The sequence below is a fragment of the Haliotis rufescens genome, unplaced genomic scaffold (assembly GCF_023055435.1).
Source record: "Haliotis rufescens isolate VD_foot unplaced genomic scaffold, xgHalRufe1.0.p SCAF_18, whole genome shotgun sequence".
Lineage (NCBI taxonomy): Eukaryota > Metazoa > Mollusca > Gastropoda > Lepetellida > Haliotidae > Haliotis > Haliotis rufescens.
The window spans coordinates 270,523-395,000 of NW_025963868.1; the positions used below are offsets into that span (position 1 = coordinate 270,523).

A 124,478-nucleotide genomic window follows, 5' to 3' on the forward strand; every position below is an offset into this window, starting at 1 on the left:
TGCACAGCATGGGGTACTGTGGGTAACAAATTTTCCTGGGGTTATTAATGTATTTTCTTATCTCTCTTACCCCTCTCATCTCCTATTATACAGTAAACTACGGTTATAACGAACTCAAAGGGACTACTAATTTTAGTTCGTTATAACCGTAATTCGTTATAAGCATATATACAGCATAACTACATCATATAGTCGGGACTAAAAAGTCAGTTCGTTATATCCGTTAGTTCGTTATAAGCGTGTTCGTTATAACCGTAGTTTACTGTATGTAAAACCGTGGTAGAGAGAGAGTTCGATTTAATAATGTTCTCATTTCTAAACTGGAGCAGGGGTTAAAAATATTTATGTAACTAAATTTAATTGGAGAATTTTTTATCGCTAGACACATTGATTATGAGTAAGCCATGATTGATCAATTAAGTTCATACCAGTGGTATGTCACGTGACTGCTTATTATGATACACAAATATAGCATAGTAACATCCGGTGCCATATTTATTTTCTAATTATTTTAATCAATATATTTCTATTTTAACACAATAACAATAACTTCATTCAAGAATCATTTTAATTTGTGAAGTATGTTGTGATATATGCATGCATATTTACTGTCAAATATAACCGAATAACATATTTTGGTTGTTTAGAATGAAAACGTTACAATTTGCCTCAGGCGATATATGATCTGTTTCCGACAGACGCCCCAAGCTTAGTTAGTAATAATAGTTAGTCGTAACGAGATCAGGATATAGAGCATTGGCGCTGAAGCAACATGGCGCGGCTACGATTTCCAGGCCGTCCAGGATATAGATTCGATCGGTTAGGTGTCAAATACGGTGCCGATGAAGCTAGGAATGTAAACGATCCAAGTCTTGCAATTGTTGCATACATTCACCATGGATTACGCCAATTTAGAGAACTTTTCGGAGAATCCGACGAGGTAATTCACCCTATATCGCATCTTCCTGGTCAAGATGGCGGACTCCGCCAGATTCCTTCCGATAAAATTTCAGATTTTTGCTAATTCACGCTTTATTAATAGTTGTCGTATCGATTTTTGCATAGGCTGTAGTCGAACTAAACGTGTTTGCTTGGTTTCAATTACTTGTAGTGCTATTCATGCTCTAAAATTAGTATTATTGCACATGATAGGCAGCATTTTTTTGGTCAATATTTTCAAGATGGCGAGAAAGAATCGCGTGTTTCTGATGAAATGTACGCAGAAATACCAAGTGACATCACTTTGGTTTTTACGTATGACACATACACAAACCTTTTCGACAGTTGTCATGAGAAATATTACTCCACACTTGACCTAAACAACGATGTTTCAACAGGCACGCCTACAAACTTGTAGCCCTGCCCTATCCTCTCCCACACAAATCGTCAGTATCCTGGAACCGAGGTTGAAAGTCAGGCAGGGACAGGTTTCGGTACCCCCCCCCTCAGACGCTGCTCAATATCCTGTTGCTAATAGGAAAATATATTTTAATCACATGGCATCTGCACAATCACCAGTCAAATAGCTGCATCATAATTATTTCATGATGTTTTGAATATTTTGATTTTGCCTTTTTATTTCCTTAGATGCTTTGAATAACAATTCAGCATTTATGTCACTTTAATTTGTGAAAAATATAAGTTTTGACATGTAAAACCTATTTTGATACTAATACTGTTGTATCATGTTCAGTAATGTCAGTTTCTTGTATTCTCTTGGTGCTTATAAAAGATAAATCAGGAACTATACATATAAATATGTAAAGTCTTTGATTTTGAGACAAGAGTAATTAAAACCAATAACCCAACATTTATGCTGACATTTAAGCGTCTTTAGCCAGACACACACACAACCAAGAACCAACACGCATTGAATCAAATGCCGTAGCAAATCTACCCTGTATACAAATACAAATTTCAGATATGCTTTGTTTTAATAGTTTCCAAACATTTCAGCATTGATCCACTGTGTTTAGAAAGATTACATGAGAGATAGACATTCAGTAAGCTTTGTAAGAAAGAGCTCTCTCTATTCTTTAAATAACTGTACAATTACAAAACATTTACTACAGGCCTATTTAGTCACTCCACTCAAAACCCAAGTAAATATGATTGTAACATTTAATTCAGCTTAGTTTTGTTGGCTAAAATAAAACATAACACAAATATATGATGAAAATTTTTCGGGAAAAAAACACACCAAAAACTAGCTAACTTAAGAGTTTGGGCACAGTGTATACATGGTATAGGGAAGTAATTATTATGTACCGGTTATTAGTTGAAATTAATTATGTATGAAAGTCATGGGATCCTTGTCATATCTCTGTAAACGAGTAAAATATTTAAGGTGTCTCTAGGTTAGAATACTGTTGTCATTCCTCAGAAGACTCCAACATGGTCCGGGGCGGCCTAGTGGTTAAAGCGTTCGCTCGTCACGCCGAAGACCCGGTTTCGATTCCCGAAATGGGTACAATGTGTGAAGCCCATTTCTGGTGTCCCCCCGCCGTGATATTGCTGGAATATTGCCAAAAGCGGCGTAAAACCATACTCACTCACTCACACTCACTCCAACTTGGTCCAAGGACTCTGAGATTTTGACACTGCTATTTGTTCATCTACTGAGGCAAGGGAGTAACTGACTATAAAAGTCCGGTTTCCACTCTTGCTGAACTAGGCTGGTATTATAGAGTTACATTTTGGCTGGACAAACAAGTCTATGCATAGTCCAATCAAACGAAGCAAAGCGTCAAACGAAATTGACATCCAGCTAGTAAACTGCCGTGAAAATTTCGATTGCAGGATTTGCAAAGCATGTGTATCGCCAAATCGGCGTCATCAGACTTTTTCCCAATCTTTTCATGTTTTTATCAAGGTGCCCACGTTAGTAGATACACTTCGCGATGTAAGACCTGTTTTATCACAATACAGATTATGGTTATCGATCAGATCGTCTTGACTGGGTGCCGACGTTTTGTTTGAAGCAAATACAAGTGATTTGAGAGGTGGAATCTGATTGGTCAATAGGTAGGGACATAGAAGGGACATAATCTGTAATAGCGACTGGTGGCGCTATGACAGGGCTAAGAAATTCCAGCCTTGTTTGGCAAGGGTGGAAACTGGACTTTTGCAGTCAGTTAACTCCCTTGACTCTGGAATATGTTATTTGTTATTCCAAACCTCACTACTAGAGAAGTGCCCAAATACAAAAATGTATTTCCTTTATTAAACGCCCGGTAGTGTATTTCTTTCAGACACTCTTTACCCCATTTGGGGGTGGTCGGGTAGCCTAGTGATTAAAGCGTTCGCTCGTCATACCGAAGATCCGGGTTCGATTCCTGACATGGGTACAATGTGTGAAGCCAATTTCTGGTGTTCCCCGCCGTGATATTGCTGGAATATTGCTAAAAGCGGCGTTAAACCATACTCACTCACTCTAAATAGTCTGAGCTGTTTTCAAGGGTGCCGTCGTACAAAGCGATCTTAGCGCTAAGGTGATCGTAACTACCTTAACATAGACTTACGACAGTCGTAGTGCTAAGGTTGTTTTGTACAACGGCACGAGGCCAGAATTGCGTTCTGGTTTAACCAGCTTTTGATTAAGATTATATGCAGGGCCAAGGCCTTTTTCTGAAAATGATTGCAGCGTCCTACGATATGACTTGTTTGGTTTAACGATATCATGTATTTCCTTGATTAAAAGCCCGGTAGTATATTTCTTTCAGACACTTTTTACCCCATTTGACGGTCGGGTAGCCTAGTGGTTAAAGCGTTCGCTCGTCACGCTGAAGACCCGGGTTCGATTCCCGACATGGGTACAATGTGTGAAGCCCATTTCTGGTGTCCCCCCGCCGTGATATTGCTGGAATATTGCCAAAAGCGGCGTAAAACCATACTCAGTCAGTCAGTTACCCCATGTGTTAATCACAAAAGACAGTGATGGGGAGAATTTTTTGCATAAAAACTACCCGGCGTTTTATCAAGACCCGTCGTTTAATCGAGGAAATCCAGGCACTTCAAGGCTGGTGTGAAATATGACAGTCTCCAGAATGTTTACCAGAGTTGAAGGACAGAAATTGGTGATATGAGGGAGTGAAAAATTAGAGAAATTATTTTAACATTTGAACAAGTTTTCATGGAAGCAGTATTTGTCTGTGGCACCTGTTGGGTACCTGGGAAAAAACCCTACATCAACGATCATCATGATCATGTGCACAAATGATAAGAAAAGAAAAAATAAGCTTTGCATTTCTGACCATTCAGATAAATTTCCAACAAGAATCTCTTTTATCATGTATGATGTCATTGAAATATTGGTGACTGGCGTCAAACACCCAAAAGCTTGTCTCACAATTTAACACAAGCATTCATCCTTCTATGCTCGGTGACTGGTTTATGGAATGTCAATGTACCCTGATCTCGTGGATTTTGCTAATAAAATCAATCACTGGATTTTCTGGTCCAGACTCAATTATGTGCAGGCTGCCTTTATATCGCTAGAATATTGCTGAGTGCAGCTTTAAACAATTTATACACACATTAAGAAAAATACTTTTTGCCACTGACTTCAGCTTGGTTTTGTTTCTGATATAAATATGTGATGCTATATCAAATTGTCCAATCGATTGCGCCCATGAGAAATTATTAAGTTACCATGGTTACTGATAAGACATGAAGGTGGTGATGTCACTTCCTGAAGGAACCTAGGGTATGGTTTTATGGCCGAAAAAGATTGCGACCTATAAAAAGTCAGACTAGACACAACTGATATCCACAAAAACGTAAGGCTATTGGATTGATTGGAACTAAATAAAATTGAACAAATAAATATGATTTTTTATCTGATATTTCTGATAGAAATAATGTCAAATGTTCTTTACACTCCAAGGTCAATCCGTGCCAGGGTATTTACCACACATGAAGTCATGATAGTTGGGGCGGTCGGGTAGCCTAGTGGTTAAAGTGTTCGCTCGTCACGCCGAAGACCCGGGTTCAAATCCTGACATGGGTACAATGTGTGAAGCCCATTTCTGGTGTCCCCCGCAGTGATATAACTGGAATATTGCTAAAAGCGGCGTAAAACCAAACTCACTCACTCACTCATGATAGTTGATGCATAGAGGTTGTTTCACATTTTCATTTCGTAAAAATCTTATTAGGAATACAAAGTTATTGTTTGGCGACCATAATACATGTTTTATTCCTATGCATATTTTCAACTCGGAAACCCTGTCTAAGTTATTGGAACCGTCCGTGACTATTGTGAGTGAGAAGGCATCACATTGATGGAGCTTGAAAGTAGTTCCAGCTAAGCGACCTTATTCGCATATTTATCGGATCGTAATACCAAGTTTATTGAATTGGTGTATAACGTCAATAACACAAGCCTTTATATGATACACTATTATGGAGGATGCGTGCGGCATGATTCAAGAGCATTATGACCACAGTTAGCGGATGACGCTGCCGTCAATAGTATTCTATTAAACATGATAACAAAGACTACCATAGGTTGTCAACTACAAGTTCGGGAGGAATCTCTGTGTGACAGAATATGAATAATCAGTATGGTCTGTTTCAAAGTAAATGCACGTTCAATACCAACAAATTCATGTTGCCATGGTGACTGTTATGAGTTATTTAATTTTCATGGAAATAAGCCTGACTGGCAAAATTTAGTAAAGTGACTAAAGTCAGTGGTAGAAACAAACATTTTTAGTCCACTAGTCCTTAAAATGATAACATATAGCAAACCCTTAAAAATGGCAAATTTCTACTTGTTATGAGACCTTAACTATTGGGCAGTTTGGCAAGGACTACGGGACTAGTGCCAATTTCTAACGCTGCTAATGTCCAGTATTTCTTGCACTTTTGAACACTTGGCATGTCTGGACAGCGGTAGAAACTAACATATTTGGTCCACTAGTCCTTAGAATAATAATATAGCTATTGGTCAGTTTGGCAATGACTACAGGGTGCCGTTGTACAAAGCGATCTCATTGGTGAGGTTATCGTACCTCCCATACCTTAACATAGACTTGCGACAGTTGTAGTGCTATGGTTGTTTCGTACACCGACGGGTGCCGTGATTCGCTGTGCAGAGTTGTGTCCCTTGGGCACGCCAGAAACCTATGATTGTGGGTTCGAATCCCAGTTCACCCCGATTATGTTTCTAGGTTTGTCAGCACCATACCTGTGCTCGTAGGTTTCACCGAAGTGGTAAACGTCTGAGACCTGCATCACTTTGGGCTTCCCTCCCACCTTAAGCTGACACGCCGCGATATAACTGGAATACTGTTAAAGCGGCGTTAAACCCAACTCACTCACTCACTCACTCACTAATGCTGACTGTGTCGTCCATCTTTCATATCTTCTCCTTACTGCTGGACCATTGAAGCTTAAATTTCACATACTTTTTAACCGGTGATGACACCCCATTTGTTCAAAAGGCTGAGGGAGGTCGGGTAGCCTGGTGGTTAAAGCATTCGCCCGTCACACTGAAGACCTGGGTTCGATTCCTGACATGGATACAATGTGTGAAGCCCATTTCTGGTGTCCCCCGCCGTGATATTGCTGGAATATTGCTTAAAGCGGCGTAAAACCATACTCACTCACTCACTCACTCACTCAAAAGGCTGAATACAATTTGCAATATGGCCGCCATGTTTTGAAAAACAAGGTCAAACCCTCAATCATAACAGTTAAATTAAGTTCCATGTGCACACTCATGAAATAACAGTTCTTGTACAATCCATCCTTGTGATGCTGTTATTCCCATGATGCCAATGGTAAGTGTCGTTCACTTGGGTAAGCCACACAAGCAGGAGAAAGGAGTACAGGAACACGCTTAATGTAAGGGGGATTCATGAAACTGACCCAAACATCACAAATTGAAAAAGTACCAATCTCCATGAAGAAAGGGGGAAGCTTCTAAACTGCTTGTTATCCGTTGTTTGATAGGCATTTCTTAGAAGTTGACGGTTGACAAAGTAGATACAATTTATGGGTAACAACTGACACAATTTATGGATTATAACTTCTTTTATTACCGTATTCGACGCAATAAGCGCTTACGGCGATATTTTGCTAATATATTGGCTAGTGAAAAATCCCAATTAGCACCCTTTCCGATTGATCAATGTACACAAGACTTATTTATTCGTGTATAATACCTGTTTTATATGCATCCTTAATTATGGGAAATTAAATTCCGGAAAAATGTATCTGTCGTATATAAATATTTCAGGCTGTCAGCATAAACCACGAAATTTAACTTTCAACTCTGTTGTTTTTCCCAAAATAATATTCTAATAAGAGCCTCGTTCTTATTTTGAGAGCGCCCTGGGCGCTTATTATGTCAAATACGGTACTCTTTAGGCGATGTTTCGGTATAGATCCTTATACCGTTTAAAAGCAAGACTGTTAAGGATCTATACTGAAACATCAGCTTTAATTAAAGAAGTTGTCCTTAAATTGTGTCTATTCTGCTTATCATTTAATTGATGGTGAAATAATTAAGATTGATCTAAATTCAAAAGTATTTTGTTCTGTTGGAACACTATATTCTTCAGGGCACACCTAAATGTCTTTGTTAACAGCTTTTGGCACACTTAAAAATATGTCTCTCCAGTGGTAGTTTATTTTTTGCAAGCATTACTTTACTACGGACGAGTTGTGAATATCATAAATTCAAACAATTGGAAACTTTCCTGTTTGATTGTGAGCTTCTGACATGAAATATTCATGAAGAGTTAAATTGAGACAGTTTCAATGGGTTATTGGATCAATATCAGGTATTGGGGCAGACGAGATCTTGGTGACTTCAGTGAGGTTAATTAAATTGTTGTTGCCACTCGCCATCCCGCAGCTGTTGTGGATGTCTGTCATGGTCCAGTGATGCTTTTGTAGACTTCACTTACAGCGATGGTACATGAATTTAAAATTAGCCAGAATTTAGAGGTAGACATTAAAGCAAATTCTTTTTGGGGGCTTTTGACTGTAAACTTTGCATGTCTATCAGACTCATGCTGAACTTTTGCTATTTAGGAATTTTAGAAATTTTTATTTTTTACGTTTCCATGGTAACAAGGTGTTCTTAGGTTCTATAGGGTAGAGTTTGTTTCCGGAGCATAACTAAAAAACTGTTTAATACTTTCTTACAAAACTTTGCATGTCTACCAGGCACATACTCAACTGGTGCCTTTTGCTATTTAGGAATATTATAAATTTTTATTTGTTACGTTTCCATGGCAACAAGTTGGATTTAAGTTTTAATATAGGGAGGGTTCACTTATGGAGTATATATAACAAATAAACTGTTAAATATTTCCTTGCCAAACATTGCATGTCTATATATAAAGCACATACTGAACTGGTGCCATTTGATATTAAGGAGTTTTAGAAATGTTTATTTTAGAATTTCCATTACAGCTATTTTGACATGGGCTAAGAGATTTGGGACTATAACGTGTTAAAATGGGAGGGGGATATCGATGACTTCGTTGACTAAATGCTTGTTTAGTTATTGTTTCTTGTAATTTGTCAATTGTTTGCATAAAAAAAACCCCACAGAAACACACTTGTTTTACTTTCCATTTCATATGGATGGTTAAGGTGGATCTTTTGTGGACTCATTACATAGAGAATTGCACATTTACTTGTGGTTACTTTACAGTCAGCTGCGGGATGTCATCTTTCTGATGACTCTTGTTGGATTGATGTAGATGCGCTTGTCTGGTATTCAAATGAGTGTTTATGTTTATTTTTTACCATGACACTCAGCAATATTCCAGCTATTGCAGCTTGGAAATATTCATGTCTGGACCAGACAATCCAAATATTGAAATTGTTAGCAATGATCCACACGTTTGGGGGATGATGACAAGCATTGAACCAGTGAGTGAGTGAGTTAGTTGGGTTCAATGCGCTTTTAATAGTATTTAAGTAATATCGCGGCGTGTCAGCTTAATGTGGGAGGGAAGCCCTAAGTGATGCAGGTCTTATACGTTTACCACTTCGGTGAAACCCACGAGCATGGGTATGGTGCTGACAAACCTAGAAACATAATAGGGGCGAAACGGGATTCGAACCCACAATCATAGAGTTCTGGCGTGCCCAAGGGACGCAACTCTGCACAGCGAATTGCGGCACCTTAGACGACTCGGCCACCCGTGCCCCCAGCATTGAACCAAGTCATAGAGTGTGACCACCTATATAATCCATTAGGTCACCCAGAGCTACAGATAAGCTGCATATTTCCGTAAAATACCCCCAAAACTATTCAAAACCCAATTACTCTCAATTTACTTGCATACAGAAATACATGCATTAAATAAAAAACTCAAATATAGCTGGATATAGCTCAGTGCGGCGTTAAACAACAAACCAACAAACATCCGTTCGTAGATTTAGGTTCGCCCTGCGGCAAGAACACATGGATCAATCTACTATTGGTATTAATGGCTTTTGACAATTTGGTATGATATCGAATATGTGAATATTGAATAGGTCAAAGTTCACATGATCAGGATGAAGGTGGTGTGAAAACTGGATTGATGGGATATAGGGACATACTGGCGATCCAGTTCTCCATTTTGAAGTATCATGCCTCCATTATGTTGTGGACACTGTATAGAGACACCATGGACCGATGCATTCATGGTTTCAGATTGTGTTCGTTTCAAGGACATTGACTCACTAATTGTCTTCCAGACTGGCCTTTACATATTTTCAAATTTCATGAAAGAATGTCCTGTCAAAAGAAATCAAACCATTTGTTTCAAGCAATGTCCCCATATATTTTTATGATGCATGTCTCTGGATTGTCTGGTCCAGACTCGATTATTTACAGACCACTGTCATATAGATGGAATATTGCTGAGTGCGGCGCTAAACAACAAACAAACAAAAAATCATTGTGTGTAATATATAGGTGAGGTGAATTGAAATGGGGTTTAACGTCGCGTCCAAGATTTTTGCACTTATATAGCGACGTGCATGCACATATGTGAGTGTGGCTGCTTGTACTAGTCCGGACTGATGCCGATTTATAGCGCTAGCTCACTGACATACCATGCCTCAGTTTAACATGAATACCACACTCAGACACAGTATACTGACTCCGAGCCGACCAGTCCTTGTTTTAGCCCCTTACACAGTTAAGTCATGTGTTTCTGACCCTGAAACATGTTTATTATTGATTTGCCTCTGAAGATAGAGAATTTCCATATTTAGAAGATTACAATAAAATTTGTCTCTTGCCGTTTGTAGGAAGAAGACTTCGATGGCTTTACAGCAAAGGATGTACGATACGGGGAAAAGAAAATGGAGCGGGCCACGTCGGATCTTATCAAACAGTTGTTCAACTCGGAGGAGAAGGAAGCCGAAAGAAGCCCAGCACCCAGGACCAAAACAACGCGATTCAGTCGTACACGAGCCGGCCTGGAGACTCTCCCCCCCTCAGAACGAAGTGGGGGCAGGATCAAAGCAGTCGTGCGGAAGTCCTGCCACGAGTGGGTGAAAGGGGGGCTGGCCAAATCGCCCAAGTCTCACGTGTCGGCATCGGTTAAAGAAGTCCAACGCATGAAGCTGCCGAAAGATGGACAACCGAAGAGAATCGTCCGAGGGAAGCGTTTTGTGATAGGTCAGAGAAAAGAAAATGTCAAGTTTAAGAAGCCAGCACTGACAGTGAAATTAAAATCTTTTGATCCGTCCAAGAGTCCCAAACCTCGAGGTCGCCCGCCAAGGGTCAATAAGGTGAAAACTGAAATTATAAATAAAGTGGTGGAAAAAGTTCCCCGAAAAGTTGGGAGGCCTCGGAAAACAGGTATTCCAGAAAAAGAGGTTAGGAAAAAATTACCCGTTAAGGTTGTGTGTGTTCCGAAAACAAAGCAGACGGACAAGAAGAGGGCGAAACAACTGCTGGAGAAGGCTAAGAAAGGCCGAACCACCTTACAGAGTAGGGTGTCTCAACCAATCAAACCGAAATCGGATCCCAACGTGGTCCATGTCCCGAAACCGAAGAAGGAGTTTGTGTTGCCCACTGTGAGTTCAAGGTCGTCGCGTGTCATCATTCCGAACAAACGTTTCATCGAGGAAGATGGGTATTATGGAAAGGTTTGGAAGAAACCGAAACTGGACAAGTCTCCAGACGTCTCTCTCACTTCTCCCAAGGCCAAAGATGGGAGTGGTAAGAAGACGAAAGACACGCCTGGCGTTAAAGCGGCGAAAACACCCGAGAAAGGAGTCGGAAGTGATGGGAAAGATAAGACACCTTCACGCAAAAAGAACTCCGACAATTTTGCTAGTCCTGATGTTGTAATGAGCCCCATTTTGCATCCCAAGGGAGGCAACTCTGTCTCACTCTTCTCTTCGGTTGTGGCGGGGAAGATGAAAAAGGACAAGTCGTTGATAGTCGAAGGAAAGCGGCAGCGGAAACCAAGTCTAAAGGTGGGTATTCTCTGATTTATCCTCCAGAACTAGCTTGCACAGAAGATACATAACTTGTGTGAGATCAGGTGATATCTCCTAGGATATATTGCTACAAATAAATTGGGGGGCGGTGGGGTAGCCTAGTGGTTAAAGCGTTCACTCGTCGCGCCAAAGGCCCGGGTTCGATTCCCCACAATGTGTGAAGCCCATTTCTGGTGTCTCCTGCCGTGATATTGCTGAAATATGTGTAAAACTCACTCACTACAAATGAATTACATCATAATGCTTTGCAGACCATTGTGACGTCATCCGTTGCCATGACACCACAATCAAATGACATCACCAGTCTCTGCCACTGAAGCTGGTTAACTGCACTATTTACACTCAAGACAAGGGTTATTTAAGAAATAAAAGACACGTGGAAGTTGTTAATCGTTCAATAAAACACTGCAGGGAGAATAAACCATAAGGGGTGCATCCTGCATTGTTTGGGGCGGCCGGGTAGCCTAGTGGTTAAAGCGTTCGCTTGTCACGCCAAGACACGTGTTCGATTCCTGACATGGGTACAATGTGTGAAGCCAATTTCTGGTGTCCCCCGCCGTGATATTGCTGGAATATTGCTAAAAGCAGCGTAAAACCATACTCACTCACTCACTAACTCACTCCTGCATTGTTTTATTGTACGATAAACAACGACCTTGAGTTGTTTAATTTTAATATATTATATCAACATTACGTACAGCCTCTTTAGGATGTTAGTAAAAAGTCAACGCTTTGAAAATATTTACCCGTATTTAAATAATGATGACTCCCTGAATAGAATCCGACCACAGCAATGTTGGGCAGATCCATTTAATACACAGAGGGGGTTAAATTTGATCTTTCCTGCATATTCTCACACTTTTCACATTGATAATCTGTACCTTTTCTTCCAGTACCGATTGTTATATTTCGCCAACTTTTCGTTGCCCAGCTACATCTGTGGGGAACAACTCCCTAGACACTTTCCTCTCAAAATAGCATTGTCCAGTTTACGATGTCGTCAAGCTGCAAGCGCATGTTCAAATCTCCAGAAATGAGGTCATGATAAAACATCTTAAGTTACTGTTTACTGTCGTAAATCGCTGCCAACGCGATCGTTGTTTATGATAGTTTTTATTTTTTTAGTCGATAGTTTATGCATGCCGTGGGTTTATTACGTCGAATACGGCATTACAACTGGAACAAGAGGCAATTCGTCTCTTACATTTTGTGATTTTTCAATATTTATAATGATGAATGCGGGCAGGTCACTTTAAAGATGGACAGGCAACATTTATTGGTCATCTGCCCGACTGTCTTGTTGGGTTTTAAAATTATTTCGAACACTGGCTTGTAGTATCCAGGATAACATGAGGGTCTACATGGTGTACACGAGAGCAGTCAGGAGGGGTGTGATATATCTGTATTTCACGTGATGTTGCAGATGCGGATGAGGAAGGGGGAGATACCGCGGGGGATGCTGTTGGACATGGACGAGTCTTCCTCTGCTAGTCAGGAAAGCTCTCAAGGATCCTCCGAAAACTCCTCTAAATCGGTTGATCTGTTTCCCAAGTCTGTGAGTGCCTCTACTGGCGTGAGCGTGTTTAGCCGGGCAGGGCCGATGTCGCTGGGCAAGGGGGGACAGGACACGCTGGCAGCTAAACGCAGCGGGGACAACATCCTCCGGAAAGCTAAACTGCAGCTGAACAGAGTCGCAGTGAACCGGTCGAAAGCAGCTCTAGCCAGATCTCTGAAGGCACAGATGAAGAAGGAGGCCAAACTCCAGAGGCAGCAACTACGAAAGAAATCTTCGTTCTCCCCTCAGTCGCCAACCTCCCCCTTGGCACTGTCGCCGATATCTGGTACCCGAGCTTTCATTGACGGTCCTGGCAGTCCGCCACGTCCTCTGTTTGATAATAATAATCTACCTCTGTCTCCTGACAATGGTACGCAGTTGTGTTGATCATCTATAATTAATTATATGAGGTTCACTTCTGTTTCATTTATACAATTACTTGAGTATCTAAGTGAAGAATATGTTTAATGGAAACGTTTATTTGACAATTAATTTGTAATTGTCTTCAGCTGTGGTCATGTGGTAATTTGATGTGCAGAGTTGCATCCCTTGGTAGACCAGGATGTGGGATTAAACCCAAACTTAACACGAATAAGATGCATCGACAGTTCGGGGCATGGGTGGTCCAATCGTCTAAGATGCAACAATTCACTCTGCAGTTAAGGCATGGGTGGCCCAGTCGTCTACGACGCCACATTTCATTCTGCAGTGGTGTGTCCCATAGGCGGCAGAAACTAAGGTCATGGGTTCAAATCCCAGATTTGCCCTGATTAAGATCCTAGACTGGTAAGCACCAGACCCTCGCAGCACCAACGTGGTAAACGTCTTAAATCTGCATCACTTCGGGTTCATCTAATCACTCACTCACTGGGGGCACGGGTGGCCCAGTCGTCTAAGGTGCCGCGATTCGCTGTGCAGAGTTGCGTACCTTGGGCACGCCAGAAACCTATGATTGTGGGTTCGAATCCCGGTTCGCCCCGATTATGTTTCTAGGTTTGTCAGCACCATACCTGTGCTTGTGGGTTTATCCGAAGTGGTAAACGTCTGAGACCTGCATCACTTCGGGCTTTCCTCCCACATTAAGCTGACACGCCGTGATATGACTGGAATACTGTTAAAAGCGGCGTTAAACCCAACTCACTCACTCACTCACTCACTCACTCACTCACTCACTCACTCACTCACTCACTCACTCATTTGAATGTCATGACCCTCAGCACATGATATATGATCTCCAGTTCGTAAATCATTTAATGCGTACATCTTGATTGCTCCGAATCGTCAGTGATTATTTCCTGTTCCAGAAAAATCAGCTAAGGAGAAGATAACTCCTGTCAAACGTGGTTCCCATATATCCCCCAAAGTCATGTCATCTCTTGCCGCCAAGTTGGCCACGTCTGCACAACAGGAAGTGGAGGTCGTCATGGAGGGGGAAGAAAAGCCAGTAGAGGGGGGCACCGACGGCCGTAGCGGTGGCGGCGGCGGGCCACGCATCAAGCATGTGTGTCGGCGGGCAGCTATGGTTATACGCAAGCCGGTGGCGAAGTTCCCATCTCCGCCGTCGTTGCGACTGAGTGCGCTCCCAAGTCTGGAGAAGGAAAAGATGCTGCTTGAAGAGAGCAAGGCACAGAGAGAGAGAGGTGAGGGAATTGTGGGAAAAGCATGTTCCCGAGGCAAGGGAATTGTGGGAAAAGCATGTTCCCGAGGCGTGGGAATTGTGGGAAAAGCATGTTCCCGAGGCGTGGGAATTGTGGGAAAAGCATGTTCCCGAGGCAAGGGGATTGTGGGAAAAGCATGTCCCCGAGGCAAGGGCGTTAACTGACTATAACTGTCCAGTTCCACTCTGCTGAGCTAGGCTGGAATTATTGAGTTACAATCTGACTGGACTAACGAGTCTATGGATAGTCCAATCAAAATCGTGTAACAAACTACACATCTGGTTTGTAAACACATAGATTTCAACTTGTAGATTTCAGTCGACTGCAGGATCTACAAAGCATATTTACTGTCAACCAGGCTTTAATTGATATTTTCCAAATCTTTTCATGATTTTAATCAATGTGCTTAAATGACTTGATGCACTTTGCAAAGTAAGACTCGTTTAATTACAACATATATCTTAATTATTGATGAGATCATCTTGACTGGACGCCGCCATTTTGTTTGAAGCAAATGCAAGTGGTGTGAGCGGTGGAATCTGATTGGTCAGTAGGAGGGACATAGAAGGGACATAACTCCACTGGTGGGATTATGATCGAGCCCAGAAGTTCCACCCTAGTTCGGCAAGGGTGGAATCTGGACTTGTAGACAGTTAACTCTCTTGCTTCAGGAATATGTTGGAAGAGGGGAGATTTAGTTCATGTAATTTGTTAGCAATACATCTGATTGTATGATACTGAAACTAATGGATGACTATTATGGCAACAGAATTCATTCCCAACGTTTTTGTCTTGCACTCAGTTGTAAAGCAGCATTAGAAACATTATTTATTTCATGAATGTTATTATTAATAATCAAAACAAAATGTTGCAACCCAAAGTTTTGTAATTTAATGACAGTTCTCCTCAGTAACTCGCTACCGATCAACTTCGCCCCCCCCTGTACATATGGCAAGGAGTGTGGCGTTAAACAACAAACAAACAAACAAATCCAACCCTGTGTTTATTGTGAGGCCACTGTGCTGCAGAGTCGTCGGATGACGAGCGCCCCATGGAGGAGATTATCCGCAACGCCGCCACCCAGGAGTCCCATGTCATCAAGAAGTCGCCGGTCAAGTCCCACGCAGCCACCTATCCCTTCACCAAGACGGGGCGCCGGCGGAAAGTCCGCTGCCGCCAGTGTAAGGGCTGTATGGCGGAGGATTGTGGCAAGTGTATCTATTGCCTGTAAGTAGACCTGACTTAGGAATTCTGTATGGCGGAGGATTGTGGCAAGTGTATCTATTGCCTGTAAGTAGACCTGACTTAGGAATTCTGTATGGTGGAGGATTGTGCCGAATCTATCAGTCACATACTGAACTGGTGCCCTTTGATATTTTGGGATTTTTTGAATTTATATTTTTAAAACAAATTTCTGGAAAAAAGTTGGACATAGACTCCATTGGGTCAGAATTCGAAAACCATTCAGTGTATTTGATCGAAACTTGAAAGATGTATCAGTCACATGCTGAAGTGGTGCCTTTTGCTATTTTGTAATTTTAAAAATTTTATTTTTGCTATTTTGGAATGTTTCAAAATTTCATTTTTCCGTGTATCCATGGACACAAGTTAGACTTTGCTGAAATGGAGGTAGGTGTTGTTTCTGGAGCAGCACTAAAAAACTGTTCAACAGTGTTGAATCAAACTTGGAACATGTATTATTCAGGGGTTGAAGTGGTGCCTTTTGCAGATGACTGGGCCACCCGTGCCCCCAGCGTGAATTTGGACGGCTGTGTAAATGAGACCTTTTCTTTACTGAGTACAACTTGAGTTTCAGGGTCTTGATTTTATTAAGACGAGATTTTTGGTTCTTATGCCTCTTTTTTTTCTGACACTGACATCGCTGTGACATCATGACATGTACTATTCTGACATCCCTTTCAGAGACAAGCCAAAGTTTGGTGGGCGGTCAGTGATGAAACAGGCCTGTGTGTAAGTAGCCCTCCCTCATTTCCTTCACGGCACTGTGCTGGTCAACATTTTTTAATTGTCTTTCAGATATTCAAACGTCAAAGATTATCACCATGATTGACTATTTGTGTAATGTTGTTGCCTTTTCACTGCAAGTATTTAGGGTCTCATAGCTTCTGGGTTAGAATTGGTCTTCAGCAACCCATACTTGTAAAAAGTGACTTACGAGATCGAGTGGTCAGGCTTGCTGACTTGGTTGATGCATGTCATCGTATGCAAATTGCGTGGATCGATGCTTATTATGTCAATCACTGGATTGTCTGGTCCAGACTCGATTATTTACAGACCACCGTCATGTAGCTGGTATATTGCTGAGTGTGGCGTTAATAAATGTATAAATAAGTGTGTAAATTAGTGTGTAAATTAACCTGTTCTGCGGTCATGCGTTGGTATCACCTGATTGTTGCTCCCACGGACAGCCATGTTGGATTATTAATTTCAGCGAAAGGAAATGCTCAAACCCAAAGTACGCAAAAGTTGCAACGACATTTGTGTTAAAAAACATCAAGTCACGTGATCGCGAGCCTGACGACGACTCCCACACGGACGGTGACGGCCGACACTCCTACTCCTCAAAGTCTTCCCACAATTCAACAGGAGGAAACAACGGTGGGCGTCGCCTCCCAATGGTGCAGGATGGCGACGGCCGATCGTCCAATAACTCCAACACCCCCCCAATGTCAAACGCCGCTCTCCATGATGGAAAGAAAGCGTCATTGTTGTCACAAGCGAGACGAATCGCCAGGGCCAAAGAAAAGGTAAAGTACATTGTGTTAGAGTGATATATCTAAATGCCACTTGTTAGGTTAATGGACCCGTGGAGATTCGGGGTATAATATGTCTTCAGCAACCCACGCTTAATGTAAAAAGCGACTCTGCTTGTTGTAAGAGGCGACCAGGGATCGGGTGGTTTCAATTATTTACAGACCGTCGTCATATAGCTGGAATATTGCTGAGTGCGGCATTAAACAACAAACAAACAACAAAAACAACAAACAGTGTCTATATTCACAATATAATTGGATGGAAGCGTTTGACACGTGGCTGACTTAGTCTACATGGAGGTTGTGTTTATTGCCAGGCAGTGACATCCCTGCAGACACCTGGTGTTTCGCTCAAACCGATCTCAACTGGTTCCAGACCCTGGATGACCCCTTCAGCAGATGCGCATCTTCTCATGGCCGACTTCAGGGTAGGCAGGCTGGCACCGCATCCTACATGTAGCTCAGTAACATGTAATACTCTGGCAGTTGATCAATCTCATTAAAGTCAGAGCTCAGTTCGCGCTACAGCTAAACAAAGATCTGAAGACATCACATTAAGGGTCACGTCAGAACGATCTTTCATCCGACCAATCAGTGTGTCGCTTACCAGGTTATGAAAGTGACAGTCAGAATGTGATTTCTAATCATTCAATCTCGAAAACTTTAACATGGGGTATTCGGAACGATAGTTACGGGTTTAACGACTGAATCCTTACAATCTAGACCATCCATTAGCCATTCCAGGCTCTCTTTTTTTTGTTCAGCTTTCAAATTTGTAATCGAGAATTTGTCAAAATATGTTTCGAAGCGTAGTCGCCAATTTGAAATTTGTGCCGTAAAGCACGAGAAAGCTGCCTTCTGATTGGTCATTCAATTGGTCGGTCAAAGTTTGCGCAAGGTCGGTCTGACGTGACCTGTAATGGGATGTCCTCAGATCTTTGTTTAGCGGTAGCAAGAACTAAGACGTGATTTTAATGAGTTTGGCATTTGATGTTTTTGTTGGATTTCCATCTTTTGGATCTTTGTGATCTATCTCCCCATCAGGGCACCCTCCTTGATTGGTTGGGGTCTTCTGATCCCCCAAGCCCACACTGTCTCTTTATTCCAGCCACTAGGGATTTACCTGGGTAAGGTTATTATTTTGGGGGTCCAGGGGGCTCAAAGCCTTTGGACCCTTGAAGATCCGGGGTAGAATAGGTCTTCAGCATCCATGCTTGCCGTAAAAGGCGACTCTGCTTGTTGTAAGAGGCGACTGACGGGATCGGGTGGTCAGGCTCGCCGACTTGGTTGATTCATGTCATCGTATCCAATATCGGTGGATCGATGCTTATGATGTCAATCATTGGATTGTCTGGTCCAGACTCGATTATTTACAGACCACGGTCATAATAGCTGGAATAGTGCTGTGTGTGGCGTTAAACAAACAAACAAACACTGATGGTCATTCATGTCAATCATTGGATTGTCTGGTCCAGACTCGATTATTTACTGACCACAGTCATAATAGCTTGAATAGTTCTGAGTGTGGCGTTAAACGAACAAACAAACAAACAAACACTGATGGTCATTCATGTAAATCATTGGATTGCCGGTCCAGACTCGATTATTTACAGACCACGGTCATAATAGCTGGAATATTGCTGAGTGGAGCGTAAAACAACAAACAAACAAACCTAGACACCACCAGACCCTTTGTCCCAGACTAAGACAGACCTGCATCTCCGAGACTCCAGTCAAGATGGGAAATGGCTGATTGTTTGTCATCATGGCCAGATGGTGTTTATTGTTGCTCATGCTTCACTGGATTCTTGTTTATTGTTCACAGAATTGCCTCCGTGGTATAGTGTCAGCCCGGAGAGCGGAAAGTCCGGGTTTCGATCCCCGGCCGCGTCATACCAAAAGACGTTAAAAGATGGTACTTGTTGTTACCCTGTCCGGTGCTCGGCTCTAAGGGGCTAAAACAAGGACTGGTCGGCTCAGCGTCAGTATACTGTGTCTGAGTGGGGTATCCATGTTAAACTGCGGCATGGTATCTCAGTGAGCTAGCACTATAAATCGGCATCAGTCCGGACTAGTACCAGCAAGCAGACACACACACACGTGCATGCACGTCGCTATATAAGTGCAATAATCTTGGACGCGACGTTAAACCCAATTTCACCTTAAACCCCATTTCACCTCACCTATTGTTCACAGGCCAATGTGACATAGTTTACGTTTTGCTGACTGTGATATGACATCTGTATTTCTTGTTGGGTTGCAGGAGAGCTGTCAGGTGGAGTTGGCATGGCAACAGGGGATGGCGCTGACCATGTTGGCGCCGGCCTGTGTCAGGACTGTCTGCTACCTGTGTGGCAGTGCAGGGAAACACGAGGTGAGGACCAGCCCGCCCCAAACCCTGGCCCAGGGGTAGTACAGCAATGATAACATATAGCAGAACCCTTCAAAATGGCTAATTTCTTCTAGTCCTTGTGATACCTTAACTATTGGGTAGTTTGGCAAGAACTAGTGCCAATTTCTAACGTTTTATCGTCTGTGTAAAACAGAACCTGGGCCCTCATTTCGGTATACGGGGCGGTCGGGTAGCCTAGTGGTTAAAGCGTTCTCTCGTCACGATGAAGACCCGGGTTCGATTCCCGACATGGGTACAATGTGTGAAGCCCATTTCTGGTGTCCCCTGCCGTAATATTGCTAGAATATTGCTTAAAAGAGCGTAAAACCAAACTCACTCACTCACTCATTTTGGTAAACCTGCCCTAACCCTGGACCCATTCCCGCGGTTCTCACGATCTCAAATTACCTGCCCTTGATTTTCATTAGCCAATCTGATTGGCTACGGTACTCAGTATGACTGACCAATCAGAATGCGAGTTACAAACCAGTCTCATCATTGGGTTGGCAATATCAACAACATGGCGGCCAGTCCCATTGGTTACGATAGAGTTTGCGAGAATTTAAACATTGAAAAACTGACTGACTTGCAAATGAAAGCTCTCAAAAATCTTTTTGATCAAATGTCTTCATGTCCTTAAAACTAGCAGTGTCAAGTACTCTCTTGCTCATGTCCTTTTCTCAACGTTTGATTGGTCGGTAAATTTTTTATGATTTTTCAAATTAAGGGCGGCGGGTAATTTGAAGTCGTGAGTACCATGGGAATGGATCCTGTGGTTAGTGAAGGTTTACTGAAATGTAATTGAGTGAGTGAGTTTGGTTTAACGTCGCTTTTAACAGTATTCCAGTTATATCACGGAGTGTCAGCTTAATGTGGGAGGAAAGCCCGAAGTGATGCAGGTCTCAGACGTTTACCACTTCAGTGAAACCCACGACCACGGGTATGGTGCTGACAAACCTAGAAACATAATCGGGGCGAACCAGGATTCGAACCCACAATCAAAGGTTTCTGGCAAGCTCAAGGGACACAACTCTGCACAGAGTAATGTAAGCCCTGGAGATGTAGATATAGATATATTTACAGACCATTGTCATATAGCTTGAATCTTGCTCTGTGTGGGGTTAAACAAGAAAGAAAGGAACAAACAAAACACGAACCAAATAGATTTCGAATGTAGTTGCAAATTTTTGTGTCTCGGACCTGTTTGTGAGATTCACAAAACTGGCATGTAAAGATTTTGCTTCCTGCCCTGTTACAGCTGATCTACTGCACGGCGTGCTGCGAACCATTCCACCTGTTCTGTCTGGACTACGAGGAGCGCCCGGAGGAGGAGAACATGGAAAACTGGTGCTGTCGGCGCTGTCAGTTCTGTAATGTGTGCGGCCACCAGAACCATCTCCTGCGATGTGACCGATGTCAGGTCAGTAGAAAGCTGGATAGATATGTCCCCAGTAGGTGAAGAATGTTGTTAGAACTGAAAGGTGTAACAAAGGTGCTGTTGAATTTGCTTGATCATCAGGAATGTCTGGTCAGCTATAACCACTGCCACTTTTGGCTTTCCAGTCACATTAAACCGCTAAGAATGAACCGAGGTACTGGCATCTACATAAATTTCATTCTCCAGACTCGGTTAACTCACCTTTTTAATCACCTGTTTACTTGCTGTTCACACAGCTGTTTATTCTCCTGATTGCTTACCTGTATTCACCTGTTAATTAATCATCTGTTCGTTCAAGTGTTTATTCACCTGATTGCTTACTTGTCAATTACTCACCTGTTCATTCACCTGCTTATTCACCTGGTTGCTTACCTGTTAATCACTCACCTGTTCACATGCGTGTTAATTCACCTTATTGCTTACCTGTTAATTGATCATCTGTTCGTTCAAGTGTTTATTCACCTGATTGCTTATATGTTAATCACTCACCTGTACATTCACCTGATTGCTTACCTGTCAATCACTCACCTGTACATTCACCTGATTGTTTACCTGTAATCACTCACCTGTTTTTCACCATATTGTTTACCTGTAATGACTCACCTGTTTATTCACCTGATTGTTACCTGTAATCACTCACCTGATTGTTTACCTGTATCACTCACCTGTTTTTTCACCTGATTGTTTACCTGTAATCACTCACCAGTACATTCACCTGTTTATTCACCTGATTGCTTACCTGTTAATCACTCACCTGTTTATTCACCTGATTGTTTACCAGCTAATCACTCCCCTGTTTATTCACCTGTAATCACTCACCTGTACATTCACCTGTTTATTCACCTGAAGGTTACCTGTAATCACTCTCCTGCACATTCACCTGATTGTTTACCTGTAATCACTCACCTGTACATTCACCTGTTTTTTTCACCTGATTGTTTACCTGTCATCAGTCACCTGTACATTCACCTGCTTTTTCACCTGATTGTTTACCTGTAATCACTCACCTGTACATTCCCCTTTTTTTCACCTGATTGTTTACCTGTAGTCACTCACCTGTACATTCACTTGTTTTTTTACCTGATTGTTTACCTGTAATCACTCACCTGTACATTTACCTGTAATTACTCACCTTGTTGTTTACCTGTAGTCACTCACCTGTACATTCACTTGTTTTTTTACCTGATTGTATACCTGTAGTCACTCACCTGTACATTCACCTGTTTTTTCACCTGATTGTTTACCTGTAATCACTCACCTGTGCATTCACCTGTTTTTTCACCTGATTGTTTACCTGTAATCACTCACCTGTGCATTCACCTGTTTTTTCACCTGATTGTTTACCTGTAATCACTCACCTGTACATTCACCTGCTCACTCTTGCAGTCCACGTATCATCCCGAATGTCTTGGTCCGAGCTACCCAACGCGGCCGTCCAAGAAGAACATCTGGGTGTGTACAAAGTGCGTGCGGTGCAAGAGCTGTGGCGCCACCACCCCCGGCACCGGGACCAACGCCACCTGGACCTACGATTTCTCCCTCTGCTACGAGTGCGGCAAACTCATGGACAAGGGTAAGTCTCATGACACATTGTACCTATAGTCTGGAAGGTAATTTAAGGTACCGAGTTTACTACAATATCTAAAAAAACTATCGGACCTACTCCAGTCAAAGTTGGTATGAGATTATTAAACAGTCATACATAACTGGATATTACATTTAAAGACAATCGGTGCATGAATAAAAAATCTGTCTATTTAGCTATCACTATATTTCATCAACAACCAGACCTGTTCGTCACGGGTGGAACGAGCATTCATTGAAACAGCCATCTGCATAATGCTACCCCTGCGTCACAGGGCCATATGACACAGTTGAACCAATCAACTCAACTCAATAGGGTGCACAGGAGTCACGCACGTTGAGACGCCAAACGCTAACACCGTATTCATGAGTGCATGATTCCCGTGCACCCTTTTGAGTTGAGTTGATTTGTTCAACTGTGTCATATGGCAGTTAGGGGGCGGTCAGTTAGCCTAGTGGTTAAAGCGTTCGCTCGTCACGCCGAAGACCCAGGTTTGATTCCCGACATGGGTACAATGTGTGAAGCCCATTTCTGGTATCCCCCGCCGTGATATTGCTGGAATATTGCTAAAAGTGGCGTAAAACCAAACTCACTCACTTGTTCACTCACTCACTCACACACTTGTTCACTCACTCACTCACTTGTTCACTCACTCACTCACTCACTCACTCACTCACTCACTCACTCACTCACTCACTCACTCACATGGTGAGTTATAGAGTGTTTACTGCCTAGCACAAGATGGATCTCATTGTCACAAACATTCTTCACTGAAATTAAGTCGTTGTTCACTGTGCACGAGTAATGACAAATTTCAAAAGCTGGATGTTTGGTTCATGATTTTATGAAACACCAGAAACACACACCTCGGTTAAAGAAATTTATTTTCGTTTTAGTAAATTTTTGAATGTGTGACACTTCTTCAAATTATTATGTGTGGTTGACACGCCACTGATTACCATTATGTCCCCTGTTACCATGGTTACAGGGAACTTCTGCCCGATCTGTCACAAGTGCTACTCGGATGACGACTGGGAGTCGAAGATGATCCAGTGTGTCAAGTGTGAGAGCTGGGTGCATGCTCGGTGTGAGCAGTTGTCAGGTGAGTAGTACCTCAGCGAAATGACAGTCATTGAAGTCTTTTGAGCTCACGCAAGTCCTCTAGCCCCAAACTATTAACTTGTGCTGAGGACCAATAAAAATCCCAAGATGGTAGTTTTGAGCCAGTTCTCAATGCTTCAGTTTTTTCTGCAAATTGGAAGGGGGCACGGGTGTCCCAGTCGTCTAAGGCGCCGCGATTCGCTGTGCAGAGTTGCGTCCCTTGGGCAAGCCAGAAACCTATGATTGTGGGTTCGAATCCCGGTTTGCCCTGATTATGTTTCTAGGTTTGTCAGCACCATACCCGCGCTCGTGAGTTTCACCGAAGTGGTAAATGTCTGAAACCTGCATCACTTCGGGCTTTCCTCCCACATTAAGCTGACACGCCGCGATATAACTGGAATACTGTTAAAAGCGGCGTTAAACCCAACTCACTCACTACAAATTGGAACTGAATAAAACTAACAGAACATGTAAATGTAGTTAATATGTTCGTCCTGTTCAAGCAGGATTAGCTTCACACTCTGAGGACGAGTGAACTATGTCTACACTCGTCTTCTGTACTTGTCTTTAAATAAATGAATTTCTATGATGTCTTTGAAGGGTATTTAGAAGTGATACACATGAGGAGGAGAATTTGTGGATGTCAACTTCTTTATTATGAGGAAAACAATGTTTCAAAGTATATGCTTACTCCTTCATTCACCTGATGGGGCCCGTGAAGATCCGGGGTAGAATAGGTCTTCAGCAACCCATGCTTGCCGTAAAAGGCGACTATGCTTGTCGTAAAAGTCGCCTAACGGGACCGGGTGGTCAGGCTCGGTGACTTGGTTGATGCATGTCATCGATCCATATTGCATAGATCTTGTCAAGCACTGGATTGTCTGGTCCAGACTCGATTTCTAACAGACCGCCGTCATGTGGCTGGAATATTGCTGAGTGCGGCGTTAAACAACAAACAAACAAACAAACAAACAAACATTCACCTGATGAAGGAGTAAGTATTCTCTAAAACATTGTGTTCCTCATAATAAAGAAGTTGACATCCACAAATTCTCTTCCTTATGCCTGTATGATGTTGGCAGAATCATTTTGATATTTTGAACCAAATTCCCCAAATACAATAAAAGGGAAATATGTAGCTCTTAAATTATTATTGACATATTTTCCATGACTGCAGTGGTTAAAAGTGTTTGCTCGTCGTGCCAAAGGCCTGGGTTCGATTCCCCACATGGGTACAATGTGTGAAGCCCATTTCTGGTGTCCTGGCGTGATATTGCTGGAATATTGCTAAAAGCGGCGTAAAACCAAACTCCAGACACCAGAAATGGGCTTCACACATTGTACCCATGTCGGGAATCGAACCCAGGTCTTTGGTGTGACGAGCAAACGTTTTAACCACTAGGCTACCCGACCGCCCCAAAACCAAACTGACTCAATGTTTCCAGATGAGATGTACCAGCTGTTGTCGTGCCTGCCGGAGGATGTGCACTACACGTGCCGGATCTGTGAGAAGCAGCGCCCCGCCCCCTGGGAGCGGCTCCTGAGGGCGGAGTTCGTGGCCAGCCTCAAGACCGTCCTGTTGAACCTGCTCAGCATGAAGTGTGCCCAGCATTTGCTCAAGCGTGACGAGAAGGTGAGTCCCCCCTGCCGTGTATCGGCGGATCATACGTTTTCGGATGGCTATGGTTATCACGATTACTCGCGCTATAACAAGGGGTGTGGCGTCACACAGACATTGTAAATACTCAGATGATGACTGGGTGACTATGCTTGTCGTAAAAGGCGACTAACGGGATTGATGCTCATGATATTAATCACTGGATTGTCTGGTCCACACTCGATTATTTACAGACCGCCGTCATATAGCTGGATTATTGCTGAGTGTAGCATAAAACAACAAACAAAAAAACCAAAACATTGATGACAAGGTAATTGATATTGATGGGAATCGAACCGAGGTCAGATGCCTTATCCACACAGCTAGCTGACAAGGTAAGGATGTCATCTTTGGGATGACTCGGCCCTGCTACACTCACAAGGTAAGGATGTCATCTGTGGGATGACTCTACGCCCTGCTACACTGACAAGGTAAGGATGTCATCTGTGGGATGACTCTACGCCCTGCTACACTGACAAGGTAAGGATGTCATCTTTGGGATGACTCGGCCCTGCTACACTGACAAGGTAAGGATGTCATCTGTGGGATGACTCTACGCCCTGCTACACTGACAAGGTAAGGATGTCATCTGTGGGATGACTCTACGCCCTGCTACACTGACAAGGTAAGGATGTCATCTGTGGGATGACTCTACGCCCTGCTACACTGACAAGGTAAGGATGTCATCTGTGGGATGACTCTACGCCCTGCTACACTGACAAGGTAAGGATGTCATCTGTGGGATGACTCCACGCCCTGCTACACTGACAAGGTAAGGATGTCAGCTGTGGGATGACTCCACACCCTGCTACACTGACAAGGTAAGGATGTCATCTGTGGGATGACTCTATGCCCTGCTACACTGACAAGGTAAGGATGTCAGCTGTGGGATGACACCACGCCCTGTTACACTGACAAGCTAAGGATGTCATCTGTGGGATGACTCCACGCCCTGCTACACTGACAAGGTAAGGATGTCTTACAAGGGTAAAACATTAATCACCATCAAACATGATTTCCATCCATTCATTTCCTTCTTATTTTCCAGAAGGAGAGAAGGTCTGCTGAAAAAAGAAAGTCTAGTCCAAAGGGCAAGGGCTCTCCTGCAAAGTGTGTAACTCCTGTTGCCATGGTGACACAATCCTCCACATCCGAAGTGCTATCCTCCCCACAAAACTTACCCGTGGCATCCTCCCCCCAGTCAGACTCAGCGATACAGGCACCAGGCACAATTCCTGCTCAAACAGACTCTGTTGCCATGGGAACTGATATTAGCGCCGTGCCTGGGAGTGTGTCCGAAAACCCTGTGAACACAATCTGTGATAGTGCTGTGAATTGTGAAAAAGACACAGAAGAGAAAATCTCCATGGAAACGGAGAGGAATATTTTCAAAATAATTGACGAGTGTTTACTGAGTGACAAAGAGACTCCAGCGTTGTGTTGTGATGCCACAAAGATAGACAGCCAGGGAACAAGCGACTCCCTGAAACCTGTCGCCAGGGATACAGTTTCCATGGAGACGGATAGTTGTGAAAAGAGTGATTTAAGGAAGGAGGATGTTGTCGATGGAAAATTCGAAAAACTAAGTTCCGAATTGCCGGCAAGCGACATGATAGGCACGGAGGACGACCAGGAATTGTTGTCGTACTTGAAAAGTTACGGCGAAAGTCCCGAGAGAGACACGGGTTCAAAGAACGACCACAGTTCTCAGGATCAGCACCAATCATCCCTCATTCTTCCATCTGTCTCGGGTTCCGTGCTCGACAAGACGGACAGTGTCGCCGAAGCAGAAGGCAACATATCAGGGGAGACAACTCTCTCTGCCAGCACGCCCCCAATGTTCGTGGATACCTCCGACTCCAGCATGTCGATGGTGGTGCAGGTCGACTCGGTGGAGAAGCTTGCCGATCCGCTAAAGTCGTCTGACTTGGAGTCCCTTGCCAGCATGCAAACAGTGAACAATCAGACGCCCACTAAGTCTGGGTCCGGGAGTGTCACGGTGATGACGCCGGACTCGTCTGCGGGGAAAAAGAAATACTGTGACAGCAGAGATTTCCCGACGGACTTCGAAGCCGTGCGCGACAAGTTAGAGACCAATGTCTACGAGAGTGTGGTGGGTTGGCAGTAGGACATCTGAAAAAAATATTCTACGATGGGATAAATTCTTTTTTAATATAATCCCCCATTGTCTATTCTACTTACAATATTGGGAATCTCACCCTCGTGTCTTTTGATGTCAAATATATCAACACAAGTTGATAAAAGTGGAATAACTCTTAGGCTTGCCGAGGGTTTTTTCCAATTTTGTCAACGAGTGTTGATATATTTTATATGAAAAGACACGAGGGTGAGATTTTATTTATCATCCAACATCATTCTTCCAACTTTTTCAGTTTGTAGACAGTAATTAGCAGTGTCTTAAAGGGGAAGTGTACACGCAAAAATCACTTTCTTTCTTTTTCTAAACAAAACGCAATTTTAGAATTAATTAGTATCTGTGTTTGAAAATATACACTAATTTTTTTTCACAGTGAAAGTAGGAAGCTCACAATAGTGTTAAAATGATATGCCGTTATGAGGCCTTCGTTTGACGAGCGAAATAGGCCTGAGTTATCCCCCTTAGATTATGACGTAATTGGTGCCAATTCAACTGGGTCCCTGTCTATTCTCAACGCAAAAGATATCAAGGACCAGTTTGCGGTCAAACAACATGGTCTACGACACACTCTGGCGCAGTAGTGACTCAGCATAACACAATTCTGGCTGGCATCTGAGACGCTAGAATCACAAAACTGTACCTACACCACGTGAAGCGGCTCTAACAAAGCATGATGACGTCATAATGTTTATCAATTGGCACCAATGACGTCATATTGCAAGGGGCATAAGCCATGGTGTTTTTGTTATGGAAATAGAACACTTGGTAAATGTGAAAAATATAAATCGTTTTAATGCAAAAAATATGTTAATTAAATATGATGTTTTTATATTTTTGTCTATGACACTTCTATGTTAAAACTTTTAATGTGGAAAAAGTACAAGAAAAATTGGTTCATTTCCGTGTGAACTTGCCCTTTAAGTGTAAAAAGTACTGCTAACAGCTTCAGTAGCAGAGCCATTAGTGATGTCATTAGATTGTGACGTCATGGTAACCAATGACATCACAATGGTCTGGAAAGCATTGCGATGCAGTTTCATTGCAGCGATATCTACAATGTAGATATCGCTTGATCTCACCAAAGTGATATCTCCTGTGGGAGCCAGTTTTGGATGATTGTACATGTTGTATCCCATGTTGTATCATGATGTCATTCATTGGATTGTCGGTTCCAGACTCAATTATTTAAGAGACCCGTGAAGATCCGGGTTAGAGTAGGTCTTCAGCAACCCATGCTTGCCATAAAAGGCGACTATGCTTGTCGTAAAAGGCGACTAACGGGATCGGGTGGTCAGGCTTGCTGACTTGGTTGATGCATGTCATCGTATCCCACTTGCGTGGATCAATGCTCATGATGTTAATCACTGGATTGTCTGGTCCAGACTCGATTATTTAAGAACACTGTCATATAGCTGGAATATTGCTGAGTGCAGCGTAAATCATTTCAATGTTTTTGGTCATATTCTTAGCGCCTGCATGTGTTTAGGGTCAGTTACCATGGTAACCATATTGCAGGAGGAGTTCAGTGAGGACATGGTGCACATCATCCAGACGGCGCTCAGCAACCCCGAGGAGCAGACGCACACCCGCAGGAAGGTCAACAACTCGGTCAGATCCGTCTTTGTCAAGGTCAGTGGTAGCCTGTGTGCGACGTAAGTTTATCATGCCGTATTTTCTTGAGTATTGTGCTCACTTTTTAAAAAAAACAACACGGCTGTGTAGAAGGCTGAGCGCATTATACACACCATAATGAGTTTTGATGGTTTTTTTCCCCCAACACGAAGACATTACCGTGAGCATGTAACACCGGAAATACTATGTTGACAAATCCGTACTGAAGTATGCAAATTAATCATGTAATTACATTGTGTGGTTATAAAAAGTGTTCATTGTATTTCTGGACTAATGTTTGTAACTTCTTTCATTAATTTTATTCAAAAATCCTTTTAATCTTGTTTTTATTAATTTTGGCGAAATCATGTGTGAAGTGATTGGTAGATCGCACAACTCACCGTTATTAACAACAACCACGGTCAGATTACCATTATTGATGCCTTGAAACGAACTTTAGTTGACAGAGAATGGATACATATACCATAATTGCCATACTTTGACTCATTAAAAGTCATATTTGTTGTAGTTTGACGATTCTATGTCAACATGTAGTTCTCGCAATCACGTGCGCGGGAGCCTTGACTGCTCAAATTGTTCTATGTGAAAAACTGATAATCGACAATTGCGATCAGCTGCACCGAAGTGCTAGGCTTAGGGTTATTATTAATTTAAATACATTTAGTAAATGCTGCAACTAAAATAACATGATATTGGAATATATTATTCCTGATAAAAAAATTGTTTCAGATACCGTTTTTCCCGATCAAAAATCTTTAAAGTTATTTAAATATCATTGGGTAAGTTTTAACCGAATCACCGGTAGATTCCAAGAAAACGTGTTTACACCTGATTGCTGTTTCCGGCTTAGTTTATGAGAAAATACACAAGGTAATCTTAATCCCTGGATGTAAAACAATGCCTAGCAGAACAAAAAATACAATTTAGACGGTTACTCAACATGTCTGGTGATTTTTTATCTCAAATTTCAAATTTGTACTGTCCAAGTTTTTTATCACCCGTTCGTTAACCAGAATTCGCTGAAGGGGTACGGTGTAATTTTTTCCCTCGCATCCCTCATCAAGCCTCATCGTCTCATGTTTGTTACTTTCAGCAAATGGAGAAGTGCTTCCCCTGGTTCAACATCAACACTTGCAAGCTGTGGGAACACAACAAGAGTTTGCCAGAGTGAGTCGACTGGTGTAGGGCTGCTTCACCTCAACACCCGTGAAGATCCGGGGTAGTATAGGTCTTCAGCAACCCATGCTTGCTACAAAAGGCGACTACGCTTGTCTAAAGGAGCGACTGACGGGATCGGGTGGTCAGGCTCGCTGACTTGGTTGATGCAGGTCATCGTATCCCAATTGCTTGAATTGATGCTCATGCTATCAACCTCTGGATTGTCTGTTCCAGACTCAGTTATTTACAGACCGCCGTCATATAGGTCGAATATTGCTGTGTGCGGCGTTAAACAAACTGTAGTGGTCAAAATTTAACCTGTTTCATTTAATTATATTCATTTTTCGTTTCTTTTAATATGCAATTTGTAATATTCCCATTTCGTTTAAAGTCCTAAAATTTGTATCAACTGGTCTTATAAGCTACCCTTCCAAATATATAACAAGGGGAGTGAAATGCTCTGGAGTCAGGTTATCAAGCCATGTGGTCTGAGAAGGCACATGTCCAAATCAGCAGGTCAAAATTTATGGACTAAAACAATGGTAAGCCAGTTTCACAATTTCACACCAAGCCTAAAAAAATTACTGTAAATGCAATGTTACGTTACATATATAATACTAAACTTTAAGTAATTCTCTGGTGTGTAGAACTGATATCTGTTTCACCATGTGTGTGTTAGTTCATCTGAAGAAGCTCACCTTACCATACTTGCCGGTCATGTTCAAATGTGAGCCTAGTTCTCTTTTTGTTAATTATCGTTTAAAACGTATAGACATTTAATTGGTTGTTTTTGGTGAATGAGTGAGTATGGTTTTACGCCGCTTTTAGCAATATTCCAGCAATATCACGGCGGGCGACACCAGAAATGGGCTTCACACATTGTACCCTTGTCGGGAATCGAACCCGGGTGTTCGGCGTGACGAGCGAACGCTTTAACCACTAGGCTACCTGACCGCCCTGTTTTTGTTAAGCACTGAGACAGCTTCTCATCTGTTTCAGTCAATCTGTATTGTGCTAAAGAGCAAAAAGAAAATAGAAAAAACAAACAATTCATCTCAACATAGCCTGAACATTAGTGATATTTATGATAGCTTGAATTGGGAAATTTTTGCCGACATACATTGATTGCAGACATGGGGACAAGGAAAAAATCCAATCATGGAATTATGTGAAAACCTTTTCTCAATGCTTCAGTCTTGATACGAATTGGAAGTAAATAAAACTGATTGAAAATATAGACATCGTAACCATTATTGTTTCGTTGAAGCAGGACTAGCTTTCAGCTCAGAGGACTAATGAAACAAGGTTACCCCAGTTCTCTTAAAAACAACTTTTCAATTTCTACGGCTGCATGACCATATCTCATTTCTGTTTGACAGCGGGATGTTGCCGGATGCGGTGCTGCCACCTAGCGGTGATCACACGTACGCCCAGTGGCTGGAGAGGGAGGACCCGCCATTGTCACCCCAACCGTCGCCATTCAAACGAATACAGTGCAGTCCCATCAAGAAGATGGTGCCCATGTGTAAGTGTGCACGGCATCATTCTCGTACAGATAATAGACCCGTGAAGATCCGGGGTAGAATAGGTCTACAGCAACCCATGCTTGCTGTAAAAGGGGACTATGCTTGTCGTAAAAGGCGACTAACGGGATCGGGTGGTCAGGCTCGCTGACTTGGTTGATACATGTCATCGATCCCAATTGTGTGGATCGATGCCCATGATATCAATCACTGGATTGTCTGGTCCAGACTCGATTATTTACAGACCACCGTCATATATAGATGGAATATTGCTGAGTGCGGCGTTAAACAACAAACCAAGCAAGCAATGATAGCTGCAAGCCCGGCACTGATGTTGTTCTATTGATCTTCACTGATTTATGAACCTTTCAGCTGATCAATATGAACATATTATTCCACTTTCAAATGTAGAGGGATTATTTGTTATTACTGTGACCTCTGACAGGCCACTAAGCTAATACTGGAACTGTTCATTGAGGTCATGTAGAAAATATGCAAATGATACAGATTCGATTATTTACAGACAGCGTCATACAGCTGAAATTTTGCTGCGTGCGGCATTAAACAAACAAACAAACGAAACGTAGAAAATAAAAATTGGATTCGGTTGGGCAAAGTTTTGTGTTATGGACCTGTTTGTTAGGTTCGCTATATAAGTATGAAAGGACTTTAGAAATGACGTTGATCAGTGACGTAGCCCATCAGTCACCCGTTGACAAGACACAAAATAGCATACATTTATGCCAATAGGATTCGCCCTGGGGTCCAGCCTTGCCTCTGGAAACTTAGATCCTGGATCATAACATGGAAACGGTTCAGATCTTTATGCTACATTTGTATCAAGAGAAGTACATGTTCATGCTGTCAGATTTGCCAGCCACCCCTTTTAAATGATGACAGTCAAAATTACTAAAATATTTGCGATATTATAATATATATATTTTCAAAGCAAAGGTATATTTTGTCATGATTGCGTTAATATCCAGGTGAGCGATACAGGCCCTGTGGGCCTCTTGTTTACAGACCGCCATCATACAGCTGGAATTTTGCTGAGTGGCGTTAAACAAACGTTATTTCAACACGATGGCAAACGGGTGTGCGTTGGTGTGCTTGAATTAATTCATATATTTTGTAACTCTACGATGAATAAGCTTTTAGAAAATACTACATGTTAGTTTCTGAAAAATATGTACATAGGAGAAAATCGCTGTCAAAAACAGAAAATTTTGCTCAATTTTTGCACATTTTTCTCCCAATTTGATCGTTTATTATTTTTCTTATGACATTTTTTTCATGTCATACGATAACTAGTATGATGATCAATGAATGACTCTTCATAATTTTGTTTTATTATTTTCACATAAATGTAGAGACATTTTTGTGCAACACGCAGAAATCCACGGTCCACTGACAGACCGTCACGCTTACGAGTGACCTCCTCTCAGGTGGTCAACTTGTACGTTACGTCCTCTACTGTAAACAACAAACAAACAAAACAAGCCAGTGCTGCGCAGCTGCTGACACAAAACAATATGCACTTTCACAGCAGGAATGAATTGTGCATGTTTCAGCCTCCATTGATGGCGACAGTGAGACGAGTTCCGTCATGGCCATGTCCGACTACGGAGGGGATGATCTCAGACAGTGTCTGCTCTGTTCGTCTTTTGGAGACGATTTCCCAAATGTAAGTTGGCAGGGGTTCAGTCTCGGGAAATAACATGCTGTGATTGTCAGCGATACTTTAAGTTGTAGGGCATTGTTTGTTGTTTTTCACTGTAATACTAAATGTTGTCATTATGACTGTTACATGCGGTCCAGACTGGTCAATACGTTTGATAATCTTCATAGTTAAAGGGATGTATCTAGTGAGTGAGTGAGTATGGTTTTATGCCGCTTTTAGCAATATTCCAGCAATATCACGGCGGGGGACACCAGAAATGGGCTTCACACATTGTACCCATGTCGGGAATCAAACCCGGGTCTTCGGCGCAACGAGCAAACGCTTTAACCACTAGGCTACCCCACCGCCCTGGATGTATCTAGTAGGGCTGGGATGGGTAACTCGGGTACCCGGGTCGGGTGGGTCCCGAGTAGGACCCGGGTACCAACAGGACTACCTGGACCCGTGGTTAGTCATGTGATATTTTGTTTGATGACAAAAACTCACTATAGCTCAGTATTCCACAAGTCGCTAATGTTCGCATTTTGTTCTGATGATGCACACATTCCTTTTGACTTGTATATGTCTGAGTAAAGATAAAGCTTCAGTCAACTTCAGTGTACTGATCGTTTGATACACGTATCAAAATAGTTTTTGCCAGGGCTGCAATAAAACATTTCCCAATCAGACATTTTGTACCTATCTCTTGACACCAACAGCGGGTACCCAGGTAGGGCCGGGTCATAGGGGATCGGGTACCCGGGTAGGGCCGGGTCATAGGGGATCGGGTACCCGGGTAGGGCCGGGTCATAGGGGATCGGGTACCCGGGTAGGGCCGGGTCATAGGGGATCGGGTACCTGGGTAGGGCTGGGTCATAGGGGATCGGGTACCTGGGTAGGGCTGGGTCATAGGGGATCGGGTACCCGGGTAGGGCTGGGTCATAGGGGATCGGGTACCCGGGTAGGGCCGGATCATAGGGGATCGGGTACCTGGGTAGAGCCGGGTCATAGGGGATCGGGTACCCAGGTAGGGCCGGGTCATAGGGGATTGGGTACCCGGGTAGGGCCGGGTCATAGGGGGTAGGGCCGGGTCATAGGGGATCGGGTACCCGGTGGTAAACGTCTCAGACCTGCATCACTTAGGGCTTTCCTCCCACATTAAGCTGACACGCTGTGATATAACTGGAATACTGTTAAAAGCTGTGATAAAACCAATCACTTGATACTTAAGTAAATTGTCACAGCTATTAATAAAATATATGTAGTCTGCTCCACCTTGACCTTTGACCTATGACCTGCAGGATGCGGGCCGTCTGCTGTATGTTGGTCAAGACGACTGGGTGCATGTCAACTGTGCACTGTGGTCGGCGGAGGTGTTCGAGGAGGCAGACGGCATGCTGCAGAATGTCCACATCGCCGTCGGCCGGGGACGCCAGATGGTAGGTACACATGAACAATACCACTAGTCACGACTTCTCCACCATGACAGAGGCAAGAAGGGACCGCCTCCGTGGTCTAGTGGTAGAGTGTCCGCCCGGAGAGCGGAAGGTCCGGGGTTCGATCCCTGGCCGCGTCATACCAAAAGACGTTAAAAGATGGTACTTGTTGTTACCCTGTCTGGCGCTCGGCATTAAAGGGGTAAAACAAGAACTGGTCGGCTTGGAGTCAGTATACTGTGTCTGAGTGGGGTATTCATGTTAAACTGCGGCATGGTATCTCAGTGAGCTAGCACTATAAATCGGCATCAGTCCGGACTAGTACAAGCAGCCACACACACACACATACACGTACATGCACGACGCTATATAAGTGCAATAATCTTGGACGCGACGTTAAACCCAATTTCACCTCAAAGGCAAGAAACCATTGTCTGCAAGCCTGTAAGAAGGAAGTGAGTTTACATCACCTGGGAGACAGGGAGTTTCTTTTGGTCTAAAACTGGCCAAAACTCCTCAAAGCTATCATTGATTTTCAATATTTGTTTTCCTCAATGTGCATTTGTGGAAACATATATATATTTCTTATTGATAATGTTTAATTTTTTTTACAATAAACATGGCTAAAAATGTATTATCTAATGTTAACTTCCCAAGAGTTGCCTCCCTTAGGTGTGTCAGAATCCTATGATTGTGGATTTGAATTGTAGATTCACCTTTATTATGATCCTGGGTTTCGATGAAAATAATGAACATATCTGGGACATGAATCAAGGTAACCATGGTAACTGGTATCCCGTTTCTGTCGTCAGCGTTGCGACTACTGCAGCAGGTCAGGTGCCACGGTGGGGTGCTGTAACCGAGGCTGCTCCGCCAACTACCACTTCAAGTGCGCCAAGGCCGACCACTGTCTGTTCCAGGAGGACAAGAAGGTGTACTGCAAATACCACACCACGCAGGTCGACGGACAGGTGAGCTGGCTTATAGATTAACATGACATACTATCTGGAAGTACGCGGGAGGGAGGTCGTAATTAATATTACATTGAAAAATATTCAGTAATTTCCGATTTCTTTCAAATAACTATTGAGCATGTCATGCTGGACAATGGTATAAGGATCTATACTGAAACGTCCCTCTTTTTACAGTATTAAAGAAGTTGTTATCCATAAAATTGTGTCTACCTTGTCATCCGTCAACTTCTAAGTAATGCCTATCCAACAATTCATATCTATGTTCCCTGAACATTTTGTTTCAGCTGGTGGAGGAAGATGGGTTCCGGGTGTTGAGGCGGGTGTGTATCGAAACACAGGGTCGCTACCAGAAGAAGACCTGGAACAAAGGGGTGCACCCCTCCACTCTCAACATCCTCATCGGTAAGACAAACAGTTACCCACACAAAACCTTTGCCTGGACCAAGTTCAGTTATTATACAGTTATTATTTAGGTATATAGTTGTACCAAGGTTCTGTCCGTCCATCCATCTGTCTGTCCGAAAACTTTGTCCACGCGATTTCTCTGAAACTATTCAGTGGATTCATCTCAAACTTATTACATATAATCTGTGTCATATGGAGGGGTGCAGTCAAAAGAAACAAATTGTTTTTATTAATTTTCCATGTTTTTATTAACCCTATCCGTTATTTAATTTGACACTACTGACACACTAGTCGGTTTATTAACCCTATCCGTTATTTAATTTGACACTACTGACACACTAGTCGGGTCGGGGGTATTAGTGAGCCACACTCACTTTTGCCCTTGTTTACATTCTGTCATGATTCGGATATTGAAGACTGTCTTGAAGGAACAACCATCTGTACTTCTAGCCTATTAGTTTGACTGTTACGCTCAGCCTTAGAAATTCGATTTCATAACAACTAGTCCAGATACCTAGTGTAAACTTATTTTACTACTCCTCGTCCCTTGTAGCTCGTCCTGCTTGAATGAGACCTAAGTGTTTTCTATGTTTACATTTTATGTCAGTTTTATTCAGTTCCAATTTGTTCCAACTTAAGTGTTGAGAATTCTAGCTCTCGAATGCTACTATTCCATCTGGATCATTGGAATTTTACTTGTCCTCTGCACAATTTGGTTGTCTTGGTCTAGCGGTCTAGCATGAATTTTGAAGCCTGTAGACTGAGGGAAAATGAAGTAATGGCATCACTGGTGCTGCATGTTTCAGGTTCGTGTACCATCGAGAGCCTGGGCTACCTGGGGCCACTGTCGGACGTCAAGGGATGTCTCCTGCCCATAGACTTCATGTAAGTCTTGGATTTATCCGTTTGGCCTGTGGTAGTTGTGTTAGTTGTGTTTGTTTTGTTCAGGCTCGCTGACTTGGTTAATGCATGTCATTGTATCCCAATTGCGTTGATCGATGCGCATGATGTCAATCACTGGATTGTCTGGTCCATACTCCATTATTTACAGACTGCCCTTATATAGCTGGAATATTGCTGTGTGCGGCGTTAAACAACAAATAAACAAACAGTAAGCATAAGGTGTGATCGTTCTGTTCCAGATGTACGCGGGTGTATTGGAGTACCCAGGATGCACGGCGGCGGTGTGTGTACACGTGTCGGATCGTGGAGATGAGACCCAACCCGACCAGCCCGGAGGTGAAGATCAGTGACATGAGGATCGTCCATGATGAAACCCATCCCGATTTTGTGCCCTTGGATCGTCTGACTCCAGACGCCCTGGCTCTGCTCCACATGCTCAGTCCTACCTCCAACACCAACGTCACAATTATGGCTGAGACAGCCGTCGCCAAGGTAACGGCCAGGGACCCGAACTCTGTCGTACACCAGTCCAGTAGCTACAGGCCATCACAGGACAGGAGCACTTCCGTCTCCCTCAAAGAATCCCCTGCCTCTCACACCAGTCTTCAGAAAGAACAAGTGTCGGAACCACAGCCGAAGTTTGATCTCAACTTGCTCTCACCCAATACATTAAAATACCTCAGTAAAGCTGATGTGGACAGGTATATGGCGAGTCAGCCAAAACAGCCGGCACAGAAACCAGCCGATGATGAATTTGGAAACCTTTGTAAGATCGTTGACAGATTAAATGAGGCTGCTGGGAAGTCGGTGAAGAGGGCAGACAGTGCCGACCGGACATTTAGAGCTGCATCGCCTCCTACGATGGTCAGAACCAAGCGGTCATCATCTTGTGATATTCAGCCATACACACGAGATGGCCCCAAATCGTGTCAACCGTTCTCCTCGTCTCCTGCACCGAGGCCAGCTTCTGTAGCTTCCATGCCAATAAGGGTCAAGGTCAAATCCAGTTCTAGTTTAGGACCCAATGAGCCAATCAGAATATCTGTTGCTCCCCATAGGGCTCTGACTCCTCCGATAGTAGATCTCACTCAGGAGACATCGGATGTGATTGTCCTTGAGGATGATGAAAACAAAGTCGTGTCAGCTTCAGACGTTACTGATGGAGCTGCACCGAATGACCTTGAAACTGAACCGAATGACCTTGAAACTGAACCGAATGACCCCCTACTTCTGTCCCCAGAGCAAGAGATCGCACAGCAGGTTCTGGACAGCGTTCCGCCGGAGATTCTGGAGAGCAGTGATGGGCAGACGGTCGTCATCATGACGGACAACCCAGACATTTCTGAGGAGGAGGCACTGCTCTTGGCTCAGGCCGCACTCAGCGAGGAGGTGGGTGATGTCCAGGACGATGACATTCTTGGAGGAGAGGAACAGAAGGAGGGTCAGGATGAAGGAGAGATGGAAGTAGACGATCAGAGGGAGGAAGAACCAATCAGGAGGCAGGAGGATGCTGGTTGTGAACAGGTGAATGAGGCTGTAGCCACATCTCACAGTTGTGAGTCTGAAAGAGAAGAACCAGAAAGTAAATCCTCGGAGACTATGGACGTCTCAGAAGACAATACGAATGCAACGGTTGAGAAAGAAACGAAGGAGAGTGAAACTGAGGGGAGAGTGACAAAGCCCACATCTGATGTACTTCCTGAGACACCAGCCCAAGATGGGTTACCTTCTACAGGAGCTACTTCTAGTTCCGATACACCTGATGTGTCCCAAATTCCATCATTGGCAGATGTAGCCAGTCAAAATATTACCAAGAATCCAATGGAGAATCAGACGGAGATTCCTACACCAAATCCTACTGAAACTCCTCCCGCCAGCCCTGTCAAGGATCTTACTAAGAATGTAACTTCAAGTTCAGACAAGGAAGATCCTGATTGTTCCACCAGGAAACTGGAATCGAGTCCGGTTAAGTCTCCCATGAGTCCTTCTGATAATCTTGCCGAGAGTCCTGCAAAGATTTCTACCATGAGTTCTGAGAATCTTGAGCCAAATACTTCTGAGAATCTTGAGGTAAGACCTTCTGGGAACCTTGAGGCTAGTCCATCAAAGAATCTTGAGACAATTCCTTCAAAGAATCTTGAGGCAAGTCCTCCAAAGAAACTTGGGGAAAGTCCTGCAAAGAATCTTGAGGCAAGTCCTGCAAAGAATCTTGAGACAAGTCCTTCAAAGAATCTTGAGGCAAGTCCTTCAAAGAATCTTGGGGCAAGTCCTGCAAAGGTCCCTGCTGCGAGTCCTTCCAGAAAGCCTGCAGGGAGACCTGCAGTGAGTCCACCAACTCCAGGACACAAGAGGGAAGCAACAGGGGTCATAGATCGGAAGATAGTTGAGCACCACGAAGAACGTGTCCCCATCTACAAACAGGGAATGCTGATTGGCTGGAAAATCAACCTGGATGATGTGATGGAGGACAAGAAGGATGTGAAGGATGAAATCAAGGAGGAGATGGTTGACGTGGAGGATGTTCAGGAAGATCCTTATCCAAGGATGTCACTGCGTCCAGAACCAACGCATCTTGCCGACAGAGATGAAGAGACATCTTCGGGCATGAGGTTACCAGTGACGGTGACCCCACCCGAACATGTCAAACGCATTGCTGTGGACCATACTAGAGTTGCCAAACGTGTCGTTGCTCTTGGTGAAGATGACATAGGATCACAGCGACCAGGGACGAATGATGCGAGAGTTCAGGATTGTGTAGGCGAGCTGACAGAATCGCAGTTTCTGGCGTCAGAAGTGGGCATTGAGAAGATGGACATCAGTGTGGAGGATGTGAAGATAGAGCAGGATTGGGATGCCGTGTCTGAAGAGCAGAAGGATGAAGCGGAGGACAGTTCCGAGGAGCTTACTGTAAAGTTGGAGATGACTAAAATGACCCAAAATGAGTCTGAGATTCCAGATGATGCATATGAGGAGGAGAAGACCGATGTCCCCAATAGGACGTCCATGAAGAAGGGCTGTGCTCCCCTGAAGACCTACCCCTTGCGACGCACGAGTCAGAGACTTGGCGATGGTGGGGAGACGGGGAAACAAGCAGCGGATGCTGAAACTGTGTCGGAGGAACTGCCACTTCATGACAAGATTGCCCGCAAAATTAAAGCCGAGAGTCTGGCAAAGAGCAGTCCGGGTGTGAAAGGACCGTTCAAGTGTCTTACATGTAAGAGGCTGTACCGAACCAAGGAGAGCTTCAACACCCATGTCCAGAACTGTGACTTCGAGCTGAGCACGAGTGAAGACGAGGAGGATGAGAACCGTCTGCGAGAGGAAGAGGAACCAAAGACCAGGTATCCCGTTCGGTCCAGGTACAAGTCTGTAGATAGCCAGGACTGTATCGTCAAGCTGACCGACATCAGTAAAGCAACAGAATTCTCCAAGTACAACAAGACTGACAAAGACAGTGCACCTCCTGTGAAGAGAAAACCGGGAAGGCCACCCAAACATAAACCTGTTCCTGTAAAGGAGAAGTTACCCGCGGTTGTGGATTTGTGTGAAAGTGGAGAAGAATCTAAGCAGGATGAACCTGTCCGTCGTGGCAGATCATCCAAACGTCTGTTAAGTCCGCCCGATGTCTCCGAATCAAAGAAACCTGTCTCCCCGGAGAGTCAAGAACCACCACAGAAACGAGGTCGAGGACGGCGTTCCAGGCGAAGCGATCCAGTCTCGCCCAACAAGAAAGGTGAATCAGAGAACGAGATGGACACCCAATTATCCCCATCTGCATCTGAAACCAGAAAAGCAAACGCTGAACTTTCTCCAACTCACGTGACCCCGAAACGGGGCCGAGGCAGACCCAAGAAGCAAAGCACACCCTCGGAGAATACGGAGGAGGGTGGATTGAAGACTCCCCCTAAGATTGGACTGCAAAAGGACGAGAGTTTGAGTCCTGAGTTCCGATTGTGTGAGGTCACTGGTATGTTGAAGAACAGGAAGGGTGATCTCATGGAGATACCGATACCCTCGCCATGCAAAACAGATCAGTCGGTTACGCAAACGAATGTTGAAATTGGTAGTAAACCTTCTGATCAGAAGTTGATTGAATCTGTGAAATTGTCAGAATCTGACCCAAAATGTTCAGAAACAACTCAATCGGTCTCTTGTGATGAATTACCTCGGGTCCAGAAAACTGTATTTAACAATTTAAATGCTGATAAGCTGCTGAAAGTGTCACCACAGGATGTGATATCTGAACTTGACATTGAAGATCCTATGGACAGTGCCTGTGTTAGGGATGAGGAGCGGAACGTGTCTGCTGTGTGCCCTAAAGGAATGACGTCTGCCGTGTCCCCTAAGGGAATGACGTCTGCTGTGTCCCCTAAAGGAATGACGTCTGCTGTGTCTCCTAAGGGAATGACGTCTGCTGTGTCCCCTAAAGGAATGACGTCTGCTGTGTCTCCTAAGGGAATGACGTCTGCTGCGTGCCCTAAGGGAACGGCGTCTGCTGCAGCAGTGTCCACTGTGGTGAAGCGAGATGTGTCCAAGGTCATGGAGATCCTGGAGGGTAAAATTCAACCAAAACCAAAACCTGTAGAGAGTGCTGAGGACAGGGTTCACTCTCAGGTAGTAGAGCATGCATTGCACAAGCACAAGGTAGACGCTCAGCAGTGTGCGAAGAAAGCAGACGTCCAGAATGTAAGGAAAGCAGACATGCCGAATGCAAAGAGTCTAGAACAGGCGTCTCGAAGTATTCCCCACGAAGATTTCGAGGTTGACATAAGACGCAGGAGGAGCAGGGATGAAAATTCTTCAGAACAGTGTTCACACTTCATGGACAAGGAAAAGAGTACAAAGCAGGTTCAGTATTACATGGTGTATCCCCCAAAGGCTAAGAACATTCCTGAACTGGACAACATGTCGGGGCAAACTGACCCAGAGGCGAGATCCGACTCGGGGTCGCTCCCAGGAGACAAGAGATGCGAGACTCCCCAGGATACGGGGAAAACAAGAGCGCTGAGTACCAAGCCTAAGAATCATGTTAAACAAAGTAAGTCTATTGCCCCAGCAGTCCCACATGTCTCCAAGTGTATGCCTTCAACAATCACAAATCTTTTGAATGCAGTCGGAAAATCTGTGCCTCATCCAAATATCCCACAACCCCTCACCATTCCTTCGCCAGGGGGAGACAACTCTAGCATCATTGGACGCACGGCAGCTCAACAGAGGAATATTTTTGAAACGTTCCAGCCTCAGCCGAGTGTAAATATCCTTGGGAGTCCCCCTCTGGCTGGAGTCCACACGTCAAATGTGCTGGAGAATGCCGTGGCGCAGCTGAACCAGCCCCGAATGTTGTCGGCCACAATACAGACAACTTCGCAAGCCATCCATACTCATATGCCGCAGCCTCTCACCATCAACACCAGCCCCCAGCAGTCCATCACCACCTTCTCACTCGACCAGTGCCCCAACATCATGTCCAACATTCCAGGACTTCTCCACAGGCCGACACTACCAAGCATCCTCAGTCCCATAAACCAACCTCACTACCAGGCCAACCTCCTTGGAACCAGCCCCACGACACTGCTGCAGTCCAACCAAACCCTGGGTCTTCTCACCCAGCAGCAGAGTCCTTCGAGTGTTCTAGTTCCTCAGAGCCAGCAGGTCCTGCCTCCGAATCTTGTGTCGCAGCTGGGGAACCTCCTCCCGAGCCAGTTGACACCTCAGCAGGCCAGCGTGGTGTCCCGGCTCAACCTCCAGCAGCAGCAGCAGGGCGGGATGGAGTACATGGGCAGCTTCCTGCTGGACCCCAAGACTCCCCCGCAGCCGTACGTGTCTGTGTCTCAGGCGTCGCCGGTGCTGACCCCCTCCCTCACTCCACACCAGACACAGCAGATCATGAACCTGGTGTCGGGGTCTGTGTTGAACAAGGGGACCATTGTGAACCAAAGCGTGGTGCCATCTCCGGGGATGCTTCACCAGCCCTTCGCTGGCCCCTCCCACGTCTCGCCGCCACCCAACCCCGTCATCAGCGTGGTCCACTCCAGGGCCGACACCATCCTCCATAGCAACCTCATCAGACATCTGCCCGACGGATGCAAGACGGTTGTGTGTAGTCACTCGGAAGCTTTGTCCATGTTGAAAAAGATCCTTCCTTCAACCAAGCAGGCAGGCGACGTATCTGCCGCCACGACCCCATCGGGACCGACCAAGGTCACAGTGAGTTCACCGAACCTCAGGAACATCCTGAACGACAGTCCACTCAAAGGTGGCCCTGTCTGCTCAGCAACCCTCCAAGAATCCACTGTTCGACCGCATCACATCGTCCACAAGCCCGGCACGGGGATCCACAAGCCTGGCTCTGCTGTCAACAGCCGGCTGACGGTTCTCAAGAAAATCCTGAAACCAACTATCCTCCATAGAAAGAAGGCAGCGAGTAACATCACCCTGACCGCAGTCAAACATCACCTTGCGCTCAGTCCGGAGAAAAATGGTATCATTCAAGGGCAGATCTCAAAAAACATTTGCAACTCTCTCGAAGACCATATGCATAGGCAGCATGAGACGTCCCCCGTGAAGACCTCGACGCCTTCCTCCCACATAGACGCAGGGCACACCTACACGAAGGTTTCGACTCAAGTCAAACATTTGTCTAAGTCGGGATCTGAACTTGTCACAAACCTCTCATCCAAGATAACAAAGAACCGACTTGGGGCCAAGGTCAAGAAATCGGCCATCAAGGCCGGGAAGGTCACGAAGATCTACAAGAAGAACATGGCGGGAGTCCGAGGAGGGGTCAAGCCTGTTGGAGTCAGGCAGAGGAAGAGTCAGCATCGCCCCAGAAACATCCATGAAAAATACAAACGTAAGTGTTCAGACCTTTTTAGTTACTTTAGTGAAAAATACAAACGTAAGTGTTCAAACTTTTGTAGTTCATTCAGTGAAAAAAATAATTCAAATATAAATTGTAGTTCATTCATTTAAAAAAACAACAAAGAACTGATCTGTGCACAGATTTGTGAATGGTTGTATGAAAAATGGGGGCCATGGGTGGCCCAGTCGTCAAGGCGCCGTGATTTGCTGTGCAGAGTTGCGTCCCTTAGGCACACCAGAAACTTATGATTGTGGGTTCAAAACCTGGTTGGCCCCGATTATGTTTCTAGGTTTGTCAGCACCATACCCGTGCTCGTGGGTTTCACCGAAGTGGTAAACGTCTGAGACCTGCATCACTTCGGGCTTTCCTCCCACATTAAACTGACACACCGCGATATAACTGGAATACTGTTAAAAGCAGCGTTAAACCCAACTCACTCACTCAATCCACGAAAAATGTAAACATAAGTGTATACCCGTAACCTTTTGAGTTAATTATTTCAGAATATTTGTATATCCTACATAGTGTACCTGAAATAGTTCAAAATGTTGTTGAACCAAAATTACCATGTTCAGAAATGGTGAAAGAACTGAATGAGACTGTCATGTCAAATGTATGTAGAATCCTTATCCTCTCCATGCTGTGATGTTTTCAGCAGCGAGTGCCGTTAGCCATCCCATGATTCACCACCAGAAGGAAGTGATGTCACTACCGCAGCCCGAGATGGAGGAGGAAGTGCGTGAAACTCCCATGATGCCGTTCTTTGACATCACCAATCATCGGCGGAGATCGGAAGCCAAGCCCAAGGACGAGCCTCGACTGATGTTTGAGATCACGAGCGACGACGGCTTCCAGTGTTCCGGCGAAACGATGGACGGTGAGCATTAGGGTTTTTACATTGCCAAGCCAAAACAACATCCAGTTTATATAAATATGTGGAAAGTTCCCCTTGAAGACAAAACTGCCCTTGCAGTTTCGGAATGACTTTACGGCAGCCATTTTGGTTTGCTTCTGCCTTTCAATCAGTTTATTTGTTGTTTAACGCTGCACTCAGCAATATTCCAGCTACAATAAACATCACTGACATCATAAGCATAGATCCACGCAGTTTAGATACGATGACATGCATCAACCAGGTCAGCAACCTGACCATCCGATCCCGTTAGTCGCCTCTTACGACAAGCATAGTCGCGACATGTTGCTGGGATGACGTCACATGGCATTGTTTTGCCAGTGCGTCTTGCAACGAAATTTCACAAATTAGGTCATCGGGTATTGTGACGTGATTGTAAACTTTGTGGTGCGGGGCACAAGGCAATCGTAGCAACGACAGTCGTAAGTCTATATTAAAGTATGGGAATTACGATAAGTGAGTGAGTTAAAATTTAACGTCACATCGGCATTATTTCAGCCATATAGCGATGAGGAATTACAATAACGTTGGTGCTACTATAGCTTTGTGGAATTGACTCCTTAGTCCTAAAGGTTGGTTGGTTTGTTTGTTTGTTGTTTAACGCCGCACTCAGCAATATTCAAGCTACCGGTATATGATGGCAGTCTGTAAATAATCGAGTCTGGACCAGAAAATCCAATGATTAATATCATGAGTATCGATCCAAGCAATAGGGATCGATGACATGCATCAACCAAGTCAGCGAGCCTGACCACCCGATCCCGTTAGTCGCCTTTTACGACAAGCATAGTCGCCTTTTACGGCAAGCATGGGTTGCTGAAGACCTGTTCTACCCCGGATCTTCACGGGGGGAGACAAGCATCCCTAAAGGTGGGCCATTGTGTGGGGTTAAATTACTGTGTGTCAACTTTTGTGGTGTTTGAAGTATTTTTCTGTTTATTATATGTCACTCAATAAGGCTGTTAAAAAGAAAGAATTGGTTCTCAGGCAATGGCTTTTGAAAATATCATGCGGGCAGGCGGCTTTTTGGTTGTGTTAAAACTAGTAAGAATCCATGGCTGTGTATAAGGCAAGTTTTTCGTAACTAGTATTAGAGGGCTTACGTGGGGGTTGGGGGGTGAGGGGTCATCTAAAACACAGGGTTGAAGAGTTTTTTATGTTTTTTTCCCCCAACACAAAGACATAACCGTGAGCACGTCTCACCGGATATACCATGTCAACAAATCGGTGCTGAAGTACGCAAATTAATCATGAAATTACACTTTATTGGTTGTAAAAAGAGTTCATAATATATAAGTTTGTATTCTATTTTATTAATTTTATTCAAAATTTCATTTAATATTATTTCAATTCATTTCGGCAAAATCATGAGTGAATTGATTGGAAGATAACACAACTCACCGATATTTACAGCAACCACGGTCAGATTACCGTTATTGACGCCTTGAAACAAACTTTTGTGGATAGATAATGGATATATATATCATAAATGCCATACATTGTTGACTCGCTGAAAGTCATATTTGTTGTAGACTATTATATGTCAACAAAAGGTTTTTGCAATCACGGGCGCTGGAGCATCGACGGTGATTGGTCAAAGTGTTACATACAAACAAATATCCGGGAATAGCGATAAGCTGTACCAAAGTGCTACGCTTATGGTTATTAATTTATTTCACATATAGTAAAGCTGCAACTAAAATAACATGATATTGGAATAAATCATTCCTGATTGAATAATACTTTCAGATACAATTCTTTCGCTCATGTATAAAAGTTCACCGGTAGATTCCGAGAAACGTGTCTACAGCTGATTGCTACTTCCGGCTTTGTTTTCGAGAAAATACACGCGGTAATCTTAATCTATACATACATAACAGTGCCAATCAGAACAGGATGTACAATTTAATCGGCAAATCATCATGTCTTGTGATGTTTTATCTCAAAATTCAAATTTGTATTGACCAAGTTTATTATAATCTGTTCGTTTCCCTGAATTTGCTAAAGGGAAACGATGTAATTTTTTTCTGCGAAAGACAAACATGTTTTCTTTTGCAAATGTAGGGATTTTTTATGCGCTGATGATGTGCTTCATTCCGATTCACTTTAAAGACCGGGTATATAAATTAGCATCAATTTCCCGCTTATTTTACGAGACAAATACACAAGTAAATCTTATACTCTGCGTATGAAACATTGTCCCGCATACAGTACACAAATACCATTGAATTTGTAAATCATGTCTAGTGATGTTTTATTGCAAATTTCATGTTTTCATTGACCAAATTTGCAAACAGCTAAACAAGCACACAAACTCCTATTGCCGTGATGACAATAACGCATGAGATGCGCATGAAAAGGGAAGTAACTGCGCGCTATATTGGGTTGCGTTGTTTTTAAGTATTGTAGCATTTCACTGTTTTAGTCATGTGTTCAAGATGCGGAATATTTAAAGACTTTTTTTGTTTCAAAAATGGAAATGAGAACGAAATGTTCTGGGGACTTTGTGATGATGCGGCGGTACCTGAGAACCAAGATTTTTTTTTTTTCAGCCTAACTATGATTAATATTAATGTATCTGATAACCGTGAAGTAAAATAACAGATTGTACAGCGTAGCTTGTTTATTCCTCAGATGCGTGGCGGCAGGTGACGGAGCGAGTTCAGGATGCTCGGGCCGCTGCCAGGCTGAAGGCCTTGTCGTACGCCGGCATGAACAGCGCCAGCATGTTTGGCGTCAACAACAGCACCGTTGTGTACCTGGTGGAACAGCTGTTCGGGGCACAGCACTGCCACAAGTACAGCTTCCACTTCTTCCAGCACGAGGTCGAGCAGCAGGAGGAGGTGAGGCTAGGGCGGGGTGGAAACACGGGGGCGGGGCAGGGTAAGGAGACTTGGGCTGGGCAGGGTGGGGAAACCAGAGAGGGATGGGGAGACTAGGGCAGGGCGGGGTGGGGAAACCAAGGCGGGGCTGGGCAGGGTGGAGAGACCGGGGCGGGACGGGATGGGAAGAAAGGGCGAGGTGGGGTGACCAAGGCAGGGCAGGGTGGAGAGACTGGGGCTGGGCAGGTAGGGGAGACCAGGGTGGGACGACATGGGAAGACGAGGGTGATGGCAGGGTTAGTGTAGGGAGTCTTGGGTGGGGTGGGAGGACAGGGGCGGGATGGGGAGACAGAGGCAGGGGGACCAGGGTTCACATCACAGAGTTACGTTCCCAAGTTGTGGCAGCATCCACTGATCTAGAGTTTGAACATAGCCTTAATTCTATTAATTGACCCTAAAGAATTTTTTACCAATGAGTTCTTGATCTTGAAAGTTGATAAATTATGGCCATGTCCTGGGGCTGTCAGTAGTGATGGGATGAAGGGATCAGTAGGACAAACTGACGTCTTGTACAGTGACAGGATTGTTGCTGGTGGTGCTGTCAAACTAACCCATCACTGTTTCTCCCCAGGAACCTGCGGAGAACCCCAGTGGCTGTGTACGGGGCGAGCCGTTCATGTCCCGCAAGCCGTACGACATGTTCAGTTTCCTCATGTCCCGCTATCGCAGCAAGCCCATGTCGGACGCAGGGCAGCAGAACGTTGAGATGATCCACAAGTCGGCCAGGTAGGTGTTCACTACAACACAACAAGTATAACACTGTCTGCGAGTCATCGCTCACATGCTGTAAGGCAAGACCTGTTTACAGCGTTAGAAACTAACAGTTTTCGTCCACTAGTCCTTATAATGATAACATATAGCAAAACCCTTAAAATGGCAATTTTCTACTAGTCATTATGATACCTTTACCATTGGGCAGTTTGGCAAGGACTATCGGACTAGTGCCAATTTCTAACCCTGGTTTATAAATAATTTGTAACCACTAAAGTTACCATTATTCCTCAGTCACATGACTGTAATATTCCTTGCTATGGGACCCGTGAAGGTCTGGGTTAGAATAGGTCGTCAGCAATCCATGCTTGTCGTAAGAAGCGACTGATGAGATTGGGTGGTCAGGCTCGCTGTCTTGGTTGATGCATGTCATTGTATCCAAATTGCGTGGATCGATGCTCATGATGTCATTCACTGGATTATCTGGTCCAGGCTTGATTATTTACAGACCGCCATCATATAGCTGGAATATTGCTGAGTGCGGCGTTAAACAACAAACAAGGTCTATTGCCATGGGTGATAGTTTTTCTGACTTTGCTGATGAGGAAGTGACGGTATACCATGGTGTACACATTGTGACTCCAGTGGGGATTCCGGGTCAGAATAGGTCCCTGACAACTTAAGCTAGTCCTGATAAAGAAGCGATATTATGACTTCACCGATTCAGTGTTGTTTTGTGGCAGCAGACTGTTGTAAATTTGTTTGTAGTAATTTTCAGTGGCAGCCAATGATTGAAATGCTAGTAACTTGGTTTGGGTGGCCAGATTTTGTCAGGAAGTGATTGGAGTTACCTCCCTTGATTGTTTACAAACTTGACAGGCTTGATCATTTGAGAAGTTTGGGGATGGGACAGTTTCTAGGTTGAGTGACTTGGTTGATTGTGTGTCATCATGGTATCGTGAAGGCGTTTCACGTAACATCACTCACTGGTTTGTGTGGTCCAGAGTTAGTTACATACAGGCGACTTTCAGATAGTTGGAATATTGTAGAGGATGGCATTAAGGAACAAACATAGTGATCAATATTAACAGACCTGCATCCTAACCGCCATGTTGTTGTTTCCAGACGAGCCACCAGCATGGACCTGCCGATGGCGATGAGGTTCCGCAAGCTGCAGGAGCACGCCAAGGAGGCTGTGGGAGTCTACAGGTGAGATGGGCGATGTACACCTGTGGTTTGTGTGAGGTGATTTCATCAGAGAGGTGTGTCAGTGACGGTTTAGGAGGCCGTGGGGGTCTACAGGTGAGATGGGCCATGTACACCTGTGGTTTGTGTGAGGTGATTTCATCAGAGAGGTGTGTCAGTGACGGTTTAGGAGGCCGTGGGGGTCTACAGGTGAGATGGGCCATGTACACCTGTGGTTTGTGTCAGGTGATTTCATCAGAGAGGTGTGTCAGTGACGGTTTAGGAGGCCGTGGGGGTCTACAGGTGAGATGGGCCATGTACACCTGTGGTTTGTGTGAGGTGATTTCATCAGAGAGGTGTGTCAGTGACGGTTTAGGAGGCCGTGGGAGTCTACAGGTGAGATGGGCCATGTACACCTGTGGTTTGTGTCAGGTGATTTCATCAGAGAGGTGTGTCAGTGACGGTTTAGGAGGCCGTGGGAGTCTACAGGTGAGATGGGCCATGTACACCTGTGGTTTGTGTCAGGTGATTTCATCAGAGAGGTGTGTCAGTGACGGTTTAGGAGGCCGTGGGAGTCTACAGGTGAGATGGGCCATGTACACCTGTGGTTTGTGTCAGGTGATTTCATCAGAGAGGTGTGTCAGTGACGGTTTAGGAGGCCGTGGGAGTCTACAGGTGAGATGGGCCATGTACACCTGTGGTTTGTGTGAGGTGATTTCATCAGAGAGGTGTGTCAGTGACGGTTTAGGAGGCCGTGGGGGTCTACAGGTGAGATGGGCCATGTACACCTGTGGTTTGTGTCACGTGATTCATCAGAGAGGTGTGTCAGTGACGGTTTAGGAGGCCGTGGGAGTCTACAGGTGAGATGGGCCATGTACACCTGTGGTTTGTGTGAGGTGATTTCATCAGAGAGGTGTGTCAGTGACGGTTTAGGAGGCCGTGGGGGTCTACAGGTGAGATGGGCCATGTACACCTGTGGTTTGTGTGAGGTGATTTCATCAGAGAGGTGTGTCAGTATACTGTGTCTGAGTGGGGTATTCATGTTAAACTGCGGCATGGTATCTCAGTGGGCTAGCACTGTAAATCAGCATCAGTACGGACTAGAACAAGCAGCCACACAAACACACACACACACACACACACACACACACACACACACACACACACACACACACACACACACATGCACGTCGCTATATAAGTGCAATAATCTTGGACGCGACGTTAAACCCAATTTCACCTCACCTCACCTCACCTTTTATTTCTTTAAGCAATTGGGCGGGTCAGCTTCATGATCTGTTATGTATGCCCATACCAGTTGTTTTGTTGTCATGGTGATGACCTTATCATGTCTTATCTAGGTCTCACATTCATGGCCGAGGGCTGTTCTGCAAGCGCAACATTGACAGTGGGGAGATGGTGATCGAGTATGCAGGGGAGGTAATCCGTTCTTCCCTCACCGACAAGCGAGAGAAATACTACGAGAGCAAGGTGAGAGGACGCTGGAAAATGTTATCAACTCCATATATTATTTACATATTGACGATTGGCCATTAACATTGCTTTGAAGAGTGTTTTCAAGCCTGTCAAAGTTACAACATGAATATTTTTAGATCAGTAAGAGGACACAAATATTGAATAATTTCAAACTTGTAAATGTCCACCCAGAGGTTGATGGGGTGGATCTGGCCACATCATAAGAAAAGACGTTAAGTATGGTATGTGTTGGTATCCTGCTTGTTGCTCGGCAACAAGGGTATAAAACAAGGAGAAGGCACGGAATCAGTATTCTGTTAGAAGGTATTCATGTTAAAACTGCGACATTGTATCTCAGTGGGCTAGCACTATATGACGGGCATTAGTCCTGACTTGTACATGTGCGCATGCACTCGTACTCGACTGCTAGATATGTGCAGTAATCATTCACGCGATTTTAATCCCCAGTTTGAATAAAAACTTGTAAATAGTCAGTAAATCCTGAATGTAATGAGCAGATGACAGAAACAGAAAGCTCAAAGTGCGACGGATGCTGACCTTGACACTGACCTTGACCTTGACCCTTTGTTTCAGGGTATCGGGTGCTATATGTTCCGTATCGATGACTTCGAGGTGGTAGACGCCACCATGCATGGCAGTGCGGCCAGGTTTATCAACCATTCCTGCGAGGTGAGTAGACTGGTCTGGTTGTTTCCTAACAATCCTTGTTTCTGTGGGCAATGATTGGGCAGATTCGGCAGCTTGGTTCAATGGAATCCTCATACCCAGTGGCGCAAGACGCTGCTGGAATGCGAACCTCAGATTTGTCTCATCCTGACACGATTATTTAAAGGAAGCTTTCATTGTACTGGAATATTGCTGAATTTGGCGTTAAACGACTCAAGAACCGTGTCCAAAGTTGAGGTCAGGATCATCCTAATGTCATTTGTCTCGAGCAAACTCACTGGAATCTTCAACTTATATTTGTACGTTCTCGGCCTGTTTCAGCCCAACTGCTACTCCAGGGTCATCAACGTGGACGGCAAGAAGCATATTGTCATCTTTGCCATGAGGCCGTAAGTATCCTCCAAAATCAGATAATCGATGCTTTGACTGATACCGATCACTGGATTGTCTGGTCCAGACTCGATTATTTACAGACCGCCGTCATATAGCTGTAATATTGCTGAGTGCGGCATAAAACAACAAACCAACCAACCAGAAGTCAGTTGACAGCGCTGTGTATCTTGCATATTTGAGATGCCCAGATTCAGTATTGAGTGGCCACAAAGGCTGTCGAGTACCCATTTTTACCCCAGTAATGGGATTCCCCTCCTTAGCCGATTTTTTTCCTTTGAAAGGTTGTTTCGTCTGTCGTTTTTGGCGTCTGTTTTATGCTATTTCCCTTTTTCAAATTTAATTTTGGTCAAGTATGTTATTTGTATGCCCTAAAGTATTAAAATCTGCTTTGTTGACTTTACTTGCCCTTTAAACGTAAGCTGGTGTTTGCCCACAGAATCAGCAAGGGAGAGGAGCTGACGTATGACTACAAGTTCCCCATCGAGGAGGTGAAGATTCCGTGTTCTTGTGGCTCCAAGAAGTGTCGCAAGTATCTCAACTAACCACGGGCGTCACTGCAGCACCATTGGCCATTCTATCATGGAGAAGAAACACAATGTGGAATCCTACTAGTCAGCCTTGAAGCAAAACTGGTCTTGTGTGTTATTCGAGATTGCATTCTTGTATGAAAATGTTCCGTCAGAAATGAGGAGAAGCAAAAAAGAGGAGTCGTGTCTGCTACTGCAATGATGAAGTGAGATTGTGTATGTCATGAGTTGAAAGGGGCACAGTTTCAAGGAGAATTCGTTGGTCAAGGTCACACTGGAAGACTCTTTAAGATGTTTCCATGGGGATGGTTGCCATGGGGATGGTTTCTTGATTCCATAGCAATGGTGGAGTTGGTGGTGATGGTCCATGCTCAGACTGAAGTAACAGGTGTTTTTTGCATCGAGTATGAGACTGTTGAAAAGTTTGTGGTGTATAAAATATGCAAGTGTTGAATGTTGGACTCGTGTGTTGGCAGCTAGTGATTGTCAGGTCCACGTACCTCACAACCGGGACACAGGAGCAGGACTTACAGCTTGCCAATAACAGGTGCTTCCTGGTGGCCAAACACAAGGACGATGTTGGATTTACAGGGGGCACCTGTTTCACTATGGAGAGATTTGTGTCCAGCCTTGCTGCTTGACTCTGTGTCCCCAAGAAGTCTGTTCCAGGCTGGTGATAGATGTGGGGCACCTGTTTCACTGTGGAGAGATTTGTGTACAGCCTTGCTGCTTGACTCTGTGTCCTCCAGAAGTCTGTTCCAGGGTCAGGCTGGTGATAGATGTGGGGCACCTGTTTCACTGTGGAGAGATTTGTGTCCAGCCTTGCTGCTTGACTCTGTGTCCTCCAGAAGTCTGTTCCAGGGTCAGGCTGATGATAGATGAGGGGCACTTGTTTCACTGGGGAGAGATTTGTGTCCAGCCTGGCTGCTTGACTCTGTGTCCTCCAGAAGTCTGTTCCAGGGTCAGGCTGATGATAGATGTGGGGCAACTATTTCACTGTGGAGAGATTTGTGTACAGCCTGGCTGCTTGACTCTGTGTCCCCCAGAAAATTGTTCCATGGCCAGTCTGGTGTTAGAAATGGATCTTGTATTGTGTAGAAGAGGGAACAGTACCCAACAGATACGGGAACAAAAGGATTCAAAGTTCAACTGACAGGCACTTGTCCTGAAGTCTAAAACAGATTCACAGCATGACAATGGGTGTTTGTATTCCGAGTAAATATGTTTAAAGTTGTGACAAGCCAAGCCAAAGTTGAGACTGGATGCATGTTTCTGTCAGAACAAGCACCTGGTATGTGTGAAGGTCATGCATCCAGTACTTGTCAGCCAGGGCCCTGTTCCTCAAAACGATCTTAGCGCTAAGTTGATCGTAACTCCTATACTTTAACATAGACTTACGACTGTTATAGCGCTAAGATTGCTTTGTGGAACAGTGCCCAGGATTGTGTTGTAGAGACTGGCAGCCATGGCTACATTCACCAAGGCAGCTATTACCAATGGCGTCAGTATCTTATTCTCAAGCCAAGAGGGTGTCGCGGTGTACAGGTGGACACCACCAGGGTGCCGTTGTACAAAGCGATCTTAGTACTAAGGTGATCGTAACTCCCATACCTTAACATAGACTTACGACAGTCGTAGCGCTAAGGTTGATTCATACAACGGGACCGGGGTCCTTGTCAACTTAGTTTACGTTAGACCTGGCTCACATCGATGCCCAGTGATGTTTGGTAGTGTTTATGCTATTCACCTGTAATGGGAGAATTCATTAGCAGCTGCATACAGTCACTCTTGTACAGGGTGACGACCGGGATCAGGGTGTCGTTGTACAAAGCAATCTTATCGCTAAGGTCAGGCTTTTTATATTTTTAGGATTACAGATTTTTCAGCCTAAAGTCCAGGGTTGGAGGAGGGGGGAAAAAAAAGCCAGATAAAATCTTTTTTTAATGCAGAATGCCTCTGGGATACTTTATGAACATATTCTGTGCTCAAAAGACCGTCATTTGTGACGATAAAGCTCCTTGTATCAACAAAAATTCTACCACTCGCAACATGGACAATTGTCAAGGGAGGCTATTCATGTTCGGCTTCGAGATCAACAAAGATCAATTATGTATCTCTTTAAGGGTTTACAATGGTAAATTAATATGTTTTTTACTAAAAGGTGATGATAACTAATAAAATAACTGACTACGCGGCTATCGGCAGGGGAAAAAAATGGAAATCTGAGTACTTTATTTTTACATTTTCTCAAAAATTAGAGTCGGCGGGTCCATATCCGAAAAATATAAAACGTCTGGCCTAAGGTGATCATATCTCCCATACTGGTACCTTAACATAGAGTTACAACAGTGGTAGTGCTAAAGTTGTTTTGTACAACCGCACCCAGGTGGTCAGGCTCACTGACTTGGTCGATCATGTCATTGTATCCCACTTGCGTAGATCGATGCTCATGATGTCAATCACTGGATTGTCAGGTTTAGACTTGATAATATGCAGGCCACTGTCATATTGCTCGAATATTGCTGAGTGCGGCGTTAAACAACAACCAAACAAACAATCAAACAAAAACACAATGCTAAAGAAACATTAACTGTTTGGTCTTTATCTAACGCCCAGCTCTTACTATCAAATTTTGCTCATTATTCATGGAGGAATCGTGGTAATTATATACCATAATATCACCTTCAAGTCTGGAGCCCATAGTTTCATTTTTGATCTTCATATCTGTTAAATATGGAAATAGGCTTAAAATCGGATATTAATTTTGGAGTGTTCTTCATTCGATGAAGTTGCTTCCTGTTCAGATGTAAAATCCATGTATATTTTCTCATTTAAAACAACTTAACAGTTATTAAAAAATATTAAGTGAAGGGTGCCCTTTATTTTGCCCTGGACTTAATTTTGGATAAATATTTTAAATGAGAATGTGTTATGTTCCGTAATTAGGCCCAGGGCTTAAATGCAGGAAGCCTTGGTAATGTGTTTGCAAGTAGAACAACTGGTTCACATATGTGATGGCTAATGATACTCGTGGTTGTTTGGTTTCAGTTTAATAGGGGGGCACGGGTGGCCCAGTCATCTAAGGCGCCGCGATTCGCTGTGCAGAGTTGCGTCCCTTGGGCACGCCAGAAACCTATGATTGTGGGTTCGAATCCCGGTTCGCCCCGATAATGTTTCTAGGTTTGTCAGCTCGTGGGTTTCACCGAAGTGGTTAACGTCTGAGACCTGCATCACTTTGGGCTTTCCTCCCACATTAAGCTGACACACCGCAATATAACTGGAATACTGTTAAAAGCGGCGTTAAACCCAACTCACTCACTCAATTCAGTTTAATAGATTATTAAAAAAAAACTTATCATTGTCAAAGATTCATGTGACGAAGGTTTGGTTTTATTTGTTGTGCAGGGAGATTTGATCCTGAGGAACAGTTTTACTCTGTGCCATTGAAGTATTATGATATACAGCATAATGCCCAGTTGACAGTTGCTACACTGTATGAGATGAAATACAGTGTTGTATATAGCTGTGTATAGTGTTGATGTGCTATGACATTTATATACCACGGTTACAATATCGGATGTGTTCATATATGTGTGTTTATGACTGTAACTGTGTACGTGTTGTCAGAACTAGAAGCAGGCACACCTCTTTCCTGCAATAGTGCCCCCCCCCATTGTGTGCAGGAATTGTGTTGATTCATCGAGAAGAAATAATGCATATCAGTTTCCCAGAACTTGTGAGTATCAGTGCAGACAATCCAGTGATTGACATCATGAGCATCAATCCACTGGTTTGTCTGGTCCAGACTTGGTCCAGGGGTCGTAAATCGATGTATTGTATCCAGGGCCTCGTATCGCGATACAGGGGTCGTAAATTGATGTATTGTATCCAGGGCCTCGTGTCGCGATACAGGGGTTGTAAATCGATGTATTGTATCGTGGGCCTCGTATCGCGACACAATACTGTATCACCGTTTTGTTACAACAGTAAAAGCCTCACTAAGTGATTTGTTGTAAATAAATGGAAGTGAATCTCAGACTACCAGTAAGGTGAGCCTGTCGTGTGAGACTGGTGTCCTGTGATGTCCAGTGTACTGTAGCTCACCTACAGCTCTGTAGTTCATTGTTATAAGGAGAAGTGCCTTCACTGGTCCAGATGCTGGTTCGCTATAATGTAGCAAACAATATCAATTTTCAAAACACAAGTTGCTTGAATTGATTGTAACTGAATTAAGCTGTTTGTAAAATTTCTTACTATGCTTTGATAATATGAACTTTAACAAAACTAAAAATGATTTATTTTGGAAAGGTATGTGATCAAATATAGAGTGTGATCAACAGTGGTATTTGGGAATACCATATTCGAAATAATAAGCACCCAGGGCGCTCTCAAAATTAGAAATGGGGGTCTCTTTTTAGGATATTATTTTGGTGAAAAACAACAGAGTTCAAAGAGCGTAAATTTGGGGGTTTATGCTGAAATCTTTGTAAACGACAGATATATTTTTCCAGAATGTAATTGCCCATAATTAAGGTTGCATATAACAAACGTATTATGCACGAATAATAAGCCTTGTGTACTTTTATCAATCGGAAGGGGTGCCAATTAATATAGGATTGTTCACTAGCCAGTATATTAACATATATCGCCGTGGGCGCTTATTAGAGCGGGGCGCTTATTACGTCGAATACGGTAGGTGTTGAAAGTCCCGACAAGCCCTTTGATGTACAGGTCACATTAGACTAGAGTTTTCATATTTTTGTTATGACATCAACTTGGCACATATTCTGCTTGATACAACACAATCCCATTAATCATACTGTTGGTAAACGATCAAGTTCAATTAAAATGTTTTTTACTGTCTGTAGTAAGCGATGGATGATGAAGTTGTGCATACTCATTTCATTTTGTAAATCAGAATGAGGAGATTGCTGTGTGTGTTAATGAAATAAAGGAACCATTGTTTTATATTCTCAGTTTGTCCCCCAACTTTGCCTCCACATTTTATGCAGAAACGTGCCTTATACAGTTGTACTTTGAGTTTCTGGCCAGTGGGATTGACAGGGAATGTTATAACGTTGTTATAAGGTGGTGTGTAACCTAGTGATTACTGATATAGTGATACGTTGTTTTTCCCAGTATAACTGTGTTGTGTAACAATATGTATATCCCACAGTGGAATCTGTGGAGTGGTTCCTTCTGTCAACATTTGCTGATGGATTGCTTCAAATGTAGGACAAACTCCATTTTGAAAAACAGGAAGGGGAGACCACTCCGCCAAGCAATCTGTACTAAACTCCATTTTGAAAAATAGGAAGGGGAGACCACTCCGCCAAGCAATCTGTACTTGCCATGCAATAAGCCTATATTCCCTGCTTTGATATACACACGATGTATGACGTATTGTTCCACTTGATATATCGGATTATTCCTCACGGGAGCTGTTATTAGACCACGGAAGTCCATCACAGTCATTATTTATATCTTGTGCAAGTTGCATATTATTTTATGTCTATGGTTGTTGAGCGCGTGTATATATGTAAATATGAACAAGCACCGATCAGGGACGCCTCACCCAAGGAAGTCCGTGGCATTTGTTCATTAAAAGTGTAGATAGTACACATTGTTTTTCATGAATTATCCAAATGAATCCGTATATATTTTATTATGAATCTCATGACCATATGCACAAACTTACATCGTATCAAGTCTTAGAGATGCTCGTGTTGTCACTCATGTAGCCGAACAGTGGGAGTAACCATGGTTACAGGTTACAAAAATTAAAAGGGTAATTTTAAGAAACAGGATTTCGTTTAAATAGCGTTTATCATTGTACATTATCTGCCATGGAATCTATGAATTCTGGGTGACAAGAGGATCACAATAGAAAAACCTTGTTATTCCACACAGTTTGGCTTTTATAACTGTCCATACTGATGATGTTCCTGAGTAACAAAGTACAATTAAGGGTGAAACAATACATCAGATACATTGGTTTTTTTTGTATCGATACAGGATGATACACTTGCTGAAATAAATTACTTGCTCCTCGTTCAATGACCCCTGGCGTTTTTGTCAGTCAGATATCGCATTGTATTGTAATTAGCGTTTTAAGTTCACAACTAAAAATACCTGCTTCGAACATGTGTCTGCAGCTAGCTTTCCTTTTGAACCTCCTCTGAAATATATATTGTCAAGACGTTTCCATGCGATTTGTGCATCGCGATACGTAACGTATCGTTTCACCCCTAAATACAACATACCACCCTACAAAAACAAATGTATGCATTTTAGAACAAAGTATATTTGGCAGCATGATATTTAATTAACGATGAATTAAAATGTTCATATCCCAGTTAGATTTGCTCAAGCTTATTCTGTCTCAAAATATATCAATGCTCTTACGTTTCTGCAAGACTTGACACAAAATGCATCAATTTGCCTTTTTTTTCAGTATTATGTAGGTTGATAATTTTGTTTTAAGTCATAATCATGATCCTAGTTTTAGAGAAACCACAGTGGGATGGCATTTGTTCAAGCCCCTATATATACATGATTATATCCAGTGGTACATGTAAGGTTTCACCCTATGGTATAACTGTACGTATCACGCTGTATGCATACGATATCACACCATTATTTAACAGTTTTTCGTTGTGATTGTGCATTTATTTCATGTTTGCAACTTCCATGCTTTTTCATACATTTTTTACTTGTTTGAAAAACAATGTACAGACTAATTTATTGTAAATAGTTGGACTCAATTCGCTCGTTTTTATCTCAAGTTGATGTACATATGAATAAACCTATCTCAGACAACATTGTTTCATTGATTTGAAGTGAAGATCCGGGGTAGAACAGGTCTTCAGCAACCCATGCTTGCCGTAAAAGGTGGCTATGCTTGTCATAAGTGGCGACTAACAGGATCGTGTGGTCAGGCTCGCTGACTTGGTTAATGCATGTCATTGTATCCGAATTGCGTGGATCGATGCTCATGATGTCAATTACAGGATTGTCTTGTCCAGACTTCATTATTTACAGACCGCTGTCATATAGCTGGAATATTGCTGATTGCGGCATTGTACAACATACCAATAACTGAATTTGAAGCCTGCATCGATGAATCCGTGCTTGTGGGTTTCACCAGTGAATCGGTAGTGACGCTTGTGGGTTTCATCAGTGGTGAATTACTATTACCAGCATCACTCATTCCTCCAACATTACGTTGACAGCGACCCGTGAAGATTCCGGGGTAGAATAGGTCTTCAGCAACCCATGCTTGTTGTAAAAGGCAACTAACGAGATCTGGTGATCAGGCTCGCCGACTTGGTTGATGCATGTCATCGATCCCAATTGCGTGGATCGATGCTCATGATATTAATCACTGGATTCTCTGGTCCAGACTCAATTATTTACAGACCGCCGTCATATACCTGGAATATTGCTGAGTGCGGCGTTAAACAACAAACCAACAACGTTGACAGCAGTGCTAAAACTAACAATGTCAAGAATATTAGACCAAGCTCAGAGGACCAGAGGCTTTGTTTATGAACTGAGGAAGGGACTCTATTGAAAACTGGACACAAATTTTCTCAACCCTGGGTATGCACTTGTTGAGAAGGGTCCAGTTGTCTAATGCACCGAATTTTCAGCGCAGAGTTTGGTTCCTTTGGGCATGTCAGCAACCTAAGATCATGGGTTTGAATTGCGGTTTGCCCGGATTATGTTTTTAGGTTTATCAGCACATGACCGTGCTCATGGGTTTCAACAAAGTGGTAAACATCTGATGTCACTTGGGCTTTCCTCTTGCATTAAGCCGACATGACTTGATATAAGTGGTATTTGTTCAAAGCAGCGATTAAAATCCATCTGACTCGGATGAATTTGTTTGGTTTTTTGAGAGTTTGTTTTACGCTACAGTTTGTCATGTCGGCTGGGGGAGGTCGGGTTGCCTAGTGGTTAAAGCGTTCGTCCGTCACGCCAAAGACCAGGGTTCGATTCCCCCGACATGGGTACAATGTATGAAGCCCATTTCTGGTGTCTCACGCCGTGATATTGCTAAAACCGGCGTAAAACCATACTCACTCACACACTCATGTTGGTCAGTAAGTGTGAGTGAGTGAGTATGATTTTACGCCGCTTTTAGCAATATTCCAGCAATATCACGGCGTGAGACACCAGAAATGGGCTTCACACAGTGTTCCCATGTCGGGAATTGAACCAGGGTCTTCGGCAAGGGAGCGAAACACTTTAACAACGAGGCTACCCGACCGCGCCCAGTAAGTATGAGGTCTGGATTGAATGAGTGTACTTTTGCAAAGCTTTCAGCAATATTCCATCAATCTCAAAGCAGGGGACACCAGAAATGGGCGTAAAAGTTCCCATGTAGGCCTGGGTAGAACCACCAGGAGGATAGAGCATCAGCCCGGAGAGCAGAAGGTACAAAGGATGAAAGCTATATGACGGCAGTCTGTAAATAATCGAGTTTAGACCAGACAATCCAGTGACTGACATGAACATCGATCTACACATTTGGGAAACGTTGACATGCATCAACCAAGATCACAAGCCTGACCAACCAATCCTGCCAGTCTCCTCTTAGTCTCTGCTTCAGGAAACAGCAGATAAGAAATTCCCCATAAGGCTTAGAAAAGAAAAGAGTTGGTTCTCAGACAATTGCTTTTGAAAATATAGTGCGGGCAGGGTTGGTTTTTTTTATGGTTCAAGCTTGTATGTAATAAAAAAATGTTAAGTCCTTTTTTAAGAACTAATTTTTTAAAGCATTTCACTGCGAGGGTTGTGTGTTCGATATGCAGAATATTTGAAGATATTTAGTTTTTTGAAAATGAAACCGAAACCGTGCAGCGGACTATGATGTGGGCCGTGCCTGAGAACCAAGACTATTTTTTTTGTTTAGCCTAAAGTACAATTTCAAGACGTAAGGAACCGACCATTTCTTATTCGTGGGGGGACCTGGAATTTTATATCAAGATTAGATATTTTTTTCAGCTAAAGCTACAGCTTCAGAACCAGATATTTTTTTAACTATGAGCCTGAATTTATTTCAGAAAAACACCTTGCAATAATGTAACTTTTGTGGCAGGAATCTTTTAATTTCTTGTTATATTGAATTTCAAATGGTCGGTCCCTACCCTGTGATGAATTAGGCATGTTGGGTGGCTTGTCTGTGGCCAGTATATAGAAACAACAGCACTGGATGTGGATGTGTTTATTTCACATGACTGCAGTCAGTACAAGAACAACACAACCAGACCATGTGTCCTGACATGCTGCACACCAGAGTTGTCTCCCTGTCATACACTGCAGAGGGCACTGTATCTGTCTTACATCACATTAATAACCTGTTTATACATAAGGTGTAAAAATCTTCAAATAATCACGTACTGAATTCATTGGTCCTATTCCTAGTCCAAATGTACTTCTTCAGCTCATGGCTGGTAGACGATATTACAGTGAGATCGCAGTACTCCACCTAGGCAGTCTGGATGGAAGATACCGTATTCACCATATTAACCACCCTGCTCCAATAAGAGCACCCTGAGTAACTTCTAGACCAATATTTCAGTGACCTTAATAAACACTCCATAGAAGACCGAAAATTTACATTTACTTTTGTCTTTTACATAATTGTCCAGGAGTGAGTGAGTGAGTGTGGTTTTACGTCGCTTTTAGCAATATTCCAGCAATATCACAGCAGGGGACACCAGAAATGGGCTTCCCACATTGTACCCATGTCGGGAATCGAACCCGGGTCTTCGGCGTGACGAGCGAACGCTTTAACCACTAGGCTACCCGACCCCCCTAAATGTCCAGGAAATGGTAAAAAGGGTGTGTATAATTTCCTAGTAACTATTACCCAAAAGATTTTAGATCCATCAATGTTTGAACTAAGAATGTTGACTACCATTTCTGAAAACAAATTAAACCTAATGGTTTTAATAAGAGCCTCTTGGTGCCAAGGTGCTTATTAAGGTGAATACGGTATGTACCTTCAATGCCCATCAGACGCCCAGGAAACTAATCCAGAGGAAACTTCGCTACACTAAAGAACTATATTGATTATTTCCATAACAAATCCCTTGTTCTAAGATATGTCATTACAAAAATTATCCTATTCAGACTCGGTGTAAATCTGACTGAAACCACATAACAGTCTGACCAACATTAGCACAATATTCCTTGATCAACAACAGAATGTGCAGCAACATGAACAAAGGGCAGACAACTGGGGTCAAAACTGGGTCATGGGTGCCTGCAGATTATCCGAACACAGGCAACAGGCGTATGCTAACAAATGCACCAAATTTGCACAAAGAGTAGTGTCGTCCTCCTATACCACAATATGAAGCGATCGATCTGAAACATACACGAGCTTACCAATCCTAACCATGCTTACAGTATCTGTCACCATATTATTTCAATGTACTCCCTGTATCTTGAACAGATGCTAGCAACTGAGCCTCTCTGGGTATCATATTTCTACCTTGACAAGATTTTAATTTTGTTTCCAACCAGTTTGAAAAAGAATCTCTGGTCGAACATCCGGGCCAATCTGCATGGAAATCAATGAAGATTCAATATAATTTTCAATGAAGGAGATAAGAATTCTGGTCAGTTTGCTTTATAATTACTCAAAATTCGGTCGGTTGGCATTAGTCAACATTTTGGAGGGTGTGAAGGTTTTTCATCAGCAGGTGCTTGTTGTCTGTGTAGCAGACTAGGCGACTGTCTGTAGGGTGGTGAGTACCAGTCTGCAACAGACCCAGTCTTAGGGTGCACAATTTCACAAGTCCACATGCTTCAATATCAAGCTTTCTCTGTTCAATCCAGCCATAGTAACAGTAATGGCACAATCATCTCATCATTTACAAAAATAAACTCGAATTACAATCCTGATTTGAAACGCACGACAATGTCTCTTCCTCTAGACAAACCTAAACTGGTTTGGTTTGCGTGTTGAGCAAACGCGACATGGAGTGGATATTTTTTTATAGACTATACATACCAACATAACAAACAACTTGTACACAATGTACAATATGTACACGTATATATACAGGGCAGTTCTCTGCTCAGGAAACAAGATCCAGGGTCCAGGATCCAGGATCCATCTTCCGATCATGTACGAGAGTGAGGAAAACTGAAAGTGGCTCTTGACAAAATAAATAGCACATCCTTGTGGGTGTTATAAGGTGTTAAGCTCCTTGGTCTTAATAATAGTCCAACAATATCACAGGGGGCACCATGGATGGTTTCATACATTGTACTCCTGGGGGAATCAAACCCAGGACTTGCACAGGACACTGTTTCCACTAACGTACCCCACCTCCCCTGCTGGGCATACAATGAAAGGATATGATGATAATAATAATAATAATAATCTATTCATGTGGCACCTAGTTCGAGCTAGGCTCCTCACAGTGAGTGAGTGAGTTGGGTTTAACGCCGCTGTTAACAGTATTCCAGTTATATCACGGCGTGTCAGCTTAATGTGGTAGGAAAGCTCGAAGTGATGCAGGTCTCAGACGTTTACCACTTCGGTGAAACCCACGAGCACGGGTATGGTGCTGACAAACCTAGAAACATAATCGGGGCGAACCAGGATTCGACCCCTCAATCATAGGTTTCTGGCGTGTCCAAGGGACGCAACTCTGCATAGCGAATCGCGGCGCCTTAGATGACTGGGCCACCCGTGCCCCCCGCACTTACAGAAACATAAATGTGGTAGTGATGGTTCTACTGTGGCCCAGTACAGTGTCTCCATCTACGGATCTGCCTCAACCAATGTCTACCTGTTCTTGTAGTTGTCTGTTCACACGGGAATAGGTGTGTTTTCAGTTATCAGCGACATAAAGAGTAGGTGCTGACTTTAATGAGATGGGGGGAGTTCGTTCTAGAGTACACGGTCTGCACATTACATGGAAACAGAATTTGTGGGACTTTCGCCTCGGTTCCTGGTGTGAAAGGTGTTGCCATCAAGCCTAAAATAGTCCTTAAGACTCGGAGGATGAAATGGTACATGACATTCCTTTTACCTGAGAATATTGTTTTCGGTCCCATACTCAAATTTTCTTCACAGACTGAATAAATCCAAGAACAGTAATTATGTTTTAGCTGTAAGCTGTTTTACATGGGATACGTAAACATATGGAAAGATAGTGTCTGTATTTTAACCATTGTCAGTTGTCTGGCTGACACTAGGACATGCCTCATTTGTTGCTCTGCGATGTATCGGGTCCTGTGCATCAGTGACTGAGATTATGTCGTGTGTGTGTGTGCAATCTCATTAAAATCAGATCTTAGTTCTCGCTACCCAAAACAAAGATCTGAGGTCATCCCATTAGGGGTCACGTCAGAACGACCTTTCATCCGACCAATCAGAGCGTCGCTTACCAGATCATGAAAGTGAGAGTCAGAATGTGATTTCTAATCATGCAGCCTCGAAAACTTTAAAATGGGGTATTCCGAACGATAGTTACGGGTTTAACGACTGAATCTATACAATCTAGACCATATGTTAGCCATTCGAGAATGTTCTTTTGTCCAGGTTTCAAATTTTTACACGAGAATTTGTCAAAATATGTTTCGAAGCATAGTCGCCAATTTGAAATTAGCGCCATAAAGCACGAGAAAGCTGCCTTCTGATTGGCTAATGTCGACTTCTTGTCAGTAATTCCATTGGTCAGTTAGAGTTTGCGAAAGGTCGGTCTGACGTGACCCGTAATGGGATGTCCTCAGATCTTTGTTTAGCGGCAGCAAGAACTAAGATCTGATTTTAATGAGAGTGTGTGTGTGTGTGTGTGTGTGTGTGTGTGTGTGTTTCAAGGAGGTTGTGTGACGATAAGCATGACCTGTGACAGCAATTTGCTAGAAGCTACGGGGCCTGAGAGTGATAGATGGTGTGATTGGCTGAAGATGTGTGACAATGTGTGAGATGCTACCTGTTCCCAAACAACGTGATTGGCTACAGTTTGTGCGAGTGTGAGACGGTCAACTGATGAAGTGTTCTGCCCTACAGTCAACTGATGAAGTGTTCTGCTCTACTGAGACCTGATGTTACAGGTCGTGTGATGGCGTGATTCACTGTGAGTGTGAGACGGTCAACTGATGAAGTGTTCTGCTCTACTGAGACCTGATGTTACAGGTCGTGTGATGGCGTGATTCACTGTGAGTGTGGGACGGTCAACTGATGAAGTGTTCTGCTCTACTGAGACCTGATGTTACAGGTCGTGAGATGGCGTGATTCACTGTGAGTGTTAGACGGTCAACTGATGAAGTGTTCTGCTCTACTGAGACCTGATGTTACAGGTCGTGAGATGGCGTGATTCACTGTGAGTGTTAGACGGTCAACTGATGAAGTGTTCTGCTCTACTGAGACCTGATGTTACAGGTCGTGAGATGGCGTGATTCACTGTGAGTGTGAGATGGTCAACTGATGAAGTGTTCTGCCCTACTGAGACCTGATGTTACAGGTCGTGTGATGGTGTGATTCACTGTGAGTGTGTGTGATGATGTGCGATGTGTGAAGTGTTCTGCTCTACTGAGACCTGATGTTACAGGTCGTGTGATGGTGTGATTCACTGTGAGTGTGTGTGATGATGTGCGATGTGTGAAGTGTTCTGCTCTACTGAGACCTGATGTTACAGGTCGTGTGATGGTGTGATTCAGTGAGGGTGTGTGATGATGTGCGATGTGTGAAGTGTTCTGCTCTACTGAGACCTGATGTTACAGGTCGTGTGATGGTGTGATTCACTGTGAGTGTGTGTGATGATGTGCGATGTGTGAAGTGTTCTGCTCTACTGAGACCTGATGTTACAGGTCGTGTGATGGTGTGATTCAGTGAGGGTGTGTGATGATGATGTGAGAGATGGCAGACAGATTCAAGTGTAGTGATGTATCCAGCCCTATTTAGTCATGTTGCCATGTCCTGAGAGATGGCAGACGGATTCAAATACAGTGATGTATCCAGCCCTATTTAGTCATGTTGCCATGAGATCCTGAGGTCTAAGTTATAGTTATTACAATGAAACCACAATCTGTGTCTTACTCACCAAAGCCACCTACCTACTGGACATCTCTTAAGAGCCTGTGATTGCTAGAGAATGTTTTAGAATCATCCAAGTCACAAGAAAGAATAAAACTATGACAAAAGTGTCTCAAAACACAATGATAAACATAATGATCATAATTAGAATAAAATTGATCATGAAAGATTGTTGACTGATTCATTAAGCACATTTATATCAATATATCTAAAGAGACGGAGATGCTGTGCTACAAGATGTCTTGTCCTACATACCAGACCCTCCTGATTGTAGGAGGGCTCTCAAAATGAATACCCAGGGATTTATCTAGAATTGCTCAGAGCCCGATATTCGGCCCCAAGTCGGCAGCAAATTATAGTAAAAATTCTAAATTTGAATTAATATATTTCCCAATTGGTCAGATTTCACGAAAATATGAACAATCAAATTTTGAACAATATCACAGTTTTGTTGCAATTTGCTTGCCAGGGCACTTCGTTTGGAATCCCGGATAAACCCCTGCTACAGTATCTCATCTGGAGGAGTCTTTACACAAGTGTAAGTCCAAGACAGTTTCAAAGGATGTACAGTAACATGATGGCGCCCAATGGCTGGCTCACTGCCAAGGGAGGTATCGGGACATCGAGTTCTTCACATGTAATGAACAAAAAACCACCACATAATTTTTCTGGCATCATCAATAAACACAAACAATAAGGGACTGGTGACTTTAAATTCAAGGGTGGGGTTCCGTGGATTCTAAAAAACAAAAAAAGTCTCCCAACAAAACTCTGTCCTCAGGTTTAATAACAAAGAATATTGTTTACCGCACTTAACTGTCATACTCCTTTGTAAGTCATTAAGCTCAAGCTGAAATATTTTCCATCTCAAACAGAAATGTTTGGCACCTCCCCTCCCCTTCCCAGGATATTTAATGGCTGGACCCTTAATTTGGTCAATCATTGATCAATGAGACATATAATGTAGGGAAGGACTTGTTTCACATCACACAGTCTTTTATCACTAGACAACTGTACTAGGGCTCAATCTCATTAAAACCAGATCTCAGTTCTCACTACCACTTAACAAAGATCTGAGGACATCCCATTAGTTTGTAGTCTGGGGCTAGTGGACCAGAGTGAATTTCAAAGGCTGCACGAGAACAGTCGTTGGCATTGAAGAGAGTCCTACTCAGCTACTATGACAAACTGTGACATAACTTAGCACAATATCCTGTACATACAATGGTAACTAAGAAACAAAGAGCACCGTATTCGACGTAATAAGCGCCCCGCTCTAATAAGTGCCCACGGCGATATTTGCTATTATTTTGGCTAGTGAACAATCCAATTTGGCACCCCCTCCGATTGATCAATGTACACAAGACTTATTTATTCGCATATAATACGCACTTGTGTTATAAGCACCTTTAATCATGGGCAATTAAAATCAGGAAAAATATATCTGTCTTTTCAGGCAGCATAAACCATGAAATTTATCTTTCAACTCTGTTTTTGTTCACCAATTTTGAGAGCACCCTGGGCGCTTATTACGTCAAATACGGTATATTCAAATGTACAACCCAGTGAGTGCTGTCTAACATTCAGAAGTCACTTCTAAAACGATACCAACTAAGAGAAGAAGCACTCTCTCAGCTCTAGCTCTACATAAATACAACGCTCCTTCTGTCACAGCCATGTTGTTATATAATATACACAAACCCCTCTATCGACAACAGCTAGACACTCACACCACAAGAACAGCATCGTCAGTACTTCACAGGTGTGTGTGCCTCATCTTTCTCTTTTACTTGTGAAGATACAGCTGCAATGCTATTTCTAACCAGCTAATGAGTCCACATCCTTGTTCCAATGAGAGAGAAACATGTGAGTTGTTTGTTTGTTGTGCAACGCCACACTAAGCAATATTCCAGCAATATGACGGCGGTCTGTCAATAATCGAGTCTGCACGAGACAATCCAGTGATTGACATCATGAGCATTGATCATCATGAGATACGATGACAAGCATCAACCAAGTCAGAATAAAACTGGAAAGACAGTAAAAATGGGCTTCACATATTGTACCCATATTTTGAGGTCACAATTGCAAATCTGTAATGTATCTGCTGTAAGACCTCGGCCCCCACAAGGTGATACACCTGCTTCTGACAGAGTGAGTGAGTGTGTAGGATTCTACACTGCTGGGGACACCAGAAATGTACCCATGTGGCAAATTGAACCCCAATCTCATTTAAATCAGACCTAGTTCTCGCTACTGCTGAACAAAGATCTGAGGACATCCCATTACAGGTCACGTCAGACCGACCTTGCGTGAAGTTTGACCGACCAATGGAATGACCAATCAGAAGGCAGCTTTCTCGTGCTTTACGGCACTAATTTCAAATTGGCGACTTCGCTTCGAAACATTTTTTGACAAATTCTGATTAAAAATTTGAAACCTAAACAAAAGACATTCTGGAATGGCTAATAGATGGTCTAGATTGTAAGGAATCAGTCGTTAAACCCGTAACTATCGTTCTGTATACCCCATGTCAAAGTTTTCGAGGTTGTATGATTAGAAATCACATTCTGGCTGTCACTTTCATAATCTGGTAAGCAACGCACTGATTGGTCGGATGAAAGGTCGGTCTGATGTGACCCCTAATGGGATGTCCTCAGATCTTTGTTTTGTGGTAGCGAGAACTAAGGTCTGATTTTAATGAGATTGATTGAACCAAGACCCTTGGCATGACAGCAAACACTTTCACCAATAGACTGTGTGAACAGAACATTTTATGTAGTCCTTACTTGTTCATACATTCCACCATAAAAAAAACCCATTGCGTCATAGTATTCACCTGAAGACATATTTGAAATAAATACTCAGAATCGAATCGAAATCACATACTGGTAATTATTGTCATAATCAACCATTTGTGTTCCATCACAAACAGTTGAAGCAATTTGAAGAGCAAGCATTAAATCTGTACCACTCCCACTTCGAGGTCTGTTCCAGGTGTGTGGAATGTTGGTGTGGACTCTCCAGGGAAAGAAATACTGAGTACATGGCGCCAAGGTGGGGGATCCCTTCCTTACACATGCTTCACCTTGGCTCAGTGCTGTAAGAAACATTCAAGTGGCAATGTGTTTAAAACACCCAAAGCTCCTCCCCCAACTCAAAGCTAGCCCCCCAACTCAAAGCTCCTCTAGTCAAAGCTCCTCCCCCCACTCAAACCTACACCCCAAATTCAAAGCACAGACACACAACCCTGCCCCCAAACTCAAGCTTGGCCCCTACTCAAAGCTACACCTACCCCCAACCACAAAGCTCATCCCCCTACTCAAAGCTACACCCACCCATTCCCCTACTCAAAGCTCTGCCCCCTACTCAAAGCTACACTCCCAACTCAAAGCTACACTCCCAACTCAAAGCTACACCCACCCCAACCTAAAGCTCCTCCCCCTACTCAAAGCTACACCCTCCTACTCAAAGCTACACACACCCCTACTCAAAGCTACACACACCCCTCAAAGCTACACCCGACCCAACCTAAAGCTCCTCCCCCTCTTCAAAGCTACACCCACCCAACTCAAAGCTACACCCACCCAACCCAAACTCAAAGCTACACCCACCCCCAACCTAAAGCTCCTCCCCCTCCTCAAAGCTACACCCACCCCGACTCACACACTTGCTTCTGCCCCACTGCTGCACATGCATGTCCACCTTGTGCCATATGCACCCTTGCTACATGTTACACTCTGTTTATTTCCGATCAAAACAGAGGTGAATACTCACAATCTTCACGATCAAATAGTGCCAAGAAAATGTAACAGTCCTCATAATGGTACAACTATTGTAACAAAACCCTGGTCCATCAAGTACATGGTGTCTGTGTCTGTTCATGTCATGAGTTCACAAGGGCTCCTGCTCATTGTGTCTGCTGGAAGGACTCTTCTGACAGAGTGAGTGAGTGAGTGAGTTGGGTTTAACGCCGCTTTTAACAGTATTCCAGTTATATTGCGGCGTGTCAGCTTAATGTGGGAGGAAGGTCCGAAGTGATGCAGGTCTCAGATGTTTACCACTTCGGTGAAACCCACGAGCACAGGTATGGTGCTGACAAACCTAGAAACATAATTGGGGTGAACCGGGATTCCAACCCACAATCATAGGTTTCTGCTGTGCCCAAGCGACGCAACTCTGCACAGCGAATCGCGGTGCCTTAGACGACTGGGCCACCCGTGCCCCCTTCTGACAGAGTGAGAGAGTATGGCTTTATGCCGCTTTTAGCAATATTCCAGCAATACCACTGCTGGGGACACCAGAAATGGGCTTCTCACATTGTACCCATGTGGGGAATCAAACCCAGGTCTTCGGCGTGACGAGCTAACGCTGTAACCACAAGACTACCCCCAACTCCCTGCAGGTCCAGATAAACCTCTGCTTGGTAAAACCATCTGGAAGCAACAGCACTACTGGAGACAGAAACTTGGAGGCTGAAGAACAATCCCAAGAGGAACCGATGATAGACCTACCATACAGAATAGTTACACTCTTGCTAAAATTAGATCTCTTACTCCGACATGATACCTTTCTGTGCGAAGATCACGCCTTCTAAGTTCCTAGAGCCAATCATTTGGGTGTAGATGCCATGGAGCTCAGAAACAACAGGATCCTGAATGTATAAATATCCCCAACATTAATAGTGCGGTTCTATTTATTTGCATTAGGAACTCCCTGATCATATTTTTTTTCAAGACAGACCTCATGTGATATGATCAGGGAGTTCCTAATGCAAATAAATAGAACCACACTATTTATGATCCTCATATGTCTGTCTTGAAAACAAATATGATCAGGGAGTTCCTAATGCAAATAAATAGATAAATAAATGTTTGTCTGAATAAGAAATTGACTTCGAAACCTTTATACTGATGACTTCAGCCAACTCGTCCTGTGAGGGTGTCCGCAGAGAGTTATCAAATCGGAGTAAAAGATCAGATTGAACAGTTTCACATCGAATGTGAGCACTCTAGGGGCCAAGGTGACAAGGTCATCTACTCAAGACGGCACATACACAGTATTTCATCACCTGTCTGTCTCTAGCTTCAGGAAAACCGTAATTGAACACATTTCAAATTATGTTTTCTTCACTGTCAAGTTAGGAAATTCAAAAAATAAACATATCATCATCATGATAATCATGTACAAATTAATGTCCTCATCCCCCACGTAAAACAAGAAGGTGTAACCATGGTAACAGTGCTGCACTAAGGCTGAGGATTTTTCTCAACAAATCCCCAGATTCATCTAGGCAACCTAGATGGCCAGTGTAAAACAGTAAGGGCTGCCGGAGGGTCCTTCAACTTGAACAGCTATAGTGTTAAATCATGGAATCCCCCAAATCATTCAATTTTAAATACAAGGTGATGACAAAGACATGTTGAAATCCATACTTAATTTCAAACACAAATAAGGAATAAATGTTGTGATAAACATGGAGAAACTACTGACTACAACTTCAGGAACAGAATGAAGGATATTATTGAGGATTTCAAGTCTCCCACGTCAACACTGAACCTAACTTAGTTCAACACTGAACCTAACTTGGTTCAACACTGAACCTAACTTGGTTCAACACTGAACCTTACTTGGTTCAACACTGAACCTTACTTAGTTCAACACTGAACCTAAGTGCAATGAGTCCCCAATATGTGTGGCGTTTAAACAAACATCCCACTGACTCCAACAAGAGCTGACAAAGGTTTGAGAGTGAGTGAGTGAGTGAGCTGTCCTCCAGTCTACCAGGAGGATGGGGGTGAAGTCCTCCCTATTCTGACAGGTTCTGTAACAGTTTCAGCCGTCCCGCCTCGTAATCATCCTCATCCACGTTCACCAGCAGCTTAATAGCCTCGTGACCAACTGCCTGCTTCAGGGACTCTACAAAAACAAAAACAATAGAACAATAGAACAATTATGCGAGAAACCTATGACTTTATTAACTATAAGCAGACCTGTATTGTATTAAACAAACACCTTTCTAGTTTGCCGGGGTTATGAATTGTTTGTTTGTTGTAATTATGTCTTTGTGAGTGAGTGAGTGAGTTGGGTTTAATGCTGCTTTTAACAGTATTCCAGTTATATCACGGCATGTCAGCTTAATGTGGGAGGAAAGTCCGAAGTGATGCAGGTCTCAGACGTTTACCACTTCGAGCACAAGCTCATGAGCACGGGTATGGTGCTGACAAACCTAGAAACATAACCGGGGCGAACCGGGATTCGAACCCACAATCATAGGTTTCTGGCGAGCCAAAGGGACGCAACTCTGCAGAGCGAAACGAGACGCCTTAGATGACTGGGCCACCCGTGCCCCTTGACCCATTTAAAATCTTATAATACGTAATAATGAAGGGGAGGTGAAATTGGGTTTAACGTCGCGTCCAAGATTATTGCGATTATATAACGACGTGCATGCACGTGTATGTGTGTGTGTGTGGCTGCTTGTACTAGTCCGGACTGATGCCGATTTATAGTGCTAGCCCACTGAGATACCATGCCGCAGTTTAACATGGATACCCCACTCAGACACAGTATACTGACTCCGAGCCGACCAGTCCTTATTTTAGCCCCTTAATGCCGAGCGCCAGACGGGGTAACAACAAGTACAATCTTTTAACGTCTTTTGGTATGACGTGGTCGGGGATCGAACCCCGGACCTCTACCACTAGACCACGGAGGCGGTCTAATAATGTAGGACCACTGAGGGTGACTTATTAGCTGGCTGCTGCAATGGGGATCTATTCTGCCCCAAGGGCAACAGCCCCAACAAGGGCCTTTCAAGCAGCTGTTTCCACCCATTAGGCCTCCCTGACGAAGAATGACAACCCACCTGTGATGAAGACTCCCTTGAGGGCCTCTAGCAAGGAGCCATTGATGTAGTCTCTCCAGAACGCGTCCAGGTACGTGAGTTCAGAGAACTTAATGTCACAAATGATTGATCCCAAATCTCGGGATTTCAGTATCGTGTTAGCTTGAGCAAACTTTTCAAACTGTCTCTCGATAAGCTCCGGTTTATTTGAAAACACATTCCCATCTAAGGCATTCTCATGTTGGCAGTATTCCGCTCTGACACGCAGACGGATATCTGGGGAAGAACAAAAAATCAGTGAGTAATGGTGTTAAGACTAGAGTGAGGGAGTGAATGAGTTGGGATGAATGTCGCTTTGAACAGTACTTCAGTTATATCACGGTGTGTCAGCTTAATGTGGGAGGAAAGCCCAAAGTGATGCAGGTCTCAGACATTTACCACTTTGGTGAAACCAACAAGTACGGATATGGTGCTGTTAACCCAGGAAACATAATAGGTGTCACAGGATTTGATCATAGGTTGCTGGCATGTCCAAGGGACGCAACTCTGTACAGCAAATTGTGATGACTGGGCCAGCTGCGCCCGTTTCGTATAGGCCGATCACACCTACAACATGTGGCCTGCACGGGTGACGAGGCCAGTGGTTTGTGGGGGAACGTTGATCCATACCGTTTGGGGGACACGATGACACACATTCAGCCAGGTCTGGGGGTGGTCTTCCTTGGTGGTCACCCAGCCAAGTACTATACAAACACTGCAGCCCATCACTCATACACAGCATCCTCCAAGTCCTGCACTCTGCAGCAAAACAGAAGAAAAGCCCGGGGGTAGGAGAGAGCACACACTCTTCTTCAGTCAGGATGGCCCAGAGTTCCAGATAAGCTTTTGGTGTTGTGGGTATTTTACCCATGCATATAAATCATTTGGTATCAGTTATTCTATCTGGGTATTCAAATTTCTGTTACCCACTAGTTTTTACACATGTGGGTATTTAAGTTAAATATTTAAAAACACTGTTCATCTAGTCCCTGCAAACTGGTGTCATGTGGGTTCGAGAGCTTTATAGGACGATACCACGATACTTCCACAAGAAAGTGTGATGGCAAATGATCATGATGTAACTGTCATCATGGAGTTCGGCAAGGTTGACGGAATGCCGGTTTATAATTTCAAAATAAGTTGCTGATTTGCTAATTGAATACGCAGGGTTACTTCACAATATTTTGATGATACGCACAAGTTATATTTTTGTAGGGTATCTGTAATGTTTGTTGCGTATTTGATACGCTTGGATTGTATTTTACTGCGTATTTCCGCATTTCTGATGCGTATTTTATACAGATACGCAGCTTATCTGGAGCTCTGATGGCCTCTTGAAAATATGGATATTTAATTCCAACTACCAAAATTGGTAACAAACGTCATATTTGGGACAACACTTTCTTAGTAAAGTACAGATTCTAGTGCTTTTTGGGGTTGAGTCCCACTCGGGATTCAAACCTGCACTACCAGAGTGGGGCACTTAATTGCAAGCACACGAAGTCAAGGATCTAACCCTCTCAGTCACTGAGGCTTCCACTTTTAGGCTTCCACCAAAACGGAAGTCTGACAAGTGGTAGTCTAGACCATGTACCTTTTGTACCATACAAAACCTGGTGTTTCACAAACTCGGTCACTAAAGTGCACTATGTCACTGAGTGAGTGAGTGAGTGAGTGAGTATGGTTTTACGCCGCTTTTAGCAATATTCCAGCAATATCACGGCGGGGGACACCAGAAATGGGCTTCACACATTGTACCCGTGTCGGGAATCGAACCCGGGTCTTCAGCGTGACGAGCGAACGCTTTAACCACTAGGCTACCCGACCGCCCTACTATGTCACTGATCCTGAATGCTTTACTGATACCTCTTGTTTTTCAACATGAAATAAATACAATTACCATGTACATATATAACTATTTATGTCTTTCTTGCAGTGAGTTTGCACTTAAATGATAACAAGGGCATAAAGTGTTCAAAAACAAGTCTGAAATACTCTAACTGAATTCCAACAGAGAATAAAGGAAATTGATCTCTCATAAAGCTTCATAAACAAGAGGTCACCCTGACTGATAACATACCAATAGCATTAAACCATACACAAACATCAACTACACATTCTTATATTTTACGTTACTCTGGAGTCAGCATTACAGAAATATTACTGCCTAAGTAGTTGATAATAATGTGTTTTGAGATTCTAGTTGTTTGGAGGAACAGATTTCAAATGAAATCACAAAACATTCACATCAAATCTTCCATGGCCTCAAATGTGAAAACATGTTTTTATTGTTTATTTCAGGTAGTACTCTCTATCTTCATGTACTGTAACCACGGTAACAGCTGTAAGAGAAATGATGTAACTGTGGAATGCAGCGATGTCCTCAAACAAGAGATGACAAATAAACCACCTGTTGCAGTATTCAATGAAAAATCAACAAGGGTCAAATTGAATAATAATAATAATAACAATGCCTGCCAAATAATAAACATGTGTACTAACTATATGAACAGTCTACTGACTATTGGAAGTCTACTGACCATTTGAAGCGTCTACTGACTATATACACAGTCTACTAACTATATGAACAGTCTAACAATATGAACAGTCTCCTTACTATTGGAACAGTCTACTAACTATATGAACAGTCTACTAACTATATGAACAGTCTACTGACTAGATGAATAGTCTACTGACTATATGAACAGTCTACTTACTATATGAAGTCTACTAACCATATGAACAGTCTACTTACTATATGAACAGTATACTGACTACAAGAACAGTCTACTGACTATATATTTGTTTTGTTTGTTGTTTAATGCCGCAATATTCCAGCTATATGACGGCGGTTTGTAAATGATCAAGTCTTGATCTATGCAATTGGGATACGATTGACAGTCTACTAACTATATGAACAGTCCACTAACTCTATATGAACAGTCTACTGACAATATGGAGAGTCTACTAACTCTATATGAACAGTCTACTTGCTGTATATGAAAAGTCTACTTGATGTATACGAACAGTCTACTGACTAACTGAACAGTCTACTAACAAAATGAATAGTCTACTAACTATTTATGAACAGTCTACGAACAATATGAACAGTCTGCTAACTATATGAAGTATACTAACAATATGAACAGTCTACTAACTTTATGAACAGTCTACAAATTAAATGAACAGTCTACTAACTATGTGAACATTCTACTAACAATATGACCAGTCTACAACCTAAATGAACAGGCTACTAACCACAGGTTACTTTCTTCTTTATCTCTTCCTCCTCTTCTTCTCCTCCTTGCCTCTGCTCCACCTCCTGTGGGGAAGCACATGGCGGCTCCACCCTCTCACACTTCCTGGCACTGTTCCTCCTCCTCCTCCTCTTGGCTGCACCTGCTGCATCAGGCTGGTCAGTGTGTCTGGAGACGCTGAGGCATGAGGCACAACCCACACGCTTCCGGGAGGTTGGTAGCCGGGATGTGCTGTCTTCCAGGTATTCATCTACTGGGTCCGGCTCAACTGTCAACCACAAACACAGTGTTAAAAGCTCAACTGTCAACCACAAACACAGTGTTAAAAACTAACAGTTTTCGTTCACTAGTCCTTATAATGATAACATATAGCAAAACCCTTAAAATGGGCCAATGTCTACTAGTCCTTATGATACCTTTACCATTGGGCAGTTTGTAAAGGACTATAGGACTAGTGCCAATTTCTAACGCTGCAAACATAAGACCTATATTGAAACCAGGATGGAAGACCCCTTGAACCTGCTACTGCTCATCTCACTCAAGTCAAATCAGTCATTCCATATGATGCCTCTCTGAGTGAAAATTGACAAACTCATGAGGTACCGTCAGGTGAACTTTCTGATCACTCAATCGGAATCAGTGTCAAGGCTTCCAATTCTTGGTATGATTGTTTGAAACTCATGAGTTGTTTGTTTGTTGTTTAACACCACACTCAGCAATATTCCAGTTATATGATGGCGGTCTGTAAATAATCCAGTCTGGACCAGACAATCCAGTGATTGATATCATGAACATCGATCCACGCAATTGGGATATGATGACATGCATTAACCAAGTCAGCGAGCCTGACCACCTGATCTCTTTAGTCGCCTCGTATGACAAGCAAAGTCGCCTTGAGCAACTTGACACTTCAGAACAGCAATGCCTCATTTCTGCACATCAAACACAAATGGACATTTTCGAATGGAAAGCTATAGAGATCACGCTATAGATATTGTGGATATCTTAATCTCTGTCCTTACTGACCACCATTGCATCAAGACCAAAAAATTGTACAATTGAGGAAATATTTGTGATCTGTGTGGGTTTTCTTGTGCTACAATCAAATGTCTGATTTGACATGGTTAAGAAATGATGCAAATCAATTTAGCATCTGATACATGTAGGTTAAAAAAACATGTATCCCTTATTAAAATTGGTATAGATTAAATATTGGGGAACTGATAATAAAATGTCTGCGTACAACTGAATTGGGACTAGTCTGAAGCTTAAGTCTCTTAACAATAACAGGCTATTGAATGTAACTAATGAAGCCAATTGTAATGATGATCATGATGATATATACATGCACTAATAAATATTCTGAAAGATTAGGGGAGTAGATCTAGTGCACTTTTGGGGATTTCAATAAGCAAGGCCTGGAGGATCGGAACTCACATTGACAGCTTGAAGCTAGGCTCATGAGTTAATCTAATTCGACAACACCCTACCACGGGACCATGGATGCCATCACAAATAACTAGTGCTTGAATTAAAGTCATCAGCACCCAATTGTTTACCTTTATGCACACTCAAAACTTGATAAAAAGTGTATGGAGTTTAAACAAGAAATCAAAAATGATTTCGTTCCCCCACATCATGATGTCACAGACTAAGAATTAATTTAAAAAGAATGAAAATTTGTGACATGGGCCTGTGTGTGTGTGTATGACAGGACCACTCTGGCCCAAGTGGTTGCCATGTCACCACCGTCATGCAACACCAACTGACCAAAGGTAAACAATTCAGATATTTGCACCATGAAAAAACATGCTCATGATTTAAGAAATCAAATATATCAATAAGTCGTTTATTATCAGTGAAGTATGGAAACGGACCCTCCACAACAACTATACTGTCCTAACGTTCATTTATGGCACGTAGGCCGATGTCACCTATGCACGGACAAAATGCGTTTCAAATTGTTTACTTTTGAATGTTCAGAAGTAAACATTGCATCAAATTGAAAATGAAGTCCTGATGAAAGGACAAAATTGGTACGAGGTAATAATGTTTCATACCAGTCTTTCTCCTCCTGAGCGTTAAGTGTTGAACGAGATCCTGTCTGGTTAATATTCGCAAAAGTTCTAAAATATGCTTGAAATTCGATTCGTCAATTCTTCCCAGCCTCTCCAGGCTCAACAGAAAACTGTAGCCATCTTTGGCCTGGAGAAAGAAATCGTTCGCATGGTAGAGACCTCCGTAGATAAATGTTAAAGCTTTAATGTCGTCGGGTGTAAGCTGATCTCCGATAATGCGGAACATTTCATGTAGGGCCAAAGCATCGCCAACTAAATTTTTCCCGTCGGAGACGATGGACGCCATTTTGGAGATGAAGAAAATACGACTCCGCAGTTAATATTGATCCACGCGAGTAAAGAACTTAAAATATGTATTTTATATATATACAAAATTGTGTGAACGTCATAAAAAATTGTAATTGAATTTGTCGGTCTTTGTTTTCAAAACGTTTCAACCAATCATATTGCGAATGTACAATATCTCCGAGGCATGACACTGCTTTACAGACAACTAAGACAAGCTCCTTTATACACTGTGAGTGGGTAGCGAGCAGAGACGTCTTCAGTTGTCGCTAACCAGCCTATGTGGTTTAAATACGGCCCCGAAATAACATCTATCATTTTCTTATCATCTGTGCCGCTCACATGTTAAGATAGTTTCAAAGCATTCGCACGATCATTCAGAAACGAGCTGTCAGAGTATTATTCCCGTGATATACATGGAACTAAGATCTTAGTCGTACACAAATGAAAGGAGGGACGAATGAATGGATGACTGAACGAATGGATGATGGATGAATGATCTTTATTTCCTCCATTAAAGTCCGAGAGTCATTGTAGCTGACGTTGATTATGATTGTGAATTCATAAGCACCACACAGATGAGTGAGTATTGTTTTACGCCGCTTTTAGCAATATTCCAGCAATATCACGACGGGGGACACCAGAAATGGGCTTCACACATTGTACCCATGTCGGGAATCGAACCCGGGTCTTCCGCACGATAAGCGAACGCTTTAACCACTAGGCTACCCGACCGCCACACAGATCGGGACATTACAGTGAAGAATTCTACAATAACAGCAGAGAACTAGAGCTTTAAACGTCACACACTGATCTGGCCGAGTGCGCAGTTAACATGGGTGCATAATTGTCAATCACACACACCTATTAACGTACCAACAAGGACAGAGAAGAGAGAATTGTTCCACTCAGGGATTCCCAATGAAAGGTAGTTACAGTCAAAAATCGTGAAAACGTCAAAATGTGAAGTTTATACTTTGTAAACGTCACTTTTTGAAGTTTGTTGAAAAATAAACGTGTCATGTGATCAGCAAATAAACCAATCAAATCCTCGAAAACCCATTAAACTTGAAAATAAGAATTTATATTGGAAAAAAAGGGTCAACCGACGCACCGAAAGAAAACAACACCTGCCTTGAATAAACGGTCGATCAAACATTATATGAAAAAATTTGCTTGAAACAAAAGTATGAAAATTATACCTTGACGAAACCGGCTCTCTATATTAAACGCCCGCCTTGAAAAACCCCGGCTGGTCAATAGTTAGATGGTAAGAGAGGACGTTTGAAAAACATTATTGATACAACCGCCTCTCTGAATTAAAAAAATGCCCGCCTTCAATAAACGCCTGGTTAATAATTAGATGTTAAAAGAGGACATTTGAAATAAAATACACAATTGCGAGTTTATGGACCTTCCGAAATTTATAAACCCTCGGTAATTATTCAAGGATTTATTATATATATTTATTTCACGTACACGGACGTATAATGTACAAGTGAGTGAGTGAGTTGGGTTTAACGCCGCTTTTAACAGTATTCCAGTTATATCACCGCGTGTCAGCTTAATGTGGGAGGAAAGCCCGAAGTGATGCAGGTCTCAGACGTTTACCACTTCGGTGAAACCCACAAGCACGGGTATGGTGCTGACAAACCTAGAAACATAATTGGGGCGAACCGGCAGCTGTTGGTGGTTCCGGACATTTAAAATTTTGTGGGACATTTTGGGAAACTAATCTCCGAGAATGTTACTTAAATTTAAGTCTGGTAAGTCTGGTAAGTCTGGTATGTCTGGTAAGTTGAGTTGTGACCTGACACTTAACCCCTTAGGACTAGGTATGAGGTCCGCCCACAGACGCGTACCACTGTGAAGAAAGGGGTAGCGGGTGGTCCGCGACAAGTAGTACGATGCATATGTGCGTGTCCTGTCTCGGCTAACAACGAGTTCTAGTGAAATAACACATAATAGAACGTGCTGATGTGAGATACCCGATGACTGTAAAGACGGTGACAACAAATTTGCATAGAGAACAACAATCGAGAAGTATCGTGACAACGAAGGGAATATAATTGCTGTAAAAACTGAATACCTTTTACCCAAAAGAGCAATAATGAATAGTGTCATGTCATTCATCAAATGATTGTGAAAGTCGAGGCCTTAACGTGGTGATAGTTGACTCAATGACATACTCCTTAATCCCATGTGATTGTTTATGGGGCTTCAGCATACTGTAAACGTAATATTGCTAACTGGATTTATAATGAGATAACCATCTTCCCGAGGCAAGAGAGTTAACTGACTTTTAAAGTCCAGTTTCCACCCTTGCCGAACTAGGCTGGAATTAATGGGCTCGATCGTAGCGCCACCAGTGGCTATTACCAGTTATGTCCCTTCTAAGCCTCTCCTATGGACCAATCAGATTCCACTTCTCGTATCACTTGTGTTTGCTTCACACAAAATGGTGGCGCCCAGTCAGGACGATCTGATCGATAATAAAGATCTATATTGTGATAAAACGGGTCTTACATCGCGAAATGCATCAAATCACGTGAGCACCTTGATTAAAAACATGAAAAGATTTGGAAAATATCTGCTGACAACGAGTTGGCGGTGCACATGTTTTGCAAATCCTGCAATCGACCGAAATCTGCATGATAGTTTATGAACCGAATTTCGATTTCGGTGCGCGATTTTGATTGGACTATGCATAGACTCGTTACTCCAGCCAAACTGTAACTCCATAATACCAGCCTAGTTCGGCAAGGGTGGAAACTGGTTTTTTAAAGTCAGTTAACTCTCTTGCCTCGGGAAGATGTGAGATAACTGGATAACCATAACTCTAGTCTTCATATTTTGATGTCGTTCAGCGAAGACACAGACAGAAGCGTGGCAATGCTAGCCTTTGACAATGCTTGAGATTTATTTGTACATTCTTCTCCGTGTAATTTATCACATTACAGACCAATCCTCGAGCCTGAGAATGTATGAATTGGCCATGCTTACCTAACTTTGACGTGTTTGTTTGTTTGTTTGTAATTAACTTCCATCAAACGACTTTAAGCGAATTCTGGTATCGAAATTCTGGTATTGACTTGTCGACCCGTGATCATCCGGGGTAGAATAGGTCTTCAGGAACCAATGCTTGCCGTAAAAGGCGACTATGCTTGTCGTAAAAGGCGACTAACGGGATCGGGTGGTCAGGCTCGCTGACTTGGTTGATGCATGTCATCGATCCCAATTGCGTGGATCGATGCTCATGATATTAATCACTGGATTGTCTGGTCCAGACTCGATTATTTAAAGACCGCCGTCATATAGCTGGAATATTGCTGAGTGCGGCGTAAAACAACAAACCAAAAAACCAAATGGTATCGACTTGTCACATCGACCTCATACTAGTCTTATGAGCAACCTTGTGTCCACGGGAGCGTAGTCATATCATCGTCATGGCCTGCACGTGCACAACATGCTTACACCCTCTACCTGTAACAAACCAAATATGTTTGCCCACATTCTGTGTACCGCCTCTGTCTCAAACGTGTTTTGTGAGTTGGTGCAACTTATCATTGATTCCTAGCAGGATGTTTTTCACAGTGTTAAACATTGTCATAATTGAACCCAAACCGTGACGTCACGTCATCCATTAGCTGAAGCTGTCCTATCAAAATTATTTATCCCTTGGGTGATGTGAAATGAGGTTTAACGTCGCGTGCAAGATTATTGGGTGCGTGTGATACGTGTGTGTCAGTTATATAGTGCTAGTTTACTGAGATACCATGCGCACCCCCGCACCCCTACTCTGTATCCGCCAATGAATGTCGAACACTATGTTACAGTCAGTAAAAGTGTGTGAAGTAGCTGTAAAATCTGTATCGCTACTTGGCCACGTTAAAGGGAGATAAGTCTCCTTGGTCTGGTGTCTCGTTTCTGCCTTGTGTTTGACAATCACGAGTACCTCGTATACTTTGACAGTACCTATGTGTGATTTTGTTTGTTTGTTTTGTTTGTTTGTTGTTAAAGCCGCACTCAGCAATATACCAGCTATATGACGGCGGTCTGTGAATAATCCAGTCTGGACCAGACAATCCAGTGATTGACATCATAAGCACTGGTCCAGTAAGTCGCCTCTTACGACAATGATATTACATTAATCGTTTGATTTATATACACTAGAAATGTAACAAGCCGGCAAACAAGTAGCGTTCGAGGGCCTTTACTCAAATTTGCTGGCAATTGGCCCAATGTGAGATGAATGTTTTCTTCTGTTTGCGGAGTCAACAATCTGAGACATGCGCCTCAAACAGAAATTTAGATACAAATTGTCTAAAGGTATTTCTATTTCCCAGAAAGCTTAGAAACATGAAACGATACAAGGTAAAGTAAATGTTTAAAATGTAAATACTATGATTAAATGCATATATGTATAGCGTATCGCCTCTGATCACTTCATAACCTTACGCGGCAGATCACTTAAACAATGTATTCATACGCTGTTGTTCTTCACTGAGTGAAATTACATCTGAAACATTGATTTTGTAAGATTATTGCAAGAACGATGTTTCCGTATCGTAAATATATCATATGTAAGATGTAGAAAATACGTTTAAATGCTAGCATTATACGATTTTTGTCCCTAATGATATGATATTTACGATATGGAAACCCGCTCGGCTAACAATCTCTGCATACGTGTTGCTATACAATACAGAAAACCCATCGCCATCAACACAGCTGAAGTTTCTGCACTGAACTGACAACCAACACAATTTCCAATTAAAATTTCATTTTAATTTCGAACCTATTTTTAAAAATAAAATCCGTAAATAAAGAATTAAAATATAATCGTGATCATTAGAAGGAAAGACGGAACCCGGTTTGACACTCGTTTGTTGCGCCATCGTGTACTGATCCTGCGAACCCGTGAAGATCCGGGGTAGAATAGGTCTTCAGCAACCCATGCTTGCCGTAAAAGGCAACTATGCTTGTCGTAAGAGGCGACTAACGGGATCGGGTGGTCAGGCTCGCTGACTTGGTAGATGCATGTCATCGTATCCAAATTGCGTGGATCGATGCTCATGATGTCAATCACTGAGTTGTCTGGTCCAGACTCGATTATTTTACGGCAAGCATGGGTTGCTGAAGACCTATTCTACCCCGGATCTTCACGGGCCTATAGCGATAAGCACTTCTATAGAAACCACGCCGACAGATACACTGATTTTCAGAATTGTATAAATTAAACCAAAAGGCAAATGCGCGAAAGCGTGCTGACACACGTTTGAAAAACATGTTCGAATTTATGTAATATTTGGGGAAAAATCAAATTAAGTTGTTCCCGGTATTTAGGCATAAGAAAATCAATCCCGCACAGCAACACATTTTGTCTGATGCTTGAAAACATGATGATGCGTTTTCATTGTGTGTGAGTATATAGATCACACACTGACCGGGGGCTTCTTTTTGTCCACGTTGTTTTTTGTGTGTTAAGCGCTTGTGATCCGAGCATGCGCAGTTGCGGTTTGGGTAATACGATCAGGAATTAGCATACCCGTGCTGGAACGTGGATTCATGCGCCAGGACAACGTTCCGGAATGTCGGCGGAACGCCGGAACATTTTTGAGGGGAAAAGAACTATTAATGAAATGATTTACATTCAGTTTTCTTGCGACAAATAAAATGACAAATTGTATGATTCCGAAAGAAAGCTGTGTTATTAGAACTGAAAAATAATTTTAAATGAAGAAGTAATAATATATAAATTCCATGCTGGTTGATTGTTTTGCTAACATTAGACATTGTAAATGTGATATCAGCTTTGTCAGGAGACGAGCTGTATAAAACATTCGTGTTCGTTATGACTGAAGTTTAAACTAAATCGAGTATGTGGATAATCTTGTCAAATATTCTGAAAAGAATATTCGGTCAATCTTGTTACATATCCCGTTTCGTCACCTCATGGCTCAAAATTCAACATGCTTGATAGGTCACGAGGTGAAACAACACGGGTGTTTGATAAGCTTATCCACAGATTAACAGAATGTTCTATTCAGTCAGCTCGTATAACGCGAATTAACAGATTAAAAGTTTCTATTCTTTATATATGTAGCTGGATTTGAACATGCCTCGTTTATTTGATGAGGTCGTATATGATGACGACGTTATATTTTATTTTATTTGTTTGGTTTGTTGTTTAACCCCGCACTCAGCAATATTCAAACTATATGACGGCGGTCTGTAAATAATCGAGTCTGAGTCAGACAATCCAGTGATTGATATCATGAGCAGCGATCCAAGCAATTGGGATAAGATGACATGCATCAACCCAGTCAGCGAGCCTGACCACCCGATCCCGTTAGTTTTACGACAAGCATATTAGCCTTTTACGGCAAGCATGGGTTGCTGAAGATCTATTCTACCCCGGATCTTCATGTTATTTTTGAGAGGGGAGTGTCCAGTGAGTTGTTCCCCGTAGATGCAGCTGGGTAACGCAGACAAATGCAATTGCCGAAAGATTGCATCCAAAAGCGGGAAAGATATGACAATCGGTATCGGGAGAAAAGGTTCAGGCAATTGACGTGAGGATGTGGGAATATGCGGAAATACTCACCTGTGAAAAGAATGGACATGTCCGACATTACCGAGGTCGGATTCTTTTGAGGGAGTCATCATTATTAAAATACTGGAAAATATTGTTAAAGCTTGTACATTTCTTCTATAGGCTGTACACCCAAATGTCTTTTGATATCAAATATATCTGCAAAGCACTGTGGTCTGCAAAGCATTGTGATGCAATTTCATTGCAGCGATATCTACAATGTAGATATCGCTTGCTCTCACCCAAGCGATATCTCCTTTGGGAGCTAGTTTTGGATGATAAAATGATTTATCATCCAAAACTGGCTCCCACAGGAGATATCGCTTGGATTAGATCAAGCGATATCTACACTGTAGATATTGCTGCAATGAAATAACAGCACAATGCTTTGCAGACCATTGTGATGTCACTGGTTACCATGACGTCACAATCAAATGACATCACTAATGGCTCTGCTACTGAAGCTGTTAGCAGTACTTTTTACAATGAAGACACTGCTAATTACTGTCTACAAATTGAAAAAGTTGGAAGAATGATGTTGTATGATAAATAAAATCTCACCCTCGTGTCTTTTGATATCAAATATATCAACACTCGTTGATAAAAGTGGCAAAAATCCTCGGCAAGCCTCGGAATTTTTCCACTTTTATCAACTCGTGTTGATATATTTGATATCAAAAGACACGAGGGTGAGATTCTCTATATCTCATATCAGAAATAAACGCCTCGTGGTGGTTGTTTATCGTACAATATGCACCCCTCGTGGTTTATTCTCTCTGCAGTGTTTTATTGTTTGCTAAACAGCTCCCACACGTCGTTTATTCCTATTTAAAGTATTGTCGCATATGACGTCACCCCTTGTTCATGACGTCACAGTGATTTTTTGTGATGTAGTTCAAACGACAGATTGGCTGAGCTAAAACCCAATCTGCCAACAGAGGGCTTGACGGAAATAGCCGAAATTGACATTGACCTAAACCCAACTATTCTACGTTTTCTCGGAAACAAGTCAATGGCGAATATATATAAAATACCCAATCACAACTGCGGATTATCTGCCCTTCCTCAATGTCATTCAAGGTCAGGGCTTATAAAATGTATTCACCCGAGGCACATATCTTGTCCGGGTTGTGTTGGAAGTCAAGACTAAGAGATAACACAATCAATAAGGAGGTACAAATACTTTCTAATTCCTAGTAGCTCAAATAATATTCTCCAGTCAACTCCCGATCACTCTGATATTAGCACTGTCACATATGAATCATTATGAATTCATAAGCCAAAAAGATTTCTGTTCGGTGAAATGTTTTGTGTGTATTATATTTATATCTATATCTTGATCGATAACGGTTCATCGTTATGTTCGGCTAAGACCAGCGCCACTTCGGGTATTTCTCCCACATCAAGCTGAACTACTGTTCAAAACACGTTAAACCAAACTCACCCACTCAGTATGGCAACTCATAGTCTGGTCATAACGCATGACGTCATAATATCCGCCCGTTTCAAGCCAATTAAGGTGGGGTGAGGTGAAATTAGGTTGAACGTCGCGTCCAAGATAATTGCACATATATAGCGACGTACATGCACGTGTGTGTGTGGCTGCTTGTACTAGTCCGGACTGATGCCGATTTATAGTGCTAGCTCACTGAGATACCATGCCGCAGTTTAACATGAATACCCCACTCAGACACAGTATACTGACTCCGAGCCGACCAGTCCTTGTTTTAGCCCCTTAATGTCGAGCGCCAGACAGGGTAACAACAAGTACCATCTTTTAACGTCTTTTGGTATGATCGAACCCCGGACCTTCCGCTCTCCGGGCGGACGCTCTACCACTAGACCACGGAGGCGGCTCAAGCCAATTAAGAAGCAATATGGGTGTTATGCTTTGAGTTCATTATTTGACTGGCTGCTGCAGAAATTACCGCTTGTGGTAGGTTTGATAATCGACGTTTTTAGAGGTTTAGGACCCGTAAGCCATTTTAAAACTGGATTCACTATTTTCACTCGTTCAAGTTCCCTTTTTAAACCTTCACCCCCGTCAGGGGAATTATTGGGGCATACATTTGCAAATTGATTTTTTTATTCCTTCCTTCATATGTTTCTAGGTATGCCCCGAGTGCGAAATCGGCACTCCCCGGAAGCGCTCGTTAAATCTCCATCATCATCATCATCGTCGTCGTCGTCGTCATCATCATCATCAAGTGACTGTTGCATTACACCACACAATCTGACGGCAGTCCGTGTTTGAATGCTGCTCGGTGTCACATTGGATACATAATTTGTATTAATCGTACAAAAAAAGGCTTCCTAAAAATGGACAAGATACGAACTATTATATCTAGCGTTACGGGGATTATGGTGATTCAATATTACTACGCCGTGCGCATAACGCAGCCGGATATAGCTACAAGTGTCTTTATCTCACTATAAGCCAGAATCCACACAAACAGGGTAACGTAACAGCTGCTTCAAGTTATCATCGGAACAATATTAAAGGGTCTTGTTTTGGTAAGAACCAATCAAATTCATGCAAAAGCATAAATCATTCGAAAATTATATTTATATGTCCATTGTTTAAAAGGGGGAAATATTTAATATATATTTTCAACATTACTTTAATTATTTTGCCCTTCTTGATCATGAACAATTTTCATGTCACAGAAAATGCTATTTTATCTGGTGTCTGTTTAAATTCTGATAATACCGATATTAATTCGACATAATCATTTTTTTAAATAAGAACAATAACATTAATAACATCAACAATATAGTTCTATTGGTACAACTTGGCTATTTCTTATGATGTTCCAAAGTGAGGGGGTTAACTTAATTTAAATAATTTCATGTTAGAATTTGTGTTACTTTACGTTACATTTCCGTTTTAAAAAAAGTTTATAACATACGGACGCAAATATATAGATTCGATGGTATATGTAACTTAAAGTGAGCTTTTCGTGAGAATACACATGTGGTTCAGTAGAGGGCCGCTTGTGACATAAGAAGCAGATATTGGTTGTTAGGAGGACAGCACACAGGGACAATTTATTCATCGGCACATTTCGGAATAATAAAGTAGTTTCGATTTTCTCAGCCAGGGTTTGATTATAAGCGTAGAAGATTTTCCCAAGTGGAGTTTAGAAAGGTATACTTTGTTTTTCAATATCCATCTAATGATATGACGTGTGATACCTTCAACAGACATTTGTGATTGTGCATATTTAGAGCTAATTAGTTTCCGTAGTGCGCCGGAGACTAATTTGTAGGATTTTATTATTCAAAATGGCGGAACACGCGTCGTCCCCAAATGAAAAGCCAGGTAATAATACGATTTTTACATATTCATATTTCAGTGTTAGCATAATATATGCCCTGTTCCTTCATTAACTATCGGCTTAATTGCGTTAATTAGAGTGTCAGTCGATTTTAGCTGACAATCAATTTCTTCTCGGCGGGTCAGGGAGGTATTTTTTGGCATTTGCAGGTGCCCGTCCGAATTTGCATTGAGTGTGAAATATTGTGAGGGTGTTTTTGTGTGTGCGTGGTGTTATCTGTATGCATGCAAATGCAGGTCAAACGAGAATAACACAAAATATTGCAGCACGTGTTTTCGATGCAAACGATGCACGTTGTTTTGTCAACACAGACGAAGCTCAAGGTGTGTGCATGTAGTCAGTGTTGATTTGACAGTTCTATTGTCAAGCGAGAGCCACACTGTCCCAAATAAAAAATAGGTTGACTGGGATCTGAAAATGGGGGTCGATTGATAAAGGGAGCCGCGTTTTCTTTACAGTTTGACTGTTTGTCATTTCAGTACCACCTTTCGTTTCTGTGACCCGCCCAACTAGATCTCTTTGTAGCTATGGGGGTTGTTAAGTTGTAAACACTGATAGCTTGTGAAGGTATGTTAGTGCGAACTTGACGGGTAGACCGAGTAGCCTAATCGCGACTGATGACCTCATACGGGTCGGCCTAGTTACATTATAACAACTTAAACTAGGAATGCAACCCACTCCACTCTCTGTCAAGGTGGATGTATTTTGCTACAGAAATAGATACATTTTTTAGCGTTTGTGTATATAATATCTCAGATTCATGCCTGTATTTAGAAATGACAATCTGGGACAGTGATGGTGTCACTTGTATTTTGTTAAAAATGTCTTTGGTTATATGATCCTGCAGTAGGATTTGAAACATTCTTTATTCATTTGAAATATATTTCAAGAAATGTTTATGGCTCTGGATAATAAATAGGCCTGTTGGTTAAGTCTGTCCGCTCGATGATATACAGATCATGTCATGCATAGAAATATATAGGTCTCTGTGGCATAAAATTGTTTTATTTTCATTGATGGTATCTTTTGTTAGGCTTGACCGATATTCTTTGGTTTGTTAGTTAAGATAGGTCTTGTCAAGTTTCCTTTAAAATGATATCAAATATTCCGCTATTTCTGTGATAAACATATGATCATACTGTTTTATGGCTCCGTTTATTTATCACGTACATAAAGATGGAGTTATTTTTGTCTTGAATGATTGTTGGATATAGATTTATTATAATATGGCTACAGTATCAAGAAAGAGCAAATATATATTTTGCATAATTCCATATTTTAGATATCTCCATACTTTTATCTCTGCACAGACCTTGCATATGATCGTAAAACTACATAATTTTATTATGGCTATTTGCAAATAAATGTGTGTTTAAATTGAATGAAAATATCATGTGATTATATATGCCTCTGGCAACCTGCACTGAACATATGCATGTTTTGCTTAAGAATCTCTTAAATTATGTACTGAATATACACATGTTATAAAAGAAATTGAAGTTGTTATTCACATGAATATCATAAATCAGTGTGCGGAGAGGGTTCCTTCCTCTAGAGCTTCATAGTGAAGCTGTACGACATCGCATGTTCCATGACTTAATATACCGTATTCGACATAATAAGCACCCAGGGCGCGCTCAAAATTAGAAATGGGGGGCTCTTATTAGAATATTATTTTGGTGAAAAACAACAGAGTTGAAAGATCGTACATTTTGCGGTTTATGCTGACAGCCTGAAATGTTTATATACGACAGATATATTTTTCCAGAATTTAATTTCCCATAATTAAGGGTGCATATAACATACATATTATACACGAATAAATGTCTTGTGTACATTGATCAATTGGAAGGGGTGCTAATTGGGATTGTTCACTAGCCAATGCTTTAGCAAATATTGCCATGGGTGCTTATTAGAGCTTGTGCTTATTACGTCGAATACGGTATTCACTGATTACCTCTATTGTCTTGTTAGTAATGGCGTATAAATTAACATGGACTGACCTGTTGAAAAGGGGTGTGCGAAAACACCTCATATGAAAGTATTTGATTCTGTTTTATACCTTCGATATCCAAATGAAAGTCATATGTAGTTTGTAGGTATTTCAGGCAACAATCTCCATGTGAGGACTCCATAGCTGAATAATTCTGTCCGTGCCTCATGCTTGTCATGTGATTCAACTATGCCAATCCAATGTGTAACCTGGCTTATTTTGTGTTATCATGTCTGCATTGTTTGGAGTGTTGTTCATGCTCTCAACCACTGGGTTGTCCGGTTCAGATTTGACTATACAGGTTGGTGTGATATGGATGTGATATAGTTGACTGCAGTCGTATCCCCCTTCCTTCGTTCAAGGCAAGGTGCTACATGCACACACATAAATATACGCGCGCCTGCACACAAACAACACAAACACCACAAAGACACAAATACACGTGCGCACTCACTCACTCGGCTCGGAGTCAGTATGCTATGTCTGAGAGGGGTATTCATGTCAAACAGCGGTAGGGTATCTTAGTGGGCTAGCACTATAAACTCAGACTGGACTAGTACAACAGTCACACATACACGTGCATGCATGTTGCTATAAAATACAATAATCTTGATCGTGACGTTAAGCCCCATTTCACCCGACCACTGCTGTTTCTCATTGGAAAGGGGGCGGTCGGGTAGCCTAGTGGTTGAAAGCGTTTGCTCCTCACGCCGAAGACCTGGGTTCAATCCCGACATGGGTACAATGTGTGAAGCCCATTTCTGGTGTCCCCCGCCATGATATTGCTGGAATATTGCTAAAAGCGGCGTAAAACAATACTCACTCACTCACTCACTCTCACTGGAAAGTGTGACGTAGAGTCATCCACAGGTGACGTGTGTCGCCCTGGTGACATGTGTCGTGTCTGTACGTGTACAAACTGTAGATGTAGCTAACGAATTAAACTGTTATAAAATACAGGACATCCTCTTTCTATTCTCGTATGATCTTACTTATGTACACATCCTCCCAAACCAGTTTTTCAAAAGTCATTCCCCGAGAAGCAATCTGTTTATTCTTCCTAGTCAGGAAAGGATTTTGTTGTCACCTTCCTGTTAACTTGAAATAATCAAATTCACGAACTAGGATTGACGGGGTTACCATTAAATCCACTTATTTCATTTGCATATACACTATGGAGCTGATTTATCTGCGTAACCCACACCCTGCATGTATCGCCTTCCCTTAAACAGGCTCAATGATTCTGGGCATGGAGCAGTCTTGTGTCTGTGTGGGGGAAACCAAGCATGCAGTTTTGTGGGGCCTCTCTAACCCCAGCAACAGAGGAGAAGAAACATCTATACCTTTAAAGTTATTCAAAACCGATGTTGTTTTGCATGTCATAAATTTTAGCCAAGGCGTAACGAAGAATGCGTTTAAGGTTTGGGATGGGTTTCGAATTTTTATTGACAGTCTTTATAGGAGAAAGCTATTTGGAAGTTTTTAGATGGATAAAAAATGGGTTAGCATTAGACGTACCGTTGATTGTGTTTAGACAAGATTTGTCTTTTTCCCTTTGGATAATTTAGCAGCAGAATAGGTTACAAATCTTGCAGCATTATCTTGTGATGATGCTGGTTGTATCTGATTGTTGGACTTAATTGGTTACAATATGTGACCTGGCTTATTGTGTGTGATCTCGTGGATCATTGCTGAGTTGACTAAATTGGTTACAATGTGTGACATCGCTTATTGTGTGTGACCTCATGGATCATTGCTCAGTTGACTAAATTGGTTACAATGTGTGACATCGCTTATTGTGTGTGACCTCGTGGATCATTGCTCAGTTGTCTAAATTGCTTACAATGTGTGACATGGCTTATTGTGTGTGACCTCGTGGATCAGTGCTGAGTTGACTAAATTGGTTACAATGTGTGACATGGCTTATTGTGTGTGACCTCGTGGATCACTGCTGAGTTGACTAAATTGGTTACAATGTGTGACATGGCTTATTGTGTGTGACCTCGTGGATCAGTGCTGAGTTGACTTAATTGGTTACAATGTGTGACTTGGCTTATTGTGTGTTACCTCGTGGATCACTGCTGAGTTGACTAAATTGGTTACAATGTGTGACATGGCTTATTGTGTGTGACCTCGTGGATCATTGTTCAGTTGACTAAATTGGTTACAATGTGTGACCTGGCTTATTGTTTGTGACCTCGTGGATCATTGTTCAGTTGACTAAATTGGTTACAATGTGTGACATGGTTTATTGTGTGTGATCTCGTGGATCATTGTTCAGTTGACTAAATTGGTTACAATGTGTGACATGGCTTATTGTGTGTGACCTCGTGGATCATTGTTCAGTTGTCTAAATTGCTTACAATGCATGACCTGGCTGGTTGTGTCACCATCTGTTGTGTGGATTATTGCTCATGCTGTCAGCCACTTTTGCGCCAGACTCCGTGTTCCCCAGTTGCCCTCGTGTGGCTGTTACATAACTGTATTAAACTCACTCCGACACTTATCCATGCTTACATCCCACATAGTGCACATCAAATATATAGTGCCTTGCTCTTACACTCTTGACCATTGGCTCTTTAATACAAGTAACAGCTAACTCTATATAAGTAGCCCCTTGAATGTCCTGGGTTAGGATTGGTTTTGAGCAACCAATGCTTGTCTTCCCCTGAGAAGGTCTGGGTTTGAATTGGTCTTCAGACACCAATGCTTGTCTTCCCTTGTGAAGATACGGGTTAGAATTGGTCTTCAGCAACCAATGCTTGTCTCCCCCTTTGAAGATCCCCATTATAGTGTGTCTTCAGAAACCAATGCTTGTCTTCCCCCTGTGAAGGTACGGGTTAGAATTGGTCTTCAGCAACCCATGCTTGTCTCCCCCTGTGAGGATCTAGGTTAGAATTGGTCTTCAGCAACAAATGCTTGTCTCCCCCTTTGAAGATCCCCATTATAGTGTGTCTTCAGCAACCAATGCTTGTCCCCCCCTGTGAAGATCAGGGTTAGAACTGGTCTCCAGCAACCCATGCTTGTCTCCCCCTTTGAAGATCCCCATTATAGTGTGTCTTCAGCAACCCATGCTTGTCTCCCCCTTTGAAGATCCCCATAATAGTGTGTCTTCAGCAACCCATGCTTGTCCCCCCTTTGAAGATCCCCATTATAGTGTGTCTTCAGCAACCCATGCTTGTCTCCCCCTTTGAAGATCCCCATTATAGTGTGTCTTCAGCAACCCATGCTTGTCTCCCCCTTTGAAGATCCCCATTATAGTGTGTCTTCAGCAACCCATGCTTGTCCCCCCTTTGAAGATCCCCATTATAGTGTGTCTTCAGCAACCCATGCTTGTCTCCCCCTTTGAAGATCCCCATTATAGTGTGTCTTCAGCAACCCATGCTTGTCCCCCCCTGTGAAGATCTGGGTTAGAACTGGTCTTCAGCAACCAATGCTTAAACTGAGAAAATCTCTCATCCCTCGGACCAGGCACTGTTCACACTGTATGTTTCAAAATGATGTCCTTAAAACAAGGAAATAAATTTGTCGCAATATTATTGGTAAAAATATTTTAGCTGGATGCATGCAAGTTTTTTTTAACATGTTTAAGGGATGTTACAACATTAATATTAATAGTTGTTTTGGGGTGATTATGAAATGATATTGAGCAGGGGAATATGCACATGTATTATTGATTAATATGACACTTGAATGACAATTGTATTATTTTGTAAAATATTGTTGTTGTGTGATAGTTGTTAACACTGAAATGTTGACCATCAAATCATCTAGGCTTGAAATGTACCACATTCCATGTGATAAAAAGTGTGTAACTTTAGCAGGGTTTATTGAGACCTGCTCAGCGTCCTCCCCAAGTCTGTCAGTATAAATTCCTTAATGGAAATTGATATATTCCGAATTTGTATAACCATACATGGTATAACTAATGAATCGGTTTGGTTAGCGAGAACTTGTATCCGATTTTATGAGATTGAGGTAATCTAGGCATGTGGTTAATCCTGTTTTGTTTATTTAAAGCAGTAATTGTTTATTATTAAGCAAGTTTATCACTTCAGCCATTGAAATATGCAGCTACTCGGCGACTCGTCTCGCATCAAAACATGGGGCTGTGTACTCGCGGACAGATGACCACGGAGTACGCTGACCACTGTGTCGGATTAACGAGACTGATTAATAAGTGATTTCGGTAATTCGTTGCAAATAAGGTGTGTCGGAGACGGAGTGCGAGACTGTCGGATTGATGGGTCTAAATAGCACTGATTTAATCGGTTCCATCATTAGTGTCGGATAAAGACGATTGTCAGAATAGCGAGTGTCGGATTAACGAGACTTGACTGTACATGGTATAACTAATCAGTCAGTTTGGTTGAGGCAACTTCGATGTCACTGATGTCAGGACCAGTAAAGAGGAAGAGGGCTAAGTGCTTCAGTTTTAATTATTGAATGCATTGTTAAAATACAGTGCCAGACACTTCAGACATGTCCTAGATTAATTAAATAAGGACTTATAAAAAATCATAATTTTGGACCAATAAATATATTTTCCAAATTGGACTGTCAAGGGCACATGGTTTGGTATCCTTGATATATCCATGCACAGCAGAAGAAACAATTTTAGTCCACTAGTGAGTGAGTGAGTTGGGTTTAACGCAGCTTTTAACAATATTACAGTTATATCGCGGCGTGTCAGCTTAATGTGGGAGGAAAGCCCCAAGTGATGCAGGTCTTAGACGTTTACCACTTCGGTGAAACCCACGAGCACGGGTATGGTGCTGACAAACCTAGAAACATAATCGGGGCGAACCGGGATTCAGACCCACAATCATAGGTTTCTGGCGTGCCCAAGGGACGCAACTCTGCACAGCGAATCGCGGCACCGTAGACGACTGGGCTACCCGTCCCTTAGTCCACTAGTCTTAATAATGATAACATGTAGCAAAACCCTTAAGAATGGCAAATTTCTACTGGTCCTTAACTACTGGGCAATTTGGTAAGGACGACAGGACTAGTGCCAATTTCTAACGCTGATGCACTAGTCTGAAGCAAGGATCCAGCAATGAAAACTAACAGTTTTAGTCCACTGGTCCTTGTAATGATAACCCATTGCAAAACCTTTAAAATGGTCCTGATGTACGAGACCTTATGATACCTTAACAATGGGGCAGTTTAGCAAGGACATATGTCAGATCAATGAAATTACACCCATTACATGTAGACAGTATTGGCAATAGGCGATGGTCGTACTATTCTTATTATTGACTAGCATTCATTCTATTACTTTCTGACAGACACGCGAAGATCCGGGGTAGAATAGGTCTTCAGCAACCCATGCTTGCCATAAAAGGCAACTATGCTTGTCGTAAGAGGTGACTAACGGGATCGGGTGATGAGGCTCGCTGACTTGGTTGATGCATGTCATCATATCCTAATTGCGTGGATCAATGCTCATGATGTCAATCACTGGATTGTCTGGTCCAGACTCTATTATTTACAGACCGCCGTCATATAGCTGGAATATTGCTGAGTGCGGCGTTAAACAACAAATCAACAATAAAACTTGGACTTTTCTTTCAGTTTGCTATACTTTGTAATGTCAACTTTCTGTCTTTCATATTTATGGTAACCTTACTTTTTAAGACAGCTATAACACTGATACAAAACTAATGTAGTACGACCTGTGAAACAAGCACACTAAGTACTCTTCACTATGCTTAGTAGTAATAATCAATACATTATTTTTCCTGTGGTATTTGAATATATGTAATTCAGATATGTATGTAATTCATCTTTGTATATTTATTCAGAATAATGTAGATTAGTGCTATTTCTCTGTATGAATTATGAATGTGGTAAAAAGTGCCAGACACGGAGCAGGTATTAATATTAATGTTGGTTTTTTGCCTATTGAAAAGTCGTCTCTAGCACTGACTGTTCAATGTTGCTAACATTTGGGATCAAATGTGTGGCCCTCAGCCTTTGTCGTCTTGACGAGTTTCTCTGACCAGGTAAGCAGTAACTACCTTAGACAGGTGTGTTTGTGATTGCTGATAGGCATGGGGATATTGCTGGTGAGGCAGGATTTGTGGAATATTAAGATACACATTCTCCTTCTGGTACTTAGAAAGCTGCTGCAGAATTGTTTTCTGTTGTTTTTCTTAGAAACTCTTTATACGTGTTTATTAAAACTTAGTTATGACTGTCAGTTTTATTTGTTTCTGACCGCCTCTGTAATGTACAGAGCATCTGCCTGGAGAGCGGAGGGTCTTGGGTCCAATCTCCTGGCTGTTTTTGCGAGCAAGGAATGTTTTTTTTTCCAAAGGAAGCTCTTCTGTGGAAAAATCATAACATGAGGCGGGTGATTGTTGATCTTTAAGATTGTTTTGACAGTTCACACATTTTACCTCAGAACTAGGATTTCTAATTTTATTTTAAAGTCTATGAGGGATAAATAAGTTCGGATGAGAAACATCTATGTGGGTTGATTAAGTTTGGATGAAGAACGTCTATGAGGGTTGATTAGTTTGGATGAAGAACGTCTATGAGGGTTGATTAGTTTGGATGAAGAACGTCTATGAGGGTTGATTAAGTTTGGATGAGAAACATCTTTGAGGATTGATTAAGTTTGGATGATTAACATCTTTGAGGGTTGATTAAGTTTGGATGATAAACATCTTTGAGGGTTGATTAGTTTAGATGATAAACATCTTTGAGGGTTGATTAAGTTTGGATGAGAAACATCTTTGAGGGTTGATTAAGTTTAGATGAGAAATATCTTTGAGACTTGATTAAGTTTGGATGATAAACATCTTTCAGGGTTGATGAGTTTGGTTGATAAACATCTTTGAGGGTTGATTAAGTTTGGATGCTAAACACCTTTCAGGGTTGATGAGTTTGGATGATAAACATCTTTGAGGGTTGATTAAGTTTGGATGAAGAACGTCTATGAGGGTTGATTAGTTTGGATGAGAAACATCTATGAGACTTGATTAAGTTTGGATGATAAACATCTTCGAGGGTTGATTAAGTTTGGATGAAGAACGTCTTTGAGGGTTGATTAAGTTTGGATGAGAAACATCTTTGAGGGTTGATTAAGTTTGGATGAAGAACGTCTTTGAGGGTTGATTAGTTTGGATGAGAAACATCTTTGAGGGTTGATTAAGTTTGGATGAGAAACATCTTTGAGGGTTGATTAAGTTTGGATGCTAAACATCTACGTGGGGGTTGATTAGTTTAGATGATAAACATCTGTGAGGGTTGATTGGTTTGGATGAAGAACATCTTTGAAGGTTGATTAGTTTGGATGACGAACGTCTATGAGGGTTGATTAGTTTGGATGAGAAACATCTTTGAGACTTGATTAAGTTTGGATGATAAACATCTTTAAGGGGTTGATTAAGTTTGGATGAAGAACGTCTATGAGGGTTGATTAGTTTGGATGAGAAACATCTATGAGGATTGATTAAGTTTGGATGAAGAATGTCTTTGAGGGTTGATTAAGTTTGGATGAGAAACATCTTTGAGGGTTGATTAAGTTTGGATGAGAAACATCTTTGAGGATTGATTAAGTTTGGATGAAAAACATCTATGAGGATTGATTAAGTTTGGATGAAGAACGTCTTTGAGGGTTGATTAAGTTTGGATGAGAAACATCTTTGAGGATTGATTAAGTTTGGATGAGAAACATCTTTGAGGATTGATTAAGTTTGGATGAGAAACATCTTTGAAGGTTGATTAAGTTTGGATGAAGAACGTCTTTGAAGGTTGATTAAGTTTGAATGAGAAACATCTTTGAGGGTTGATTAAGTTTGGATGAGAAACATCTTTGAGGGTTGATTAAGTTTGGATGCTAAACATCTACGTGGGGGTTGATTAGTTTGGATGATAAACATCTGTGAGGGTTGATTGGTTTGGATGAAGAACATCTTTGAGGGTTGATTAGTTTGGATGACGAACGTCTATGAGGGTTGATTAGTTTGGATGAGAAACATCTTTGAGACTTGATTAAGTTTGGATGATAAACATCTTTAAGGGGTTGATTAAGTTTGGATGAAGAACGTCTATGAGGGTTGATTAGTTTGGATGAGAAACATCTATGAGGATTGATTAAGTTTGGATGAAGAATGTCTTTGAGGGTTGATTAAGTTTGGGTGAGAAACATCTTTGAGGGTTGATTAAGTTTGGATGAGAAACATCTTTGAGGATTGATTAAGTTTGGATGAAAAACATCTATGAGGATTGATTAAGTTTGGATGAAGAACGTCTTTGAGGGTTGATTAAGTTTGGATGAGAAACATCTTTGAGGATTGATTAAGTTTGGATGAGAAACATCTTTGAGGATTGATTAAGTTTGGATGAGAAACATCTTTGAGGGTTGATTAAGTTTGGATGAAGAACGTCTTTGAAGGTTGATTAAGTTTGAATGAGAAACATCTTTGAGGGTTGATTAAGTTTGGATGATAAACATCTTTGAGGGTTGATTAAGTTTGGATGATAAACATCTACGAGGGGGTAAATAAGTTTGGATGATAAACATCTACGAGGGGGTAAATAAGTTTGGATGATAAACATCTACGAGGGGGTAAATAAGTTTGGATGATAAACATCTACGAGGGGGTAAATAAGTTTGGATGATAAACATCTACGAGGGGGTAAATAAGTTTGGATGATAAACATCTACGAGGGGGTAAATAAGTTTGGATGATAAACATCTACGAGGGGGTAAATAAGTTTGGATGATAAACATCTACGAGGGGGTAAATAAGTTTGGATGATAAACATCTACGAGGGGGTAAATAAGTTTGGATGATAAACATCTACGAGGGGGTAAATAAGTTTGGATGATAAACATCTACGAGGGGGTAAATAAGTTTGGATGATAAACATCTACGAGGGGGTAAATAAGTTTGGATGATAAACATCTACGAGGGGGTAAATAAGTTTGGATGATAAACATCTACGAGGGGGTAAATAAGTTTGGATGATAAACATCTACGAGGGGGTAAATAAGTTTGGATGATAAACATCTACGTGGGGGTAAATAAGTTTGGATGATAAACATCTACGAGGGGGTAAATAAGTTTGGATGATAAACATCTACGTGGGGGTAAATAAGTTTGGATGATAAACATCTACGAGGGGGTAAATAAGTTTGGATGATAAACATCTACGTGGGGGTGATGAGGGGGTAAATAAGTTCATCTATGAGGTTTGACTGATTCAGTGTTGTTCCGTGACTGCGGCCTTGCAGGATTCCGGCAAAATGTCTGTGCATGACGCAATTAAAATACAACAAGTCCGGCTGGGCGCACTAAGCTTTTCACCTTCACTTACCTCAATGTAATTTTAATCGGAAAAGTTGTGTTTTATAAGTAAAGTCAAACATCAGCATGTTTTTTAAACCAAATGTGTCCGCCATGTTTGAGATTACTATAGTGATATTTTTTACCAATCGTAGGCAAGCTTACAATTAACGACAGCAGGACTGCACTGAATATTATTTTCCAACCAATCAGATTTATTGTTTCTAAATAGATACTGTCATAGCCAGCAGTGACAAGCATGGCGTCTGCTAAATCGAAGTCAATTTTATTGAATTAAGACCATAAAATTTAAGGACAGTACATTAAAAATCATCATCAATGTTTTTGCTTTATTAGGGATGAGGCCCTCCAAAATTTTAGGACCCTTGGTTGATGGAGGCTAGCAACAAGACTGTTGATAAGTCAGTAAAATGTTACCTTTGGAAAATAAACATGCTTGAGGAACATGCTGTTATCAAGTCCTAGCAGAAAAAAGGTCTTAAAACAAAAAGTGATCCATGAAGATATGACCACAACTCTAGAAAAGGATGTCCCTTCATGTACCCCTGTCCATGCTTGCCGTAAAAGGCGACTATGCTTGTCGTAAAAGGCGACTAGCGGGATCGGGTGGTCAGGCTCGCTGACTTGGTTGATGCATGTCATTGATCCCAATTGCGTGGATTGATGCTCATGATATCAACCACTTGATTGTCTGGTCCAGACTCTATTATTTACAGACCGCTGTCATATAGCTGGAATATTGCTGAGTGCGGCGTTAAACAACAAACCAACCAACCAAATCATGTACCCCTGTAAAAATGTGGGCAACAGAGTTTCAGAGCGGTAGGTATGGTCAGATGAAAAGGGGTTTAACGTCGCGTCCAAGATTATTGCACATATATTGTGATGTGCATGCACGTATGTGTGTGTGGGTGCTTGTACTAGTCCGGACTGATGCCGATTTATAGTGCTAGCACACTGAGATACCATGCCGCAGTTTAACATGAATACCCCACTCAGACACAGTATACTAACTCCGAGCCGACCAGTCCTTGTTTTCGCCCCTTAATGCCGAGCGCCAGACAGGGTAACAACAAGTACTATCTTTTAAGATCTTTTGGTATGACGTGGCCAGGGATCGAACCCCGGACCTTCCGCTCTCGGGGCGGACGCTCTGCCACTAGACCACGGAGGCAGTCTCAGAATGGTGTAGGGTAGGGAGAGCCTGAAACATGTTAAACATGTGAAAGACGTGGTGTGTGGTCCAGTTCCCAGGTCACAAGTCAGATGGAGTTTGACAAACTTGGTTGTGGAGAGTCCTTGGATGGGTGACTGTGTTAGGCAACTTGGTGCCTGAGTGAGTGAGTGAGTTTGGTTTTACGCCGCTTTTAGCAATATTCCAGCAATATCACGGCGGGGGACACCAGAAATGGGCTTCACACACTGTACCCATGTCGGGATTCAAACCCGGGTCTTCGGCGTGACGAGCGAACGCTTTAACCACTAGGCTACCCGACCGCCCCTGGTGCCTGAGAATTTCTATAGCTGCGATTCTGCCTCACACTGAAGCGCATGTAGCATGTTTCGCCCCGATTATGTTTCTAGGTTGTCAGCACCATACCCGTGCTCGTGGGTTTCACTGAAGTGGTAAACGTCTGAGACCTGCATCACTTCGCCGCTTTTAACAGTATTCCAGTTACATCACGGTGTGTCAGCTTGATGTGGGAGGAAAGCCCGAAGTGATGCAGGTCTCAGACGTTTACAACTTCGGTGAAACCCACGAGCACGGGTATGGTGATGACAAACCTAGAAACATAATCAGGGCGAACCGGGATTCGAACCCACAATCATAGGTTTCTGGCGCGCCGACTGGGCCACCCGTGCCCCCAATATTCTAATAACAGCCCCCTTTTTCTAATTTTGTGAGCACCCTGAGCGCTTATTATGTCGAATACGGTATGTTGAAAAATACATCATTGTAATATCTTTAGGTCAAGTCTTTCTGTGTGCGGCTCTGAACACACCATAGATTAGTTATTACATTTTCACACCCAGGCTCTCGTCATTGAAATGAAATGCCTCCCACTTCCCATTTTGAAAACATTGGATAAATATGTAATAATGAAATTATTGTGGCAACAGAAAATGAGTGTGGTGTTTGAAGGGATTGTTGCTCTGTTCCCAGGAGGTGGTGGCAGCATCGGCATGAACGGCGACGTTGCTCAGAGCTCTGGCGACGGGGGACAAGAGGGCGAGGACGACAACATGAAACCTCTCAACCTCGTGAGTACATTGTATTTGTATTTCAGCATGTATATGTATCTGCCTGTAAAACAGACAGACAGACACAGACCCTCACACAGATAGACAGACAGACACACAGACACAGACCCTCACACAGATAGACAGACAGACACACAGACACAGACCCTCACACAGATAGACAGACACACAGACACAGACCCTCACACAGATAGACAGACAGACACACAGACACACAGACACAGACCCTCACACAGATAGACAGACAGACACACAGACACAGACCCTCACACAGATAGACAGACAGACACACAGACACAGACCCTCACACAGATAGACAGACAGACACACACACATGTACATTTATGTACATTTATTATATATTCTGGTTATTCCAATCTCAGAATATGGAACACGTATAAACATTCAATTGAGCCATTTAAGTTGGTGACTCAGCAAGAAAATGTACAACTTTATGGATAACAACTACCTGTTTATTGCATTGAGCTATGTTTCGACTCTTACACCATTATCTAGCTGTATGCATTACACCAGAAGTTGTCACTATAAAGTTGTACATTTTCTTATTTGCCATGATAAAACTACAAACATGTACAAACATGTACAACTCACTCACTCACTCACTCACTCAAACCCACCCACTCACTCACTCACTCACTCACTCACTCAAACCCACCCACCCACCCACTCAAACACACCCACCCACTCACTCACTCACTCACTCACTCACTCACTCACTCACTCACCCACTCACTCACTCACTCACTCACTCACTCACTCACTCACTCACTCACTCACTCACTCACTCACTCTCCATCCCTGACAAAAGTTGGTCCATGCAGACACAGTTCTAGATATCCACCATTAACCACTTTCGTATTATACATCCTGTCATCATCATAACAATGAACATGCTAAGAAGATATAATGAATAAATATGAATATCATCACAGCACAAGATTGAATAGTCACCTCTTCATGACTATTTGGTTAACACGGCTATTCACACCCTGAGCGTGTGCCTTATTAAGCTGGTGTAGACATGTATGTATTCGGGTCCCCAGATACACGCACACGGGAGAGTCATTATGTCGGCGGGCTGGCTCTCGGGTAGTGTTTCCTGTACTGCCAGGGGAGGCCTACTCCCAGCCTGACCTGTTTTTACACCTCAGCGATTCCCTAGGCTCAAAAGCCCAGTTCGAGTGATTCAATCGGGGGGAATTCGCCTCGCGTACGCAGCCTTAGAAATTCGGGTTTTTTTTCATGCATGTCCTGAGGACTGGTGTTACACTTATGTCACTAGCTCTCTGGGGAGGTGACATGGGTTGTGACTTCATGTTATCAAGATTATCACACTCTGTGTGTGTGTATGTGTTTGTGTTTGTGAATGAGTGTGTTTTGTGTGTGTGTGTGTGTGTGTGTGTGTGTGTGTGTGTGTGTGTTTGTGAGTGAGTGTGTGTTTTTTTTTTGTGTGTGTGTGTTTTTTTTGTGTGTGTGTGTGTGTGTGTGTGTGTGAGAGAGTGAGAGTGTGTGTGTGTTTTGTGTGTGTGTGTGTGAGAGAGAGAGAGAGTGAGAGTGTGTGTGTTTTGTGTGTGTGTGTGTGTGTGAGAGAGAGAGTGTGTGTGTGTTTTGTGTGTGTGTGTGAGAGAGAGAGAGAGAGAGAGAGAGTGTGTGTGTGTGTTTTGTGTGTGTGTGTGAGAGAGAGAGAGTGTGTGTGTGTTTTGTGTGTGTGTGTTTTGTGTGTGTGAGAGAGAGAGAGAGAGAGTGTGTGTGTGTGTGTGTTTTGTGTGAGTGAGAGTGTGTTTTGTGTTTGTTTTGTGTGTGTGTGTGCCAGCTCACTGAGATACCATGCCACAGTTTAACATGGATACTTCGTTCAGACTCTGAGCAGACCAGCCCTTGTTTTATCCCCTTAAAGCATGGTAAAACTAGGTACCTTCGTTTACCATCTTTTGGTGTGACGAGGCCAGGGGATCAACCCAATGATCTGCTTTCTGGCCAGTCGCTCTATCCATTTAACTACGAGGCGGTCTCTAGAGTTTGCAGCTAGTCCTTCTGGACTTAGTAGTAATATCATGGCATTGAGAACTGGTTAAGTGCAGTCTAAGTAAGCTCAACTAAAATTTTCTAAAAACAAATATATTGTCCCTGATAATTCTTGAAAAAAATAATTATTCTTGGGACAGTTGAAAAAATAAAGGAAATTGCCTGCCACAAAAATTAAGTTGTTGCAAGGGGTGTTTAAAAATATCAGGCTCATAGTTTAAAAAAAATAAATATCTGGTTTGGTATCCAGTCTCAATTCAAAATCCCAGTCCCCCAGAATATCATATGGTCGGTCCATAAGGAGTACCATCATTGGATTTTTATTTGACCTCAACACAATTTAGTAGTCTCAGGCAAGAGTACCAGCTGGGTACACAGTTTTCTAGAGGTTACAAGGAGTGTCAGCAAACTTGGAATTATGCTGATGAATAAATGCTGTATCGCACAAGTTGCAGTGTAGCATTGTGATGGAGATGATTGTTGTTTCATAGGCTGTGAGCGCTGCTATGTGATATGAGGTTTATGCCCTTCCTTTAGTGTCTGAGATTTGACCGGCCTTCTGGTCCAAGTTCCAGAATCATCTCAAGCTGGCTTTCACAGGAGATAACGCTTGGATGAGATCATTAAAATTGCATCACAATGCTTTGGAGACCTTTGTAAGGTTGTTGGTTCCCATGACGTCACAATCAAATAACATTGCTAATGTCTTGATAAATGAGACATGTTGTCAGGTCAGTAATAGCAAGTCAGATAACATTTTACACTTGATAAATGAGACTTGTTGTCAGGTCAATAGTACCGAGTCAGATAACATTTTACACTTGATAAATGAGACTTGTTGTCAGGTCAATAGTACCAAGTCAGATAACATTTTACACTTGATAAATGAGACTTGTTGTCAGGTCAATAGTACCAAGTCAGATAACATTTTACACTTGATAAATGAGACTTGTTGTCAGGTCAATAGTACCAAGTCAGATAACATTTTACACTTGATAAATGAGACTTGTTGTCAGGTCAATAGTACCAAGTCAGATAACATTTTACACTTGATAAATGAGACTTGTTGTCAGGTCAATAGTACCAAGTCAGATAACATTATGTTGTCAAGGGAATAGTACCAAGTACATTTAATACTGAAAAAAACGAGACACAAGTAGTACTTAAGCCTAACTTGTTTGATGAGCATTTCTTAGAAGTTGACGGATGAGAAAGTAGACAAAATATATTGATAACAACTTCTTTAATAGACTATGGGGTGATGTTTTGGTGTAGATCCTTATACAGTTGTCCAGCAAGCCAGAATATTCTGAAGAGGTAGAGAATTATATAGGTACAGTATTAAATGTAACAAGAGCTTGAGTGGGTGTGTATTGCTTGGCAATGGTATAAGGATCTACTGGTATGTAAAAAATAGTATATTAAAGAAGTTGTTATCCCTAAGTTTGGTCTTCTTTGTAAGGCTTGGTATTTTGGTGAGAAGGCTCTTTTCTTTGTTTTCTGAAAAGCCTGCAACTTTGTTGGAGAAGTGTAACAGTATTAGTAGTTTTTAGTATAGATGTGTGCTCTGGCCTGTGAAGATCCGGGGTAGAACAGGTCTTCAGCAACCCATGCTTACCGTAAAAGGCGACTATGCTCGTCGTAAAAGGCGACTAACGGGATCGGGTGGTCAGTCTCGCTGACTTGGTTGATGCATGTCATCGATCTCAATTGCGTGGATCGATGCTCATGTTGTCAATCACTGGATTGTCTGGTCCAGACTCGATTATTTACAGATGACCGTCATATAGCTGGAATATTGCTGAGTGCGGCGTAAAACAACAAACAAACAAACAAACAACTAAACAAACAAATGTGTGCTCTTCTTTCTGTCATACACACTGCGTACACCATGGAGTAGAACGTAAAATTGGCGCCTGTAATTACAGTCAGTCGTGTTATCAGAACCACATAATTATTTTAACTATAATTTTAACTAATAATTATTTTTATTTCATGATGTGTTCAGGGCCCACTTGCACAAAGCGATCTTATCGCTACGACTACTGAAAGCCTATGTTAAAGTATGGGAGTTACGATCATCTTAGCGCTAAGATCGCTTTGTGCAAGTGGGCCCAGGTCTTAAAGATGAACATTTGAGTTTTTTCAAACATAGACATTTTTTCAGCTTTTTATGAAACAGCTTTCCTTTGAATGAAAAAAATGTGGGTAAATAAGTAGTCTTACTTAAAGCATCTTTTAAACAGAAATGAGAAACAACTTCAAAGTAGCAGATATTTTGACAGTATTTTGTGGTTTTGAATGTGATGCATTATTCAGGAGTATTATAATGTTGATGAAGTTTTTTTTATGGTGAAATATATACTGATTAAAAAATATGATAACCATTTGAATTTAAAATGTGATCGTTGTCAGGACACTTAATCTGCACTTAATGATACTGGTATGTCAGTAAGAAAATAAATTATTCAGAAGCTCTCCATTCAGATGTTCCCCATGTCTGATTATTGAATAAACATCAGCAGTCTCTTTTGACATGATAAATTGTTAATGTTCAATATTCAAAACAAAAATATTAAAAAGAGAATTTTGTTTTTTAAGGGGGAATAAAACTTATTTCAGGATACATTTTTACAAATGTTTGTTGGTTAAAAGTATATTGATTCATGGAAGTGAAAGTGGTTGGGAATACTTCTGATTGTCTGGAACAGGAGCCGAGGATGCTGTTTTGATAGATAACCTGTTTGAATGCGTGATGACAATTTCCATATTTGAATAACAGAATAAAGAAGCAGCATCTGTAGCCGTGCGGCTTGAATAATGATCCAAGTGGCGTAAAACAATATGCACTTACTTGTGACTTCTACGTTGATCCTTGTGCCAGTGTGATTATAACAAAGTATTTTTTCCAAAGTTTTTACTGTTTCCTGAATAAAATATACAAGTTTACAGAAGTTAAAGAACACCTGTTTCATTTATATTATAATATGAAAGAATCAATTGTCCTTTTCCGTTTTTTAAGTCACATATATTCCTATGTGTAAATAAATGAATATATTCCCATGTATAAATAAATGAATATATTCCTATATATACATACATTATAAACAAGTAAGGGGAGATGATAAGTCTCTAGATGTATGTACACATAGTGGTAGCTTTTATTGAGAAAACCCAACATATTTTTCCTTGAAACAGCTGTGAATGGCTACTGCTGATAGGGCTATAAACACAATTCAGCAACTCCCTTCTTGTAAAGTGTAACCTTGTTAATCCAGAAAATCGTGGTTAATTAACTATTGAAAACATTTATAGATTAACGAAGCAGTGTTACCATGGTTACTGATTAATGTATATAACTCATAACGGTATGTTCTACAGAGCAGTTGTCAGGAGAGCAGGATTTCTTGACAAGCAGGGCTGGGACTCCAGGAAGATTTAATATGTCTATATATATATATATATGTCTAGCAGAGACAATGTCCAACAAATGTGAAGACAGTTTCAATACCCCTGGCAGTCCTGGTGGAATGTTGCAATAATGATATTGACTGGCGTGTCAGCACCTTGGAATAGTTTTTATGCTACCAGCAGACAACTGCTTATGAAGCCATTTGGAACAACATGCACATTCTTTGCCGCTAAGAGAACTTTTGTTTGGCTTAAGAAAGCTGGCTGTCATGAATTATGCATCACTTCATCAAGAGTATTTGCATAGCGGCCAGACAGAAGAAAGAAACAGCGGGGCGTTCATGAATAAAGATGGAGCCGAGAACCCCATACATCATATCAGTTGCAGAATCGCAGAAAATCAGGCAGGGGTCATCGACGAGAGAGATTTATGCGGCTTTGATAGCAAGACAATTTTGCTGGAATAACTCAATAATAATGCCCCCCCTTTGTGGATTTTGAAGTCAGAAAGCGTTTCGAGAGTTTTGTTAGCTCACCTGGCTTGTCGTGAGAGGTTCGCGAGCCGTGTGATACGTTTTTGAAATATGGACTGTTTTCATGCATGTGGGAAATAATACTTATGTATGCCTGGAGAGTTGGGGATGATCGGTTGTCTTGTAAGAAAAAGATTTTTTTTAATTGTTTTCCAAAAAGGATAGAAGTGGAGTTTTGTGAGGAGGAATGAATGATGATGTCTGTTAATATTAGTGACAAATTTACTTGCCAGAAGAAAGTTTACACATTTTAAATGAAGATTTTATGCAAAGTTGACAGCAAAAAATAAGACGATTTTCGAAAATTATTGTGTTTTTGTTTATGTTATTAATTACTTCGGGGAACTAAATTCCAATTATATGATAGTGGCTTGTAATAATTGAGACAAGGTGAGGTGAGGTGAAATGGTGTTTAACGTCGCGTCCTAGATTATTGCACTTATATAGCGACGTGCATGTACGTGTATGTGTGTGTGTGTGTGGCTGCTTGTACTAGTCCGGACTGATGCCGATTTATAGTGCTAGCTCACTGAGATATCATGCCGCAGTTTAACATGAATACCCCACTCAGACACAGTATACTGACTCGAGCCGATCAGTCCTTGTTTTAGTCCCTTAATGCCGAGCGCCAGACAGGGTAACAACAAGTACAATCTTTTAACGCCTTTTTGTATGACGTGGCCCGGGATCGAACCCTGGACCTTCCGATCTCCGGGCGGACACTCTACCACAAGACCACGGAGGCGGTCTAATTGAGACAAAGCAGTGATTGATATTATGAGCACTGGCCCAAGCTGTTGGGTACAATGTCAGCCAAGACACCGAGTGGGATCAACTGATCATTTAGTAAAATTACAGAAATGAACTTAAGTCCTCTGGAGGCATGGGTGGCCCAGTCGTCTAAGGCGCCGCGATTTGCTGTGCAGAGTTGCGTCCCCTGGACACGCCAGAAACCTATGATTGTGGGTTCGAATCCCGGTTCGCCTTGATTATGTTTCTAGGTTTGTCAGCACCATACCCGTGCTCGTGGGTTGTACCGAAGTGGTAAACGTCTAAGACCTGTATCACTTCGGGCTTTCCTCCCACATTAAGCTGACACGCCGTGATATAACTGGAACACTTTTGATTGTCCTTTGCAGAAATGCCCACTCAGTGCAGAAATGTACTTATCTTGCAGAAAGTCACATTTTGTGCAGAACTCTTGCAGAATTTTGCATTTGATCAGCCACAGGATTTGTCATACCTTTGGTATATCCTGCAGAATTTTAACATGTGAGTTGAAAGCTGGTTTCAAACGTGTAAACGTATATTTATTTCGTTTTAAAGTGAACTAGACTTTTGTATTATTGCTTACTGAAAGTGTCTGTACGTTTACACTAGATTCACTTCAATAACATAGTTTAGCTGTGGATATGTTCATCATGAAAATGCCTGCCACAAGTCAAACAGGTGGCACAAATTCACAAGAACTAAGCTTAAAAGTTTGCAGAATCGTGTGCGGAGAATTATCAAAATTTGGTTGCAGAATTGATTATGTTCCTAGGTTTGTCAGCACCATACCTGTGCTCGTGGATTTCACCGAAGTGGTAAACGTCTGAGACCTGTATCACTTGGGGCTTTCCTCCCACATTAAGCTGAGATGCCGTGATATAACTGTAATATTGATAAAAGCGGCGTTAAACCCAACTCACTCACTCATTCACCCCACAGAGTGTCTTTGGTCTGGTGGATAAAAGGTCTGTCTGGAGAGAGGAAGGTCGGTTGTTTGATCCCCGGCTGCGTCACACCAAGGAAGATAGTACATGCTGTTACCCTTCAAACTTTTAAACATATTAATTTAAGAAAAGGATTTTGGGTGGAATAAAAAAGTTTTCTGTTGCATTTTCATTTTACAGTTACAAGCATTACAAATAGGTGTGGTACATTAAGAAAAGGAAAAATTAATTGACCAGTAATATCTTGTGTCCTTACTTGCATTTTCAGTTCATTAAGCTCTGGAGGATTTCCTTGAATGTTGGCATTTTGTGTAGAATTCTTTGTTAAATACGTTTTTTCACCCTATTGTTAGTTTGTAAGGTGTAACCAAAAAAAATGTTTTTGTTTGAAACATGAATGTTGATTTATTAAGAAGCCAGTTTTCCATATAGGATCAGACAGGGCATACTTTTTGACCTTCCCAAAATAGGTGAGAAAATTTGATCGATCTGATGTAAATAAGATATTTTTAGTCTCCAGATGGTGCAGGCGTTATTGTCAGTATGTCTAGGACCAGTAGGAGGTGATATACCATGTTATACAACGCATTCATATCTTTAGATATCCAGGTGATAAGTGTCCTTAAGCAGATACTGAAGTATACTCGACGTAATAAGCGCCCAGGGCGCTCTTAAAATTAGATATAGGGGGCTCTTATTAGAATATTATTTTGGTGAAAAAAAAACAGAGTTGAAAGATAAATTTTGTGGTTTATGCCGACAGCCTGAAATGTTTATATATACGAGAGATATATTTTTCCAGAATTTAATTGCCCATAATTAAGGGTGTATGTAACACACGAGTGCATATTTTACGCGAATAAATAAGTCTTGTGTACATTGATCAATCGGAATGGGAGCTAATTGGGATTGTTCACTGGCCAATATATAAGCAAATATCGCCGTTGGTACTTTTTTGTGGGGGGCTTATTAAGTGAAATACTGTATGTTGTTTTATGGATATGAATAAGCCTGTGACAAAGAAACATGTCTGTCAGTGGTACATAAATAAAATACATGAAATAATCAAATTAGGTTTGGAGCTACATTTGGGCAGAATCATTACAGTATCTCCTTGTGTGGATCGATGCTCATGATGTCAATCACTGGATTGTCTAGTCCAGACTCCATTATTTACAGACCGCTGTCATATATCTGGAATATACCTGAGTGTGGAGTTAAACAACAAACGAACAAATCAAAAATATTCCGCCAAAAATGTTTTCAGTTCCGGCTTTTAAGAGATACAAGTTTTTTAATTAAAATCACCATGTAGAGCAAACAATGTTTCTTTAAAACCTGTGGCAAAATGTTTTTTCAATAGTTTCCCTTGTTTTCTGGAACGCGTGTTTTCATTTTTAAAATACCAGTCTCCTAACTGCTAACCAGAATATCAAATAGCCACTCAAGGTTTAATCTAGGAGTCCAAACATTGGACAGGCAAATAGGGAAAAAGTCGATGATTTTTTCATGTTCTTATTTTCGTAAATTCTGAGAAAAGTTTTATTCAAATCGGAATTTTTACTGTCCTTTAGTTGGTGCAGACTGAGCAGGTCTAGATAAATCCCCACAGTCTCACAAGAATTCATTGCTTTTGCAGTATGTTCTAGCTCTTTTTACAGACCCGAGTGTGCTTGTGCTTGGTGTGGCCGAGGATATGCACCACAGGTTTCGGGTCCTTGTAAATCATGGCCATGTATATTCATGATATGTAAATTACAAGCAACATGATTGGCTAAAATTAGGGTTGCTGTCGCATGTCCATGCTAATTGTTTCATCAATATTCATAGGCATGTCTAGTGGTTTGAGTCTGTGTATTAGTGGTATTGGAACAGGCACATAGTGGAATTGCCTAGAAATTTACTTCTCCATGTTTCTAATATCTGTGGCCGCCTCCGTGGTCTTGTGGTAGAGCGTCCGCCCGGAGAACGGAAGGTCCGGGGTTCGATCCCCGGCCGCGTCATACCAAAAGACGTTAAAAGATGGTACTTGTTGTTACCCTGTCTGGCGTTCGACATTAAGGGGCTAAAACAAGGGCTGGTCGGCTCGGAGTCAGTATACTGTGTCTGAGTGGGGTATTCATGTTAAACTGCGGCATGGTATCTCAGTGAGCTAGCACTATAAATCGGCATCAGTCCGGACTAGTACAAGCAGCCACAGACACACACGTGCATGCACGTCGCTATATAATTCACCTCACCTAATATCTGTGTTTTGAAGGTGAGGTGAAGTGAGGTTTAGTGTTCAAGCTTATCTCACGTGCATGCACGTGTGTGTGTGTGGACCCGTGAAGATCCGGGGTAGAATAGGACTTCAGCAACCCATAAGACGGCCTCACTGCACACTTTGGATAGCGGAAATACCAACTTGAATGTAAACACAAACACGGTTTATTGAGCAGCAGTTGCAACAAGTATATAACAATGCCAATTAAGGAATAGGAATTACACAATAGACATCTGGTGAGTTATCACAGCTGGGGTCAAGAGTTCTACCCACTTGTGTCCAGTCGCATTGATTTTGAGTCGTGTTTTTGGCTCGGTGTCAGCAGTCGTATTAATTTGGAGACGCATTAATTTGAAGATTTACAGTATTTCAGTGTTTTGTGTAGTTGGGTGTATGTGGGTTACAGTTCTTGAATGTCACTCAGAGGGGAATTAAGCTGTTAACTTGTTCCACTGGAAACCTGGAATTTTTTCTCGGCGTGGATGAAGCCTGTTCATGGTGCCCTCTGCTGGGGTATTTCTGCAGTGCTGTTAAAATCGGCATGAAACCTCATTCACTCTCCATTTGCTTTTCATAGGAGAATGTGAAAATGTGACAGTCTGTGGTTGCACAGCTTTCTTTCCAACATGTCTAGTAAAGTTTTAGTGAATTGGAGAAGAAGTTAACTTAGAGCCCATCAGAGCTCCAGATAACCATTTGGTGTTGTGGGTATTTTACCCATACATTTTAAAATCACTGCGTATCAGCTATTCTATCTGGGTATTCAAATTTCTGTTACCCACTAGTTTTTACACATGTGGGTATTTAAGTTAAATATCTAAAAACACTATTCATCTAGTCCCTGCAAACTGGTGTTGTGTGGATTCGAGAGCTTTATAGGACTCAAAAATACCACGATACTTCCACAAGAAAGTGTGATGGCAAATGATCATGATGTAACTGTCATCGTGGAGTTTGGCAAGGTTGACAGAATGCCCGTTTATAATTTCAAAATAAGTTGCTGATTTGCCAATCGAATATGCAGGGTTACTTCACAATATTTTGAACATACACACAAGTTTTATTTTTGTAGCGTATCTGTAATGTTCGTTGCGTATTTGATACGCTTGGATGTTATTTTACTGCGTATTTCTGCATTTCTGATGCATATTTTACGCAGATACGCAGCTTATCTGGAGCTCTGGCCCATATATTGAAAAGTTTTCACATTTATTCATGTTTTGTCTGTAAAGCAAGTAGTTGGAAGATATGGAGCACGCTTCTATTGAATGGATGGCTGTGTTTGTGCCTGTGTATATTAGGTCAAATGTTAATTTAGTTTGTCAAGTTAAGCAAAATAAAGCACCAACCATGTACTAATATTGAGACTAGATTTGTTTTTCAAGTGTATAACCAAAGTTATATACCAGTACCTAGACACTTGTTTGCATTGAGTGTTTAACACAAGTTATATAGCAGTATCCAGACACTTGTTTGCTTCTAGTGTATAACCCAAGTTATAAATCAGTATCTAGACAGTTGTTTGCATTGAGTGTTTAACACAAATTATATACCAGTACCTAGACACTTGTTTGCATTGAGTGTATAACCCAAGTTATATAGCAGTATCTAGACACTTGTTTGCTTCTAGTGTATAACCCAAGTTATAAATCAGTACCTAGACACTTGTTTGCATTGAGTGTTTAACACAAATTATATACCAGTACCTAGACACTTGTTTGCTTCTAGTGTATAACCCAAGTTATAAATCAGTATCTAGACACTTGTTTGCATTGAGTGTTTAACACAAATTATATAGCAGTACCTGGACACTTGTTTGTTTCCAGTGTATAACCCAAGTTATATAGCAGTATCTAGACACTTGTTTGCTTCTAGTGTATAACCCAAGTTATAAATCAGTATCTGGACACTTGTATGCATTGAGTGTTTAACACAAATTATATACCAGTACCAAGACACTTGTTTGCTTCTAGTGTATAACCCAAGTTATAAATCAGTATCTAGACAGTTGTTTGCATTGAGTGTATAACCCAAGTTATATACCTGTACCTAGACACTTGTTTGCATTGAGTGTATAACCCAAGTTATATAGCAGTATCCAGACACTTGTTTGCTTCTAGTGTATAACCCAAGTTATAAATCAGTATCTAGACAGTTGTTTGCATTGAGTGTTTAACACAAATTATATACCAGTACCTAGACACTTGTTTGCATTGAGTGTATAACCCAAGTTATATAGCAGTATCTAGACACTTGTTTGCTTCTAGTGTATAACCCAAGTTATAAATCAGTACCTAGACACTTGTTTGCATTGAGTGTTTAACACAAATTATATACCAGTACCTAGACACTTGTTTGCTTCTAGTGTATAACCCAAGTTATAAATCAGTATCTAGACACTTGTTTGCATTGAGTGTTTAACACAAATTATATAGCAGTACCTAGACACTTGTTTGTTTCCAGTGTATAACCCAAGTTATATAGCAGTATCTAGACACTTGTTTGCTTCTAGTGTATAACCCAAGTTATAAATCAGTATCTCGACACTTGTTTGCATTGAGTGTTTAACACAAATTATATACCAGTACCTAGACACTTGTTTGCTTCTAGTGTATAACCCAAGTTATAAATCAGTATCTAGACAGTTGTTTGCATTGAGTGTATAACCCAAGTTATATACCTGTACCTAGACACTTGTTTGCATTGAGTGTATAACCCAAGTTATATAGCAGTATCTAGACACTTGTTTGCTTCTAGTGTATAACCCAAGTTATAAATCAGTATCTGGACACTTGTATGCATTGAGTGTTTAACACAAATTATATACCAGTACCAAGACACTTGTTTGCTTCTAGTGTATAACCCAAGTTATAAATCAGTATCTAGACAGTTGTTTGCATTGAGTGTATAACCAAAGTTATATACCAGTACCTAGACACTTGTTTGTTTCCAGTGTATAACCCAAGTTATATACCAGTACCTAGACACTTGTTTGTTTCCAGTGTATAACCCAAGTTATATACCAGTACCTAGACATAAGTTTGCTTCCAGTGTATAAACCAAGTTATATTCCAGTACCTAGACACTTGTTTGCATTGAGTGTATAACCCAAGTTATATAGCAGTATCTAGACACTTGTTTGCTTCTACTGTATAACCCAAGACTTGAAGTTATATACCAGTACCTAGACACTTGTTTGCAGTGAGTGTATAACCCAATTTATATACCAGTACGTAGACACTTATTTGTTTCCAGTGTATAACACAAATTATATACCAGTACCTAGACACAAGTTTGCTTCCAGTGTATAAACCAAGTTATATTCCAGTACCTAGACACTTGTTTGCATTGAGTGTATAACCCAAGTTATATAGCAGTACCCAGACACTTGTTTGCTTCTACTGTATAACCCAAGTTATATAGCAGTACCTAGACACTTGTTTGCTTCTAGTGTATAACCCAAGTTATATAGCAGTACCCAGACACTTGTTTGCTTCTACTGTATAACCCAAGTTATATACCAGTATCTAGACACTTGTTTGCATTGAGTGTATAACCCAAGTTATATAGCAGTACCTAGACACTTGTTTGCTTCTAGTGTATAATGCAAATTATATACCTGTACCTAGACACTTGTTTGCTTCTTGTGTATAACCCAAGTTATATACCAGTACCTAGACACTTATTTGCAGTGAGTGTATAACCCAAGTTATATGGCGGTATCTAGACTTTCCATAAAGTCTAGTGCAATAACTAGCCTGTGTCAAAATGGACAAGAGGTATAAACAGTTTCCAGTTACTTGTTGAGGACAGACATTTTTTGTTTGACAGATCTTCCTAAAACTGCAGAACTTCTGCCAAAGGCTGAACGTGACACATGGTTAATCTAACCCAAGACATCTATTCAAGACCTGTGAAGATCCGGGGTAGAATAGGTCTTTAAGTAACCCATGCGTGCCGTAAAAGGCGACAATGCTTATTGTAAAAGGCGACTAACGGGATGGGTGGTCAGGCTCGCTGGCTTGGTTGATGCATGTCTTTGATCCCAATTGCGTGGATCTATGCTCGTGATGTCAATCACTGGATTGTCTGCTCCAGACTCGATTATTTACAGACCGCCATCATATATCTGTAATTTTGCCGAGTGCGGCGTTAAACAACAAACAAACAATACATCTATTCACACTGTTGAAAAATCCGCTTCTGCCCCTGCATCCACAATCCCCTGCGTTATATAGAAAATTGAGTCATGTCATCGGTATAATCTCATTGGGTGTAATAGAGAGGTTCACTTGAGACCATTTTGCATATAAATGACATTTGCAATTCATCTCTGTCACAGACCAAGAATAGCAAATAGGAGAATGGCTACGATTTCCATATTCAAGCTCTGGTTGGTTCATGCATACAAATAAGCTGATTTGCTAATAAAATATTTCAGTGTGAGGCTGCATCTCATGACTACTAAGAGCCTCATTTCCATACCATGCATGTGTATTCTGACATGGGAACACTTAGCACGGAGTGTTTTGCTGCAGAAATGAGCACTTATCTAGGGTAGAGTGAATAGGAGTTGTTTGGTGTATTGTTGGAGTGTACAGACAAATAGTTGCCCCCTGCTGGTCAACATGATTTGCCAGGTGAGATATTTATTTCCGTAATTGTGTCTTTTTTTAAATGTGAGGAAGACTAGTGTATGGGAGCAGTGTGTAGTTAGAGGTAGTGGTGTGGTATGTAGTAGCTTTCAGGGTGAGAAGTAGTTGTGTGGTATGTAGTAGCACAAAGTCAGTGGTAGCTGTGTCGTATTTAGTAGTATATAGTCAGAGGTAGTTGTGTGGTATATAATAGCATTAAGTCATTGGTAGTGCATAGTACGAGTGTAAAGTCAGAGGTAGCTGTGTTGTATATGGTAGCAATGTAAAGTCAGAGGTAGTTGTTTGGTGTATAGTAGCAGTGTTAAGTCAGAGGTAGTTGTGTAGTACACAGTAGCAGTGTAAAGTAAGAGGTAGTTGTGTGGTATGTCATAGTGTAAAGTCAGAGGTAGTTGTGTGGTGTATAGTAGCAGTTTAAAGTCAGAGGTAGTTGTGTAGTTCACAGTAGCAGTGTAATGTCATAGGTAGTTGTGTGGTGTATAGTAGCAGTGTAAAGTCAGAGGTAGTTGTGTAGTACACAGTAGCAGTGTAAAGTAAGAGGTAGTTGTGTGGTGTATAGAAGCAGTGTAAAGTCAGAGGTAGTTGTGTAGTACAAAGTAGCAGTGTAAAGTCAGAGGTAGTTGTGTGGTGTATAGTAGCAGTGTAAAGTCGGAGGTAGTTGTGTCGCGTATGTCATAGTGTAAAGTCAAAGGTAGTTGTGTGGTGTATAGTAGCAGTGTAAAGTCCGAGGTAGTTGTGTAGTTCACAGTAGCAGTGTAAAGTCATAGGTAGTTGTGTGGTGTATAGTAGCAGTGTAAAGTCATAGGTAGTTGTGTGGTGTATAGTAGCAGTGTAAAGTCAGAGGTAGTTGTGTGGTATTGCATAGTGTAAAGTCATAGGTAGTTGTGTAGTACACAGTAGCAGTGTAAAGTCAGAGGTAGTTGTGTGGTGTATAGTAGCAGTGTAAAGTCAGAGGTAGTTGTGTAGTTCACAGTAGCAGTGTAAAGTCATAGGTAGTTGTGTGGTGTATAGTAGCAGTGTAAAGTCATAGGTAGTTGTGTAGTACACAGTAGCAGTGTAAAGTCAGAGGTAGTTGTGTGGTGTATAGTAGCAGTGTAAAGTCAGAGGTAGTTGTGTAGTACACTGTAGCAGTGTAAAGTCGGAGGTAGTTGTGTAGTGCATAGTAGCAGTGTAAAGTCAGAGGTAGTTGTGTGGTATGTTATAGTGTAAAGTCAGAGGTAGTTGTGTAGTACACAGTAGCAGTGTAAAGTCATAGGTAGTTGTGTGGTGTATAGTAGCAGTGTAAAGTCAGAGGTAGTTGTGTGGTGTATAGTAGCAGTGTAAAGTCAGAGGTAGTTGTGTGGTATTGCATAGTGTAAAGTCAGAGGTAGTTGTGTGGTGTATAGTAGCAGTGTAAAGTCAGAGGTAGTTGTGTAGTACACAGTAGCAGTGTAAAGTCAGAGGTAGTTGTGTGGTGTATAGTAGCAGTGTAAAGTCAGAGGTAGTTGTGTAGTACACAGTAGCAGTGTAAAGTCGGAGGTAGTTGTGTAGTGCATAGTAGCAGTGTAAAGTCAGAGGTAGTTGTGTGGTATGTTATAGTGTAAAGTCAGAGGTAGTTGTGTAGTATACAGTAGCAGTGTAAAGTCAGAGGTAGTTGTGTGGTGTATAGTAGCAGTGTAAAGCAGAGGTAGTTGTGTGGTATGTCATAGTGTAAAGCCAGAGGTAGTTGTGTAGTACACAGTAGCAGTGTAAAGTCATAGGTAGTTGTGTGGTGTATAGTAGCAGTGTAAAGTCAGAGGTAGTTGTGTAGTTCACAGTAGCAGTGTAAAGTCAGAGGTAGTTGTGTGGTGTATAGTAGCAGTGTAAAGTCATAGGTAGTTGTGTAGTGTATAGTAGCAGTGTAAAGTCAGAGGTAGTTGTGTAGTGTATAGTAGCACTGTAAAGTCGGAGGTAGTTGTGTAGTGCATAGTAGCAGTGTAAAGTCAGAGGTAGTTGTGTGGTATGTCATAGTGTAAAGTCAGAGGTAGTTGTGTGGTATGTCATAGTGTAAAGTCAGAGGTAGTTGTGTAGTGCATAGAAGCAGTATAAAGTCAGAGGTAGTTGTGTAGTACAAAGTAGCAGTGTAAAGTCAGAGGTAGTTGTGTGGTATGTCATAGTGTAAAGTCAGAGGTAGTTGTGTAGTACAAAGTAGCAGTGTAAAGTCATAGGTAGTTGTGTGGTGTATAGTAGCAGTGTAAAATCAGAGGTTGTTGTGTAGTGCATAGAATCAGTATAAAGTCAGAGGTAGTTGTGTGGTGTATAGTATAGACTGGTTGAGATCCAAGAATATGCTTTCCAATGGTAGGAATCAACACCATTTTTGTTTCTCATCATTTTTAACCGTATCCAGATATAGGAAACCTAATACCGAGTGGTGTCAAGCTAACAAATTACTATAAAAAGGTGTATTTAGCTATTAAAAATTGGCCTCAGTTGCACTTAATGCACACATAACCCTAAGAGTATGATAATATCATATAATCATATAAATAACAAAAATCCATTTACCTGCATATATGTTTATTCATGATAAGGTAACATACTTTCAAGTCATGCTGACTTGTTTTTGATGAGGATTTTGTGTCAAAATCCAAGATGGCCACCGTACTAGAGGTCACATGGTCAGGGTCACATGGTATCAACCAAGATTAGAGTTAATTGAACCCCAAACTACACTGAATATATTGTAATATATTGCTATCTTGACAGCTAATCATTGAATATGCAAATTATATAGCATCTGTTGAAAGGTGAGTAGGATCTGCTGCATCATTCGTGACCAACTCTTTTACTCCGGGACAAGCCGAATAACGACTCGTGCCCCTCTCATGGCCATTTTTGCGACCGGGTTCTGTCTTAGCGTAAACGGGCATACCTAAAACAATTTTCAACTCGTTGCGTAGTGGTTCACATATATTTCCCCATATATTATATATATTTCAGATGCAATTTAAAGCTCATCGGGACATGCGGAATTATAAGTATGTTTGAACATATTTAATTGTGTCTTGGGTATATTTTTAAATGCAAGACATGTGTAAAATCAAAAATTATTTCTGAGGGATTCTTTGACGTAGAACTTGAAATCATACGCGCATTCTGATTGGTTTGTCATATTTTCGCACATAACATTCATCGATAGGGGGACGAGTCTTCTTGCAGGTTACGAAAAGGGGCGAGTGGTGAAGAATGCTGCTGCATGTCATCATATTTCAGATGAAGACCTTCAAACAAAGTTTACACAAACACCAGGTGAAAGTTTCTTATGGCAAATGTGCGTGCAGTGTACTCTCACCTTGAAACAGTGGCACCTCACACTGTTGCAACCTACTTCATGACTGGCAAGCAATTGTCTCGTAGTTTTAATCTGCTAGTCCGTTTAATGATTACCTGTAGCAAAACCCTTGAAAAGGACATATTTCTACTAGTCCTTATGATACCTTAACTATTGGGCAATTATCTTGCAGAATACAGCTTTAGAAACTAACAGTTTTAATCTGCTAGTCCGTATAATGATAACCTGTAGCAAAACCCTTGAAAAGGACATATTTCTACAAGTCCTTATGATACCTTAACTATTGGGCAATTATCTTGCAGAATACAGCTTTAGAAACTAACAGTTTTAATCTGCTAGTCCGTATAATGATAACCTGTAGCAAAACCCTTGAAAAGGACATATTTCTACAAGTCCTTATGATACCTTAACTATTGGGCAATTATCTTGCAGAATACAGCGTTAGAAACTAACAGTTTTAATCTGCTAGTCCGTATAATGATAACCTGTAGCAAAACCCTTGAAAAGGACATATTTCTACAAGTCCTTATGATACCTTAACTATTGGGCAATTATCTTGCAGAATACAGCGTTAGAAACTAACAGTTTTAATCTGCTAGTCCGTATAATGATAACCTGTAGCAAAACCCTTGAAATGGACATATTTCTACTATTCCTTATGATACCTTAACTATTGGTAGTTTGCCAAGACTATAGGACTAGTGCCAGTTTCTAACAGTAGTAATAGTCTCCTTGGTCATCATGAGAGGTTGTAAAGTCTGGAAGGTAATTTAAGGTACCGACGTTAACTACAATATCTGAAAAACTATCAGACCTACTCCAGTCAAAGTTGGTATGAGATTATTAAACAGTCATACATAACTGGATATTACATTTAAAGACAATCTGTGCATGAATAAAAAATCTGTCTATTTAGCTATCACTATATTTCATCAACAACCAGACCTGTTCGTCACGGGTGGAACGAGCATTCATTGAAACAGCCATCAACTCGAAAGTGTGCACGGGAATCACGCACGAATACGGTGTTAGCATTGGGCGTCTCAATGTTCGTGATTCCCGTGCACCCTTTCCAGTAGAGTTGAAATTTTATCTCATAGGAAAAAATTAATAAAGAAATAAATTTCATTTCATATTCTGATTACGGTAATCCTTTACAATGGGGTGTTGGAGTCGGAGTGCGAGACTGTCGTATAAAGCCGATTGTCGGATCAACGAGTGTTGGATTAACGAGACTTGACTGTATTTTTGTTTTAGAAATAATTTATCTTCAGGTTTTACTCCCAAAATAAAATCATTGCATATGAACTGACACAGAATGATAACACATGCTATGGCTTTAGCAAAAGAATGTTTAAAGTGGCATAAAATCCAACTCAATCATTTAGTTACTTCTCACTATGATGATCCCCCCCCACACACACACACACACACACACACACACACACACACACACACACACTAAAAAAATGTCATTACTCTGGACTAGAACAAGCAGACACACACACACACACACGCACATGCACACGCACACTCAAACACAGACACAGAGACAGACAGACACACACAGACACATGGACACAGCCACACACACATACCGTAACACACACACACACTGATACACAGCCACACATACATACCGTGACACACACACACACTGACACACAGCCACACACACATACCGTGACACACACACACACTGACACACAGCCACACACACATACTGTGACACACACACACACTGACACACAGCCACACACACATACCGTGACACACACACACACTGACACACAGCCACACACACATACCGTGACACACACACACACACACTGACACACAGCCACACACACATACCGTGACACACACACACACACTGACACACAGCCACACACACATACCGTGACACACACACACACTGACACACAGCCACACACACATACCGTGACACACACACACACTGACACACAGCCACACACACATACTGTGACACACACACACACTGACACACAGCCACACACACATACTGTGACACTGACACACAGCCACACACACATACCGTGACACACACACACACTGACACACAGCCACACACACATACTGTGACACACACACACACTGACACACAGCCACACACACATACCGTGACACACACACACTATATATATATATAAAATAATAAAGTCCACGTTAGTCCAACATCTTCTTTATATCAGTTTCAGACATAGTACTTTTGCTGTCTCATGACTTCAGCTCTTCAGTGTAACTGACAACGACTGTACTGATACTGATCAGTGTATTGATATAAAGAAGATGTTGGACTAATGTGGAGTTTATTGTTTTATCATATATTACATGTACACCGAGTGAACATTTACCTCATTTTTGTGTATATATATATATATCTAGAAACACCCAATCTCACCTCACCTTACCCCAAACAGTTGTTGCATGTTTCCAAACGAACAGTGCATCTTTAATAAACAGGCATAGACAGAGGTTAATAAATATGCAATTCAGTGTCATAATGTAAATATTTATGAGATAATTATCAATAGTAAATTGAGTTTAGCATTCTGATGCTGACGTCCACAATTACCATATCTGTATTTTCATGAATCTAAAATTTCTGGTGGAATATCCATGACATCCCAGCTTGTGTAGTCGACGATGTCTCCTGAACAGTAACGAAGTAGTTATGAAGGCGTGTTGTACATGTGGCGATAGCGGTCAGGTCTGCATGTCATGGTACAGGTAGTCAGACGTGTGCTCGCTGCCATGGAATGTAGGCGATGAAGTGTCGGCCTGAAACCTTAAACCTGTTTGAATGAAAGATGTCCTACTTCATTCCAACAGTAATAGAATAAAACTTTGGTCAAAAAACTTTTCTTGCCATGATGATGAAGGACTGGCACTTAACAAGGCACACCACACACATCCCACACACCCCACACCCGCCACACCCCTCACTTTCACTTGAAGTAAAAGGTGACTATGTTTGTCGTAAGAGGTGACTAACGGGATCGGGTGGTCAGGCTAGCTGACCTGGTTGATGCATAACATCGTATCCCAATCGCGCGGATCGATGCTCATGATGTCAATCACTGGATTGTCTGGTCCAGACTCGATTATTTGTATGCCCGGTCTTCTTGTTCCTTACCTATCCTTCTAATGCTGTATTAAATGCATCTCAAACACTGGTTCTCACTCAGATAACCGCCAATTAGGCCAGACAAATTTCTTTTCTTGTGTCTAACAGACTTTCAAGGCAGTTGGAAATCTTCAAAGTTGCCTTTAAGGCGTTTTCTTTGAAACATAAATAATACTAACAAAAAGATGTCATAAAGAG

General features: G+C 42.0%; 3 protein-coding genes and 1 long non-coding RNA gene across 9 annotated transcripts in view; 2 read left to right on the forward strand and 2 right to left on the reverse strand.

Moving 5' to 3' along the window:
- Positions 1–767: 767 nt before the first annotated feature.
- Positions 768–59,933, forward strand: LOC124148370. Of its 3 annotated transcripts, XM_046519431.2 has the most exons (31): positions 768–940; positions 10,267–11,445; positions 12,893–13,394; positions 14,329–14,664; positions 15,711–15,909; positions 16,606–16,653; positions 17,135–17,450; positions 17,774–17,884; positions 19,720–19,830; positions 21,107–21,268; positions 22,673–22,859; positions 23,860–23,973; positions 25,418–25,605; positions 26,678–27,742; positions 29,303–29,416; positions 30,513–30,586; positions 31,957–32,102; positions 33,672–33,784; positions 35,062–35,199; positions 36,009–36,167; positions 36,455–36,572; positions 37,382–37,460; positions 37,718–44,331; positions 44,996–45,217; positions 47,888–48,096; positions 48,707–48,861; positions 49,972–50,055; positions 51,393–51,522; positions 52,102–52,197; positions 52,516–52,583; positions 53,024–59,933. In XM_046519431.2, the coding sequence occupies exons 1-31, from the start codon at positions 773–775 to the stop codon at positions 53,127–53,129; spliced, it is 13,311 nt and encodes a 4,436-aa protein (XP_046375387.2). In that variant the 5' UTR covers positions 768–772; the 3' UTR covers positions 53,130–59,933. The 3 variants fall into 3 exon arrangements, with proteins under 3 accessions (XP_046375387.2, XP_048254038.1, XP_048254039.1); XM_048398081.1 differs by lacking the exons at positions 768–940; positions 10,267–11,445; positions 12,893–13,394; positions 14,329–14,664 and having other exon boundaries at positions 15,826–15,972; XM_048398082.1 differs by lacking the exons at positions 768–940; positions 10,267–11,445; positions 12,893–13,394; positions 14,329–14,664 and having other exon boundaries at positions 15,826–15,972; positions 44,999–45,217.
- A 6,352-nt stretch (positions 59,934–66,285) lies between these two features.
- On the reverse strand, positions 66,286–69,423 carry LOC125381500. Its single transcript, XR_007221809.1, has 2 exons — positions 66,683–69,423; positions 66,286–66,595 (listed from the first exon to the last, which is right to left on the reverse strand). It is a non-coding gene; the product is annotated as an uncharacterized LOC125381500 (long non-coding RNA).
- A 2,022-nt stretch (positions 69,424–71,445) lies between these two features.
- Positions 71,446–79,689, reverse strand: LOC124148371 (death effector domain-containing protein-like). Its single transcript, XM_046519432.2, has 4 exons — positions 79,383–79,689; positions 77,324–77,590; positions 74,048–74,302; positions 71,446–73,098 (listed from the first exon to the last, which is right to left on the reverse strand). Exons 1-4 carry the CDS (start codon positions 79,684–79,686, stop codon positions 72,989–72,991), a joined length of 936 nt encoding a protein of 311 aa, XP_046375388.1. The 5' UTR covers positions 79,687–79,689; the 3' UTR covers positions 71,446–72,988.
- Positions 79,690–89,339: 9,650 nt separating this feature from the next.
- The window catches only part of LOC124148375 (POU domain, class 2, transcription factor 1-like), a 51,377-nt gene continuing 16,238 nt past the window's right edge, over positions 89,340–124,478 (forward strand). The window contains exons 1-2 of one of the 4 annotated variants that reach the window (XM_046519437.2): positions 89,340–89,428; positions 103,099–103,196. In XM_046519437.2, coding sequence (XP_046375393.1) covers positions 103,119–103,196 — 78 coding nt within the window. In that variant the 5' untranslated portion in view covers positions 89,340–89,428; positions 103,099–103,118. The other 3 variants (XM_046519436.2, XM_048398084.1, XM_046519438.2) reach the window with 3 other exon arrangements.

Excerpts from the sequence above, each read along its gene's own strand:
- LOC124148370 (XM_046519431.2), top strand. The coding sequence starts at position 773 with ATGGCGCGGCTACGATTTCCAGGCCGTCCAGGATATAGATTCGATCGG. Across the intron at positions 11,446-12,892 it reads AGCGGAAACCAAGTCTAAAG|ATGCGGATGAGGAAGGGGGA; the intron begins GTGGGTATTCTC and ends GTGATGTTGCAG. Across the intron at positions 48,097-48,706 it reads AGGTCGAGCAGCAGGAGGAG|GAACCTGCGGAGAACCCCAG; the intron begins GTGAGGCTAGGG and ends GTTTCTCCCCAG.
- LOC124148371 (XM_046519432.2), bottom strand. The coding sequence starts at position 79,686 with ATGGCGTCCATCGTCTCCGACGGGAAAAATTTAGTTGGCGATGCTTTG. Across the intron at positions 77,591-79,382 it reads GCTCAGGAGGAGAAAGACTG|TTGAGCCGGACCCAGTAGAT; the intron begins GTATGAAACATT and ends TGTGGTTGACAG. Across the intron at positions 73,099-74,047 it reads CAAGGGAGTCTTCATCACAG|AGTCCCTGAAGCAGGCAGTT; the intron begins GTGGGTTGTCAT and ends TTGTTTTTGTAG.